The sequence below is a fragment of the Pinus tabuliformis genome, chromosome 7 (assembly GCF_031772625.1).
Source record: "Pinus tabuliformis cultivar Carrire ecotype Pingquan chromosome 7, CPIR1, whole genome shotgun sequence".
NCBI lineage: Eukaryota > Viridiplantae > Streptophyta > Pinopsida > Pinales > Pinaceae > Pinus > Pinus tabuliformis.
In genome coordinates, this window is record NC_142293.1 from 849,850,277 (window position 1) to 849,994,455 (window position 144,179).

General features: G+C 38.0%; 1 protein-coding gene across 1 annotated transcript; it reads left to right on the forward strand.

Annotated features, from left to right (window-relative positions):
* The first annotated feature begins 28,836 nt into the window (after nt 1-28,836).
* LOC149250295 (deoxyhypusine synthase-like) lies at nt 28,837-107,842 on the forward strand. The gene is made up of 4 exons (XM_089456424.1): nt 28,837-29,199; nt 29,397-29,564; nt 30,467-30,685; nt 107,311-107,842. The coding sequence occupies exons 1-4, from the start codon at nt 28,963-28,965 to the stop codon at nt 107,443-107,445; spliced, it is 759 nt and encodes a 252-aa protein (XP_089312550.1). The 5' UTR covers nt 28,837-28,962; the 3' UTR covers nt 107,446-107,842.
* The last annotated feature ends 36,337 nt before the right edge of the window (nt 107,843-144,179 follow it).

The window sequence follows — 144,179 nt, forward strand, 5'->3', positions numbered from 1 at the left end:
CATTCACATCTATGAAAACAGAATCAGCATATATAAGTATAAATTTTGTTTAAATAAAAAGTAAGAGTTATCTAGTTGGTTGAATTGTATAGGTTTATTGTTGGATAATTTATTTGCTTAATTTTAATAGTAGACACATACAGTCTCTGCAATACTCCAATTACACTATACTCATTTTTTATATTATTTTCGATAATCTAAACATAATTACTAATTAATCATCATAAATGTGCACATTCATATTTATGAAAACAGAATGAGTCTGTACACATCTATAAATTTGGTTTAATTAAAACACAAGAATTGTCTAATTAGTTAAATTGCAGTTAATAAACCGAAGCTATATATACCCACTATTAAATAATCTACTTATTTAAATCCAATAATAAACATATACAATCTTACCCATTAACTAAGCTCAACCCCACTATTAAATAATCTATTTATTAAATCCAATAATAAACCTCTACAATCCTACCCATTAACTAAGCTCAAAGGATTAAATAAATTTTGTAAACATCAAAAGATACATTACCATCCTCCCAAAAATCCCCCATAAATGCTAGAAGATTGTTGCTGACCGTATTGTGGAGGCGCTGCTACGGCAGGGGGCTGCTGGGAGTACCCTGCTGCCAGTGGTGGATAACCTACAACACCACAAACAATCCATTTTTAGTTCAACAACCGGCCATGTTTTTCAGATCTATGTTTTCATCAACGCCACACGAAACTAAAAATGGGAAGAGAAAGAGGACCCGCGTAAGTTTGACTGAAAATTGATTGTAAAAAATCGTCATACAATTTGTTAGCCATTTAAATTTATACAAAAAAATTATTAGGTTTATCAAAAAAGATATTTGTTGATAATTATTTATACATGTTAATTTTATAAATAAATAATTTAAATATAAATATTTTCCCCAAAATTGAAAAAAATAAATATATTTGTGATATTTTATAGAAAATAAAAAAGTATAATGTCGTGTTATAATGGATAACTTAAAAATATATTTGAGATATGAAAACTATTTTGAAACTTAACTAAATTTTATTTGAATAAGATCAAATAGATTAAAGGACAAAACAAACAACATATTACCATTAGATTCCTCATAGAAACTAACCCAATATCTAATAGCAGAGTTTTCTTAGATAACATATCAGCCATGACATTATTTTCCGTGTATGTATGAAGAACTTGCACATCATCAAATTGCTCCAGAAGTTGGAGGATTTTCTTTGGCCAAGATTCTAAATGAAGGACCATTAAGTCAACTCTTCCATTGAATGAGTCCACACAGACTTTTGAACCTCCATACAATCTGAATAATTTAACCTGCTTTTAGAGAGCAATCCTCATGGCACACCACATAGCAAGGAATTCAACTGTAAAATTTGTGCCTTGGACAAGGGCCTAGTTTACATTTAATCATGGAATTCGGGGAGAATAAAATGACTATACCCACACTACAAACATCCCTCTGATTTGCTCCATCAAAGAATCCCCATTCCCACAATACAAAGATTGAAAGGAGTTTAGGAGAAGAGGAAATAAGCCTTTAAATACAAGTCTAGGGAGACTCTTAACCTAAGCTTAAAATACCACCTTCCAAACATAAATTACAAAAGGACAGTGAATAAATAAATGAGCAATTGACTCCTAATTGTTCAATATAGAAAACAAAATCCAGGACCTACCCATCCTAGCTTAACAAGAATATCCCAAGTCAATATTTTTCCTTCCAACAACAACCAAAGGAAAAACCTACATTTAAGGGGGCCTTGTCCTTTCCATACTAATAAGTGCCACCATTTTGAAGAAGTAAAAGGATTGTCTTGAATCAACCCATCATATCCAAGTCTAGCTATTATAATTCCACTTATGTTTATTCTTAGACCACATGATGATGTCTTCCTCCTCCTAGTTAATTACAATACCATATTTACCCAAATTTAATACAAAAGAGCTCCATTCACCATATTTACCCAGATTTAATACAAAAGAGCTCCATTCACCTGCATAAGAACAAAAACTGCCTATATCTTGAGTTGAGAGCTCCATTCACTTGCATAATCACGAAAATTGCCCATATCTTGAGCTAAAATCCACTCTTGACTATCTGAAGCTGCATCTACCTCCCTAGCAACATCAACCATAGTAATATAACCCGAATGATTTAAAAAATACACTAGTCTATCAGAGAGTTTATGATGACCATTGCATCCTATCCACGGGTCACAACTAAGAACTTTAACCCCATTTCCAATCTTTCACAAAATCCATTTCTCCAAAGCTTGCAAACCACTTACCAAATTCCTCTAAATCATAGAACCCCCTGGACACTTTTGGCTCTTGCATGAGCCAATCTACAACCAACATGGACTTCAAATATTTCACCTTCATTACCAAACTCCAGAAACCACTGAAAAAACATATGCCAATAACTCTTGGTTGTAAGAGCTAATCCAAAATTTTCCATATTATGTAAGCCCCAAATCCCTAGAGACTTCTGAAGTGCCACATTGTTTCAAAACACTAGAGCCATTTTCTCCGTCGCACCTTGCCATTCCAAAGAATATGAATACAAAATTTTTTGATAGAACCTAAAATACTTTTAGGAATTTTTGCTAAAATCAGCCAAAAAAAAACCTAGGATTTCTTCCAAGACAATTTGATTAATGATAAAATTGCCTCTTAGCTAAAGCCATAGATTGAACCAAATGACAAATGCACATCTAGTATCTCTAATCTATTTATTATTATGATGAGGTTTTTTTTTTTTTTAACTAATTTTATTTGTGATACATATACAATATCTACCTAAACATCTGTAATAAGTTCATTCACAAAACCTACTCGATGTAAAATAGTTAACATAGAGTGTGTTATTAAAACATATTAAAAATTGTTGTGTTCCTCACAACCTTCTATCCTTGAAATTTTTTGACTCTAGCAATTTAGATGTACTTAGATCAACTTAAATCCCCAGGATCCCAACCTCTTAACTTGAAAACTTAAATGCCCTAGATCACACCAATTTCTCAAACTAACCCAAAAAATTCTCAATCCAAAAATAATTCAAATTCCAACCCCTCAATTGGATTTTCTAAAAGCAAAATACCGGAATGGCATTGGAAGCATTGCTTTGATCCGAATCACTAGTATTACATACAACTTTCTATCATCTCTTTGACATTTGCCTGAAACACTTCCACACTCAACCCATAATCACCATCGTGTGGAAAACTGCTGTAATTTCACAATTTTGGATATAAGACGCGCACAGATAAACTAGCCGCCATTGACTTGCTAAGCTTTTATCAAATCCCATGTTAAGCACCCATTGGTTATAACGGATTCTGTTACCCCACACCCATTGTTTATGCGTGGGTTCCAAGATCAAGCTGACCTACAATTTTGGTCTGCAGTCATAAGAAAACAGGCAAGTAAAGTAGATTATTTTTATACTACTATTCATCAAACTTATACACCATTTATATTAAAAAAAATACTAAATCATTTTAACATATGATGAAAGATTAAGAAAAAGCAATTAAACAAGATTCATTTACATATCTTTACCCATCATTATATTTCTTAAATTCTCAAAATTACAACTGTATATTTATTATCTTTTTACCCATTTGCTATATATTATATAAAATTTGAATAAATAAAAAATACTAAATCAAAATTACAACTGTATATTTATTATCTTTTTACCCATTTGCTATATATTATATAAAATTTGAATAAATAAAAAATACTAAATCATTTTAACATATGATGAAAGATTAAGAAAAAGCAATTAAACTAGATTCATTTACATATCTTTATATTTCTTAAATTCTCAAAATTACAACGGTATATTTATTATCTTTTTACCCATTTGCTATATATTATATAAAATTTGAATAAATAAAAAATACTAAATCATTTTAAATGATGAAAGATTAAGAAAACGCAATTAAACTAGATTCATTTACATATCTTTACCCATCATTATATTTCTTAGATTCTCAAAATTACAACTGTATATTTATTATCTTTTTACCCATTTGCTATATATTATATAAAATTTGAATAAATAAGGTTTTATTATTTTTTAGATTAAATTTCCATTAATTGTTATTGACAAAACTAATACATTCATAAGACTTTGATTTTGGAACCCACCTATGATCGAGGGTGTTTTCTAAGTTCCTTCTTTTTCTTTTCATTCATGGAAGCACTTGTGCCCATTCATAGGCTATAACTGAGTTTTGTTCAAACCTATTCATGGGGAGAACCCTAACACGAGAGCAATGAAATGGGATGACCTGTGGCTGCACTGAGGATGTGGGCTTTGAGTTGTATGAAGGTGGTTTTGGTTGCTGCTTGCTGCCTTGCAGAGGAGTAGAAGGTTGCTTAGAACCCTTTGAAGTCTTAGGATCTTGTCACCCTCGGGTCTTTTTCATGTCCGTTAAGGGTGGAGAGGACCCTTGAGAAGAAGGGCATACATTCTGGAAGTGACTAGGCTATTGGTAGATCTTGCAACAAAAAGTTGTGTTCTCATAATCCAGTGACTACGAGTAAGCAACTCCCCTCCAATTACATGAGGATTGTTTTAGGTAATCCCTTGTTGAGATCAACTTCAATGCATATACGCGCAAATGCTACAATACCCTTGATTACCCTCTTCGATTTGATCTTAATAGATCAACCTAGGGCATTACCAATATCGACTAAAATATCTAGGTGCATAAGATGAAGGGACAAATTAGGGAGCCAAACCCAAACATGAGTGCTCGAAGTTGGCACAGTTAGGGTGTTAAAATCTACAAACCATGGTTGAATGGAAAACCTAGATCGACCCCAAAACCATTGTCCAAGATCAAGAACCCCTTGCCGATCCCTCACATCCTCAAAATATACTATAAAGTAACCTTTAAAGAAAAAGAACATATATGTGTTTGTAGACCAAGTCTTAAAAATCTAATCTCGAAGCACAAATGCTGAAGGCTAGAATTTGTTGGATCAACAAATAAAAACATGATCCATATAACTGGCATTGAGAGAACTAGATTGATCACTTGGCAGGTCAATAGATGGGATTTTGTCGATATGATCCACAATGAAGGCCGGCACTAAGAGCTCTTTAGGAGGCTGGTGCACAATTCTTGTCTATAGGGCTTCTTTAAAATATTTGGGCTGAGAGGAAGAGGTGCCCACACCCCTTCTTTGATCTCCACCTCACAATCTAGATAGTAGATGTATTATTGTGTCCTTTAATACACTGTGATCACTTAGCATATTCTTGTTTTGAAGTTGTTGGCCCTCATAAAGGAGTTACGTGAAGGCAGAGGGAATTTTGGTATGTTCTTGAATCTTGGCTGCAGGAGAGGAAACCATATGAACATCTCGCACCTTGATACAGAGATTCCCATTAGAAAATTCCTGAAAAATGCCATAAATTGCAAGATATCTAAAGTTGCAATTCCCTCATTTGCTAGATCTAGATGTCGATTGGGTTTTTATAGACACGCCTATGGAGGAAGGATTCGTGCCCCTAGAATAGAGCCACTGTTATGATCAAAACCCTAGTTATAAAATTAACAAAATTGTGGCTAATGAAGATGGCATAATCCCCATCAACCCTAGAATACAAACCATGATCATTGACATTTTACTTAATGGGAGCATCAAAATATGTTGTTGACATTGAAGCCTGAGAGGTGATCAATGGTGTTCTTGGCATTAAATATGTCGACATAGAAAACAAATTCAACCATGCGTGTGTTTTTGTTGATGCCAATTCATATCTAACTGATGGCTCCATATTTTTCGAATATGTGAGGTACTTCCTTCAATGTTATGTTGGAAGTTAGGTTCCTCACACACACAACCTTGTTCACCTTTGGGAACAACTGCCTATTGTCCTTCCTCAAGCTTATGCTCATCTTCAAAAGAAAATTTATCCTACAAAACCCTAGCAAAGCTCTTGAACCGTAACAATTAATGTAATATATTAGAGAATTGAGAATATTAATTTCATAAAAAAAAATTAAATTAAGTTTTTTAAAGTAAAGAATTAATTAACCAGTGTATATCTATCTTAAGTAATGATCTAGCATGCGTTGAGAGGGGTCAAATCTCTTTAGGTTCGAATCTCTCCCTCTCTCTCTCTCTCTCTCTCTCTCTCTCTCTATATATATATATATATATTATTTTTTCTTTATTATACCTACTACATGTAATGTATAACACATTGGATTTTTTGTTTGACCTTCTATTAGTTTGTGGTTGACCAAAAAATTTGCAGCTTATCCATGGTTTAACATGATAAATTGAATTTTATTAATTTTTGTTAATATTTAATTTATTTATCTCAATTCCGATTGGATGGCCTCTCATTTTGTAATGATTACATGTGTACAATAGTAGTTTTATTAGCCCCTGCCAAGGCAAGGCTGTTGCAATCCATTTTCTTTTGACTACCATTAGTTGAACTTTGACAAATATTTTCTCTAAATATATATATATATATATATATATATATATATATATATATATAGATATATATATATATCTATCTATCTATCTATCTATATATATATATATATAGATATATTAAAAAACCAATTTATAATCATCCCATTGGTTCATATTTTGAAGGTTCATATTTCCACCTTCATGACAAGTGCATTGGAGCATAATGAAATAATCATTCTTTTAGTTGAATTGTATGCCAATACAAAAGTTTGTGCAACTTCCATCACCGTGGTACGGGGGCTTTGTTAATGTAGTTGTTTTTTCAGTTCCTAGTATATAGTTATCATTCTATAATGTTGGATTAACTGACTTCTAGTAAAAAAATAGTTTAGAAATCAAGCTTGCATTTGTATTGGAGTTTTTAGCCTAATTTTTTTAGTACATAAATACATTCAAAATTATACCAAAATACAATAGAAATTCACAAGGCTTCCATCCTGAACATAGAACTTCTTGTAAATCTGAAAATTAACAAGCTACCTAAAGTTTTGGTTATGGGGCTGCTTATGGGGTTGTTGATCTTAAAAATCTATTGTGGTCTCCTACCTGTTACTCTGAAGTGGGTATTTTGAATGGTTACCTGTAGGGTTTTAGATTATAAAACTCTATTCTGTCCCAATAGGATTTTGGTAATCCACTAAGATACCTATTGGTCTATCTTCTCATCCTTGATATAAGGCACATACCTTAGTAGCTCCATGAATTTGCTTGTATACTCATCAATTGTCAATTTCCCCAATTTTTGTTCATCGATTTATTTGGCCTTGTTGTCAGAGTACTTTTCAGTTAAGTACTTATCCCAAAAGTATATCTCAAACCTTCTCCATGACAACTCTTTCTCTATGATGTCCTTCAAATTCTTCAAATATTTCCACCATATACTAACTTTCCTTTTAAACTAAAAATCGCTACTTTGGCCTTAATGTTCTCAAAGTAGTCATGCACCCTGAAATATTTTTTCATTCGCAATAACTAAGCATTTGCATCTTCAACCTTATTCACCTCTTCATTAAATTTAGGAGGATTTTCTTTCTTGAACTCTAATGGCACTGAACTCTTATCATTTCTCCTCTGATAATGGTGTTTCTTGATTGAAGTATATGATGATAATTTGGGGCTACTTCACTCTCTTTCCAGAGTGCTGAGTAGAACTACATCTTTATTTGCATGCCTATTTATTTTTCTTGATTTTCTTCCTCCTGCCATATTGGTATCCAACCTTTTCCTTTGGACTTCTAATGGGCTATACTTGGACTTGTGCTTGACCAGGTAGCTAGCACCAAGATCTTGTTGCTTCTACCTTTGTAGGTCTCATAGGCTGCAATATTACAACATTCACCTCTGCTTGCCTTTCTTGTGATCTAACAATATTTTCATTGTCTACTTTGCAACTTCTCATTTAAACCCTTAGGCTTTTAAGGGTGTCCATCCAATCAAGAGAATCTTCTTCCTTCTTTTTCCCAACCGTCTCTTGTTCTTAATCATGTTGGTATCTATTTGTGCTATACTAATCCATCCTACTACTCATCCTTTTTACTCTCTTGTTGTTCCTTGATGTCTTTTGTTAGGGTCCAACCCTAACCCCCTTATTTACATAAAATGGTTGAGTCATAGTTATAGTTACTTAAAGAGTCAATAAAGCCCATATTAATGATTGTAAGTGGTTGACCCGCATTTAAAGAAGGGACCACAATTAGTTGCAAATGGGCCATGGTATTAGATAGATGGTATTAATAAGAACCATGGTACTGACCCATGGTATTGCATGTATGAATTCTATATAAAGGATAGAGACTCCCCTTGAGGAGTGTCGTGTCTTATTTTGTAATTGAGTCCAGCTATATTGGAGGTTGTCCCCTCGAAGAGGCAAGTGAACATTGCTTTCCTTTTTGAATAATAAAATACATGTTGATATTTCTTATTATTTTGTGTTCTGGGTATATTTCTTCACATATTTGGTATTTTGGTATCTTCTCGCAGGCCAAGAGCATAACAAGTGGTATTAGAGAAATTTCCAGGGCTAGTGGGATCTCCATTTTTAGCAGATTTTGTTTTGGCTAGAGAAGTGTTTCGACGTCTTTAAACCACGGGATCTGTCGTTGAGCACATAAACCTGCGGATTTGGGGAGGCAGGCACGCAGGAAATACAAGAAATGGTCACGCTTGTTGGACTCCCTTGTAACCCTTGTGGGTAACCCTTCGAGTAGTAACACATTATACAGAACCACACATGGAATATCTTCGAAGTACCCTCTGGGTATATCGGAAGCCCCCTAAGCTCTCTTGAAACCTCACCATAGATAAACTGTTGGTCATCTTGCTGCTACAGTACGCTGAGAACAGCACTCAAGGAGATTACTCACGCGTACAATAGGGAGATTACACCGAGAACATTAGATGCTTTATCATGCCAATTTGAGGAGGAAAGCACCTTGCTAGAAATCTCTCTTGCTATTCTAGAGTGGATTGAAGAGGCTTGCAAGGAATGGTTTTCACATCCTTTGCTCTCCCAACTCATTAGTATATTGCAGGCAGATCCAAATTCCACAGCGGGCTACTCTTGGCAAGATGAGATTCTTTCTACAAGGACAAAGTAATGATATCACCAACATCCACCCTCAAAAGTTGCATTTTGGAAAAGTTGCACTCATCTCCCACGATAGGCCATTCAGGCTTTCAGAAGACTTATGCTCGCACTCAACGTTCATTATTTTGGATAGGCATGAAAAAGGACATTCTTACTTTTGTAGCTAAGTGTGATGTGTGTCAGTGCCACAAAAGAGAAACAGTCAAATCCCCAGGCACATTACAGCCTTTGCCCATCTCAACCTCAATTTGGATGGAGGTTTCTATGGATTTCATTACGGGTCTTCCGAAGTCAGACAACAAGTTAGTCATCATGGTGGTTGTGGAAAAAATTTCTAAGTATGCTCATTTTTGCACCCTACCCCACCCTTTTACACCAGCTTTGGCGGCTCAATATTTCATGGACCAGATCTTCAAATTGCATGGCATGCCCACTTCCATTGTGTTTGATCATGACCCAATCTTCACCAGTAACTTTTGGCAAGAGCTCTTCAAGCTCCAAGGTACCCAACTACAACTCAATACTTCCTATCATCCCCAAAGTGATGGTCAAACTGAAGCAGTCAACAAATGTCTGGAGACCTACCTCAGGTGTTTCACTTAAGAAAAGCAACATCTATTGGTGCAGTGGTTAGCTCTAGTCGAATGGTGGTGTAATGCTAACTATCATGCCACCACCAAAATGACTCCATATGAAGCAGTTTATGGTCAACTTCCTCCTTCACCTACTTCTTATATCTAGGGATGCTCGAAGGTACAAGCAGTGGATCAACTCCTATAGAACCGTGCAACCATGCTGGCCCACCTCAAAGAGAATCTCTGTCAAGCTCAAAATCGCATGAAGCAACAGGAAGACCAACATCGTTCAGAGCACAAATTTCAAGAAGGGGATCAGGTATTCTTGAGGCTGCAACCATATAAGAAAACATCACTCAAAGACAAGGGTTGTCAGAAATTATCTCCAAAATTCTACGAACCGTATCAAATACTTCAGCGCATTGGAGAAGTAGCCTACAAGCTAGACTTGCCACCCATTGCAAAAATCCATCTTGTCTTCCATGTCTCATGCCTCAAGAAAGTGGTTGGGAACCATTGCATAATTCAAACCAGTCTATCGAAATTGGATGAAGAAGGTTCAATCTGGCTCCAACCTGAACGGGTTCTAGACACGTGAGAACGGCACCTGCGCAGCCGCACGATCAAGGAAGTCCTCGTCAAGTGGAAAGACACCTCTCCAGAAGATGCGACCTGGGAACCAGCCACTGTTCTTCAACAGTTTCTGTAGCTTCAGCCTTGAGGACAAGGATATTTTTATGGGGGAGGGCATGTTAGGGACCAACCCTAACCCCCTTATTTATGTAATAGGGTCAAGTAATAGTTATAGTTAGTTAAAGAGTCAATAAATCCCATATTAATAATTGTAAGTGGTTGACCTGCATTTAAAGAAGGGACCACAGTTAGTTGCAAATGGGCCATGGTATTAGATAAATGGTATTAATAAGAACCATGGTACTGACCCATGGTATTGAATGTATGAATTCTATATAAAGGATAGAGACTCCCCTTGAGGAGCATCGTGCCTTATTTTGTAATTGAGCCCAGCTCTATTGGAGGTTGCCCCCTCAAAGAGGCAAGTGAACATTGCTTTCCTTTCTAAATAATAAAATACATGCTGTTATTTCTTATTGTTCTATGTTCTAGGTATATTTCTTCGCATATTTGGTATTCTGGTATCTTCTCGCAAGTCAAGAGCATAACATATTCTTATGCATTGTTATATACACATAGCTATTATCCAACCAAAATTTCAATATAAACATAGCTATCCATCACCTTGGGTTATTTTCAATAATCATGTTGATGTGAGACCATCTAAAACATCAAATATCAATTACTATGAATATTAAAGATAATATAACCAATCAATAATTCTGTCAAATCAAACATTATATCAATTGTAGTTTGAAATCAACATACATGACGATCCTCCTCAAATCAGCTACATCTCTTTTATTTTTGAACAACATCATACCATCATCGATGATTTGATAGTTATTGGTCATAGATCCTTCTATTTCCTTCTGCCAAAATTTCTTTACATATTGGTATTGTTCATCAGAAGACAATTCCTCTTTAATCTTTTCCTTGATTTCAACTACACATGTACTCAAGGCTTCCAAATAAAATTCTTGTAGACTTGCATTGAGTGTGTCTTCCACCTTATTTTATTTTCCATTGATGTACTTTATCTCAAAATCAAATTTTCTAATAAAATCCAACCACCTGGCTTGTCTGGCATTTAGTTTAGATTTCTTAATAGATATCTCAATCCCCCATGGTCTATCATCAACACAAATATTCCCTTGGATCCTTCCTTGCAAGAATCCATGCAAACCAAAAAATCCTTCTCTGGATCTGAGATTCTGTTAGAGTCGGTCTGGTCATCCCTCCGTCAGAGATCAAAACTCTTTTTGCATTTCATGTTTAGGTGTCCCATCTCGCTCGATCAGTTGCATTCCGTTAGGAGCATGCCATAAATCTGTCGGAAGGGCTTTTTTCATTCATCCCCCTCATGCTTTACACTGCTAGCTCAGGTCTGTTCATCAAAATCAAGTCTTAAAAGTCATTTGCAGTCCTGTTTCAGTTTCAAGGTCATAACAGTCATTTTAGTCATTAGGTCTAGGGTTAGTCAATTTGGTATTCAACAAAGTCTAATAAAGCCAGTAGGCCAGAGGGAGGTTCTTGATAAGTTGTATGTCAAATATTTTTATCTTCATATGGATGGATGATGACTTTTCTTCAAAACTCTGTTTTGAAGACAAGTCGACATTTTGCTTTTTGTAATAATTTTCCAAAATTTTCAGTTCTTGAATTCTTCAGGCACAACCCTAGTCTCCTTTGCCAAATCACATGTCAGCTATTCCTGCAAAAATTTTCCAAGAATTTCATCATTTCAACCAAAAAATCAAGGAGGAAACAAAAAGTCAGAGTTGTATTAATTATGAAAAAGTGCCAATTTCAAAACATTACAAAAATGGGTTTTGAAGAACCAAAAATCAAATCAATGTCTTTATAAGCTTTTTCCATGAAGATCAATATCATTTTGCATGCCAAGGTCAAAGAAAAGCATTTCAAACTGAATTGGGTGAGCAAGTGCGTGTTTTGGGGCGAAATAGCTTGCAGCTAGCCGGCACGGCGCACAGAACAGGTGGCGCGGCGCACTGGAAGCGCGCGACACACTGGGAGTTTTTGTCCAGTGTTATACTGAACATGCGCGACGCACTGGGCTCTTGGCGCGACACATACAGTCCACAGCCCGAAATTGCTTGAAATTTTGCCAATTTACTCATAAACTTGCGGGGATTTTCTAGGTAGGGTTGCTATTTTGATATTTCATCCAGTTTTGTGATTAGTGATGGTGGTTTATGGATGACAATGGGTGAACACATATATCAAACCCTCCTTCTATAAACATAAGTAAACTTGCTGTCAGGGTTTCAAAATTCACTGTTTTGCCACCAAAATCATTTCTCCTTCCCATTGTTCCCTTGTCTTCACCAATCCCTAATTCCCTATCACCTAAATTCATTATTCCCTTCTCCTACATGCTCTGTCCCAAATCCTCCAACCTCACACCTCAAAACCTATACAACAATCCCAAACCCTAAACCCTATTCCCATACATAAATCCCTCAAACCCTCTCCCATATTTCCCTATCAAATTTCTCCCAATAATTCCCATTCCTCACTATTATTTCCCCTTCCTAACAGTCCCTGTTTCATTTGTTTTTTCCCTTTGCTGGCAGACTTTGCACTCTAAAGAGCAGTTAAACAATTTTCATATACAACAACATCTTTTCTTCAAGGTATTTTGTACAACAGTCATGGCATCTGAGCATTCATCAGACTATGAAGTGGAAACCCAAAGTGACTCACCCTTGGAAGAGCAGGCACCCCGGAGGCCTCATAAAGGTGGCAGACATGTTAGAGAAGAACCAACCACCCTTACAGAATTGCAGGCTTGCCCTCTTGCTATGCAGTGTTTTCAGCATCAGTCATGCTATGAGTTTTGTCAAAAGGTGGCTAGTGTCCAATTTCATCATGAGCTAGCTCATCTGTTCGTGCTACACTTACATGGAGATCAAGCTACCTTAGCCGATGTCACCTTCACGCTTACACCAGAATCTATCTCATTAGCAACCGGTATACCAAACATTGGTGAACCATGGCATAAGAAACAGAAGATTAACCAGCAGCATTATGAGCCATACATTAAAACCAGTTTCTTGAGGTAGCTCAAGAGAGTGTTCCCTTATGATATCTGAAAGATGAATATGCTCCACTAATGAAATTGATCATGAAATATTTTAGCTGTGAGGGACGGTTCTCTCGTCTCTATGCTTATCACATCAGGTTGCTCATGCATTTCACCAGGGTACGGATGATGAACATTCCGTATTTTATTTTCCGGAACATAGAGAGGATGACCACCTTTATACAGCACAAAACCCATCAGCAGCAACTTAATAGTGTCTATCACTTTGCTCTTATTAAGATTTTGGTGGTTCATCAGCTTGGAGTACAGGGCATCACTTGGGATGATTTCATCTCTCGTGACTTATTCAGAGCTTCACGGGGATTATCAGAGGTTAAGCATGAAGGTGGACCTTCTCATCAATATGAGCACCATGAGACCGTTAGTGTGCCGTATTCATCACATATCAGAGAGGTACCAGACATTTGTTTGCAGCGGCAAGCGAGTGTTATCTCCACTCGGGGTGGAAGGGGCCTCGCTTCCTCCATCAACATCACAGGTACAGGACAAAGGCAAGAGGCCAATGCAGGATGAGGGGCCTTCAGGTGAGCCATCAGGTGAACGAGAGACCGACTTCATTCTCATTCATGATGATGATACAGATATGGGTCCACAAAGTGCCAAACTTAGAGAGATCATCCAGGAGCAGCAAACAGAGATCGAAGCCTTATCCCTTGACTTAGAGAGGGCTAAGTGGACCATGAAATACTTGGAGCAGAGGAAAAAACAGCTTGAAGATCAGCAAGCAATCATGGAGCTACAAAACATCTGCGAGAATAACCAAGCTGCACAAAGGAGAAGAATTGAGCTCACGTCATTGGAGCAAGAGATTAATGAGGATCGGGAGGCCAATCTCGAGAGAGTTAACATGCACTTAGAGAGGTTGTTGGACAAAGCCGACAAAGGCCATGCATTGCTGAGACACATGGCTTTCCACTACATGGCACGAAACAAGGTGTGCAAGGTCCGAATCAGGAATTTGAAGGCAAAATTGAGGAAGGAAATAAAGAAGCAAAAGAGGTAAAAGGAGCTCGATCGTCTTTAGATATTGGCCGAAGCCTCTTTAGCCTAGCATAACACTTAATGAAGAAGCTCTAGCCCAAATTTTAAGAGATTTGGGGCATTTTTGGTATTTTTGCAAAATTTTGTACAAAAACAGGGTTTTTCTCCCTGTGCGCCGCGCCACGTGGCGTGCGCTTATGATAGGAGGCTCCAATGCAAATTTTTTTATATTTTTGGATTTTTCATGAAAAATCATGACTGCTGGTGCATGGCCAAGAAGTTTGGGCAATTTTTGAGTCCTCAGAAGGTCAAAAACACCCTAAAAATGACCTCTCTGCCCCTAATTTCACACACAGGAAGCAGTCTTGGGAGATTGAGGTTTTGGAGGGGCAAATGGGCACCAACTTCAGAAATTCCACTTGGGTTGGAAAGTAGATAGGTAGGGATTTCCAAAAAGAACACTTGGGATCAATTTGGACTTCAGAAAGTGCCTCAAAATCAGCATCAAAGTAGCGCGACGCATACAGAAATTGGCACGGCACATAGAGGTTTTTTGCCCAATTTTTCACCTTCCAGCTCAGAAATTCGGCCAGTTTGACTAGTTTTGCTTTGTGATGTTATTTTTGATCTATCTTGATGTAATTGGATAAACATGATGTAATTTTGGCACTTATTTACTTGTTCTAGAGGATTCATTCACCAAAAAGTGAAAATTTAATGAATGAATCAGTTTCCTACCTTATATAGGCAAGTTGTTTTGACTGCCTAGATTTTAGTGCTTTGTTTAGAATTGGTTGAAACAACTCCTAGAATGATGAGCTCGACCCCTAGAGGCAAGGGAATGGGTTGATCTAGTCTATATCATGTAATTTCTAAGTCATTTTCAGGGTTGGACTCTTGGGAAAAGTTTGACACTCTATTGTACATTCATTTCTGCATTTTTGGCAAAGGAAAGACCAGGGTTTTGCAGCACTGTTTGGGATCCATGTGGCTTTATGTTTTGATGGTGTGCTTCTCTGAGTAATTGTAAGTTTATCTAGTTTTATGTGTATCATTTTCAAGCTTCTTCTTTTGAATTTGAACAAATGAGTGATTAAGGTAGAATCCATAACTGTTATGCTCTGCCTTTGAATTTGTTTAAATTTTCATGTTTTCATCTGTTTAAGGAGAATTCTTGAGACTCTCTTGCTCTCCTTAGCTCCTCACCAGTCTGATCTATCCATCTCACTCACTTTAAAGCATCAAAACGATTGCCTTCCTTGCCCCAATCAGAACTCTGCAGAAACTGTGCCTCATCCCTGAGCCCAATTTGCCTTTCCCATTTTTTTCAACAAAACCCTAAAAAACTCAAATCAAAACCTTTGAACTTAATACCTAGCCTAAAATCAGTTGCTAAATCAGTCATCTCCAACCCCATTGAGTATCTTTCGCTGAGATTGACCCGGAGAGAGCCCTCTACTATCCTCGTAGGGCTAGCTACGAGGCTGAGCGTGGTTTGATGTGGACCTAGAACCTTGTCTTTTTAGCCTGAGACAAATTTAGGCTCTAACAGATTCTTAAGATAGGTGCACAAGTGAGTAATTTCTCAAGTTGCTCAAAATTGGTTGCATATTCTAGTGTTCACTAAAATTTAACTCCTTTTCTTTGCAAATTAGTGATTAGATGCTCGATCTTTGAGAAGTCTCGAATGAACCTTCGGTAATATCCTGCTAGACCCATGAAATATCCGACCTCTGTGAAATTTTTGGGAGTGGGCCACTCCATTATAGCTTTGATATTTTATGGATCTACTACCACTCCTTTTGAAATGACATACCCTAAGTAGTGGACATAGGTTTGGAAAAATTCACACTTGTTGAGGTTTGAATACAACTTATGCCCCCTTATCAATTGCAATACTACTCCCAGACGGTCTTCATCTTCTTCTTTGGCTTTTGAATATACTAGGATACCATCTACAAAGACTAATATAAATTTATCCAAATAAGGTATGAGGACATTGTTCATCAAGCACATAAATGTGGTTGGGGAATTTATAAGCCCAAATGGCACCACTACAAATTCATAGTGGCCATATATAGTCCTGAAGCTTGTCTTGTGGATATCTTCATCATTAATTCTTACTTGATGGTATCGATACCTCAAATCTATTTTTGAAAGCATTGCAACCCCTCTTAGCTAGTCCAATAAGTTAACAATTTTGGGTAGCAGGTACATGTTTTTTATTATAACCTTGTTTAGTTGTTTGTAGTCTATACACATCCATAGCATACTATCCTTCTTTCTAACAAATAACGTTGGGGCTCCCTAGGGTGACATGTTGGGCCAAATATATCCCTTTTCCAACATCTCTTTTAGCTACAACTTCAATTATATGAGTTCAGACATAGTGATGTGATACATATTCTTTGCTACTAGCACAATTCCTCGAATTAACTCGGTAATAAAGTCAATATCTCTTTTGGACGGAAGTCGAGGTAATTCTTCTAGGAACACGTCACTTAATTGTTTTAAGACTAGGTGGATTTTAAATGGATCGACATTGTCTTCCAATGCCTTAAACACGTGGATAACATACAATGCACATCCCTTGTCGCTGGATCGCTTCACTTGAAGTGTAGTTATTTTCCTAAGTGAGATTGATCTTTTTATTCCTTGCAACATTATCTTCTCACTAGTGTTGTTGAGGCATTCCAACGCTTTATTGTAACAATCAATCTAGTTTTTTAGTCCATTCTTATTAAGACATCATAATATACCAACGGTAATAATTTGATAGAAGCTATAGTGGTCATACCACTAATGTCCACATGGCATGACTCCACTTTGTCTCTTACTCGCTTTCTTCTTCCCATTGCCAATTGAACCAATCATGATTTTCATGAGATTTCTTTGGTAATTTACATTTCTCTGAAATATTCAACATGATATAGTTGAAATTAGAAACTAGGTCAATTAAATTTTAAACATGTTGGTTGATGATCGTACCTTCCATTTAGATTATTGTAGGTTGTTGGCCTACATGACTATTTTCCAATGCAAAATAAATTAGGGTATGTTTTGGGCCACATTTTTCTTTGTTGTTGCTTCTTGTACATTATACAACTTTGTTCCATTCTACTGCTCCTAAGGATAGTTCCGCTGCAGATGTTTTTCTCTACAAATCCAACACTATATAGGCCCCTTCCTAAACCATTCATCCTTTTCTTTTGCTCATTTTGGGGGTCCATTTCTAGTATTCATTGTGGGATTTTGATGATATTCCTTCTTGGTAGAAGTAGTGAACTTCTTGTTCTTCCCTCCTTACTTATATCCTAAATAATCTAGCCCCTTTCCAACACTATATAGGCCCCTTCCTAAACCCTTCATCCTTTTCTTTTACTCATTTTGGGGGTCCATTTCTAGTATTCATTGTGGGATTTTGATGATATTCCTTCTTGGTAGAAGTAGTGAACTTCTTGTTCTTCCCTCCTTACGTATATCCTAAATAATATAGCCCCTTATCTTTCTTCTTCCAGTTTGTTCAGACTTTAGTCTCATGTTTGGACTATTCATAACAGTACCTCATCTTTCGAATGGTGTCCTCTATGGTTTTTGGCTCATCAAAATCTATTTTGTCCTAGTAAGCTTGTGACAATCCACTAAGATACCTTTGGATATTTGTCTTCTCATCCTTGATAAAAGGAACATACCTCAACAACTCCAAGAATCTACTTGTATACTCATTACTTGTCAATTTCCCCAATTTGTGCTCATAGAATTTTTTGGCCCTTTTGTCATAGTACTTTTCAAATAAGTACTTTTTCTAGAATTATTTCTCAAACCTTCTCCATATCAAATATTTCTTCCTAATGTCCTTAACATTCTTCAAATCTTCCTGACATATATCAACTTTTCCTTTCAAACTAAAAATAACTACTGCCTTAATGTTATCTTAGTAGTCATGCACCCTAAAATACTTCTTCATCCCCAACATCTAAGCCTCCACATCTTCAACCTTCTTCACCTCTTTGTTAAAGGTAGGGGGCTTTGATTTCTTGAACTATTATGGCATTGAAATCTTATTGTTTCTCTTATGATAATGGTGTTTCTTGACTGCAGTATATGATGATTGTTCATGGATACTTGACTCTCTTTTTGGAATGTTGAGTAGAATTATACCTTTATATGCATGCCTATTTCCCTTGCTATGATTCCTCCTTGCATATTGGTATCCAGCCTTTTCCTTCAGACTTTTGATGAGCTAGAATTGGACTTGTGCTTGTGTAGGTAGCTAACACCAAGATCTTGTTGCTTCTACCTTTGCAAGTCTGATAAAATCTACAATATTACAACATTCACCTCTGCTTTCCTTTCTTGTGCTCTAACAATATTTTCATTGTCTACTTTGCAACTTCTTAGTTAAACTCTTAGGCTTCTAAGGGTTTCCATCTAATTAGGAGAATCTTCTTCCTTCCTTTTCCCAACTGACTCTTCTTCTTGATCATGCTGGGATCTTTTTGTGCCAAACTAATCCATCCTACTACTCATCCTTTTTACCCTCTTGTTGTTCCTTGATGTCTTCTTATGTGTTGTTACATACACATAACTATTAGCCAACCAAAATTGCAATAAAAACACAATTACCCATTACCTTGGCTTATTTGCAATAAGCTTGTTGATGTGAGACCATATGAAACATCAAATCTCAGTCAATATGCAAATTAAAGATAAAATAAGTAGTTAATAATTTTATCAAATCAAACATTATACCAGTTGTAGTTTAAAATCAAGAGATATCTGTAAACATAAAGGAAATTTGCAAATCAAATAGTCATCATGGATGTGTGCATGTGAGCCTCTTCAGGTCTAGTTTCAAACCATTCTCTAATACCACTTTGTAACACTCCCTCCCACCCCCTTGGGTTATTCTTGGGAAATGGAGGGTGTTATGACAAAATTTAACCGATCTCAAAGGTCTATTATGAATATGGGGTCACAAAAATCTCCCTTTTCCAACTCCTCGAAACTTAAAACAAACCCAGTCATCGCATTGATCTCATCGAGAGCTTATGATGGCATAAATTTTATCTCAATATGACTCTTGGATTGAAAGTTATGCCTATTTGAAGGTTTACTCATAAATCCCTACCACATTAGCATGTACTATCACATGGCACTGCCAAGTTACATATGTGGTCCCCGCCACATCATAGTGCCATAGCACCATCATGCCCTGTACCATTGGTTTTTAACAAACCCTTTTAAAACATCAACGATGTGACAAAAATTTCTACATCAATTACTGGGAAGACTTCCAGTTACACACTCTTCGATAGCCAGACCATTCCTCCAAGGGTATCACATTCTTCGTTAGCAAAAACTTAGAGACTCCAAGGATTCCTCAAGGCTCTGTCGAGCCTTCCTTGGGTCTAAGTGCAGCCTGATGCACTCCCACAATGAAAATGAAAGATTACACAATTACATACTTATAAATAAATTTTGATAAACAACACACAGGGTGCTTAACTCATGCTCTAGATAACACAATAAATTGTTACATTAAACAAGACAGGGAACCTTTTAATTTATAAACATGTCAACTATTAGAGCATTGGTATTTAGCAATTAATTTCATGTCTTAATGTTGGGTGTGCAACCTCATTATCTTCCTGATTGTTTAGAGGTTTTTTGTTTCAGTTGCGTTGGATCCTTCTTCCTAATGGGGTGACAATGCTGCCCATTTAATCGCCATCAAGGGGGTCCACTAGGGACGATGATGAATTTTATGAGCCCCCCCTGGAGGGGGTTCAGGGGCAACACCCCCAAAGATAAACACATATAAAAAATTGCCTTGTAAAATATTTTAATTTCATAGTCAATTTGAGTTGTTCAATAGGCGGATGATCTGACGGTAGAAGTTATGTTAATTTAGGGTTTTTTTTCCCTAGAAGGCTACCCTCAGTTTATATGAGGGAATTGTATTATGGTTGTGTATTATTATTCTGAGCGAGAGGGAGAGAGGAGACTGTGTGAGAGAGGAGGAAATTACAACAAATTTGTTGTAGGTTGTATCTCTTCATTTTGTTGGATAATATAAAAGGAAGGACTAGTTGTTTCTCTATGGACGCAGCGCAAATTGGGTGAACCACGTATATCTGCGTCTCTCTTGTTTTATGTGTTTATGTATTTGTGTTTCTGCAACACTTTGTGTATTTCATTACTCCGTTAATTAATTTATAACACTTAATGCAACTAATCGTATTTTCATATATAATAAATAACATTCATATCATCAATATAAAGTTAGAATCTCAACTTATGCAAAAGATCATTCATAACAAGTGACCCATAAAGGGCATGCAATCCTTTTCAATAAAAATTCCGAGCTAATATAGAGCCACACTCTAACCAATAACAAACCAGTCATGTAATTATTTTCATTCAGATATACATAAGTCATGACACTTATCTAAATGATTAGATATGGCTAGAAACTAAGGGTTGAGCTTCAACTCCCCACTCAAAACAATGTAAATTTCGAAACAGGCACTATAAACTCGAAACGAGAACTCTAGAAAAAAAAATCCCCCAAAAACATGAAAAATCAACACGAAAATGAAAAGTTTTGATGCTAGAATAACACTTTTTTTTTTCCTAGGGTAACTTTTCAACATGTTTTAAAAATGGCAGTGAAAACCAATTTTTTGTGTAAAAATTATACAAAATATACCTTTAAAACCACCCCGTCCAGTGTTGAGCCACCCCGAGCCCATGGGCAGGGCCGAGATCTGATTACCCTGGGCGGGCAGAGTTGCATGCATCTCCGCCTGCCCAGCGACGTGCCCCCCGGGGCCCTAGGCAGGGTTGAGATTCGATAGCCCCACCGAGGGGATTAGGGGGCGTGGCCCTAGGCGGGCAGAGCTACATGCAACTCCGCCCGCCCAGGGCCGCGCCCCCCGAGCCCGTGGGTGGGGCTGCCTCAAATTTTTTTATTTTCTTTTTAAATTTTGTTAATATTTTTTTTTGAAGTTTTTTAAATAATTTTTTTTCTAAGTTTTTAATATTGTTGTTCTAAAATGTTTAATTTTTTTTTTAATATTTTTTTTTTTTGTTTTTTAAGGTTAATTGCATTTTTTTTTAAGGTTTATTTTTAATTTTTTAATTTAAGTTTAATATTTTTTTTTGGGTTTTAATTTTGTTTTTAAATTATTTAAGATTTTTTAAAATATTTTTGGTTAATTTTCTAGTTGTTTTAAATGGTTTGTTTTTATTTATTTATTTTTAATAGTTTTTTAAAATTGTTGTATTTTTATTTATTTATTATTATAGTTTTAATAAATAGAATATATATATATATATTATATATATATATATATATATATATATATATATATATATATATATATATATATATATATATATATATATATATATATATATATATTTCAAATTTTTATAATTTACAACATAAAAAGTAAATAAATAAATAAAATAAAAAAATAAAAAGATTACATTTTTGTTTTTTTCTGTCTTTCATTTTTTATATGTATATTTTTATATTTGATTTTTTAAGTAATCAACATTTAAAAAAGGAGAAATAAGACAACTAGAAAATTTTTTAAGTAATCAAAATTTAAAAAACAATTGGACATAAAAAAAAAAAAAATAAATAAATAAAATAAAATAAAATAAAAAAATTGAAGTGTCGAAAAATGTAACATTTAAAAAAAATATCCAGAGTTAATACAGTAGAAAATATAAAGTGTCAAAAATAAGCCCTCTAAAAAAGGGGTTTGCATCGACATGTTTCAAAATCAGCATGAAAATCACTAACATTTAAAAATAAATATTTATATTTGATACATACAAAAAGGCTCAATGGGTTCCTCATCCCACTTCCCGGCTGAAGACAAGCTCTGTGAAAAATCTAACTATCATGGATGGAAGATGTCTCTTGATTTAACCTTGGAAGAACAAGAAATATTGGATTATGTGTAGGGTAAAATCCTTGAGTCTCCTTCAAATGCACCAGCTGTTGCGAAGACCAAGTACAATAGGGCTGAAGGAAAAGCAAAGAAGATTATCAAAGATTCCATTAACAAATGTCTGGTGGCCTACATCTTCGATTTGAAGACCTCCAAGGAGATCTACGACAGTTTGATCAACATGTTCAAGGTTAGTAATGCTAATCAAATTCTATTTCTCAAGAATAAGTTGAAAGATATTAAGAAGGGCAAGGACGAGGATATTCAATCCAACTTCTTTAGGATCACTAAGATCAAGAATGATCTACTTTCGATTGGAGAGGTCATTCTTAGGGAACTTACTATCACTACCCTTAGAGGACTTCCACCCGAGCGGTACATATTTAGAACCACTATTCTAAAAAATGATTGAATTCCAGGGTTTGAAGAATTGATGTCAAGTTGCATTCAAGAAGAAACAAGAATGGTGGAGCAAGAAATTCCTTCTAATAGAAGAAACCCCACTGCATTCTCCGCTCATGCCAAAACGAAAAATAATGCAGGGTCTAAAGGTCATTTCCATGGAAGGCCTGGATCTAAGGGAAGAAGGAAGGGCAGGTGCTTTGTGTGCAATAAGTTTGGCCACTATGCAAGGGAGTGTCCAAATCAGTGTTGCAGGAACCGTCCCCTGCCACAAGGATCCAAAGGCAGATCTGCATCCTGTACGGATCCGCTACCAATCCTTCGGTAGAACCGCGGATCGGAAAATCGGATTCACGGTTCCTCCTTTTTTTATGATTCCTGCAAAATTGGATTCGTGGGGGCCTGATCCTCAGATCTTACTGTCCGATCCGCGGTTCCTATTTCTCGATCCACAAATCCGGAAAGGATTGTGTGTGGATCTGTGGAGGTTCGAGCGTGTATCTATTGTGGATCATGAGCGGATCTGAGAGAAGGTGGACGGTTCCGTGGGGCATTTTCTGTTTTTGGAAATTTCGAACTGTTTTGTGAGGAACTACACTTTCCGAATACTCCCAAGGTTCTCCTTGATGCTCCCTAGACGCTTCCTAGATGCTCCCTAATGGTAATGTTAAATTCTTAAAGTAAAAGTGATCAATGTGATTGTGGTGTTTCATTGGATTATATCATGTATGAGGGCATGTGATTGGCATTTAATCGAGAGCAACAAGCCCTATATGTACCCCATTGTTGGTGTTATTGATTGTTGAACTCCTTTGTCATGGCCTTAGCAATTATATACCCTTCACTCATGTCAAAATATTGATCATGCATGTTAAGCTTTCTCTACCATATTATAAGGCTTGGATTAAGTTGTTTGATCAAAATTAGGCAATGTTAACTAAAATCCATATAGAATTGAAGTAGAGGCAAAGGCTAGACAAGAGATGCTGGAATAATTAATCATTGATGTACAATGGATGCCGCATTTATATTGAGTTATTTAAAAATATGCATGTTTTCATGTTTTCCATTCCAATGGGTGGTGTTGATGTTGTACTATGAGTCCAATGGTTACAATCTTTGGGTATGATAGCTCTTAATTTTCAAGAAATTTTCTTGATTTTTTTTTGGGAAGGAAAGGAAATTGAATTAAGGGGTATCGCAGGGAAACCAAGAAAGATAATCAACTCTAATGACATGACAAAGCTTCTAAAGAAAGAACAATGAGGCGTAATTGCACAATTATGCTCACTAGAGGTTCAAACATTGAAATAATCTATTTCTCAAGATCTCCAAAAAATATTGGACAATAATTCCAAGGTATTTGAGACTCCGAAAGGCCTCCCAACTATTCGTGATCATAATCATGCTATTCATTTGATTCCAAGAAGTGTTCCTCCAAACATCAGGCCTTACAGATACCCTTATGCCTAAAACAGTGAAATTGAACGTATGGTTGTAGAAATGTTAGAGGCTGGTATAATTCAACCTAGTCAAAGTTGTTTCTTAGTTCTAATAGTATTGGTGCATAAGAAGGGTGGATCATGGCGCATGTGTCTAGATTATATGGAGTTCAACAAGCCCACTATTAAAGATACATTTCCCATTCTTGTCATTGATGAATTGTTGGATGAATTACATAGAGCAATTTATATCACCAAGCTTGATCTTCGTTCAGGATATCATCAAATTAGAATAAAGAATGAAGACATTCTGAAAACAAAATTTAAAACTCATGAGGGTCATTATGAATTTTTGGTCATGCCTTTTGGCCTTACTAATGCAACTTCCAAATTTCAAGGTTTGATGAATTCCATTTTCAAACCCTTCCTTAGAAATTTTGTGTTAGTATTTTTTGATGATATACTAATCTACAACAAATCTTGGAAAGATCATGTTCAACATGTTGACATGGTGCTCAAATTTTTGGAGGAGAAACAATTATATGCAAAAACCTCCATATGTTTCTTTGGAGTATAGAAGGTGGAATATTTGGGTCATATTGTATGTCATGAGGGTGTTAAGGTAGACCCTAATAAAATTAAAGTCATTAACAAATGAAAAATCCCCACAAGCATAAAGCATCTTCGAGGATTTCTCGGGTTGACAGGGTATTATCGCAAGTTTGTTAAGAATTATGGGAGAATAATGGCACCTCTAACATCATTACTAAAGAAATATGCATTTTCTTGGATTCCATAAGCAATTAAGGCCTTTGAACATCTTAAAGAGGAAATGTGCCAAGCACCGGTGTTAGCTACGTCAGACTTCACAAAAACCTTTATTGTGGAATGTGATGCCTCATGAAATGAAATTGGTGTTGTTTTAATGAAGAAGGAAGACCAATTGCTTTTGAAAGTCGTCCAATCAAAGGAAAGTATTTACACAAACCTATTTATGAGAAGGAATGTTGGCAATACTACATGCATTAAAGCAATGGTGACCTTATATGATGGGAGCACACTTCAAGGTAAAAATAGATCATGATAGTCTTAAATACTTTTTGGAACAAATATTATCTTCAAAAAAGCAGCAAAAACGGGTCACAAAAATGTTGGGTTATGACTATGAAATCATCTACAAAAAAGGGAAGAAAAATGTTGTTGTAGATGCACTCTCAAGAAAGGATGAGGATGCAGAAGCATTGCTTTGTGCCATTTCTATGATCCAACTTAAGTGGATAATAGAAACAAAGGATGAATGTAAGAATGATGAAGAGGTGCAGACACTCATTCAAAAGTTGCAGCAAGATCCCAATACATCTGATACATTTAGCTCGAAAAATGATTTATTGTGGTACAAAGATTGCTTATATCTTTGTAATAAGCCCCAACTCAAACAAAGTATTATTTTGGAATTACACACCTTCCCTTAGGAGGGCACTCAGGATTTTTAAAAACTTACCACAAGGTCAAGAAGGATTTTTTTTGGGATGGCCTTAAATTTGATATTCAGAAGTTTGTGGCAAAATGTTTGGTTTGCCAACAAAATAAATTTGGGACAATTAAGATCCCGAGTCTATTACAACCATTAGCCATTCGAATTCAATGTTGGGAGGAGGTCTCAATGGATTTTATCATAGGTTTACCCAAGTCTAAAGGAGAGAGTGTCATCATGGTGGTAGTTGATAGACTTACCAAGTATGCACACTTCTGTGCATTATCTCATCATTTTAAAGCCAGTACAGTTGCTACTGCATTTATGGAAACAATTCAAAAGCTTCATGGAAACCCAAAGATTATTGTAAGTGGCAAAGATCCCATTTTCACTAGAAATGTTTGGACGAAATTATTTTATTGCCTTGGTACTCAATTAGCTCATAGCTCATCTTATCATCATCAATCTGATGGGCAAACTGAGATAGTGAACAAATGTTTGGAAGGATATATTCGTTGCTTTGTATCTGATAAAAAAACACAATGAGTCAATTGGTTACCTCTAGCTGAATGGTGGTATAACACTTCCTTCCATAGTGCAACAAAAATGACCCCATTTATGGCACTTTATGGATATCATCCACCATCCATCACATAAACTTTTAAGAGAAAATTCTAAGGTTCAAGCAGTGGAAGATCACATCGAGAATCAACAAGAAGTTCTCCAACTCTTAAAGGATAACCTCACTCTCGCGCAGAATTGAATGAAACAATAGGTAAATCAACAACGCAGTGAAAGAAGTTTTGAGGTAGGCGACTCAGTATTTTTACAACTACAACCATACAAACAAATGTCCCTCAAGGAAGCTAAGAAGGATAATAAATTATAGCACTACAATCCTTACAATGTGTTGCAAAATATTGGTACTATGGCATACAAATTGGAACTACCTACATCTTCCCAAGTACACCCAGTTTTCCATGTTCCATGCGTAAATAAGGTTATCGATGACAACCTTCCAGTTCAAACAATGCTGCCAAAAATTGATGAAGAAGGAAAAATCATATTTGAGCCTGAAGCGGTCACAGAAACAAGAACCTGACAACTACGAAATCGATTAATTTCAGAGTATCTCATTAAGTGGAAGAACTTACCCTCTAAATATTCCACATGGGAGGATGAAAATTTTATACATAAGCATCCAAAACTACTCAAGCATTGAGGACACCATTTTTTTGAAGGAGAGGGGCATGTTAGGTCCCTATAATACTAGCGTACCCCCCTTATTGTTATTGTTGTACCCATGTAGCCCATATATTGTTATTGTTGTGCCCCATAGAAACCCACTATTTTTATTGTTGTGCCCTTACATTATTATTGTTATGTAGGCTCTAATTATATTGTGACCCCTTAGACTCCTATATATACAAAGAAGGTATTGTGATTTGTATCATCCAAGAATTGCTCGTTTATGTAATATAAAAGAGGTTTCCCCCTCTAAGAGGATAATTTTGAAGTCGTTGATCTATTTTTTCTTCTATTTTGTGAGCCGGTTGCATAACACCTCCATTGCTGAAGTGTGTTCGACTCTGCACTTGTTCAATATGTTTGATCTCAAAGCCCTACTGTATTTATTTATTCATTTTCTAGGTGAGAGTTTTGTCTATTGGAACAAGGGTTTTTGTTGACGAAAATGTAATGCCTCGGTGGGATTCAAACTGGGATTCGCAACAATATCTTATTAATTATCCAAGAAACAAATTCTGCTTACAACACTTAAGACGTGGAACTGCCTTGAGCAAATGTGGTTGTGGATTAAGTTGTTTGCAAGAACATCATAAAAACAAAAACAAACAAAAGCAGAACCCTCTACAAAATAAACAAACTTCAGTGAAAACCCCCCATAAACACAGACTCACAGAGTCGCAAAGCTCAGTTGAATGACTAACCTGCAATTCGAGATTGGACTTGTCTACCTCGCAAAACCACCAAATCTAGAGGATTTCCAACTCTTCAAAGGAGGGAAACAACTTGAATTTAGAGAAGTCGACTAAAATTTTCTCCTTGTATGAAACTTTGACTAGGGTCGCTTGCAATGCACATTCATGATTGTCGAACAGAGGAAACGATGATTCAAACTGGAACAAAAATGCAAGCAAGGAACCCAGTAAGAGGGATAATACACTACACAGGGAGCTTAGTAAGAGGGATAGTACACAACACAAGGAACTAAGAAAGAGGGCGGGATAATACATAAATAAGAGTGTTAATGAAATTTTACTTGACATGACAACAAGTATGTTTAACATGGGTCATGGAAGTAGGTAGTTAGTTGTTGGTCGTGCGATGAAAAATCCGTCACAACATGGAACTAGAAACAATAGGTGTATCACCAATTTTGCAGAGACCATGAGTGCACAAAGGAACCAGATGTGAAGCGGAGAGAAGGGTGAGCGTAAAAAAATGTGTGCCAGATGTTAGGAGAAGAAGAGAAGTGTAGACAAAAAACATAAGTAATATGATTAAAAAATTGCCTATCAATGCAAATATTTATTGTTAAAAAATATAATAATGAATAGAAAAAATATTAATTAGATATTAGATGGAGAAGAGAAGTATAGACAAAAAAACATAAGTAAACTGATTAAAAAAATTCCAATCAATGTAAATATTTATTGTTAAAAAAATATAATAATGAATAAAAAATATTAATTATAAAATACTTTATATATATATATATATATATATTTTTAAATATTAATAATACTAACATTATTATTTTTTAATTAATTTTTTTAAACAATTTTTAATTTTAACTAATTAATTTTAAACCATATAAAATTAATTAACTACCCATTTTTAAATTTTAAAAATAAAAAAGTTAATTTTAATTTTCTAAAAAAATAAATTTAATATTTAATTTTACCAGAATTTTAAAAAATTACTTTTCACACAAATGGATTCCTCGGCAATACTCTACCTTCGACAGATATAATAAACTAACTTAAAAAAAAAAATATTATTATTTTAAAAATAAAATATCCCACAACACAATTTTAAAGTCAATTATAAATAGTGTTGCAAAGTGAGTACTAAATGCCTTTGGAAGGCTTGAACACAAGCATCTTTTAAATGCAATAGGGCATGAGGGGACAACTTCTCCTCATATTTGCACAGAGCACAGACATGCACGGGGTCCCTCCTCTTCTTCACAGTATACCCAGTATATAGAATAGAAGAGGATGGGCTCAGAGCCTACTAACAGTGTTACCACCCCCATGGATGCACCCGAAGGGTTTCCAATCTCCGCCCATGCTACAACCATGAAATCATCGGCGAAGCTGAATGACAAATCCACAATAGTGAGTGGGTATGATTTTAACGAAGGAATTGATCACGAAAAGCTTCTCTTGTCAATGTTAACTACGGGTTTCCAGGCTTCTCATCTTGGTCGGGCTATTGCTCTTATCAATAATATGGTAGGTGATACCATCAGTAATATCCCATTTTCCTCATTTTCCTTTTTTGGGTGCTTATTGAATACAACGCTGGTTACACTTCCTATTCATACACTATATGACTTGGCCTCTGCATAAGCAGTTCGACTATATTAGAATAAATTTTTTTGGTTATCTGTCGGTTGCTCATCATTGGATCCTTTCATTTCATTTCATAGCTAGACTGGAGGCCAAGCGACGAACCGATTGAAGAAGGTTGCAGCGAGGAAGAGAGGGATGCAACTTTTAGACAAAGTGTAAAGTGCAAAATATTCATGGGTTTTACTTCGAACCTCATCTCTTCCGGTCCGCGAGACACTATTCGGATCTTAGCAGAGCATCACATGGTGAGTCTCTATCTACACTTGCCTAATATAGAAGAATTGTTATAGCATTTTCCCATTTTCAATGTAGAAGAATTGTTATAGAATTTTGCTCTGTCTTCATTATTTTTTAAAGTACTTCCTTTAAACTCAAAAGAAGCATTGCAACGAGCCCTAAGAGGTTGTGCACTACAAGCAGATTGCTTGTATGGGTGAAACTGACTTGAAGGGGCTAATCACTAAGCATAACCTTTTGTCTATCAAAAATAGGGGTTCTCTTCTTTCAAAACCACCCAAGACGTGGGGTTTTCTTCTATCAAAACCACTTGGTCCATTTTCTTTTTCATACCTCCAGGGGAACTGAACCTTGGCCGGTGGTCTGGCATAGCGCTGCATTCAGCGTGGGCAGCCTGGCGTGCCACCGTATTCACTATAGAACCACGATTCACGAGACTGTTAGCCATGTATTTCACATGCCACATCTTGAATACTATCAGCCCATTATTTCTTGAAAATTCCCTCATCTTCCATCACCCACTCTGAGTGAAATTAAAGAAAGTTAAATGCTGCAAATGTGTGCTCTGGTGCCTATTTTGACTTATCATCAGTATTAGGAGGAATATGGAAAAATTATCATCAATTCAAGGAAGAATATTGTAAAATTCTTACACATATGCATTAGAAGGTGTAATTATTATCCATACAATCCAGTTGTCCACATAAACAAGCAACTGTAAGATTTCTGTTGTTTCTTGTAGTGGTAAACTCATATCATTTTGCCTATTTTTTTCGTTTTTTTGTCTAGTTAAATTATTTGTTATAATGATATTGCAGTACTTTTTCCATTCACGTGGCCTATTGTGAGTTTGGCCACGCCTGCTCTAGTAACAAAGCTTCAATTCATGTTGGCAGAGAAATGTGTACAGGTTGATGTGCTGGTTACCACGGCAGGAGGGGTTGAAGAATACCTGATTAAATGTCTAGCACCGACCTATACTGGTGATTTTTCACTACCCGGAGCTCAGTTACGTTCAAATGGATTGAATCAAATTGGTAATCTGTTAGTGCCTAATGACAATTACTGCAAGTTTGAAGACTGGATCATACCCATTTTTTATCAACTTTTAAAGGAGCAAAAAGAACAGGTATTTATGTAGCATTTTTTTAAGGCAACATAGTTATTTCATTGCTCTTATCAGTTGGGGTGTTTTCCTGTATATTTGTGTGTTTTTATTTTCCTTGTTAATATCAGTTATAATCAGCACCTGGAATACATGGTTTGTAGGACTAGATGCCTTTTGAGGAGGGCATGGTTTGAATCAAACCCTCATTAAAAAATTACTACAGAAGCTTTCCTTATTCCTAAAGGGAGGTGTGTGGCTGCTAAACTGAAATTTCTTGACCAATAAGAGTAAGTCATAGGGAGATATCAATGGGGAGGGGTTCATGTCTGCCTGCCTGTGTGCTCAACCATGTTTGTTGGTTGGTAAAACCAATGAAGTTGACTGTAAAAAGGATGAGGCTACAACAAGGGCCGACAGGGATGAGTGTCTTCATTTTCGAAACAAAAACTCAAGGTCACGAAATAATGGACCAAATGATCTCAAGATATGCAGCAACACCTGTGATGCAAGGAATAATTGAATTACATCAAGATATTTTTTCCTCCTAAATTCTGATTTTGGTTCATGTATCATGGACGTTGGTTTGTGGCTAGTGGTATTTTCACTATAGAAGAGATCTGAGTCTGTAGAGTATTGTTCATTGAGCTACTATAGAAATTATTTTGACCATATTTCCTAGTATTTAATATTCCTCTGTTCATTGCTATACCATCCTTTTCCTTGTTATACTAGATGTGCGAGGGATATAAAAAGGATTTCGTACATGAGATGAACATAACCAGGAATATTTCTTATTCAAAAATGGAAATACCCATAGAAAACAGAAAATGCCCATAAATATATCTGTTTTAGGTGCTTGATGCAGAAAAGACAAATATACTTTGGATAGCATTAAAAATTTGTACTACTTGAGCTAATATACATGTTTTGGCTTGAGGTCTTCTTTATACAGTGTTACAGCTAGAGATGAATAATCCCATAAATATATGACTGTTTTGGGTGCATGATGCAGAAATAGATAGATATATTTGGGTAATGTAAAAAAATTGTACTACTTTAGTTACTATGCTTGTTTTGGCTTGAGGTGTTCCTTATAAGGTGTTACGACTATTAAGGAATATAAAGAGAGTGTTAAACCTTGATTGTTTCACATTTTTATACCTTTTAATCATGCTATATATTGTTGTTAATTAATGTTTTTTACGAAGAAATTTTATCTCTCAAAAATCTGTTTATCTGTTGCATTTTCAAAAAGTGATTACTAGTCCATGGTTTTTAGAATGGGCATGAACCTACATTTTGATGGGGTAAATGGTAAAATAGAGAACAAAGAGAATTGTAGGATTGAAAATGAAGTACAAAGGTTTTCCAAAAGAGTATTGCATACAAATTGTATTCAAAACAGAGTTAGTTGTAAAGAGCATTTGCAAAATTTTAGAAAACTGCTCTTGCTTGCAAACATCCTAACATAGTTATTACAATCAATGACATTGACAAAATTTCTAGAAAATGTTAAAATTGGCAACTAGGGCCAAACTCCACATGGGTCATCTTATTTATGACAACTGATATTTTTCTTGGATTCCTCTCTCCGATAGGTGTAGGATTGATCTAAAGATCATTTGATTCTAACATGTACAAATGAAGTTATGAATTTATTTTGATTATGGTAAAATTGTCAAGGTCGGCCAGCAAACTTATGTAGGCTTAGAAGCCCAACAGTCATGTCTATTCATCCTCAACCTTGCATATAGATAGAAGGTGACTTAGCCTCATTTGGACACACTCATCTTCACACTTCTCTTTCTCCCTCTCCTCATTGATCGGGTGTGGATTTCTGGGCCTCTCTCTCCACACATCCGAAATTTCAGGAGACCGAATAATTTTTGGACAATTTTACCATGCGTTGACCAACAACGTTGACATGTTTGACTACGTTTTTGGGTGATATATTTCTGTTTGGGCAGGCCGCATTTCTGGGCACAGAAATCGAGGTCAAATGTTGACTTTGACCAATGTTGATTGCAGCTAGGGCTGACCGTTGGGTTGGTTGTTTGACCATGTTGGACTGGACTGTTTTGGGTTGTTTTGAGGGTTTATTCATCTTTCTGTTTGGAGGCCAAAGTTGACTGAAGTTAACCAAATTGTTGAGGGTCGAATCTGCCTTGTTGACCAACATTGTCATTTCTAGTTAGGGCTCTTTTACTGCTGTTACAAAATATAAGATTTGTAAACTGTACCATCTCCCTCTGCTGAACTATTGAAGACTATAACAAGATTTGATCAAGGGTTTCCCCACATTGGGGTTTGTCCCTGGCTGGTGCCACATCTTGTGTCCTCTTGTCTTGGCTTGTCTTCTACTGTTTATGTTTATGTTCTATCTGCATTTTACTATCATGTCGATGTGATTGCTAAACTGGATATTGATATTGGGATAATAAAGAAATTGAAGTAAAATTGCTCCTAAGCATAGAACATACCATTTTTACCTAAAATTAACATGGTATCAGAGATGAGGTGAAGACAATGCCCAAGCAATAGTGAAAGAGCAATCACCAATGATAGTTGGACAAGGACAAAAGGCTCAATGGGTTCCTCATCCCACTTCCCAATGAAGACAAGCTTTATGAAAAATCTAATTATCATGGATGGAAGATGTCTCTTGATTTACCCTTAGAAGAACAAGAAGTGTTGGATTATGTGCAGGGTAAAATCCCTGAGCCTCCTTCAAATGCACCGGCTGCTGCGAAGACCAAGTACAATAGGTGTTATAGACATTTTTGTGCCTTGCAGCTCCAAGCATGAAATGTCCATAAACCAAGGGCTCCTAAGTCCCTAAAAGTGTTGTTCTAACCCCTAAAGGAACAAGGTCAACAAATTACAACTTCTCCCAGAAGTTCTCCACCAGAAACTGCTCAGAATAAGTCAAAACAGGATCATTTCAGCTGCTCCACTGGCTAAGTGCGTTGCATAGCACCTAAACACACTAGCTGGGTGCGTTGCAACGCACCTAAATGCAATATGAGGGTGCGCTGGGCGAGAAATGACAAATGGCAGTGTCATTCCGCGAGGTGGAAAGACAATGGAAGCTTCCAGAATCTTCTCCTATGACACTTGCCTCACTGAATTCGACCAAGGATGAGTAAGAGGCCTTCAGTCTCCAAGTGGAAGCAAGAACTGACAGAGAGAAGACACTAATCAAATCACAAGCTGACTCATCCTCCTTGCATACATCTATATATGGATCCCTCATCCCAAAGATCCAGAGGCTGGAATTTTGCACATTGTAAGGAATTGTTGTTGGTTTTGGGACAGATATCAGAGTATTGGGTGATTTATGCTTTGTTGGAGGTGAAGAGGGGCTTCTTTGCTGGGAGGTTGATGCTGGGTCAGGAATCATCGGTTGTAACTCCTCCTGGATCTTCTTGTATATCAATAAAAACTATTTGAGTTTTTCCTCCATGCTTTTGTATCATTGATGCTTGTTACATTTGTATGGTTAGCTTAAATCTGATCCTAAGTTGTTTATGAATATAGATCCATGTCTTTGTATAGTTTTCTTCTTCTGTGATCTTACAGGTACTTGGTGAAGTTGGGCAAGTAAGGGAGCAAGTAGCAGGAAGCTGTCAAAGAAGAGAGGGATTGGATCAAAGGACTAGCGCAAGACACAGGTCGGTTCTTTCTATCCCCTTCTATCTATAGTTCATAAAGGAAATACAAAAGTAGTTTTCTCTGTTTGTTTCTAAGGCAATTGTCACACCTTAGTGGGATAGAGCAGTTCTAAATAGACACTTTTCTCGGTAACAAAATGGTGACTCCACTGGGGAAAATGTCTAATTAGTTTGTTTGTGTATCTCTTTGTTGTTTGTTGCATAAACTTATAAGTAGCATTCGAACTCCATTTGCCATAACAAATGCAAAGTAGACATCTGCTGCTTCAATCCATTCACTGGATTTGTTTATGATTTGAACAGCTGATTCACAAATGATCTGATTGCCCTTGTGATAGCTCTTAGATCCTCCTTAGATCTACCCCTGATTGTGCATTACTGATTGCTTTTACTCGGCCAAAAACCAAAGACTAAACTGCAAACCATGACCCAGAACCCGGACAGATTCTCGTTTCTGGCCCAGCGCAGGTACTGTTAAGAGTTCCTGCATTTCAGCGCACTTCCCGAAAGGGCAACCTGCGCTGCAATCCAGTTTCTCTGTGTTGCAGGTGCGCTGATCAGACTAGCCCTGTGCAGCTGAGGTTCTTGTGCTTCATTTTTTCCAGTTTTGTCTCTGAATTTTGCAGCCTGTGATCAGTATATGTCTGTTTAAAAACCCCTTTTCCTTGCTGATATTCCGCCTCCTTTGTACAAAAGAACTGTAGATGTTTTTGTGTGTTTGTTGAGTCGTTTACAGTTTTCCATTGCAAAAGTAGAATAGTCGTACTGTCGTCCTTTGATTTATATCTGTCGCAAGTGTCGATTTCGATCATAGGAGAAAGTTTGATTGCTGTTGATGGTCGATTATACTTTTACTATTGCCTTTGGTCTGAATTTGTGTTTTTCTAGTGTCAAAAACGAGTGTTCATTTCAAAATCGTAAAGTGTCGTAATCGTCTTTATCTTTTGATTTCGAAAAGAAGCTTGTTTGTGTTTGTCGCTTGAAAGCAAATTCAGATTTGTACATCAACTTTATTTTTAGCATCAATACTAAGAAAGTCGAAAACAAATACTTGCATGTGCATTTGCGTATTGACAGTCTGTTTGGCTTTATTTAGGAAAGTGCATTTACAGTGTGCTCTTTGCTCTTTGTGAAAAGATTGTGTCTTTGTTTTCCTCTAGTAGCTAGGATTTTCATTGCACAAAAGAGATAAAAGTTTGTTTATCATCTTTAGATTGCATTTTAGGAATTACATCTACATCTCGTGGTGAACCCAAGAGGCAAACTTCATAAGAAAGATTAACTTAAAATAAATTCAATGAATCTAACAACACTTTGGAACTTAACACACAACATTTAGAGGTTTAGGCTAGAGACGTATTCCGGCGTCGTAAAGCCTGGTAACTGTTGTCCTCACTGATGGTTGGGTGATTCCTCCACTTTGAGATGACAAGTGCCAGTACGGACTTGTGCTCCCACGTATCGTCGAGTATATTTTGGGAGACCCCTATAGGCTTAAATCCTTTATCCATAGGAAGCCGTGTCTGCCGCCCTATCGATCGCAATGCACTGAACACAGCATTCGAGAAGATTGACTGTCGTACCGTAAAAAGTATTCTGCAGTTTTGCGATTGGTTTGGTACTCCTTCTACCTAGATCTCCAGAGCAGTCCCTTTCGTTCCTTTTCAGACTCCTTAACGGAAAAGGTCCATCTGAGCACTTGTCACTTCAGGCTCATTAAAAATCGAAGGAGACTAGAGTCATCTTTTGTTTTTTCTCGACTCTTAAAAACTGAAAAAACAAGTTGTGTCAAAGCGTATAAAAATTTATTTTAAATGGAATGTTCATTACCCTTTCCTACGTTGATCTTGGGTTGAGAAAATGGAGTCTACCAACCAAGGAATTCCCCTTGGAGGAAATCCTAGTCCCTTCTCCTCTTGGGGAGATGTTGGTGTGCCCCATATGGCCACATTGTCGCTTCCAGGGCTGACAATTGGTTTGCCTGTATGGCTCTTCTCAACCTCTGTCGTTCAGAACACCACTATTCCTGAACAATCGAATCAGCAATTAGACGAGTCCAGAGTTGCCCACCAACCTTCTACTTCCTCAAATTCTTCCTCTCTTCCTTCCTCTTCGCTTGATGGGGCTGGAAAAGCCAAAAGTCAAGTTCCTAAGGAGAAGAAGGAGAAGAAGAAGAAAGAGAAGAAGAAGAAGGAGCCGAAGGCGAATGGGGGAAAACAAGTGTTGTCTAACGAAAATCCACACACTGCACCGACCAGACCTAAATCGCCATGTGTCATTTGCAAAGGAGACCACTTTCACAGAGATTGTCCTTGCATCCCTCGGATATTAAGGGATTGGTCTCCTCGTTTGCACAACCCGGTGTCGTCAACCTCTGATGATCATGTTGAAAGCACACCGTCGACTAGTGAAAGTGAAGCCCCAGGACAAAAAGGAAAATATAGATTTCCTTGTAAACTGTGTGAAGGCGATCATGCCGTCCACCGTTGTCCCTTCTTAGACGAAGCTAAAAGAATTTTGGATGATCGTCCAGTTTCACCGTTATGACTTCCTCCTGGATATAAAAAACTCTTGCCGAGTCCGTCACTAGTTGAAAATTCGGCTGGCCCGCTTAGGTGGTCGGCTGAAGCACCTATCATTGAAGATAAACCATCTGGATCCATACCAGACGAAAGTCAAAAGGTCAAGGCGGCAGTTGACCCGGTCTTGCCTCCAGAGGTTTCATCTTCAGATGATACAATCACTGAAGAGAACAAGGATGACACCGTCCAAATTCTTTTCATAAGCACAGACTCCAACGAACATGGGGGCAATTTACCTGTTCCTTTACCGCAGGAAGGAAGTTCGTCAGAGTCGTACCCGGCCGTCTATTCGATCCCACCTCCAAGCAACCTAGTTGTGTCCTTCGACTGGAATCAACTAGGCAGACCCCGTTTACCAGCAAGCATACCATTCCGAATTATCGTTCAAATATATAGAATGGTTATGGCTGGTACCATCATAGATGAGGGCGCTTCTGTGAGTATCCTTTCCTCAACTGCTTGGAAAGCGATTGGTTCGCCATCGCTTTTGCCTGAGATGAGAAATCTGACAGGCTTTGATAAAGGAACCAGTCGACCTTTAGGGATCCTTCCCGATGTGCCCATAACATTGAGAGGGAAAACCGTTCGCATGAACGTAATGGTAGTTCAAGGACCCATGGATTACAATCTACTCCTTGGACGAGACTATATTTATTGCATGGGAGCCATTGTCTCCTCACTCTTTAGAGTAATGTGTTTTCCGCACGAAGGAAGAGTGGTCAATCTCGTGGACCAGCTTTCATTTCCCGGATCATACAGAGCAAATAGTCATATACCATCCCTGAATGGTCTTTTCACGCAAGAAATGTCTCAATCTCCAGTCCGTCCTCCCGATGAGCGCGAGTAATTCGGAGGGATATGACTGAAACCCAGGGGCATGCATCCTGGTCTGCTTTGGAAGGAAAACTTCGGGTATAGAGTAGGTTTCCGCGGGAGAATATGCCTAGTCTGTACCCCCGTCCGTGATTGGAAGAGGGGGTTATTCTAGTACAGGATTCTCTTGTCAAAGTTATGTGAGTTGGCGAGCGCTGCCACTCACCTTTGTTTATCTCGGTAGACATCGCCGAAGAAGTGTTTTGTTCGCGCCGCAAATAGAACAATCTTTGGGTAACCTGTAAGAGGTAGGCCTCTCTCGGTAAAACAAATGTTTTGGCGGATAGAAGTAGAGGTAACCTTGAAACTCTGTTTTATACCTGGGGGCATGCAAACCTTTTGGTGTGCAAGCAAAGAGCGATTATTTATCTGTTTTTTGGATTAGTCGTTTCCTAACTTGCATAAAGAAAGGATGTGGGGCAAAACTCTAAAAGTTGCCGTTTTATATGAGACATTCTTATCATACGACTGGATTAATCGAGCAGTGTTACCGCAAGGTTCAAGCTCGTTAAAAAATAAACCCGCACCGAGCAAATGTTTCCACCCGCGTTTAAGCTCGTTAAAAAATGAACTATTCCCCCGGTAAATAACCACCGTGAATGTAGTACTTCAACCATTAAAGCCTTGGTCGTGTTTGCACCGTCACCTCCACTTTTACATTGGCCGATCATTCACCTCCATTTGATTGTTTACCCATTTTGAGGAACAGCTGCGAAGAGTGATTTCACTAGCCATACTTGTGACACTGCTGTGATTGGAAAATTCCAAGCCTTACCTGGAATCAGCTGCTACCCGTCTTATCACTCGTTCCTCAAAAGACGAGTCTTCTTTAAGCCCTTTTCAACTGACTCGTAAAATATGAAAAGATTGCCGAGTCCTTGGCCTTCCAGCTCGTTAAAGGGACAGGAAGTGCTATCCCTCCTCTAGATTTTAATCTTTTTGGACCTGAGGGATTATTGCACAAAAAGATCGAGCGCTTGATTTGTTCGGCTCGTTAAAACTATCGAAAATTCATCCCTTCTGTATTGTTTTATACTTTTTCGGACTTAAGGGATTAAATGACGAAAAAGGAATTTTGGAGTTACCTTTACGTACCTTTTCAGACTCTCTAAAAATGAAAAGGGCCGAGTTATCTTTGTCGTTAAACTCGTTAAAAAGATTAATAGCGACAAACTTGTCTTTAGACGAGAACGAGTTTCACTATCGCTAGGCTTGTTAAAACATAGCGATGGGTTTGCCCGAAGGGCAAATTATAGAACAAGCATATGTTATCCTCCTCAAGCTTGACAAAAATAAAGAGGTACTGGTCAGCAATGACTGGGGAAAAATTGGGAAGAAAACTCAAAGAATATTTATTGGTAGCAAGTCGCTCTTGAACATGACACTTCCACTCCGTATCCGAGTCGGGTTGGGTTGTTTCATTCACCGGTCACATCGCCATGGTCACACCATACCATCCACATTTGGGGTTAATGATACCAATCCATCACATCAGTTTCGCCAACATGTTCAAGAGAAGTCATCCAGAGAAGTCACCTGTGTCCCACCCACTACCATACATTATACTCCATACTTTCATGACCGCCACCCTGAACCGTATATCATCAGATCGTTTTCACCTCCATCAAAATCATTTGCTCCGTTCCGTGTCATTGATGTGGGATTCATTAAGGCCCTCCTTTGACAGATCACTTCTTGTTGACATCAGCTCATTATCCAAGAAGTTGGTCTAGGAACACCCCATTCAGTACTTTGAAGCTTGCATGCCTCAATGGAAAGTTTCTCACTTCCGTCGACAGGTTTACATCAATGACCTTCGACCGAAAGATTTTGCGTGGTGTTCGACACCAAGTCCTTTATTCACACCACGTGAATTGTACTGTAGTACCTTGAGGGTCATTATCATTATCGGTGATTCCTCTCGCACTTGTTAACAGTTTACATCATTGACTGGTAATCAAGAGATGTCTTTCCATGTTCGACTTCAAAACATTTCTCACATGGATTGACTTGTACTTCGAGTGAAGATCGGACGAGATTGAAGACCCCGGATCTAGTTTCATCCATTTGGGCTGCGATATATATTCAGGGAAATAAAGACATTAAATGTACAGCATTGCAGCACAGATAATCATCCTACCAAAAGGATGGTGGCTCTATCAGAACCATCAGTCTACAATCAGACGATTGTCTGTCCTATGTACATGAAAATGAATTTATAAAGCTGAGCATGGGAATGCCCGCCTCAACTAGATCATGAAAACGGTATGAAGATAATGTATTGTATTGTATCTTATTACAGGTCTCCTCCCAGCATTGAAAGAACTTCAGATCCTCATAATAAAGCATTTCACCCGATTAACAGCCTCATACTTTAGGGGGCAACTGTTATAGACATTTTTGTGCCTTGTAGATCCAAGCATGAAATGTCCATAAACCAAGGGCTCCTAAGTCCCTAAAAGTGTTGTTCTAACCCCTAAAGGAACAAGGTCAACAAATTACAGCTTCTCCCAGAAGTTCTCCACCAGAAACTGCTCAGAATAAGTCAAAACAAGATCATTTCAGCTGCTCCACTGGCTAAGTGCGTTGCATAGCACCTAAACACACTAGCTGGGTGCGTTGCAACGCACCTAAATGCACTATGAGGGTGCGCTGGGCGAGAAATGACAAATGGCAGTGTCATTCCGCGAGGTGGAAAGACAATGGAAGCTTCCAGAATCTTCTCCTATGACACTTGCCTCACTGAATTCGACCAAGGATGAGTAAGAGGCCTTCAGTCTCCAAGTGGAAGCAAGAACTGACAGAGAGAAGACACTAATCAAATCACAAGCTGACTCATCCTCCTTGCATACATCTATATATGGATCCCTCATCCCAGAGATCCAGAGGCTGAAATTTTGCACATTGTAAGGAATTGTTGTTGGTTTTGGGACAGATATCAGAGTATTGGGTGATTTATGCTTTGTTGGAGGTGAAGAGGGGCTTCTTTGCTGGGAGGTTGATGCTGGCTCAGGAATCATCGGTTGTAACTCCTCCTGGATCTTCTTGTATATCAATAAAAACTATTTGAGTTTTTCCTCCATGCTTTTGTATCATTGATGCTTGTTACATTTGTATGGTTAGCTTAAATCTGATCCTAAGCTGTTTATGAATATAGATCCATGTCTTTGTATAGTTTTCTTCTTCTGTGATCTTACAGGTACTTGGTGAAGCTGGGCAAGTAAGGGAGCAAGTAGCAGGAATCTGTCAAAGAAGAGAGGGATTGGATCAAAGGACTAGCGCAAGACACAGGTTGGTTCTTTCTATCCCCCTCTATATATAGTTCATAAAGGAAATACAAAGGTAGTTTTCTTTGTTTGTTTCTAAGGCAGCTGTCACACCTTAGTGGGATAGAGCAGTTCTAAATAGACACTTTTCTCGGTAACAATAGGGTTTAAGGAAAAGCAAAGAACATTATCATAGATTCCATTGACAAACGTCTGGTGGCCTACATCTCTGATTTGAAGACCTCCAAGGAGATCTACGACAATTTGATCAACATGTTCAAGGTTAGTAATGCTAATCAAATTCTATTTCGCAAGAATAAGTTGAAAGATATTAAGAAGGGAAAGGACAAGGATATTCAATCCTACTTCTTTAGGATCACTGAGATCAAGAATGATCTACTTTCGATTGGAGAGGTCATTCTTAGGGAACTTACTATCACTACCCTTGGAGGACTCCCACCCGAGTGGTATATATTTAGAACCACTATTCTCAACAATGATTGAATTCCAGGGTTTGAAGAATTGATGTCAAGATGCATTCAAGAAGAAACAAGAATGGTGGATCAAGAAATGCCTTCTAATAGAAGAAACTCCACTGCATTCTCCACTCATGCCAAAATGAGAAATAATGCAAGGTCTAAAGGTCATTTCCATGGAAAGACTGGATCTAAGGGAAGAAGGAAGGGCAGGTGCTTTGTTTGCAATAAGTTTGGCCACTATGCAAGGGAGTGTCCAAATCGGTTGAGGTCACTTGTATTTATAGCATTCCAAGAGTGTCCAATTTGCTTTAGGCCGACTTGATCAAATATGCACATGTGGGATTTAATTCAAAAGTACACTTTCCCTTGTTTAAATTGAGTGTTTCAATAGTCAAAATTGGTCCTCTCGAAAAGAGGAATCTTGTCCCATGGTTGGAATTTGTCACTGAGCTGCCAAAATTAACACTCCCTCTCAACTAGGGAGAAAATCCAACTGCATCATGTAATCATTGCAAAAATCTTGTCATCAAGTCATATCCAATCTCAAGTATCTTGTCATCAAATTTCATCACAGCTCATATTTACTCATCTCTTTCTTATTCCATCTTATCTCTTGATTTTCCCTGCTCATATGTTGAACATTCTTGAATCTAAAAGTAAAATAATTTGATATCAGAGGGGAGCCTAAGATACCACCCTCTATTCATGTCGGATAGAACATCTCAATCTAAAACAATCTCCAGGAGCACATATCAACTTGAAACTACATCGAGGAGCACATCTCAACCCAGAATCACTGTCAGTGGGGATCCCAATGCTACCACCTATGAAAACATCATAGAGTTTATCATTAGGGAGCACATCTCATCCTGGAACCACATCGGGGAGAACATCTCAACCCAGAATCTCAAGGGGGAGAAAATACACATTCAACCCCATATTGAGCAATAGGTGGTAAAGGGGAGAACATATTAACCCATCCTATTACACACTAATATTCCCAACAACGACCCTTAATATTCATGAGGTAGAACACCTACATCATAATCAGCTTGGATTTTACACCCCCAAGTACACTCTCAACCAGTTAGCTAGACGGGGAGCGGTATTCCCAACAAGCCCATCTTGTGGGTATGATGCCAATTGGTGTATACGATGCAAAGACCAAGATAGGGGAGAAACATATCCAACCCTATGGGTAACATATAAGGGATAAGAATATATGACGTTATTTTCCAGAGATCCCTCAACCCCAGGATCCCTCTATCTCAATTCCTCACCCTAGGAGCTCAGACAGGGGGGAAGAGTTGGCTCAGTGTTCTTGACCAGTCCTTCTCTTTGTAGATCAGAAACATATCATCGTGCGCATATCTAGTATCACATTAATCATCATTCCGCAATAGCAGTAGTGTCATATTTATGTAAAACATAAAATCAAATATTATGTTATAACAAATATATATATCTATATCTATATATATATAGATATCACAAAAGGATACCTTATTCATCCTCTCGCTCACAGAGGCAGCAACCACAAGCCTAATCTTGTCTCATATCAAAGCATTGTCTCAATATATGAAGAGATATCAATCCTAGCTATATACATGATTATCTGCCAATTGGATCCTACTCAGTATTATCACAATGTAACCCTGTCATATCCAAAACCTGCTCAAAACAACTCTCCAAAGAGATTCTTCAACCTGCCTCACAGTTAGCCTTGCCATCAACATCGTACTCGACCTCAGTCATGCTTAAATCCACAGAATTCTCATCCAAAAATATCATGGCAGATATCATACTGAGGCAACACCTAGATGTGCTCATCTCACTAATAACAATCCTAAACAACATCAATACATCCATGCAGTCACATATCATAGGAATAATATCTCATACTAGAGATTGATTATCTCATGAAAATATCTTGAAGGGTACTCGACGGAAACTTAATGTGTATGAGGTGGATCAATCATGAAATCACTTAGGTTCCACATATACAGATGGGTATTCACATGGAACATCAATGCTTCAATCAACTATTGGTTTCCAAGTCAGATTCAACAATATATCTTCATAACTTCTTAAAATGAAATCGAAGTGTCCAAGGCTTTACATTTCCATTTTCTTTAATAGCTTAACTATATATATTTTCTTTCCCCAGCTTCAGAACTTAATTCATCATGCCATGATTCTTCATTTCAAACTTTAGAGGCAATCTCCCTCTTACTTTGATCATCAAAGGCTCATTATCTATCAAGTATAGACCATCAACATATAAAACCAAAATCAAAGTCATACCTTGGACCACTTTTGAAGTAGAGGTTTCGATCGGAACGTATTCTAGCTTCACCAGATAACTATCAATGCGGACATAATAGGATCAGGGAGCTTTCTTCATAGAATGATTTCTGCAAACATAACATTTCACCAAACCAATATGCTCAGCCTTACACAAATAAATATTGTGCACTCAAATCAAATAATTCATCTTACCAAACCTTAGATGCCAGAACAAAAATAATATCAAAATCATAAAATGTTCTGCCAATATTATTGTGACAAACTCTTCGGATCAAATTTCAAGTAGAGCACACATCCAAATACCAAGTTATGACTTCATCTATTGTCATGTCAACAAATTGTTATTAAGAAATATCAAATTCCATCAGGCCATCCATATAATCATAACATGAACTATTTATGTCACTAGATGCAAATGCATATATCAAAGACAAATCATACCTGTTCCATCCAGTCATTTTGATATTACTACATACTAAATCACAATTTTTTATACTTCAACTAATGTGTCAAATCCAATGAAACCAATACAAAATCATTGCCAACATTAATCACTAAAAGCCACTATGCCCACATAGCACTGTCATCAAAGCAAATCATCAGTTATCAAGTTAAATCATTAATCTACAAGTCAAACCCCTAATTTGTTATCATTTTGAATTCAATCAATCCATAACTCGAAAACATATCTTTGGGCTATCAAGCATCAAGTCAAAGTTCTAAAGCATCATCAATCATCCAAGCCAATACGCTCAATAGGTCAAGCTAACAAGCCAAATCTTGACAAACCCTTGCAATTGTTATCAAATAATGTCATATACTAACTTCAATGATCAAATCAAAATAACATACTAATATGCATATTTTGGTCCTCTACAAACACAAGTTTAGTCAACACTTTCACATTCTCTATAGTAAGTCAAGCATTCAAACTTCCCTCCTCATATATTTTTTTTTTGTTTGCTCCATATCTATAGGACTATCATATTCCTTGTGCATTCCATATTTTATGCTTAAAGCTTCAGTTTTTGTGACCTACAAGCATAAACGCACCCATAGGCTTTCTTCTGTGCGGTTATGAGGCTTATAACTGCACTCTTAAGCTTTCTTCCATGCTTAGACTAATGGAAACCCTCTCTTCTCAGACCAAAACTTGTTGCAAACCAACAATGTCATATATTTGACCATTTATGTCCAGAAAAAAATGTTTCAATAGTAAAGAATCTTCCATATATTTAATGCAAATGATAATAGCTGAAGGGGTAATATGAAGAGTCTCCATCTTAATGAGCATCCACTTTAGACTTCATCATTATCAACCTGTCTATCATAATATTTTCATGCATCAATAGAACTGTAGTAAATCACAAAGTCAAACTATATCATATATTCATCTTGGTCATAACATGTTAGCCTTAGCTACTTCATCATCACATAAGAACATGACATCAAATTTTCATCAAGAGTTAGATTCATATGATTAGGGAAACTGATAGGTGTATTGTCATACTTCAAATATTATAATCACTACATCACCTCTTTATCATGTTACTCAATCATAAAGGGGCATCCAGATTTATCACATATCATAATTACTAAACTAACCAAGGTCGACAAGAAGATCCTGAATATAAAACTTATTGTCACACTTATATCATAATGGTTATCATGCTTATCACAATCATTAATAACTAAATCAAGCTACCATGTATCAAAAAACATGATCTATCATTCTTATGTAATCTATCATGTCTAAGATGTGAGATGCTTTTCCAACTAAAGTATACCAGTATATCAAAAATCAATGTTTCTAGGTATCTTTTCTATGTCTTAATAGAATGTAAGATATTTGTCAAATATCAATTACACCATCTCATCATAGGTATCGTGAATCAAACATACTTTCATATGCATGCATGAGCCATTTGTGAAGGATACATTCTCATCATACCTTAGGGATTACCTTACCATCCAATATTGCAGCTGAAACATAATATTGAAACAACACATCATATATACCTTATAGTATTCAAATACTTGTGCACCTTCTTATTTGACTTAGGAAGTTGTAGTATTTTTTCAATTTCGTTGTCATGGGTAACTATTTATTTTCTCTTCCTGCATTAGTTATCCTTTCCTGCTCCATCAAATGATCCTCAAGAAGGATCTAATTATCACATATTATCAGTAGGTTAGAAGTATCCAAATACTCAAATATACATGCAAGAAGCATAATCAATGATCAAATCAATAAATCTAAACAAAAGTAAAGACATAAAGAAGCAACATAAATAAAAAAATGCTTATCTTCAATGAGAGGTGATCATCTCCCTCTTGAACCAGGCTTCAAGAGTTGTGAGTGTGCATTGACCATGTAATATTGTTGCCTTCAATATATTCATAAACTTCATTAATAACCAAGGCCTAATTGAGATTATCCCATCTAGGGCTACATCAAATCTGTAATGAGTGCTTGAATATATTCACATTGATCATGTTAGGGTTTCTAGATTTCGTATCTCAAATATTTTCCATAAACCCGGGTTTCTTCCAAACCCTAACCTCATAGTATCCATCAAACGCAAATAACCAAATTGTCTAGCGTTTCCTTCAAACCCTAGTATTATTTTAGGTCTCCTCCATCTTCTCTTCCTTCTGTCAAATGTGTCTTCATAGGGGTGATCTCAATGACTTTTCTTCAGCCCAGCTCTGATACCATGTTAATTTTTCTTAGGGCTATATTGTTCTTTATAACAGCCCTCGTGAAAATTCCATGTAATAAAAGTAAATAAAGGCAAAATAATAACTACGGATGATGGGACACTTATTCCAAGATGAATGTTGGGCAAAATCCTTGTGATGGGGATCACTTGTGATTGTTTATGGCTAAGGGAAATTGGCAAAGGAAATGGCTAAAGCTTTGGAAAGGAAAAATGGAATTTTTGGAACATTTATTTATGAAAATAATGGAAATTAGGAGAAAAAGGAGGTGAAAGGTCACAAGTTCCATGCGAGGAGGAAAATGAAGGAAAATAATGGAAAATGAAGAAAATAGAGGCCTCATTCATAAAAATTATTCTAAGGATCAGTTGGTAACCTTTTGTCAGTTGAGTTTTAGAGCTCTTTTATTATTGTCTCTCTCTTTCTCACTCTTGGACACTTAGAGATTTCCTGGAGCGTTTTGGCATTGGATCAAAAAAGTAAAATAAGGAAAGAGGAAGCAAAGATCAAGAAGCTACATCAGGATTCATTACAAGTATCGATCTGCATGTGTATTTTCCTTGCTAGATTTGGCATGCACGGTATTTCATGTGGTTTTTTTTCTATTGTGGCATGCGTTTTTACATGTTTAACAACGTTTTCATCCTAGCCTTTCCATTTCTGAATAACCATGGTGTGATGGGGTTTTGTTGTAGCAGCTACAACCACCCTCCAAAATTTTTCCTTAGCTTCCTTTTGGAGCCTCCCTTCCAACCTTCACATCAGCTTGCCTTGCTTTGTCAAGTTCACAAGCTTCAGTGTTTTGCTTGCACAAAGGTAACTTGTCAATCACAGCTTGATGCATTCCCCTCACAAGCTGATCACCCAGACTTGGTTCAGTTGCAGGCTGAGAAACTCCCCCAAGAAATTGTACAATTCTAGAGGGAAACTAGCCTTCCCTCCAGAAATTGTGCAATCTTGATTGGCAGCCTGCTGGGCTCTAGAATTTCACAATTCTTGCAGTCAACACTCACAGTGAAAATTGTGCAATTTTCCCCAGTAGGGCTGCTCAGCCAAGAATTTGCACAAATCTGGGCAGCAGTCAGCTGCTCTACCCAGAAATTGGGTAAATCTCCTAGGTAGTCATCCCAACTCCCAGCCAGAAATGCGCATTTTCTCCCAACAGTTGAGCAGTCTCTTACATGTGTAGCTAAGTTGACCGATTCCCTCCGGGACCAAGAAAAACTGACTTGCATGCATGGGCTGCTTCTCCCAAGGCAGCATGCAAAGTCATCCCTTGTTTCAGGGATCTATTTTTGGCAGTTGGAGGTTACATGCAAGGATCATTTCAGAAACCTCCCACCAAATGTTGCTTTCCCTAGATTTGTGGCATGCGTGTCACAACCTCGATGTTATCAAAACTCATCAACCGGATGTTGCAGAGCTCATTCCTCACATCAACCTTGTAGCTTTGACATCCCACATCACAGATACGAGTTGTCGGCACATTTAGCTCAGCTCTTTTGGGGTAAGCCCACTTCCCATGTCTTGTGTTGCATTTCTGGTGCTTTTTGTGTTTCGCTTCGTATGAACGTTGTCTGCTTGATTTCAGTGATCACTTGTGTTGTTTTGATACATACTAGCTTGTACTAGCATCGTTTCAGTTTTCGTTGCTATCTCACTAATGTCGCATGCATGAAACTGTTTTTCATGAAAGGTCACCGCTTCGGCGACTCACCTCATGCACATCCATGTTGTTCCATTTTCTGAATCTATCATTCATTGTTTGCATGCATGATCATTCACTTATTCTTACACTCAGTATCACCATGCATTCTCACTCACATTCATGTTCAGTTGCCCATCGCCGAGTCTAGCCAACCTTGGCCTGGACTCTACCTCACTAGACAACATTGTGCAATCCTAAGAGGGAAGGCTCTGCCTTCCTCTCCAAAAATGCGCATTTCTACCCAACAGCTGTTGCCAGGGCTTGCTTTGTGCAATCCTGAGGAATAGTGACTACTGGCCAAGAAAATTGCACAATGCAGTCTTTGAGCATGCAACCATTGTCAGATGAGATTGCACATTATGAAATTCCAGCAGTCAACAATGAGATTGGACTGTGCATTGCGCAGTTCCAGCAGTCAGTCAATCTCCCAATAGCCCAGACTGTGCCTTGCGCAGTCTTGGCAGTCAGTCTCCCGACCTCCCGGCTGAAATTGTGCAACCTTCATGATCAGTCACATAGGTATGTTGCAAGTCATTTCTCAAGTTCATTTTGGTTTTTGACTGACAGGTTGCTTGCCATGAGTGTTGCCATGTCTCCAGGTATTGCAAGTGTTCATCTCCCTCTCAGCAGTGCAGGTACAATGGTTTCCAAGAGAGAAGAGTCGAAGACACTGTTCAATACACACATGGAGATGCAGTCGATCAAATGTCTATGACCTTGCCTACTCACAAAGATATCAAGTTGTTCGTAGAAAAGACATCAATATATGACAACAACAGTATCATAGCGAGTAGAATCATGAACAACAACTGAAGGCAACATACCAAATGCAATGAATGCAACAAATGCAGCAAATGTAATGAATGCAAGAGGAAGGTTGTTGACAACACAGAGGCAGAACGAAGTTGCAAGATCAAGAATATCCATTGATGCTGAAAGCAGATTTGGAGACTCAAGTTATGAGGTGACAACATGACATGAAGATCATACGAAGATAGAGAATGGAACAAAGAAGGAGTTGCATGTGCTAAATTAGCAACTCAAGGAAGAACATGAAGTTGCATAGACAGGCGAATGAGTTGCAGCAGGAACAGGAACAACAGTGGGCGCAACATGCACTCATGGATGAAACTGCACCCGTACAAGTTAAAGATCCATCCCAGTAGCTGGCATGGAGTAGACATGGTGAGTAGTGTTGTTGATTGCATGCAAGGGATTCAACAACATGCATGTCATTGTGCGCATGCATGCAATCCAACCCATTCAACACACTCACCAAGGTGAAGACAAGAAGCAAGTCCAACTGGAGCTGAACATGTACTTCAACAAGTTGATGCGCATCACCACCAGCAAACACTTAAATATCAGCATGGACACTATGCATCAGTGTGTTTCCAGTTCAGTTGCACCCAAGAAGACCATGCACATGTTAGTAGACGAGTTGGATGAAGGAGCCATACCAATGCATCAGAGGCAATGAAGGTAAGAGTTCGCTTCAACAAGATGTCACCATGGGGTGCATGCACACCATCACAGACAAGCAAGCTTGGCATCAGCTCACCACCTTCGCCATCAAAATCATGTCAAAGAGTTGGTCTCATCAAAATGGACGAAGTTTCAGTGATGTCTTGCATGGCTTGCTCAAGCCATGTTGTCTCACATGAATACATGTGCATTGTAATGTAACGTCATGTCAAGTGTAAGTCAAGTGTCAATAGTTGGATGTAACAGTCATAGAGTAGATGAAGAGTCATCAGGATAGATGAAATGTCACAAAGGGGAATGTCAAGGGTCACCCCACCCTTTGGTATAAATAGTCACTCATAACTCATTGTATAGGCTTTTGGTCAACCAAGCTTTTGATAATACTATCTTGGAAAGAGCTTGGACAGTATCGTAATGCACCCTGGCTTCTTCACTGCACAGAGCTAGTTCATCTCTTTGGAGGAGCAAGCAATGTGGTTGTAAAATTCCACTGTTGGGGCTAGCAGTTTACATGCATGTATTGTATGATTTGAACTTGCTCTTCTTTATATAATAAGAGCCAACACGTTTTCATGCATATGTTGTTATTGTAGTTGGACCGTTCCAGTTGTTGTAGAAATGTATGTTATTTAACTTACGTAGTTGTGTATGAACACTTTTGTATGCAATTATATGAATCTTATTGCAGATGTGTTGTTGGTTTAGCCATCACTTTGGATTGTCGGACTGACCTGCTTTCTAGCTTGTGATGCATATTCACTCGTGTGTTCCCTTCCCAGCTGAGTAGAATTACAGGTTGCTAAGGGGTGCACTCATATCAACCCACCTATGTTAGGAACCTCTCATGCACCTTCCTTGACTCATAGCAGCAGCCACACCCTTGCTACTGACCGAGTTATCTTACTTACCTCTGTGCGACATTGTGGTGAAGGCATTACCATACGACCCACTGTTGGTACTCCTACACCAAATGGTCTGAGGTCTAATTGGGACTTCTTATCGGGGAGATCCCCTTAGATGTTGGCGAGTCCAGCACTGTCAACAGGTTCTCATGTTTTACTTGAGATGAATTTCCAGATGGATTCGAAGCTGAGTGGGGTGGATCTTTGAATGATAGATCATATTTCCTAGTGTTCCCTAAACTAGATTGTGGATCACGGTAAAGCCACTGGCCTAGTGACCCCTAAACCAAACTGTGTGTTGCGGTAAAGCCAGGGTTGTGTTTCCTTGGTGGGCCTATGAATCCTTGCTAGGGAAGGGTAGGATATACAGTAAAGACAAGAGGTCGTTTTCTCTTCGTTGGGCCTAGTAATCCTAGGTTTGGGATATGTGGTAAAGCCTAGAGAGTGGGTCTTAGTTTAGGGCCTAGTGATCCAGGTTTGGATTGCAGTAAAGCCTAAGAGACTAGGAGATAGGAAAATTCCTCATGGTGTAGGTGGAGAAATCCGATTGAATCCATGCTTGTTTGTCCTAGTGATCGATTGGAGATCACAGTAAAATCTGTTATGATGTGTTCATTGTGTTGGCCTAGTGATCTAGGATGGATTACGGTAAAGTCTGGTTTCTATTGATGAGGGTGAGGTGGTTTAGCCTCAGTATGCCCTAGTTGGTTCTTTTGGTTTGAGTCCCACATTCATGCTTGGAATATGGCATGGGGATGAATGGATGAAGAGAGATTTGGCTCAGTCATTCTATGGTCGGGTGGAACATCGAAATCCCATCACGGGTTTGGTTTTTGCATCATTAATGAAAGGTTATTTCTCCTTGTATTTCTATGGGTATTTTGATGGATTATATGCAATCTATATGATTGTACTTTCATGAGTATTTTTGTTGTTATTATGTTGGTTATATGGCGTGTTTCATGACAGCAGCTATGTATGGTTCTCAACATATTTTTACTTGTAAATGAATGGATAATGTATCCATGGTCTAATAGATGGTAATGCAGCAAATGACATGAGGGAACAATGGTTCTTAGCGATTCTTCGCTAAGTACAAGATCCATATGTTTAATTCTCTTGGTTACACATGTAGATTACATGCTACGACATGTTTGACGAAATGCATGTCATGGCTAGTAGGGGTCTGATTAAGGTCTTGTTTAACTTATTTCTTTTGCATGATTGTTTCCATGCTCTTTTATTGCTCCTAAGTTATCATTCCATTATGGGCAGTGACCTGGGATCTGGGCCTGAAAAGTGGCTCGAATCTCGGGGACGTTGGCACAAAACTGGTAAAATGAGTCTCTAGATGCTGGCAGGCAACCCTATGAGAGCAAATATGGATTTTTGGATGTTGTCATGCCTATAGCATGAGAGAAACTGAGTCTTAATTTGGTCAAAACTTCGGTAGGACCCAAGGGAAAGTTGTTTGAAGTGTTGGATTGGTTTGTGAAGGTCCTAAAGCTGATGTTGAATGTTTGTGTGTTATGTTTCCAACGATTCTACTTCCTTAAATTCACATATGAGGTCAAATCCAATCATAGTAGCCTCTCATCGCATTTTTACCCTAGTTTGCATGGTTACTTGGGTAGATGTGGAAGGAGGGTGTTACAAAGTGGTATTAGATCATGGTTCACCCCTCAGATTGGATGGGTGGTGTGTGTTGGTCATGCATGCATGTGAGTGGCATGTGTGTCTCTTACACTTTCATTCCATGTGCTTGTTGCATTTCATCTTGTTGATCATGGTTCTAGAAGTGGTTTTCATGACTTGATGTTGAGTTTGTGGAATGCATCATCATGAGTATGTGACTAGTTACATATTGTTGTATGTTGCTTACATGTTGATTATATGTCACTTAATTAAATCCTTGTATGTTAGTTTGTGTTCTTGTATTTTTGATTTCATGTATCAGTCTTGTAGGTTGGTTACGAGAATTGGTCGCTTATGATTGACTACATGCGTCTATGCATATGTGTAGTTAATTAGGAATTACTTATGCAGGTTGATGGTTGCATGTGGAAATGTGTACAATGGAGTAACAGTTTTTGTCATGCATGAGGTCATAACATGCATTGTTTATATGACCTTGCATTGATGACTGGAACCTGTTATCACTCAGGTTGTCCTTAAGCTCCGAAAAAGGATACGGCCGAGGTAACCACAGACCAACTTTGGACTGCAAGTTCTAGCCAACTTGCAATCAGAGAGGGCTCTCTCTTTTAGATTTAGCTTTGTTGAAAAGGATTTTAGGCTAGGTCTTGAGTTCAGAGTGTTTTTGTTTTGTTTTTGGTGGGAAAATTGATGTTTTCAAACAGAGAGGCAAGGCATAGTCTGGAAGTTTCAACCATTGGGCGTGGAGTCGAGGAGGAGAACTGCTGGTGCATTTCTTCGGTCACAAGAGAGGGTAAATGGAGCAAGATAGCTGAGCATGAAACAATATTTCAGGTTTAAATGATGGAAAGAATGCTAAGTAATGAGAGGCAGTTAAGAATCTCTCAACCAGCTTAGCAGAGGAGGTAATAGAGCGCTACCTAGGGGCAATAAAGAATCCCTAGATAATTGGCAAACACAGGTGAATCGGGGTAAACATGAGCCAGGAGGAATTCATATTCATAACCAATTCATTCAGAGGAAAACATAAAGAAATAGCAGGAATTGAGCATAGAGAGTATTTAAACTAATTCTAGGCTATTCTTTCTTTCTGCTATTTAGATAATGGGAAACAATAAAACAGAGGTAAGATGCACTTATTGCTTCAGGCTGCAGCACAAGAATTCCATCTTCATATCTCCAAGAACATTCATTTACAACAGTCAGTTTGCTCTCCAAGCTTTCAACAATATTTGATTATAGAAAAATCTCAGGTATACAATGCGAGTCTCTAGTGAAAATTCTCAATCAACCAACCCTTGAAACAATGTAGAGGGCGGTATATATAGGGAAAAACTATCTACAGAGTTCCTTTATTACATCTTGACCTAATCAGGTCATAAAGAATAATTAATTGACCTAACTCTAGCAAACATAAATGCATGAAAAAACTCGGGCTGCACTGAGGGCGGCCGTATCAAAACTGGATAAATTTTGTAGTCCTTGACGGCTTGGTGCAGTGTTTTCTGCAATAATTGTGTATGGGTTTCTGCCTCTTTGCTGTCTGTATGCATTTAAAGCTTTAACTATGATTTGAGGGCAAGGATGGGCTTACGCCTCTTGATTTGACTTTCTGGGGGGGCTCATCAATGTTCAGGTACTTCGAGCCCCTAAAAAATCTTCGGCTGATACTCTTTGGCTTTTCTTATTCTTCTGATACTCTTTAGCAATGAACCGATGTTGTTCTGACGTGCTGTGTGTTAAATCATCATTTAATGGCCGCTGTTCGGCCTCTATTTTCTTCAAAACTGTTTTCTGCTCCTCTCGGCAAGCTTCGTGAAGAAAAATGGGTCATTTGGCGCCTTTCGGGCTTCCTGGGGGCTGCAAAATGAAAAGATTCCCTGAAGATTCCCCATTATGGCCCAAAAAATCTAGCGATGAGCGATTTGCACTAGGCGCAAATCGCTAGAAACTGATTCCGGGGCTCTGAAGTGCGATTTTTGCTCCTTCACGCCAAAAAAGTGCTGATGATGTCAGCATGACGTCAGCGGATGTGACTTCGTACAGCGGGTGACGTCAGCATGATGACGTGGCGGGATGACGTCAACATGATGACGTCATCATGTACGGACGGTGACGTGGCATGTAGAGTGGCAGGGTACGGTGGCAGGAGACCACGTGGCAGGTGACTCGGCAGGTGACATGGCATGTGACGTGGGGCTTACGTCACAGGGGAGGGCGGTAAGCGATTTTGGGCGCACCGCCTTAGCGCTTGGGCGGTTTTGGGGGAAGGGGCTCCGCCACACCCCAGAGCCTGACGCGTGGCAGGAGTACGGTGGGTAATACCGCCCATCTCCCGGACGTTAAGCTTCGGGCGGTTCGGGGATGGGAGGGCTCGTCAGCCGTAGATCTGCGGGGCGGATGATCCAACGGCTGGCGGCGATGGCGAGTCGGCGGGGGTATACGGGCGGGGAATATGCGCAGAATATTCCAAATTTAATAACGCGCGCAGGTGGGGTTTGAAACTTAGGTTTAGTGGGTTCGGGGGGTTAATACGAGCGCGGGTTAATGTATTTACAGTTAGGACTTAGGAAAAAGGGGTAGAACATGGGTTTTTGCGCACGGGTTTAGCAATTTATGCCCGAAACTTAGGATAAGGGGGCAAAAAGTGGGTTTTTTGAGGGTTTTTAGGGCTAGGGAAGAGGTTATTAATCTAGCCAGGTGTCAGATTAATCCCTGCTTGGACACGGATGGGCTAAAAGCAGCCCCAGATGGTCTGTTCTTTCCCTGACTTAGAAAGAATATGACTATATTGCCAGGGGGGGATATTTACATAGGGGAATTTTATATACAAAGTTTTAGTAGGGGAAGGGGGAAACTGATAGGGAGTTATATAATAATATTAGTAGTTAATATGAAGGTGATCAGCAAGCGCTAAGGTCAGGGACCTTAGGCTATTTTGGGGAAAAGACCTTGAAAAGAAATAAAATCCTTGAGTGAAGCAGATCTTCACCAAGGCAACTGATATGGATGATGATGAAACTAAGAGGAATCAAGCAGATCTTGACCTCTTTGGGAAGTTAGTAAGTGACTTGGGGAATTAGAAGAAGGGGGAGTTAGTGATGTCCATCTTTGAGCTCTTGTGAATGCAAAACTGCCTGCACTGTGATCTGTAAAGATATAACATTTCAAAACACAAAATTTATCATAAATCACCATTCTGCAACCACACAGCTACCTACCCAGCCTACCTTCCTAACATTTTTTCTTCTTTTGAATTGGGTGCACTTAGACTTGCAAACCCAGATTTACAATTTTTCTTTTGAATTTTTCCTATCTAAATCTACACTTATTTCTGCCAGGGCCCAGATTAAACAGTTGGGTCCCTTTGATTCTCTACCTATCTACAGATCTGCCAAGATTAAACTGTTTGGACAGATATCATTCTCTATATTCTAAAACAGAAAATTGAAAACTAGGGAGGCCAAGATTAGACTGTTTGGACCTCCCTTAACTGAAAAACTCTTCAAAACTGGAACAACTCATCAAAATTGGAATCAGCAGTGGCATTTGGACCAACACACTTCATGGCTTTCTTCTTTGGTCTCTTCTGGAAATATGGAACACTGCAGCTTGCAAAGTATGACATATTTGGCATGTAAAAATGTCAATCATGAAAAATGATATCCTGTTGCAACAGGAGGCTAACAGAACCTAGCTATAATGATGTGTATGTGTCGATGCACTTATTTGTTATATTTATATATGTTTTTATGTTTATGTTATACATGTATCACACTAATTTTTTGATCTTGCAGACAAGGTATCCTCCCCGAATTATACTAAGGTACGTTGATTTATTATGATTTGGTTTATCTAACATATTTATTATTATGCATTACATGAAAGAGATCAAATGGCTAGGAAGATGGTAGACTACGTACAATCTCCCTATGAATCAGATGAGCAGCGTGGTGTGGGTCACGCTTCTGATTTGGTAGACACATTAAGAAGCCTAAAGGAAGAAATAAGGATTTGTAAGGTTGACAATGATGGGATCATACAGGCACAAGAGAAACAAGAGGAGGTTAATGTTATACTTCTTTAGAGTTTGTCAGAATTGCAGCGACACGGGCCACTTCAGATCAGCCATGGATAGGAGGAGAGAACTAATGGGGCATATGGCAGTAGGTCTCCTGGTAGACATAGGTCTGATAGATATGATACGGTGAGAGATGGAAGGTTGTTGGACACTCCATATAGGAAAGGCGATGAGTACAGGCACTATTCTAGTTCTAGTTCTGGTAGACATCATGACTACCATCGTTATCACCCTTACAAGAGGAGTGATAGGGGATAATGACACAGGGTACCCCCCACCTGCTTATACCCACAATATGCATTAAAATGCATAAACACATCTGTCCCAGGAATTTAACTCACAAAGGAGTCAAATCTTCAACCTCTAATGGTTAAGGCCCTATTCCTTAGTTCCATGATATCAGAACTCAATCACCCTGCTAAAACCTCCTATCAGGGCTTTAAGCAACCCTCAAGCCTTCGTTTATGACTCTATTAAAGTCATTCGTTAAATCCTTCCTATTGAGACTTTTAAACCTTAAGTCCGCATATATAACCTTTTCCCTCTTATCATTGGTTATATATATATTTAACCCACAAAACCTTTTATCGGCGCTATTTCCTTATAAAACCATTTACAAAGGAAAACATATGCAAACACACCTTTTTCCGCCTTTATACGGCTTTTGCACAATCCCCGAGGCTACCTTTATCGCAATCAACATCGCTTCCTTCACGGGTCATACATACATGCCTCATCACCCCTCCGATTTCGATATGCGACTATCGGAATCGTTAATATATGTTTTAGCCTTAAAAAGGCTCGACAACACATCTATCGCAATTACATGGAATTACGTTGAAATCCCGCTCCAAACACATATAGCGGATCTCAAATTCTATGCACCCGCATTCATAACTATCGGCAGGTCCACTCCTCCGTATTAACTCTTTTCGCCACTCCGATCGCCCTGACCTCCAATTGCGATTTTGCGATCAAATCGCGACCGTCGATCTAGTTCGCGATCTGACGGTTGTGATTAACTCGCGTGATCACAATTCGCTAAACCTCAAGGCCATACCCGTTCCACTTCCATATGCCAATCTGATATCCTTACGGACCCGATATGGATATAGACCACTCTTTATAGGATTTCAAGTCTGGATTTCAAATCCGACTACATTTTGTGTTGATTCTTAGTGTAGTTGGGTTTTTCACTTGTGGGACTTAAACTGTGTGATAAACTAAAAAAACCCCACTGAACCACTACGATTCCACCTGGACCATTGATCTTTGAGATCTAACGGTTCATGTGCATCAATTCTTCATTTCCTCCGCAATTCCTTTTTTACTTGGAATTTACATTGTTTCTTCAACGTTTCTCTATGATTTGGGATTTCTTCAAGGTTTCACCTTCCGCCTTCGTTGCTCAACTTCTCTGAGCTTAACTCTTCAGCAAATTCTCACTTCGCTCCTTCTCTCCAGAGCTACACTCTGTCTCTTCACTTGGATTCAAATATCCCTTTATGATTCGTCTGAATCATTTTCTCCTCTGCGCGATCTTCAGAACTCTGCCTACAACCCTGTTACAGAACCTACGAATTCATGAGTAATTCATCCATGAAATACTCGTTTCACGCATACTGACATAGTTAGGAATAAACCTCTCTCTCTCTCTCTCTCTCTCTATATATATATATATATATATATATATACATTCGAGACTTATCTGTATCCCATAGGCCTATTCTTCAATATCGTGGCCTCCCTCCTGAGCTCTACCCGTAGGATTACATTTATCCCAGAAAGTTTTGTTGAACTAATCCTGGTTCGACTCCTAAATCCTCAAACTGATTCCTAAATCCTCTGTCCACTTCTACTTCAATTAATTCCTAAAATCTCTCTCTCATTCCTCGAATCATGAAACTGTTTTAAGAGTCCTCATTGACTTCTAACTCTTGTCATTTATTCACCACTCATGTTCTCATTTATTTGAGATCATTTACAACTTCTTCTCACTATCTAATTAATTTCTATTTTATACACTCAAAAGCCTAATATTACATCAATTTATCACTTAGGAATCCAACTTCCTAAAATTACATGACCCCCTATGTTTACTTAATTACAATGATTCTCTCTTGGGTTGAATGCTCCTGCATCGGATACTTTCCACATGATTTTAAGAAAGAAAAACCACCTACTTTTAATGGATATATGAAGAAGTTGGAAGATACAAAGGCTTGGATACTTGTGATGAATAAATTCTTTGAGTTGCATGAGTAAACAGATAACATGAAGGCCACAATAGTGATCTTCATATTGAAATGTAAAGCATGCATTTGGTGGTAAGATGTCAAGCGGGTTAGAGACATCAGGACATATGATTTGAGTTGGCATGAGTTCAAGAGACTTTTCAAGAAGAAATACTTGTCAGAAAGGTACTATGACAGTAAGGCAAAATAATTTTATGAGCTAAAGATGGGATCAATGACAGATGAAGAGTACACGACCAAGTTTTTGGAGCTATTGAGGTATGTACCATATATTACAAATGATAAGGCTAAATTTCAATGGTTTTTCAGTGGTTTTCCATTAGAATTTAGAGATCGGAATGAGTATGATGAGCCTCGATCACTTGAGGAAGTCATTGGGGAATTGAAACATTGTTATGAACAGTCAAAGCGTAAGAATGAATCGCAACAAGGATGGAAGGGAAAATACAAAGGTAAAGGTAAATTTCAGCCTACGAGAACAAGGCCTCAAAATGCAGATGAGAAAGAAAATGTGGCACCACAAAAGAGGTTTAATGCAGCTAGACATGGACATGAGTCACAACAGTAGCATAGAGGTGTTGGTACTGGTGGGTTGGAGTTTTGGACATGCGTCAAGGAGCATCTTAAGAGATATTTTCCACATAATCAAGGTGGTAGGTCTCAGCTATATAGTGTGTAGGAGGCACAGACTGTTGGGGATGTTGGTGAGAGTGTTCCTCATATCTATGCAGTAGTGGACAACAAGCTGGCAGAGCATCAGGCATCTATCATTGAGATGGATGGTAAGCTTTGTAATCAATTTATTTCTATTTTGATTTACCCTGGATCTAATTATAGCTATGTTAATCCTAACTTGGTGGATAAGTGTGGTTTGAGTAAGGAATTTCATGCAGAATCTTGGTTAGTGCAGTTTCCTATAAGTACGAAGAAGTTATTTCATCATTGGGTAAGAGCTTGTGCATTTGATTTGAATGGCATTCCTAACATGGCACATTTGAATGTATTACAATTGGGATCATACAATATGTTGTTGGGCATGGATTGGTTGTATCTTCATAGAACCAAGGTAGACTGTTATGACAAAGCTATTGAGTGTGTTGATGAAAATGGAGAACAAAGATTCTTACAGGGTAAGTACAAAGCCACGTCAATTAGGATGGTGACAGCTCTACAAGCAAAGTGTAGTCGCAGAAAAGGGTTTAAGTTATTGCAGTACACATTTGTAGTGACAAAGGTAAGGAGGTTGAGGATGTCGATGTGTTGAGCAAGTACCCATTTTTGTGGCAGTTCAAGGATGTATTTCCTAAGGACATTATAAATTTGCCACCTCATAGGGAGGTAGAATTTTCTATTGAGTTAGTGCTAGGGGCAGCTCCAGCATCAAAAGCACCTTATACAATGAGCACACCTATGTTGGTCGAGTTAAAGTTGCAGTTGAAGGAAATGTTGGACAAGGGACACATGAAGCCCAGTGTATCACCATGGGGTGCATCGGTATTGTTTGTGAATAAGAAATAGGGTACTCTTAGACTAAGCATTGACTATAGGTAGTTGAAAAAAGTGACCATCAAGAACAGGTATGTGTTACCGAGGATTGATGAGTTGTTTGATCAGCTAAAGGGAGCATCAGTGTTCTCAAATATTGATCTGAGATCCGGATACCATCAGGTACGCATCAAAGAGGAGGACATTTATAAGACAACTTTCTGGACCATGTATGGGAATTATGAGTTTGTTGTAGTTCCATTTGGCTTAACTAATGCTCCAGCTACGTTTATGTGTTTGATGAATAGTGTGTTGTGTCCATATTTAGATAAGTTTATTATTGTATTCATTGTTGATATACTGGTATATTCTAAAAATGAGGAATAGCTTTTCGAACATTTAGCAGCAATGTTGAGGTTCTTGAGTGAGCATCAATTGTATACTAAGCTTAGCAAGTGTAGTTTCTTTCAGAGTGACGTACATTACTTGGAGCATGTGGTCTCCAAGGAGGGAATTGTAGTAGATCCAGAAAAGATAAGAGCCATCATGGAGTGGGTAGCTCCTAAGAATGTGGATGAGGTGAGATCTTTCATGGGATTGGTAGGTTATTACAGGAGGTTCATCAGGAACTTCTCACATATTTCTTATCCTATCACATCATTGCAAAGGAAAGGTCACAAGTTTGAATGGACAAAGAAGTGTGAGGCTAGTTTTGAGCATCTCAAGCATTTGTTAACACATGCACCAGTGCTACATATTGTAGATACAAACAAGAGTTTGTAGTATGTACAGATGCTTGCAAGAGAAGACTTGGTGGAATCCTTATGCAGGATGGACAAGTGGTATGCTATGAGTCACAAAATCTAAATGAGCATGAGTAGAACTACTCAACACATGACCTCAAGCTATCAACAATCATACATGCCTTGAAGATGTGGAGGCACTATTTTCTTGGTAGGAGGTTTGCACTGATGAGTGATCATATTGGGTTGAGGTATTTTTTTGATCAGTCGAATCTAAACGCCAGGTAGGCTAGATGGTTGGCCATGATTAGTGAGTTTGATTTCGAGATCAGGTATATCAATGGTAAAGAGAACATGGTGGCAGGTGCTCTCAGCAAGGGGGTACAAGTAAATTAGCAGCTATAAGTTCCTATGGGACAGATCTACAGGATAGGTTCTTGTGGGTAGGTCAGCAAGATTTTAGGTATATGGAGATTGTGCACAAGTTGTAGTGTCGTGCTAGTACAGGTACAGGTGATATTATAGGTATAGGTGCAAGTAAAGCTACATGTAGTGGTACAGGTACAGATGGTAGTACAGGTACATGCATAGGTACAGGTGCACGTGCAAAGGGTATGGATTATGGTCTTACAACAAATGGATTGGTCAAATTTAGAGAGAAGATATATGTGCCAGATAACAGTGAGCTCAAGAAGGTGATCTTGAGAGAGTTTCATGCAAAAACATATTCAGGTCACCTAGGTTATCAGAAGACATCGACTGCAGTGAAGAGATTTTATTATTGGCTGAATCTGAAGAGGGATGTTACCGAGTTTGTGGCTAGGTGTTTTGTTTATCATCAAGTGAAAGAAAAATGTAAGCATCTAGGTGGACTTCTACAGTCGATCGAAATTTGAGAGTGGAAATGGGAATTCATTTCCATGGACTTCATCACAGGGTTGCCGAAGACAGTGAGACAACATGATTCCATCATGGTTGTTGTGGAGAGGTTGACGAAGGTTGCACACTTCATTCTAGTGAAGTCTACATTTTGAGCTAGCGATGTGGCATAGGTATTCATCATCGATGTGGTCAGGTCGCATGGTTTCCCAAAGAAGATTGTGCCAGATAGGAATGAAAATTTCACTTCCAAGTTTTCAAAGGAGTTGTTTGTAGCTTTGGGCATAGGGTTGGTCTTTAGTATGGCTTATTAATCCGCAGACAGATGGACAGACAGAGAGGGTCAATAGGATATCAGAGGACATGTTAAGGATGTATGTGATGCATTAGCAATGGAAGTGGGAAGATTATATTCCATTGATATATTTCACGTACAACAATGGGTATCAAGAATCATTGAGGATGAGTCCTTTTGAGTCATTGTATGGGCGGAGTTGCAATACTCCCATCAGTTGGAGTGACTAGTTAACAGGGTGTTGATTGGACCAGACATATTGGCAGACATCGAATAGGAAATGCAGGTTATAAAGAAGAATCTAAAGGTAGCACGGGATAGGCATTAAATCTATTTAGATAGGAACAATTTGTTCAAGGAGTTTTAGGTTTGGGAACAGGGGTATTTGCGCATCAAACGGAATAATAGTTCCTTACGGATTGGATCGTGTGCCAAGATGGCACCACAATTTTGTGTACCCTTTAGTATCATTGAGAGGATTGGGTCAGTAGCCTATCGACTTGCATTGCCTCTGTCAGTGAAGATCCATGATGTTTTCCATGCATCATTGCTTTAGAAGTATGTTAAAGATGTTGATCATGTGATTGACTGGTTTGTATTGTAGGTGGACCCATATGGAGAATTACAGTTGGAGCCTCAGCGTATATTGTAGAAAAATGTGCTCATGCTCGGGAACTGAGAAATCAAACAAGTTAAGGTATAGTTGAAGCACATTGGTCCTAATGAGGCTACATAGGATATGGCGAATTAGATGCGGGCTATGTATCCTTCCTTGTTCGCCAGTTGAGGCAAAGAAGTTTTGGCTTGGTGTTTTGGTGTGGTTTTTGGCATATGATGTGGCATATGTTTTGATGATGTTGGTTTATGTACATATGTATATGGATGTAAATACCGCCATTGATAAGTTATAAAGATCCAATAAGCAGTATGGGTGTCATGTCATTATATTGTCATATTGATTTGCTTTTCAGCAGGGTGATAATTGCAAATACTACATCGAGCTATGTTATAAAGCTCCATGGAAAATAGGTTTTCTTTTCAGCGGTTTTGCTAAGGTCCTGGTGTGGTATAACATCGAGGACGGTGTTACCCAAGGGGTGGGGTTCTGTAACAGCCCTAGTGAAAATTCCATTTAATAAAACTAATTAAAGGAAAAATAATAACCACAGATGATGGGACACTTATTCCAAGCTTAATGTTGGGAGAAATCCTAGTGATGGGGATCACTACCCATGATCTTCTCAAGGGTTGTAATTTCAGCTTTTAAGGATTTTGTCCATAAATTCTTAGAACTTTATTTTGATGACTGGACTATGTTTGGATTGGTAAACGGTTGGCAAAGGAAATGGCTAAGGATTTGGAAAGGCAAAATGGCATTTTTGGCACATTTATTTATGAAAATAATGGAAATTAGGCAAAAAAGGAGGTGAAAGGTCATAGGTTGCATGTGAGGAGGAAAATGAAGGAAAATAATGGAAAATGAAGAAAATAGAGGCCTCATTCATAAAAAGGCTTATGAGGATCAGTTGGTAACCTTTTGTCAGTTGAGTTTGGAGCTCTCTTATTATTCTCCTCTCTCTCTCAATCTTGGAAACTTAGATTTTTCTTGGAGCATTTTGGAATTGGATCAAGAAAGGCAAAGAATTCAAGAGGAAGCAAAGATCAAGAAGGGAAAGGCAGGATCAAGCATCTACAGCAGGATTCAGTGCATGTATTGTTTTGCATGCGTATTTTCCTTACTAGATTAGGCATGCATGGTATTACATGTGGTTCTTTTTTTGTTGTGGCATGGGTTTTTCCAGGTGTAACAGTGTTTTCAACCTAGCCTTGCCATTTCTAGATAGCAGAGTGATGGGGTTCTCATGTTTTGGTTGAGCTGGATTACCGGATGGATTCGAAGCTGAGTGGGGTGGATCTCCGAATGGTAGAGAACATGGCCTAGTGGTCCTTAAACCAGACTGTGGATCACTGTAAATCCACTATCCTAGTGACCCCTGACCCAGATTGTGGGTTGTGGTAAAGCCAGGATTGTGTTGCCTCAGTTGGCCTAGGAATCCTTGTCGGTGAATGGCAGGATATAGAGTAAATCCAAGAGGTGGTTTTCTCTTCGTTGGGCATAGTAATCTCGGGTTTGGGATATGCAGTAAAGCCTGGAGAGTGGGTATCGGTCCAGGGCCTAATGATCTGGGTTTGGATTGTGGTAAAGCCTGAGAGACTAGGAGACAGGAAAATTCCTCACGGTGTAGGTGGAGAAATCTGGTGGCATCCATGCTTGTTTGGCTTAGTGATCGAGTGGAGATCATGGTAAAGCCTGTTATGATGTGTTCATTGTGTTGGCCTAGTGATCTGGGATGGATTACGGTAAAGCCTGGTTTCTATTGATGAGGGTGAGGTGGTTTAGCCTCGATATGCCCTGGTTGGTTCTTTTGGTTTGAGTCCCACATTCATTCTTGGAATATGGCATGGGGTTGAATGGCTGAAGAGATATTTTGCTCAGCCATTCTATGGTCGGGTGGAACGTGGAAGTCCCATCCTGGGTTTGGCTTTTGCATCATTAATGAAAGGTTATTTCTCCTTGTATTTCTATGAGCATTTTGATGGATTATATGTGGTCTATATGGTTGTACTTTCATGAGTATTTATGTTGTTATTATGTTGGTTATATGTGTGTTTTATGACAGCAGTTATGTATGGCTCTCAGCATATTTTTATTTGTGAATGAATGGATAATGTATCTATGGTATAATAGATGGTAATGCAGAAAATGACATGAGGTAACAATGGTTCTTAGTGATTCTCAGATAAGTACAAGATCCCTATGTTTAATTATGTTGGTTACACCTGTACATTACATGCTTGCGACATGTTTGGCAAAATGCCTATCATGGCTAGTAGGGGTCTGATTAAGGTCTTGTTTAAATTATTGCTTTTGCATCATTTTTTCTCTGTTCTTTTATTGCTCCTAATTTATCATTCCATTCTAGGCAGTGACCTAGGCTTTAGGCCTGAAAAAGTGGCTCAAATCCCGGAGATGCTGGCACAGAACTTGAAAAATGAGTCTCTAAATGCTGGCAGGCAAACCTGTGAAAGCGACTCTGGATTTTTGGATGTTGTCATGCCTATAGCATGAGAGAGACTCTGGATTTCTGGATGTTGCCATGCCTATAGCATGAGAGTGGCTGATTCTTAAGTTGGTCAAAACTTCATTAGAACCTAAGGGCAAGTTGTCTAAAGTGTTGGATTGGTTCCTGAAGGTCCTAAAGCATATGTTGAATGTTTGTGTGTTATGTTTTTGTCGATTCCACTTCCTTATGGTCACATAGGAGGTCAAATCCAATCATAGTAGCCTCTCATTTCATGTTTACCACAGTTGGCATGGTTACTTGGGTAGATGTGGGAGGAGGGTGTTACATTCCTTGCTTTGTTAATTGAATTTCTTCATTTATATATTAAATTCACCCCATAGCATCATATCATTATTTATTTTTACAACATTATGCAGCAACATATGCAATTATGTAGAAATAAAAACAGCAACATCAATGTAGCAGAACATAAAGGAACAATAGAAGAAAATAATTCACAAATAGAGACACCAAGATTGGTCGAAGACCAGGAAAAACCCACTACAAGGGAAAACACTTTCAAATTATTCTTCTTATTAGATTGTCATTGAATGATTCAAAAAAAGAGAGTACAATGATCCATATCGTCAATCATAACATTATCCAACAAAATCAATTAATCAACACCCATAAGATGAACCCAGCAGTGTTGTAGCCACAAGTGATAACTCAGTTGTTCGAGTTCCCATTGCTAAGTACCTTGCCAATCAGGAGGTCGTAGGTTCAAATCTCCTTGATGCCCTTGGGGCTAGGCCCTACTAGTATTTCTAGTGGGTATATCCCTTTGGGTTGATCTGCTTAGATTTGCCTGTGGATGTAATGACCACTTAGTGTTCGTGAACCACATTTTAAAAAAAAATGAACCTAACCAAGATAATAACCAAAAACCTTGCTTCATATGCCTGGGATCAACTGTCACTATTTGTGGTCAACTGTCGAATACTGTGTTCAATTGGTGAAAACTTCAGATAACTAAAACTCCAAACCCTAGGTCCCAACCACACTCAGAGAATGTCCTTTGTGCAACTAAAACCCTTCAATCGCACACATAGGCCTACATGCCTATGGTTGTGACCAAAAATTTCATGTTGCATGCCTACAATTGAGAACCAAAACCATAGAACACACGTGTGAGCTTCGAACCCTACAATTTTGAACTTGTGTGAACCAATCTCCATGAATCTACCTTAGACCCGTGTGAGCCAAAACCAAGAAAGACAATAGAAGAATGATCCAAGATGATTTCCAAATGAGGTTGAGGTCACTTTTATTTCTATCATTCCAAGGGTGTCCAATTTGCTTTAGGGACAACTTGATCAAATATGTACATGTGGGCTTTAATTCAAAACTACACTTTCCCTTGTTTAAATTGAGCACTTCAATAGCCAAAATTGGTCCTCTCAAAAAGAGGAATCTCGTCCCATGGTTGGAATTTTTAGTTGAGCTACCAAAATTAGCATTGTATCTTGATTTTAGTTTCATTTCATTAGTAGTGTTAAATTTCTTGCAATTTCTACATGACCTTCATAAGGCTTTTGCATAAACCTAGAAAGGGTTCCAAAAGAAAATGAAATGTCTAGTCTAGTATAGGTGAGGTGTATAAGACTTCCCACAAGTTATATATACTTAGTTGCATCCTTAAATTTATTTCCTTCTTTATATGTGAGCTTTATATTTTGTTCCATTGGAGTGGACAAACGATTGAATTTAGTGATTCCAAACTTGTTCAACAATTCTCTAATGTACTTTTTTTTAGAGAGGAATATAACTTGGATGTTGGGTCACTTCAATGCCCAAGTAGTAGTGGAGGTGTCCCAAATTTTTCATCTCAAATCCTTTCTTAAATTGTTTCTTTCCAGATGAAATATAGTTTTCATTGGTCCCTGTTATTAACAAATCATCTACATATACTACAAGATAGACAACAATTTTTCCAATTTTCTTAACAAATAAAGTTGCGTTGGTGGGAAAAACTTCCATAAGGTAAGGGTTGACAACCTCAACAGATCGAAGGAAGACCATCAACAAGAAGCATATTTTCAAGCATGAAAACTATATAAACTACCAAATTTGGGTTTGAGAGGAGTATCCATAGATCCTGGATCTGATGTCGATCTCGTAGGGTCCAAACCCTCTGCTTCCTCCAAAGCAATCAGACCTACAACATAGTTCAGAGAAGCATATGCATATCAAGTAGTTCAAAATGTGTGCATAATAAACATGTTAGATCATCGAGCATAAAAATATAAATAATGACATATTACACATGAATCATAAAAAACATGATATCATAACATATCAGGAACAAGACAGATCTTCTTTATTGATCAACAAATAGTAGTGGATAGATACAACCTGATCTGACCACGGCACCAACGAAACCTTCCTCTAGATCCATCCAGCCCAAGCCTCAAAGATCACCTTTCAACCATGTGCAAAAGGATGCCACATAATGAAGGACGATCATATATCCAAGGAAACAAGGGTTTCATGTGACTAAGAGTGCATGAGGCATAGGGAAAATCAAACTTGATCTGGGGACAAGGATAATTTTAGGGGCGAATGTTCGCCCTTTGGCGAAATTAAGGGGTTTTAAATTTTTAGTGGGCGAATATTTTGTATCATAGTACATTTTTACAAATCACCTCAAATAGCCCACCTTATTTTAAGGGAGAGGGTAAAAAAGGTAAATTTAGCCCTTGAAATTAGGACTTACAACCTTCCATTCGCCCATTTTCAAGAATAGGTTTTATTTAAGTGAATCCATTCGCCCATTTTCAAGAATAGGTTTTATTTAAGTGAATCCTATGGGCCAATTACCATATTTATAAAAGAGGTATGGTAAATTAATAAAAATATAAATAAATGAGAGGTATGGTAAATAAATAAAACATTTTTATATTTACTCCATAAGTCACCTTATATACATGTAAGGGTGTAAACAAATAAAAATATAAGTAAAGTGGAGGTATGGTAAATAAATAAAACGTCTTTTTATACTTAATGAAAAGGTATGGTAAATAAATAAAAATATAAATAAACTAGACGTATCGTAAATAAATAAAACCTCTTTTATATTTAGCCCATAACCCTCGTTCTATTTATGAAGGCTCAAGAAAGAGGTTTTATTTAAGTGAATCCTATGGGCCAAATACCATATTTGTAAAAGAGGTATGGTAAATTAATAAAAATATAAATAAACGAGAGGTATGGTAAACAAAAAAACATTTTTTTATATTTACTCCATAAGTCACCTTATATTTACGAACACTCAAAAAATGGGTTATATTTAGGTGAAACCTATGGCCAAAATACTATGGGACAAATACCATGGACTAGATTGTTATTAATACCATGCAAAAAACCATTATTAACCCTAATATTAGAATTAATAAAAATAAAAATGGCACATGGTATTGACCCATGGTATTCACCAAAATGGCACATGGTATTCACGTGGAATGTAGCCTATTTAAATGGGGGAATTAAACCAGCATGTAGCCTATGCTAAGATTCACTAGGACTTTACAAAGTTTTATTATTTAGTGAAAGACTCGCCAAGATCTTACAAGATTTTATAATTGAGTAAAATATTCGCCATGCCTGGTGAGAGATTCGCCAAAAAATTATATATACATATTATATTATTGATAAAATCGCCTTTCATTTTTCCTATATACCATGGAGATTCGCCCATTTATTATATTTATAAATTTAGGGGGGGTTCTTAAAATTTTCCCTGTCTGGGGACAAAAAGGACTATAATTTGGATATCCTGTGTCCTTATATCATTAGGCCTTCCTATGAGGTGTATAAATACCATAAAAAATCAGTTGATTCAGTTAGGCCACGAACTCATGTAGGTGGGCTTTCGATGAAACCCATAAACCCCACCTGAAAAATAGGATATATTTTTATTTTTTCATATTTTAAATCATATATGCAAGTTTCGTATTATGGTACCCACGTGTGTACGTGCTTTTGAAAGGGTAGAGTCGCGTATGGAATTGTTGGAAATACTGAGAGGGGGGGTGAATCAGTATTTCTTTTCAATTGTTATTTTTATCAGTTAAATCATTTATATTTAGAACACAAAATGAACAACAAGAATAAATGCTTTTTGTTAATATAATCTTTACAATAAATCAAGTACAATGTATATAGGGCTTCAACTAGTTTCCAAGCACAAACTTGGAGTTTTTGTGAGGCTCCAACCTCCAGGGCACCAACCCTGTCTTGTCAAGGCACCAACCTTGGATTTAGGAGCACCAACTCCAAGGACACCAATCCTTCTAATTCTAAGGCACCAACCTCAAGGGCTCCAAACCTCTGTTATATATTGTCTAGATATGTTTAGTAGTTATTCTCTGCTCCCAACCCTACTGGACCTACGACTTACTTCTGTCCTCCTACTTGCTCTACGGCTTTCTCTGTTTCTTCCAGTTCACCAGTTGTGAACTTTTTTTGTTCTCTGTTATAGTTGCCTGATACGCCTAACCTTTGGATTCCTTTTTCGCTCGTTTGATATTATGCTTCCTCTGCACTTGATCAACCTTTTGGCTTCTCGACCTTCGACTTCTCGATCTTCGGCTTCCTCTGTCTCTTCAAGTTCACCAATACTCAAAAGACACGTTCATTTGGAAGAGAGGCCGACTTATGATGTCGCATATTAAAATTATATCAGAGAGGCCCTTTCATCCACAAACTTAATTATTCATGGAAATCACATCACAAGAGAGGTTATACCCATATTGGAGATCCCACGTGCCACATCATTCCTTTAATCTTGCAATCGCAACTTTCATGAAAATCTGAGGTTTTACAAGTGTGCTCTGTCCTCTGATATCAACATCATCGATATTCACATATCAACATAGTTAAAACCATATAATGGGTGGTCCCACCAGCCACATCATCACCTTAATTGCAATCGGAATTTTTTGAGGTTTGCACATAACATAGTGATTCCACTACTATCGACGGAGTGGATGCGATACAATCTTAAGCAGCTATTAATAAACTCGTCAGGTCCACAACCTTATCACAATCGGCGGTTTTCCATCGTTACATCTCTTCAAGACTTGCGATATGCGATGGATGCAATATTTCTTTAGGACATATTATAATGGTGCAGCGAGTCCACAATGTTATCACAATCGAAGGATTTGCGGGACTTCGACTGGCACATGGATTAAAACCGGCCTTAACCCCCGCAATTGACTGTGATCTAAGGGTTGACTATGAGATCGATGGCTAGGATTGAGTGCGGGACTTTAGCCATGATCAAGGAAGTTCGTACTTTCCTATCCCCGCTCTTTCAATAGTTGTTTCTCCTATGACTTATCTTCCTATGACCTCTGATAACTCTGCTTATGCTCCTCCATTATCGTTGTTACTCTACTAGATCTACTGCATCATTTGCTATTCAATTGACCTCCTGCGTCATTTGTTGTTCAATTGCAGTTCAATTTACCTCCTGCATCATTTGTGGTTTAATTGACCTCCTGCGTCATTAGTTGTTCAATTGTTGTTCAATTGAACTCTTGTGTCATTTGCTATTCAATTGTTGTTCAATTACTATTCAATTGCTATTTCAATTGCTGTTCAATTGCTATTCAATTGTTGTTCAATTGATGTTCAATTGTTGTTCGATTTTTTTCAATTGATGCATCATTTGTTGTTCAATTGACCTCTTGTTGTTCAATCCACTTGGGTCCTCCATCTTATCATATCATCATATATCAAACTTTGAGATTTATGGTCACTGGACATCAATGGGCAATCATGTATCAAAGAATTTTCCATCACAAACACTGCTATATTGACATCAATGACAACCTAGATTAACAATCTCCCCCTTTGTCGTTGATGGAAATATTCTTCTTCTCTCCCCCTTTGGCATCAATGGCAAAGGAGTGCACAAGGACTTCCCCCTGTCGAATTGCTCCCCCTGTCATGCAACATCTTTATGAATCAACTTAATGTGATGCTAGAGAAATAACCCCCATCTTTTGGCGAATATATTCAAATTCTTCTCGAGGAAGAGGTTTTGTGAAAATATCAGCTATCTGCTCCTTAGTATTGATATATTCCAAGGTGATGTTTTGTTTAGCTACTTGTTCACGAAGGAAATGATACTTGATTGGTATATGTTTGGTCTTTGAGTGCATCACTAGATTTTTTCTGAGACTGATAGCACTTGTATTATCACAATATATGGTGATTGGTTGATTTGTACCTATGTTGACGTCTTTCAGAGCTTCCTTCATCATAATATTTGAGTACAACAATCTGCGGCAGCTATATACTCAGCTTCAGTTGTAGATAGTGATATGGATGTTTATTTTTTGCTAAGCCAAGATATTAGACAATCTCCCAGGAAGAATGCATTTCCACTAGTACTTTTTCAATCATCGACACTTTCGGCCCAATCAGCATCAGTGTATGCAGTCACAGTAAGAGTTGAGCTCTTAGGGTACTGAAGACTGAAATCAGGAGTTCGTTTCAAGTATCTGAGAATTCTTTTTACAGCCAACAAATGGGATTATTTAGGAGCTGATTGAAATCTTCCCACCATTCCTACTGCTTGCATAATGTCGGGTCTCGTAGCAGTTAAGTATATAAGGGCTCCAATTATTGACCTGTAATGAGTTGCATATACTGGAGGAGAGTCATCATATTTGCTTAATTTTCAATCTATGGTCATAGGTGTGCTCATGGGTGCATAGTCTTCCATTCCATATCTTTTAAGCATGTCTTTAAGATATTTGGCTTGAGATATGAACATGCCTGTCGTAGTTTGAGATACTTGTAGTCCAAGGAAGTAAAATAAATCTCCTATCATCAACATCTCAAACTATTTTGACATATTTTAAGCAAACTCATGGCTCATCTCATCATTATTACTAGCAAAAATAATATCATCAACATAGACAAGTGTGAGTAGTAACTTATCCTCCTTTGTCTTTATGTAGAGATTACTTCTTGCCACCCCCTTCTTGAAGCCTTGTTGTTGTAGATAGTGGTTCAATCTTGCCTACCAACCTCTAGGAGCTTGTTTCAACCCATATAATGCCTTTTTCAACTTACAAACAAAGTCTTTTCCTTTTGCTAGATTAAACCCTTCTGGTTGCTTCATGTAGACTTATTCCTTGAGTTCCCCATTCAGAAATGCCGATTTTACGTCCATTTGATAGATTTTAAATCCTTTTGAGTAATAAAATACCAAGAACATCCTTATAGCTTCCACATGAGCTACTAGTGCAAAGGTTTCTTCAAATTCATTTCCTTCAATTTGTGAATAACCTTTACAAAACAAGCCTTGCCTTATTTCTAATTATTTGTCCATCTTCATTCATTTCGTTTTTGAACACCCACTTGGTTCCAATTATATTTTTATCCTTTGGACGAGGTACCAGCTCCCATGTCTCATTCTTCTCAACTTGAGACATTTCTTCTTCCATGGCTTTTACCCAATGAGGATCCTTACTTGAGTAAATGTTTTGGTTCTATCATGGATAGAAGAGCAACATCATTTTTCTTTGGTGTACTTGTCATCCTTCTTCGAGTTTGCATCCCTTCATCTATATTGCCAATAATCTGCTCTTTTGGTTGATGTTTTTGGAGAAACTTCATCTTTGAAGGGGTTTGAGATGGTTCTTTTTCCTTGTGTTTTTCTTGATCTTTTTCCTCTTTTTCGGATTCTTCTTCAATGAGAGGGTCAACTTCATGATCTTCAATTTCTTTTTCTAGAAGGCCTTCATTAATCTTCACATCAATTCTTTCCACTATTTTCTGTAGTCGATTATTGTAGCACTTGTAGGCTTTTCGAATATCCAAGGAATATCCCTTCGTCAACCCGAGAATCAAATTTCCCTGGTGAGCCATCATTGATTTTTATGAAGCACTTGCTTCCAAAAATCTTGAAGTATTTTACTAAAGCAGGTCTTCCTTTCCATAATTCATAAGGAGTCTTCTCATTATTTGGTCTTAGTTGAGTTCGATTCAAGATATAAATAGTTGTCCCGACTGCTTCTCTCCAGAATTTTGGCTGCAAGTCAGCTGCTATTAACATTGTTCTTGCCATTTATTGAACTGTTTGGTTTCTTCTTTCAACTACCCCATTTTGCTTGGGTGTCCTAGTAACAGAGAGATCTCTTTCAATTCCATGTACTTTATAGAATTCATCAAATTCTTTTGATGTGAATTCTCGCCCTCTATCCGTTCTAAGACATCTAATATTAGAATCCTTTTCATTTTCTACAAAAGCTTTAAGATTATTAAAACCTTCAAATGCTTCAGATTTATATTTGATGAAATATACCCACATCATTCTAGTATAGTCATCAACAAATAAAGCAAAGTACCTTTCTCCTTGGAGTGTCAGAGTTCTAGTTGGTCCACATAAATTAGCATGGATGATCTCCAAAGGTTTTGATGTAGAGAACTCCTTGGTCTTGTGGCTGGTTCTAGTTTGTTTTCCATGTTGAGATGGACCACATACTCCTTGATTTGGCTTGAATAACTTTGGGATGTCTCGTACTGCATTAATCTTGCTGATATTTATTAGGTTATCGAAACTTGTATGTCCAAGTCGCTTGTGCCACAACCAACTTTCATCTGTTTGACTTAAGTAACATTTATCTTCTTGAATTTTGTTCAGAATGTAGATGTTATCTTATGTTCTAACTCCTTTCTCCACAAGTTCCCCTGAGGAAGAGTTTCTTATTTCGCAATATTTAGTGCTAAAGACAACATTATGTCCTTGGTCACAGATTTGGCTAACACTCAGGAGACTGTGTTTGAGCCCGTTTACTAGCAAAGAATTTTGAGCCTTTCCTTTTCCATTAATAAGGGTAATAGTTCCTTTTCCAGCAATTTTGGCAGATCCACTTCCAAAAGATACATTTCCTTCCTTTTTATTCAATGAAACAAACTTCCTTTTGTCCCCTGTCATATTTCTGGAGCACCCACTATCCACAAACCAATGATTTTCATTACTATGCGCACATAGTGCTAGGCCACATTTATCCGTGTTGGGATTCTCATTTTTTGCTTTTCTTCTTTTGAGGAGGCAATTTTGTTCATTATGTCCATTATCATTACATAATGAGAAAATTGGGTCAAATTTGGCCAAGGGATCAAAAGAGTTGTAGGTCTTGATTTTTCCTTTCCCTTTGAGATCATATGGTTTGTTTGTTTGATCCTTCAATTTTGGTGTTTCATTCTTACGGGCCATGTAATGTCTAGCTTGATGACCAAAATTTTTACAATAAAAACAATGCCCAAAAAAGATAGTTTTGTACCTGTTGTAATAGCCATGATTTGAATCAACATTCTTCCTTGGAGTGACTCTGTCTTCATTCTTTGGATTTGAGATGGGCCTTTGATGAAATAATATTTCTTATTTTGGGTTGCTAGAAAGTACGTCAGCATAGCTTTTCGCATTATTCTTAGTACTTGATGATTCTCCTTTAAAACCTATCCCAGATTTGTCATGTTGAGGTTTTTGATTATTTAGGATAGATTCAAGTATTTGAGAGCTTTCCCAACCCTTTTTTGACTTGCTCCAATTCCTTCCTCAGAGATACTATTTTGGCTTCACGTTCTTCACAAATTTCTTCTTTTTCTTTTAGCTTATTTTTCAATAGGTCTTCCCTTCTTTTTGTTTCCTCCTTTTCTACCTTGAGAGAGATGATTTTATTTCATAATTCCTCATTTTCTTCAATGACACTCATTGAAAATTCATCTACATTTCCTTATAGACCTGAATCATCATCATTTGTGAATGCCATGAGTAATACTTCTTGGCTTCCAACATGGTAATTTTCTTCATCTGATTCTTCATTACCTCCGTTGCGGTGAGGGAACTGATTAGTTTATTTCTTTTTTATGACTATAAATTCACCTTCATCAGACTCTCATCTTGCTTAGAGAATAAATTCTTCTTATTGAACCCTTTCTTTTTGTATACCATCCTTTTAGAATTTTCCTCACCACCACTATCATGCTTATGAGGACATTTTGCAGCATAATGACCTATTCTTCCACATTTGAAACAAATAAGAGGGTACTTACCTTTTATCTTAGATCCTTTCTTTAGTCTTTGTACAAATTGTGCCAATTCAGATTCAACATCGGAGTCATCACTATTGGTATTCCATTCTTTCCCATTTTTTTGATTTTGAGGCCTTGAATGCTGCATATTTGGAACTTGGGATTCCTTTTCTCATCTCATAAGCAATGAGGATTCCATGAAGTTCATCCATCTTGAGAGTATCTAGGTCCTTCATTTCTTCTATAGCACTTACTTTGGAGTCAAATCTGTCTGGGAGAGATCTTAAGACCTTTTGAACAATAGTGCTTTCTTCAATGTTTTCTTCCAATCCTTTAAGAGAGTTGACCACTTTAGCTACTCGAAGAAAGTATGATGTAATATCTTCTTCATCATCCATTTGCAGACTTTCAAATTTCCTTCTATGAGTTTGAAGCTTTGCCTTCTTAAATTTGGAGTCCCCATCGTATAAGCTAACTAGCGTATCCCATACTGCTTTGGCCGAACCACAATTCATGACTTTTGTAAATTCAGAATCAATGATTCCACTAGTGATGGAATTTAAAGCTTTTACATTTGCAATGTAAGCTTTCCTTTCATCTTGATCTATTGGAAGAGTGGAAGGAGTTGTGTACTCATTTAAAACTGAATGCCAAACTTCAGGTCCAAGGGACATTAAGTAGTAGGACATTCTTTTTTTCCAAAAACCAAAATTTGTCCCATCAAATAGAGGAGGTCTTCCTGACACTTATTGATTTCTCATTGTGACTAAGAATCCTTCTTCTAGCTATTAGGATGATATGAAGAAGCCCGCTCTGATACCAATTGTTGGAAATACTGGGGGGGGTGAATCAGTATTTCTTTTCAATTGTTATTTTTATCAGTTAAATCATTTATATTTAGAACACAAAATGAACAACAGGAATAAATTATTTTTATTAATATAATCTTTACAATAAATCAAGTACAATGTATATAGGGCTTCAACCAGTTTCCAAGCACCAACTTGGACTTTTTGTGAGGCTCCAACCTCCAGGGCACCAACCCTGTCTTGTCAAGGCACCAACCTTGGATTTAGGAGCACCAACTCCAAGGACACCAATCCTTCTAATTCTAAGGCACCAACCTCAAGGGCTCCAATGCTCTGCTATATATTGTCTAGATATGTTTGGTAGTTATTATGTGCTCCCAACCCCGCTAGACCTACGACTTACTTCTATCCTCCTGCTTGCTCTACGATTTTCTCTGTTTCTTCTAGTTCACCAGTTGTGAATTTTTTTTTTCTCTGTTATAGATGCCCAATACACCTGACCTTTGGCTTCCTTTTTCGCTCGCTTGATCTTCTACTTCCTCTGTCCTAGCTCGACCTTTTGGCTTCTCGACCTTCGACTTCTTGATCTTCAGCTTCCTCTATCTCTTCGAGTTCACCAATACTCAAAATACACGTTCATTTGGAAGAGAGGCCGACTTATGATGTTGCATATTAAAATTACATCAGAGAGGCCCTTTCATCCACAGACTTAATTATTCATGAAAATCGCATCATAAGAGAGGTTATACCCATATTGGAGATCCCACGTGCCACGTCATCCCTTTAATCCCGCAATCGTAACTTTCATGAAAATCTGAGGTTTTACAAGTGTGCTATGTCCTCTGATATGAACATCATCGATATTCACATATAAACATAGTTAAAACCATATAATGGGTCGTCCCACCAGCCACAGCATCACCTTAATTGCAATCGCAATTTTCGAAGGTTTGCACATAACATAGTGATTCCGCTACTGTTGACGGAGCAAATGCGATACAATCTTAAGCAGTTGTTAATAAACCTGTTGGGTCCACAACCTTATCGCATTGAGCGGTTTTCCATCGTTACATCTCTTCAATACTTGTGATATGCGATGGATACATATTATGATATGCGTGGAGCTCATTTGAAAGGCAATCACCCATCGCTCATCCAACGAAGAAGAAGTGCGTGGAACAAGTATAGCCATATCAATAGAAGGAGGTCGCATACGGTGATGCGCCCAACCTTGGGCAAAGCTACACGGAGGAGAAACATGCTGTCTTGGTTTGGGTGAGGGCGCGGGCAGAGGTCGTCCGTCGGACGAAGAGTAGGGCGTGCACGGGTGTGTGGTGCCCGGGTTGTGCGAAGGAGCGCCCGACGGTTGGACAAGGGTGTGGGCACTCGGTTTGTGTGACGACTTGGCACGGGTTCTTGGGTGACTCGGGTGAGCGCCCGCCCTTCGTGCAAGTGTGCAAGGTGTGACTTTTGGTGAAGTGTTGAGATTGTGAACGGAGGTGTGACTCGTGCGGAGGCACCCGTGTGTGGCGACTTGGTTACGAAGAGGCGCTCCCAAGTTTGGAAAACAACACGATCGTGTGACGAGGTGAACGAAGGGTTGGTGAGTCGTGCCACGACCGTGCGGAGGTGCCGACAAGCTAGGCAACCAAGTTTTCCGAAGTTTAAAAATTGGCTAAGTGTAAATTTGGGGTTTCCAAAGATTTAACTTGTACTTGTAAAAGAAGATTATATATATATTGATTCAGGCAGACTCATATTGTAGGGAGTTGCCCCTCACTTTATACTTTTGTGCATTTCTCTTGGATAACGCTATTTATGTGAATGTTATGGGCTTTCACTTGTATAAAGGATAAAAGAATAATATTTGGTAACGAAAAATAAACTAATTATGGAATGTTAGGCGTAGTCTACAATCATAAGTATTGGTGAAAATAAAATGATTGGTAGTGCCGCACCTCGCTATAAGCTATCACGCCCCTACACCTGCGGTAGTCTTTCAACTACTTATAGCGAGGTGTGGCGCTACTAACCGTTTTCTTTTCACCAATACTTACGATTGTAGACTACGCCTAACCACTTATCCTACTAAGTTTGTGTTTCGCAACCAAGTAATTATTAATGTTCCTTTATACCAATGAATACCCATACACATTCATTATCAACAGCATTATACAATAGAAATGCACAACAGTATAAAGGGAGGGGTAACTCCCTGCAATATGAGTCTGCCCGAATCAATATATATAATCTTATTTTACAAGTACAAGTTAAATCTTAGGAAACCCCAAATTTACACTTAGCCAATTTTCAACTTCGGCAAACTCAGTTGCCCAGCTCGTCGACGCCTCTGCATGGTCACCGCATGACTCACCAACCATTTTTACACCTCGTCGCACGATCGTGTTGTTTGCCCAACTTGGGTGCACCTCGTCGTAACCAAGTCACCACACACGGGCGCCTCCGCACGAGTCACACCTTTGTTCACAATCTCAACACTTCACTGTTTCCACCGTTTCGTCGTGCACAACACGCCCTACCCAGGTCGCCCGTCCACATAATTCTTCGTTTCGGCGTGCACGGCGCACCCTCACCTGGCCGCCCATCCGCACGTCCACTCATTCACCCAACCCGTTCACCCAAACTCGTTCACCCGAGTCGCCACACGACCTCACCCGAGTGGCCACATGACTTCGCCCAGGTCGCCTGAACGACCTCACCTGGGTCGCCACACAACCTCACCCGGGTCGCCCGAACGACCTCGCCCGAGTTCTGCCTGAACGAATTTTCTGAACGACTTTTCTGAACGAATTTTTGAACGAATTTCTCAAACAAATTCTCGAACGACTTCTCAAATGACTTCCTTGAACGATTTCTCGAACGAATTCCTTGAACGACTTCCTCGAACGATTTCTCGAATGAATTCCTCGAATGATTTGTCGAATGACTTGCTCGAACGACTTCCTCGAACATTTTCTCGAACGACTTCCTCGAACGAATTCTCGAACGACCTCCTCGAACGAATTCTCGAACGACTTTTCTGAACGCGTTTTACACCCGAGTTTCGCCCGTCGTGCGGGCTCATCCACGCACTGCAGATCTCCTTGTTCGAACTTGTGTTGATCAAATGATGTTCGTTTGCCTCCAAACGATCTCCAATATATACGGGCGGGTGGCAGGTTGTGTCACCCGGCCGACCCACACAAAATGCCCAAGCCGACTCGTTCAACATGTGTTGTCTCGCCCAAGAGGATGGTCGGCCCACCCAACTCATGGGACCGCCCCCTCAACTCGCCCAACACCTTATAAATGACTCGCTGGACACGGTTTCTGCACGACTCACTAACCCTTCATTCACCTTGTTGCACGATCGTGTTGTTTGCCCAACTTGGGTGTGCCTCCAAGTCACCACACATGGGCGCCTCTCCACGAGACACACCCCCATTCACAATCTCAACACTTCACCAAAAGTCACACCATGCACACTTGTACGATGGGCGGGCACTCACCTGAGTCACCCAAGAACCCATGCCAAGTCGTCACACAAACCGGGCGCCCACGCCCTCGTCCAACTGTCGGGCGCTCCTTCGCACAACCCGGGCGCCACACATGCATGCACGCCCTACTCCAACCGGCAGGCGCTCCTCTACCGGCACCCTTCACCCAAACCAAGAAATGACACTTAACTCCGTGCGGCCTTGCCCAAGAACGAGCACATCACCAAACTGCACCTTTACCTCTTGCTGCGTCCACCCCTTAGTTCTGTGCCTTTCTCTTCTTCATGAGCGAAGTTGCTTTGTGTGTTGAACAATGGTGTGATGGTTGAAATGAGCTCCAACGCACCTCCAATATATATGAGTGTAGGGTGAGGTCGCAGCTACCCAGCCGACCTACCCACGCCCTCAACGCCATCGCAATTCCTTCTAAACTTCAAGTCGGCCATCCTCCAAACGCTCCCAAGTGGAGATTGTGACAGGGTGGTTGATGATCATGGATTGAGATGATTTCCGATGTATGACATACCGATGGGGTGTATACCTTGGTATGGTGATCTTGGTGACAGATGGTGGACGGGATGAGATAGTGTTGAGGATGACAATGACTTCCAGTGGGGGAGGATGTTAGGACCTGCAGTCTGTGTGACGGGCAGGGCGACTCCACCATGCGAAGGACATGCGAAATATGAAACGAAACGACCAAGAAATGAGTTTATAAGGTGTTGGGTGAGTTGAGGGGGCGGTCCCATGAGTTGGGCGGGCCGATCATCCTCTTCGGTGAGACAACACATGTTGAACGAGTCGGCTTGGGCGTTTGGTGTGGGTCGGCTAGGTGACACAACCCGCCACCTGCTTGTATATATTGGAGGTCTTTTGGAGGAAAATGACCATCATTCGATCAACACGAGTTCAAACAAGGAGTTCTGCAGTGCGTGGATGAGCGCGCATGACAGGAAGAACTTGGGTGGAAAACTCGTTCAAAAAATTCGTTCAAGAAAGTCATTCGAGAAGTTGTTCGAGGAAGTCGTTCGAGAAATCGTTCGAGAAAGTCGTTCGAAGAAGTCGTTCGAGGAAGTCGTTCAAGGAAGTAGTTCGAGAAATCGTTCGAGGAAGTCGTTCGAGAAATCGTTCGAGGAAGTCGTTCGAGAAATCGTTCGAGAAAGTCATTCAAAAAAGTCGTTCAGGAAAGTCGTTCAGGAAGAACTCGGGCGAGGTCGTTCAGGTGACCCAGGCGAGGTCTTGTGGCGACCTGGGTGAGGTTGTTCGGGCGACCCGGGTGAAGTCGTGTGATGACCCGGGTGAGGTCGTTCGGGCGAACTGGGTGAAGTCATTTGGTGACTCGGGTGAACGAGTTGGGTGAACAGGTGAATGGGTGGATGTGCAGATGGGCGACTAGGCGAGGGCGTGCCGTGCATGCCAAAACGAGGAATCGTGCGAATGGGCGACTCGGTTAGGGCATGTCGTGCACAACGAAACGGTGGAAATGGTGAAGTGTTGAGGTTGTGAACGGAGGTGTGACTTGTGCAGAGGCGCCCGTGTGTGGCGACTTGGTTATGATGAGACGCGCCCAAGTTGGGAAAACAACACAATCGTGCGACAAGGTGAACGAAAGGTTGGTGAGTCGTGTGGTGACCGTGTGGAGGCGCCGACGAGCTGGGAAACCGATTTTGCCGAAGTTTGAAAATTGGCTAAGTGTAAATTTGGGGTTTCCCAAGATTTAACTTGTACTTGTAAAAGAAGATTATATATATTGATTCGGGCAGACTCATATTGCAGGGAGTTGCCCATCCCTTTATACTATTGTGCATTTCTCTTGTATAATGTTGTTTATGTGAATGTTATGGGCTTTCACTGTATAAAGGACAAAAATAATACTTGGTAACAGAAATAAAACTATGTATGGAATGTTAGGCGTAGTCTATAGTCATAAGTATTGGTGAAAAGAAAACGATTGGTAGTGTCGCCCCGGATGAGCGAAGATACTTGTGATATAGGATATTTCTTTAGGACGTACTATAATGGTGCAACGGGTCCAAAATGTTATCGCAATCGGAGAATTTGCGGGACTTCGACTGGCACATGGATTAAAACTAGCCTTAACCCCCACAATTGATCGTGATCTAAGGGTTGACTATGAGATCGACGACTAAGATTGAGTGCGTGACTTCAGCCACGATCAAGGAAGTTTGTACTTTCCTACCCCCGCTCTTCCGATGGTTGTTGCTCCTGTGACTTCTCTTCACTCTTCCGATAGTTGTTGCTCCTGTGGCTTATCTTCCTGTAACCTATGATAACACTTCTTATGCTCCTTCGTTATCGTTTTTGCTCTACTGGATCTACTGCGTCATTTTCTGTTCAATTGACCTCCTACGTCATTTGTTGTTTAGTTGTTGTTCAATTGACCTCCTGCATCATTTGTTGTTCAATTGCTATTCAATTGACCTCCTGCATCATTTGTTGTTTAATTTCTGTTCAATTGACCTCCTGCGTCATTTGTTGTTCAATTGACCTCCTGTGTCGTTTTATGTTCAATTACTATTCAATTGTTGTTCAATTAATGCATCATTTATTGTTCAATTGACCTCCTGTTGTTCAATCCACTTGGGTCCTCCATCTTATCATATCATCATATATCAAACTTTGAACATTATGATCAATGGGCATTAACGGGAAATCATGTATCAAATAATTTTCCATCACAAACACTACTATATTGACATCAATGATAACCTAGATTAACATGAATTCAAATTATTGTTTTTAAATAAATGATCAAGTATGAATGGGAAAAGTGTGCCTAATTCCATACCAAAGAATCAGAACTACAAGAGTGCTAAATTATGCTATAACAAGTTTCATCATCAAGATTAAAGTGTTTGAAATTTAATTTCATAAGATGCTTAGACAATTTGTTATACTAGGATTTGATGACTTTGTATACTTGCTATTCTTGTCACTTCACAACAAATCCTTTTGTTTGAGACATGAAAATATTTCTTTCAAGTCTCCATTCAAGGTTCAAATCAATATTCGCATTCATATGATGGACTTTCCATCCATTCTAAGCTTCCAAGGAAAAGAGAGTATGGATGTGGCCCATTTTGTTGTGGGGAAATGTCTCTTCATAATTAACAGCTCATTTCTATGCAAATCTTTTTTCCACAAGCCTTGCTTTGTGCTTGTCAAGTAAGCCATCTGATTTATACTTATTCTCATAGACCCACATGCATCCAATTGGTTTGGTTCCAAATGGAGGGTCCACCAATTTGGTTTGGTTCGAAATGGAGGGTCCACCAACTTCCACATTCCATTCTTTATGAAAGCATAATACTCCTTCTACATTGTTTCTTTCCATTCATCATGAGAAGCAACTTCTTTAAAATAATTTGGTTCAAAATAAGTAGACAAATTAAATTCACAATCATATTAAAGATTCATATCATCAATAGAATCATAATCATCTACATCACCTCCATTTTGTCTGGTGGAACTTCTAGTTTTTGTCTTTCCATCCTCATCATGGTGAATACTTTCAAGTGTTTTGATGAGCCATTTTGGGGGACCATTCTGAGATGGTTTGAGATACTTTGTTTATTGATATGGGGATGCATAATATTTAGCCTTCCAATACTCTCAATCATGTCACTTAAAGGGTTTTCTTGATTTGAAGGATTGGTCAGAACTTCATGAGGGGAGACAGTGCTTCAAAAAGATATTTCGTAGATTGGTCCAACATAAGTGTCCCCCTTCAATATGTGGAATATTATTATCAAATTCATGATAAGCTTTTTCACAACCAAATCTACCAAAATGATCAATTTGTCACACAATAGTATTGTTAGTCTTGGAAGATTCAAGAAAAATCACATCTCTAGACAATATAAACTTCTTATTTACCTCATCATAAAGACAATATGCTTTGATGGTATTTGAATACCTCAAGAAGATGCACTTTCAAATTCTCACATCAATCTTGCTTCTCTTTTCCTTAGGAATCAAGGCATAGAAGGTGGAACCAAAAATCCTAAGATGTATTATCGAAGGAATGAGGCCATACCACATTTCATAAGGAGTCTTATTTTTTAGAACATGATATGGAAATTTGATTTTTATATATACTACACATATAACTCTATCATACCAAAACATTAGCTTTACATTTTTTAAACATATCAATGAGTGAACCATATTTAAGATAGTCTTGTTCATTCTTTCAATTACACGATCTTGTTCAGGATTATATGGAATAGTTGTTTTATGTTGAATCCCATGTAAGCAAAGATATCTTTCAAATTCATTAGAAGTATATTCTTTTCCATTGTGAGTAAAAAGACATCCAATTTTTTATTGTGCGTCATTTTCAATCCATGCATGAAAAATTCAGAAGGTATCAAAAGCTTCAGATTTACTTTTCAACAAGTATACCCAACACATCCATGTGTAATCATCAACAAAAGTCATCATATATTTATTTCCATTTGCAAAAGGAAGAAGCATATGGGCACATAAATCAGAATGAATAAGTGCAAGCTTTCTATGTGCTTTGGAAGCAGAACCATGAAATCGTTGTTTGTTATGTTTTCTAGGATACAAGCATCACATTACTTGAGTTTCCTTGGAATAGGCTACACACCAGAAATGCCATTCATTTTCAACAAATGTATACCATAATAAATAATATGTAAAAATATTAAATTCCATAGAAGATCAAATGGAAATATACCTTCATTGTACTGAGAACTGCATGGAGAGTTCTATGCACAAGCAAATGTTCCTTGCAACTTTAGCAGTCTTTCCTCCTCATTCTAGTCATGACAACTGTGTTGTTTAATGTTGTTCTTATCTAAACTTTTCCATCGAACATATGAATGGAGTGCCTTTGCTGACGAGTGTGAACAAGGGACAATAGGTTTCCCTACAGTTTTGGAAGATAGAGTACATCATGTGTAAGAAATTCAAGATGTCTATGAAGTTTAAGCCTGATGGTGCAAAGTCAAGATGGCTTGAGATTTAACTTGTCTGCAAAGTACACTACTCCATCTACATTGTCACTGAAGTCTTCAAAGAAGTCTTTCCAGAAGTTCATATGGTAGGTGGCACCTATATCAAGTAACCATGCATCTTTCCAAGAAAATAAAGTCTAAAATAGATATTCAGATACTCAACCGTTGCAATGGGAAACAATGTAATGAGAATATTCAGGTTCTTTGCCTTTTATTGGATTTGGTGTTGTATACATTCTTGCTTGATTATTTCTTAAGGAATTCTATGTGTGGATGCATCATTTCCATCTATATCATAATGAATGCAATGGAGATTAGACATTTCTCCTTGATGGTGTTTACCCCCTGCATCTGTGATTCTTCCTTCCACGTCCTCTTCTTCTACCTCTTCCTTTAGGAGAATCTCGTGAATGGTTCTTCTCTTTATATGCAAGAAATAATACTTATTTAGAGGACTAAGAAGTTATCTTACTCTTCCCAAAAGCTTTCTCCCATATTTAAAACTTATCCACAAGGGTGTCAAAAGCAATGTCCTTGAGTTGAGCACGAGCTTGTAAGGATTCAAGACAGTGAGAGTATGTGGGATAGAGGGCCTTGACAAAGGTTGTAATATGAATTTCCATTTTAACCAAAATGGCATCTACATCATGCATGATAGATATAATCTATGAGGCTAGGGCCAAGGGGTCATCGTCCTTCAACTCCAGGTTGAAGAGCTTAATCATCAACTAAATTACTTCCAATTTCCAGTGTGTCATACAAATATTTCAACCTTTCGAAAGCATCATAAGAATTTGTAATTGGAATAATATGATGATGTGCCTCTTCATTTATAAAAACAACAATTAAGGAATAGGTCATGTTGTCCTTGTTCTCCCAAAAGGCCAACTCCTTATCTAATGTGGGCTTGACAAGTTCATTTTTCACCTTCTCTTTCACATACATCTTTCCATAAGTCATTAAAGATGAGGATATGTATGATATTTCTAGACCATTCTTGGTAGTTCTTCTTGCTAGGCAGCACTACACTGATGATGGAGATGAGGGAGTGCATTTTTTTTTAAGGAATAACTAAGTTGTATTAATAAAAGAATGGAAATACAATTTCTGAGAGAAGATAATCCAAGAGACATTTAAGCTTCATGCTAGATCATGCAAAAGCAACCCAAAATCTTGCCAAATTTTCACAATATATATCACGAAAAAAATTGTTCCATTTAAAGACATTTCAAAAAACCACTAACATCCATATGAATTTGTGAAACATTCCTAATTGATATTTTTATTTGGCTACATTTTCACCTTTCCTGGAGAATTCTTTATCTTTCTTTTAACTTGGTTCCAGGCCCCATTTCCTGTTGGTTCAACAATATCACACTTGCTTGAGGAAACTTTATTTTTGAATTCCACCTTGCGATCCAAAGGGGGAAGAAAATCCTTAGTTTTGTCTACCCATGAGATCCCCTTCCCCTTGGTGAAAATAGAGGGCACGAGCTCCAAAGAATCAATAGATTTTTACCTTTGTCCGACATAGTAAAATCTCGCACTGGGGATAGATTATTTTGGAAATTTCTATAGAGACAATTGAAACATGTATTGAATTTGCATTAACTAGAACCACCTTTGTATTAGGATCGTTCATAGAAGTTTTGGATGAAACGAGACAAGCCTATGATAATCCATCCATTAGCTCAGACTTTTTTACACCTTTCTGAGCACTACATGTATGTGTGAAGAAAAATAAGGAGCCTCCGTGGAGACTGAATAATGATCAACAGCGGACGCCTCAAAAACACCATTCTTTATTTCTAAGTTTGGTTTATCCTTTTGCATACATTGTTCATTGTAAGAAACATTAACTTTCACTAATTAAGTGATTGATAAAATGATTGATCTGTTATCCTTATATGAACTATCAGAATCTTCCACATTTGAGCTCACTTTTCCCTGATTTTCCTTTTGCAACTTGTCCTCATTGCTAGAGGCTGAGAGAGGGATTGAGTATGGGATTGAGTAGTGACCAAAGGTGGCTCCCTCCCACCATTTAGGTTTTTGTCTGGATTTATTTATTGTGTTTATCCCAGCTTTTGGTAAATATTTAATGGAATATCCCATCTCATAACATCCTCTACAAAAAAATAGGATATTTTCGTAGTTTGGCTTTTGCATCGATGATAATCCAGGACTTGTTAATTTGATTTCAGCAAGGAATCCCCTCTAGAAATCCATTTCCACGCATATGCATATATATGTGTTCTTTAAGTAGAATTTTGTATCAACCCCTCAACATAAAAATTTTCCTAATGCATTACCAATTGTAGATAGCCTAGGGAAGATTCCACCATTAAATGTGAAGGTTAGGAAGCCTTACCCAAAATGGAACAAATGTAGTAGATTTCGTGAGTGGGTCAAAGGAGGGATACCAAGGATGTATGGAGATCCCTGCATTACCCCAAAACCACATACCAAAATTCAAGATCTGAGTTTTTTCATCATCCTTGTTGAAAATAGTTATGAAAAAACCTATTTCCAGAGGACAGATGTTAACTTTTTCTACTCATAGATCCATGAGTGTAGGTCAACCAACCTTGGACACAAGCTAGAGAACCTGTAAATTAATTCAGCATCATAGAAGAATTTATCTTCACTTATAGTCTTAGCCACACTCGGTACCTTGATTACACCAACATTAAGTATTGGAATCCCAAACTTGGAGAGAGGGCCATAAACAAAGGATTTTAAAATATCATGAGTAGGCATAGAATTAGGTTGAGAGGACAACCCTGAAGGGCGGCAGCCTGGAGCAGATTTCATTGATTCGCTAAAGTTGAAGAAAGGCATTGTCAGTCATTCTAGGCTTGAAGAGGAAAGCACTGACCTCAACGACAAGGGAGCTCCAATAGAAATAGATAATGTAGCATCAGTGGGCACCAAGTGAGATTAAGGAATGGAACAATGAGAATAATTCGCTACAAGAGATCCAAAACTCACCACTATGGCAGAATGGGGTGCCGATTTGAATCCCAAGGGGGGTAATTTCATAACGAAAAGAGGTTGCAACGTCTGAAACAAAGGATAACAAGAAATATGCCTCAGAGAAAAAGGAGTCCATAATCTTAGCGGTAGTAGAAGGAGAAGTCAGCATTAGATAAGAGGAGTAAAAACTAGGGACGCAGTAGTCGGTTAGGGCCGAAACCTAGCTTCTGCAATAGAGTTGTGCGTTAAATCGATTATTCAAAAGAACTTCATCATTTTTTAGAGAGTACATATTTACTAGTGGTTATGAGTTGATATAATATTACCCAATAAACCTAAACACCATGAAACTTTCAACATCTGGAAGTAAAAGAACTTAGGGAAAAGTGTATTAGGCACACATATTCCACCATGATTGATGACCCTACTTCAACATTGTGTGCTAGTTATATTCTATACAAATTATTTGCATCAATGATGGAAAGACAAGAGTGATATACACTGATTTGTATACAAATAAATACATTACTCACAAGTCACCATATGGATCATGGGTTTTACGTATTGTTCCAAATATGGCCCAAATTATGATCCCACTATTTACATTCAACAAAGAAATACCAACTAAATACCATATTATCTTGGACACTTGACCGATGCAACTCCTTCCAGATTCATTAGGAAGCTTAAGAAAACACTTGTGTCTATAATAAAGGAAACATAAGGGCACTTTACAAATCACCCCACATGTCATGTTTCTTGCCATTATGATAGAGATTCTTCCTATATGGCTTGCACCCATGGCCCCTTTGACTACCACAAACAACACATCCCTAATGATGTTAGGCATTAGGCTCCTTCTCTACCATCTCTATTATTGTTAATATGAAATCCATAGACAATGTCATGAGTTTGAATAGTAATCCATCTATTGCTGCCCAAGTCCACCTCAATTGAGAGAATCAATTGTCAAGTACCTTCAGCATGGCGTTGTTGCTCAAGTCCACCTCAATAGGGAGAATCAATTTTCAAGTACCTTTAGCATAGAAAATCCTTCAAGGAAATATGTTATTCAACATTACAATGGAGACATGAACATGAATAATTTGAAATGAGCAGGGAGAAGCTAACAGACAAGGATAGAACTAACTCAAAATGAGCAAGGAATTATGGTTGTATCGATTCATTGGCAGAGATACCATGTCAGAGAGACTAATGGATAAGGACAAAAATGAATCAAAATGAGAAATTTGCTATGGTGAGGGAAATAGCTTGGTGAAGGTCTATACCCTAACAAACAAGGAATCAACAGTGAGGAGTTACAAAGGGTGGGAAGAATTCCAAAACTTTGGGACATGTAGCTCTGATACCATTTTAGGTCAGGATGGTAACTCCTGAGTTGAATTTCCCATTAATGTAAAATACATTATATAACATGAGGAGGTGTGACTTTTGGGATTCATATTCCAAGGTTGCTTCCTATTCTACCTTTTGAGTTTTCTTTATTTACATATTTTAATTTATTCACCCCATCCTTGAGGATTAGGTGTCTAAAAACTATAAAAGGTATTGGTGAAACAATTGAGCTATTAATGATTGTGCACAAAGTACTGAGATCTCTTCCCTCAATATTTTATCAAAATGTATTAGCCGTTGAATAAATGATAGATATTCGAAATATAATTATGGATGCTTTACATGGAATCCTCACTTCATTTGAAATGAGAACATAAAAGGATAATTCAATGTCAAAGGACGAAATAAAGGATACAAACAAATAAAAGGCCCATGAAGTTTCCAGTTATGAATCAAGTGAAGAAGAAGCTCAATTTGTAAGAAAGTTGAAAAGAGGGATTAGAAAATTCAGAGGTAATAAAATGTGATATAATTATAATGTTAGTTTCCAAAATGTTGTTTTGGGTGAGAATACATAACCTCCCTCTCCTTTTTTGGAACCATCAATTTTTAGAGGGAATTCGAAATACACTGGGAAAGTTCATAAACACAGATTTGGAAAGACCTCAAAAAGGAATTTTCACCTTTGCTAGAATATGTGTAGAGGTAGACCTTAGTAAAGGTTTAACTAATCGCATTCATCTGACTCATAATAATTTTCATTGGTGCTAGCCATTAGATTTTTAAAACACGACATTCAGGTTTTGTATCTATTTTCAAATAGGAAATTTACAAAACACTTGTTCATATGCAAAGAAATATGCAAAAGAAACAACCTCAAAAGCCAAAGGGGTGGTAGGTTTCAGATCTACATCTCTTAGAAGAATAAATAATGGAGAATCACATAAATTAAAATTGTTAGAATCAACAAGGAACATCAATGGATGGAGCGGTAGACAAGGCAAGAATAATGGTTTAGAACCAAAGAAGTATTGAATCAGAACAGACACTAGTTACAGCGCGGAAAAAGGAGGACACGTCCATCGAAAATGAGTTGGAAGGAACAAAATGATCCCATGTATCTGAGAGATTAGACTCAGATAAATAAATTCCACTGAAGGCAAATAAAAGGCATGTAATAGCCCCTAGATGATTTTTCTATGTAAATAAAATGAACCAAGGCCATGGGTAATGTATTACAAGTTGAATGGTGGGAAAATATTATAGTGGGCATCACGTATGGTTTAATAATGGCTATGGAAATTAGCAAAGGAATATGAAAAGGAAAGGAAGTAATAAATGGAATTTAATTATGAGAAATAAGGAAAATAGGAGAAAATGAAGGTGAAGAGACACAAATATGCATGCAAGGGAAATTAGAGGAAAATGAAGAAAAAAGGAGACATCAATGATAAAAAGGCATAAGAGGATCAGTTCACAACTTTTGTCATTTCAGTTTTGATTCTCTCCTTCCACACTCTCATTCTCTCATACCCTTTTGCACACTTGAGCATTCTCGTAGCACTTTAGCATTCACTTGGATTTGGAGAAATCAAACAAGGAAGTGCAAGGAGACAATTGGATCAGTAGCTACAACAAGATTACTTTGCAGTTAACAGGTTGCATGTGTGATTTCTTTGTTGGTTTTTGGATGCATGGTATATGCATGTGGTTCCTTGGTAATGTGTTGTCATTAGCATGGATGTTTTCCTGGATTGACAATGGCTTCAGCCTTTCCTTGCCATTTCCTAGATATCCATGGTGTACTGGGTTCCCCATTTGGTTTTTCTAATTGGTTCTTAGGTTTCCTATGGTTGTGGGTTGGAACAAATTATTTGTAGCCCTGAAATAGCTTGGTTTCCCTAGTGGTTGTGGGTTGAGTTACTAGTCTCTGGAGCCTGTGGGTTGGGGCAAACGCTTTGAAGCCTTGAAACATCCCAGGTACCCTAGAGGTTGTCGGTTGAGATACTAGTTCCTATAGCTCTTGATAGTTTGGAAAGAGACTTGTCTGGTTGATGTTGGTGATATAGGTGAGATCATTGTGCTTGAGGTTTGAGGTGGTTTGGCTTCTGGAATCCCTCATTGGTCCTATTTTGGTTTAACCTTTATGATCCCACATGCATGCTTGGAATATGGTGCGAGGGTCATTAGAGAAATTTTGAGGTCTAAAATGGGCCTCAAAACAAAAATGTACAACCAAAATCAACTTTATAATAACTAATAGGATTCAAGATGATGATTTCAACCATGGGGGATGATTCACCATTTTTGGAGTAAAAAAATAAAAAAGATTAAAAAAATTGGAAATAAATAAAAAGTACTTTTCAACTCGTATTTTCAACTTATCTCCCTATGATTTTACTAAAATTTTGTGTGGGATCACTCGTTGTATGTAAAATTTAATTTCTCATCGAATGAGTACCCAGGTTGCATACCTTTGATGGGCCCTACTACATGAAAAATGAGAAATACGTGAAATACATGATTGCAAAGATGTTTTTACATGTATTTCTCATTTTTTGTGTAGCAGGGTCCATCAAAAGTATGCAACATGGGTACTCCTTGGATGAGGAATTAAATTATGCATCCAATGGGTTCTCCTGCTTGAAATTTGAGTAAAACCGTAGGGAGATAAGTTGAAACTTTGATGATGTAATCTAATCTTATTTTATTATCTCCACTATTATTTTATAATATTCCTTAGGAGGCCCATTTTAGACCTCAAAATTTCTCTAATGGATTGGTTGAAAGAGATATTTGGTTCATCCCAATCTATGGTCGGGTGGAAGTCCTTGACTTGGTTGGAATTTTCATATGTTAATATAATTTATTTTCCTATTGTGATCTATGAGCACTTGCACTCTTTATTATGGTGATCTTATGGTTGATTTGTTATAATTCCTATTCTGATTAAATGTTGGTTATATGCATGGTTTTATGATGCTCTCTAGCCATGGATATTGTTCATGATTTGCTGAGTTAATGTATGGTTGATGAATGCATGGGCTAACAAGTGTTATTACAACTAGATAGAGAATACATAGAGCCTTCTTGGTGTTTCTCATATGAAGTTCAGAAGTTTATGACCAGATATGCATTCATGACCTGTTGCTTCTATGTTTATAATGTGTTTGACGAAATGATTATATTGCATTAGGCATGTCTAGGTCAAGATCTTGCTCAAGCTCTGATTTTCTAGCATTGTTATCATTATTGTCATGATTCTATAAAGTTAGAGGCAGTTCTAGGTAGTGGTTTGGAGGCTAGCCCAAAAAAGCGGCATAGATATCATGACCACATGCACTGAATTGAGGAATTTGGGTCATAACTGCATGCAGGTAGGCTTATGGGTACAGTTGGAGCCTCATAACTGCATGCACAGTGTGTCAAGGGTGTGTTGGGGAGTAAACCTAGTGAAAAAGAGTTCCATCTCAGGGATTGATCACTTGGGGTGGTTAGTAGGCTCCTGAGTGATCTGTAGTCTCTAAGGGATGTCAGTTTACTTATGATTTATAGGCCCCACTTCCATAACTAGAACTTGGAGGTCGGGTCATATCATTGTGACACTCAGTTCATGTTTACCTTGGAGATCTTGTAACAGTGGGTAAATGTGGGAGGGGTAGTTACAAAGTAACTGGAAATTGTAATCGTCTCTCCCAACCAAGGAGTTTCGTGAAAAGTTGAGAAAAAGAATGGAAAAAATGGGTAGTTAAGTGTCTTGTATCACACTTATCCCTGAAAATTGTAATTATTTTATATTTTTTTTATTTTATTTGTGCACCAACTGATAGGTTGGCATGATCAAATGCTTACCAACATCTGCAAAATGTAATTTTGTTCTTTGTTTTCAGGTTGAATAAAATTATGATGTTTCCTTTGGAAAAAAGGGGATATAATGATAAATTCAAATCTTGTAATCATAAAGGGAAAGTGTATATCAATAATAATAATAATAATAAATTATTCCAAAGATAATAGTATTCATCTAATGAAAGTGATGAATGTATGTCTAGCGATGAAAGAGGAAAAGTCTTATTCATAGCTATGAATAATTAAGATACTGGAAAAAAAGATCTAAGAGAAAACACAAATTGTGATCAAGAACTGGTCAATCACCTAAAAATTGAACTAGAATAAACTAAAAGAATAAAAGAGATATTGAGAAGTCGACTAAGAGAAAAGGAAAAACATTATGAGAAGTTAGAAATTGAAGTTGTTTCCTTAAGAAAGGAACTAGAGAAATAAATTATTCAAATAAACCAAAGTTTAAAATTTGTAAAAGAAACTAAAAAATTAGACCATATTCTTAGCTCCAAGAGGTCTCATTTAATCAAGACATGTATTGGTTATAAAGGGAATCATGAGAACCCCAAGGATCAAGCACAACGACATCATAAAAGGAATGAAAAGAGGAACCAAACAAATTTCTAATGTACTCAAGGACACTATCAACAATGAAAGAAGCATCAAGAATGAAGTTACAATTTAGCAAAAACATGATCTATTAGCAACCTCAGAAATAGAGTGAAGAAGCAGTAGAAACTTGAATCTGCCTTTAATCAAAACAATATTAGAATATCTATTTCCTCGAGGTTCTTCTCTAGTATGTACCAAAATCTATTCTTTGGTTATTGTTATGCCTGTAACAATATTGGTCATAAGGTAATAAATTCTAGAGTTGATCATATGAGAAATAAAAATAAATTATCCTATGAGAATTCAAGAATGAATATGTGAAGAGAAATCCTAAAAGTATGAATGAAAATGTAGTTAGAAATTATAACCCATTTTATCCTCTATTAGATTAAGTTAAATGTTATAAGTGTTGTAATTATGGGCAAAAATCATGAGATTATAGAAACAACTTAAGCATGCCTATGAATCAAGACATGAAATAAGGCATGCTCAAGTATAAGAACAATACTAAAAGGTATGGAAAAAGGAAAAAAGAGAAGTAGGAAGAATGTGGCATTGCACTGTATGCTCAAAGCCAAGAAAGAGAATGGTATGTTGATAATGGATGCTCAAGACACATGATAGTAGATAAAAGTAAATTTCTTAATCTAAAATAAGAATATTGAGGTAAAGTAATACTTGGAAATAATTCATCAATAAGGATAGTTTGAAAAGCCGCATTCATATTGATAATGGAAAAACTAAAGCTTAGAATGTCTTGTATGTTGAACGTATAAATCACAATGTCCTAAGTTTTGGTAAAATGTGTGATCAAGGATATTATCTCACACTTCACTCTAAAGGGTGTGAGATAAAAAAACCACAAACATGGAAACTATTAGCAAAGGCAAATAGGAATTCAAGCAATGTGTATATTCTTGGAGTAAAAGGGGAAAAGTATGGATAAAATGGATGAGAGTTGGTTATGGAATAGAAGGATGGGTCACGTCATCTTTGAAAATCTAATAAAAATAAGTAGAGTGTAAGCAATAAAAGACATTCCAAAATTTCCCATGGAGGGCAGCTCGATTGGTGATGCCACGTTATGAATTATTATGTAAAGCATGAAATCAAGGTTCAAATCCATTGTGGATGAAACCAACAAAAAAAAGAGATATGTAAAAATTATTAAAACCATATAATACTATTTGTAAACCATGTCAACATGGGAAGTAGACCAGGGTTTTCCTCAAAACAAAAGAATACTCCACATCCAAGTCATTGCAACTCATTCCAATAGATCTCTATGAACCAACCAAGACACAAAATTTAAAATGTTGGAGATATTTTATTTTGTCTATTGATGATTACGCAAGAATGACATGGGTTACATTTCTTAGCAAAAAAATTGAGGTTTTTTAAGAGATTTAAAACCTTTAAGGCTCTTGTTGAATATGAGACTAATCTGAAAATCAAATATTTGGGATCAGAAAGAGGATGTGAATTTACCTCTAATGAATTTAATGAAATTTTTGAAAATCATGGAATTAGAAGACAATTATCTATTGCAAGGACCCCAAATCAAAATTGAGTTGTTGAAAGAAAGAATAAAATAGTGTAAGAAATGGAAAGAACAATCATTCAATGAAGCCAATCTACCAGATAAATTTTGGGGAGAAGTATTCTACACAACTATCTACATTTTGAACAAAGCACAAATCAAAGTAAACAACACAAAGACACCCTATGAAATATGGAAAGGTAGGCCAACTACAATCAAATGTTTCAATGTATTTGGAAGCAAGTGTTACATAAATACAAATGAAGACTCGGGAAAATTTGACTCAATAACACATGATAGAATTTTGCTTGGTATGCATACAGAAGAAAGGCCTACAAATGTTACAATAGAAGACCAAACAAAGTAGTTGAAATCATTGATGTAAGAGTAGATGAAGTGTTACCTCAAGTACAAGAAAATTAAGACCAAGAAGAAGAAGAAGAAAAGGATAACAAAGAGAAAGAGGAGGAAGTAGAGAGAGAGATAGAGTCATTACGTCCAAAAATTTCATCCAAGTATGTTCAAAAGAATCATCCAGATAGTCAAATAATTGGAAATAAATAATTGGGAGTTCAAAGTAGAAGAAAACTCATAGGTACATCGAGCCATGCAAATATTTCAATACTATCCATGATAAAACCCCAAAAAATTTCACAAGCTAGTCAATATGGGCATGGATCAATGCCATGAATGAAGAACTATACCAAATTGAAAAGAATAAGACATGGGAATTTGTGCCAAGGCCCAAGGAAAAAACTATGACTGGATATAAGTGGGTTTTTACGAATAAATTGAGTGAAGATGCACAAGTATTCAAGAACAATGTCATACTAGTATGTAAATGGTATGCACAATTTGAGGGTGTCGAGTGTGACGAAACCTTTAAACAAATTTTTGGACTTGAAGCCATAAGAACGTTTATGGATTTTGCAAGCTTCAAAATAATTAAATTTTATCATGTGGATGTCAAATCAACATTCCTAAATGGAGACCTACAAAAATAAGAGTATATTGAGTAGCTAGGAGGATTCCAACTTCTAGAAGACAAAGACCATGTGTGCAAATTAGACAAAACCCTTTATGGGTTTAAAAATGCACCTAGGGCTTGGTAATCAAGGTTCGATAAATACCTGTAGTAGAAAGGCTTTAAGAAAGGAAAAATAGATTCATCAATCAAAAAAAAGAATTTTTATTTCTCAGGCTAGATATCTTAAAAAAATATTGAGGGAATTTGGCATGGAGAACTGTTGCAATGTTTTTGGAGCACAAGTATACCAAAAAACACCCCCTTAGCAGTGGATTGTTACCTGTAAAGGATCATAGTCAAAATTGGTGTTTTTAGTGGACATACTTAAATAAACACAACATTGTAAATAGTGGAAACAATGCATACATAAACATAAACTTAAACAAAGAGGTGCATAAACAAAACAATGCTCAAATGGAGAAAACACATCAATAATATATGGAAAAATATCCCTTTATTGATTGTTGGTGGTAGAGGTTGAATACAATTAGAATCTTAGACACTTGAAGAGAATTATTTGAGCTAGGGAGCTCAAAAATCCTTAGCAAGGGGGTTTCTTTTCCTCAATCTCTTTGCAAGTTTCTCCTCTCTCTCAAAGAAGTGTGAATACTCTCCAAAGGGTGGATTCCTCTTCACTCACTAAGATGTTGGGTTGCTTAGAAGAAATTTGGCCAACATGCTAGTGCTCTTCACTTCCTTGGTTTCAACAATGGAATGGTGGTTTTCTCAAACAGCAATTTGGCCAGCATAGCAATGTCTCTTGTTTTGTCTCTCCCATGGTCGTTTATATAGAGTTTTTTGTATCCCTCTTCCCTCCCTTGGTACATTTATGACAAAGACACATGAGTAGGACAAGGGGATTCCATTGAGGGTTGCACTTCTTTCAGGTGACTTGAATTTGGCTATACTAGGCCGATCTCATGTCAGAAATTCAGCTCCAAGTATGTAGAGTGGTCCCGAACTATTGAGTCATCTTTTTTCCAACCGCACGGATTTTGGAGGATATTCCCCACGTGCTTGTTTATCAAAGAAATATACACATGGCCTTAATTGATTTTCTTTATAAACTTTGGGCCTTAGGAGAACTTTTGATTTTTGAATCTTCATAATGTATTCAGCTGGAAAAATGTCCACCTGTGCATTCTACTAGACACTTTTAATGTCTTATGGATTGTCCTAGCATGTGTATGATTTTTTGGTGTTAATAGTTGCCCCTTGATGTATGAGGTTAGGAGCAAACGTATAGACAAAATACATCATGTTTTCATTTCCTTTGGAGAGTCTGATTAACTTTTCGAGAGAGAGGATAGCTTGTTGCAGAGATGAGTAGAGAAAAACCCCTTGACTGAGTATGAATGATACCCATGCTCTGGTGAAAAAACTACAATAATGGTGTGTCTATACAAGGCGGGCATGTCCCATGCTCATTATTATGGCTAGTCAGAACTGGTTAAAATCAGACAAAAATTGATTTGTGTCCAATCAATGTTGTGGTTGTTGATGTGCTGATAGCTAATGATGAAAAGTGTTGATGCCCTCAGGGGCGCTTTCTAGTCAAATAGGGGAAATATTATTCTCCTATAAATATCTTGGTGAAGCATTTTGTTGATGGATGTTGTGGTATGCATAGGTATTTGGCGGAAGGTACCTCCCCCGTATCCTAATATAGGCACTCTTGAATGAGGTGCTTAGCGATGTGGGGGTCTTCAACTAAGTGAATGAATTGCAACAATATTTGAGTACGGCACCACCTTGACATGAATGATTGAGTTGATGTCGAATGTCAAGGGGACCGATGACATCACTGGGCAATAATGGTTCCCAATGTTCCACCCGAGGATATCCTTATTAAGGGAGAGAGTATCCAAGGTACTACCTCTTTCCTGGAATATATTTGTTGAAGTCGACAGGAAAGGGGTGTCATCTGCCTGACATGGTGAGTCGGGAAATCAATGTGAGATATGAACAGATTGTAATAACTTGGGTCAGATAGTCATGATAGTGAGGGTTATCAATATTGGAGGATACAGATAGCTATTCTGAGGTCAGAGCTTGATATGCAAACGACGACGGTCAAAAAGCATGCTTTCTAGTGATCCTAGAGTCGATAGGATTTCCAAGTAAGTGTAAGTGATTTTTTGATGGACGTGAAAAATGGGGGTGATTTGTTGATGAGTTGTGACCAAAAGTGATTAGAGACTGCATGCAGGTGAAGGCCATGAATTTTAAAAATCAAATGTGGATGGGAGATTTATTTTTATTTTATTTTGAAAAAATATTTGTACACTTGCCAAAAGAATAGGGGTTGGTTTGGATGTACAGCCACAGAGATGTGTTACCCATGATGATAGTAACATGTGTGAAGGTGTAATTTATCTATTGAGGGTGGGAGCCCCATTGTGATGATAGCTCAGCTTCTTTGATGCAGCAAAGTTGTATCTTTACATTTTCTGTGCGTGGACCTATGGGTTATGGGCCCATGTATACAACGGAAGCATTATAATTAGAAGAATCACAAAGAAACCCGACCAATCACCTTCAGTCCTTTTATGGTCGTTTAAGACCGGAACCCAAATAAATGTTAACCCTCTTTGATAACATATTGGGTTTGCCTGGCGTGTTAACCTGTATGCACATTCGAGCACGATTACTGTCTGATCTCTCAATCAATGAACAGTCTCGATGGTCAGAACTCAACGAGGTTTTAAGCCCGTTGTATAAAACCTTATCATGTCCATTTTTTGAATTAAGTCCCGTGCATTTCCCAACGTGATATGCATCCAATTGTCATTAAAAGGACGGTACGAGCCTTCAGAACCTTAAACTATTTTAAATGATTTTCTCGGGGCCGTTAGCCGAGGTAAATTACTTGTAAGTTTCTGTGCGATCACCGTGGATCCTTTCCCATCGGACAGCTATGATGTTTCCTCCGGATTCCTCTTCCACCATTATTATCCGTCGATCTGACTGATCTGACAGTTTCCCCTGTGCTGCTCAATTGACTCCAGTTTTGATTGAACACCTCTCCTCCGTTGATCAATTCTCTAATCCAACAGTTATTGTGTAGTCACTTATTGGTGGAATTCACATTTAACACATAAATTACTCTGCCATACTTTATCTAAGGCACTCACATTTCTCCATACAACAACTCACTCTGTGATATCGTATTATCATTGGATCGCCATCAATCCTTATAGTGATCGATGGTCGATCAATAAACCTGTAACATTGCATACATCTAAATTATAGGTAACCAATACACAGACACACAAAATCCAGACTACATGTAGATGTATAATACCACTCATATTTAATTATGTACAGAACTCAATTACAGGCTAAGGCCTCACGGCCTTAGTCACAAATTTCCCTGCAACTACATTGTATCATTATCTCCCCATTTCACACAACAAAAACTCTTTTGTATATGAAATTACAAAAGTGTGGATCATCTAAGATCCACGATTTTCTCCTACAAATCGCCTAAATCTCTATATTCGCATACATGGTAGATAATTACATTTAATTAATCCTTCTAGAGACTTATCAATTCCATCAATTTAGCTTTGTTTAAATAGAATTTGCCCCGGTTTACAAAGATTGTCCACGTTTCCTCTTTCACAGCTTTGAATTTAAATTTTGATTAAGCGTGGTCAGATGCTCTTGCATCAGACTCCCAGGGCACAAAAATTTATGACCTCCTGGTCATATGCTTCCTTCATCCCTTACAATTCTACCCACATCCTCTGTGGAATTGCCTTTATGGTCTTTCGTAGTAACATTAGTGAGCTGCAACAAAACCTCTGTAGTAACAAGTCTCCTTCTTGCTACACGATACCTCACCAAGCTTCTCTCCTCTGAGCTTAGTCTTTTGGCATCTCTCTGGTTCTCTTCTCTGAAACCATATGAGCACTTCATGCTCTAGGCCATTACAAATATTCTCACCTTCCTCTGTTTCTACTTGCACAAAAATATAAAGACCACAAACTCACCAGATCACGACATATTTGCACCTCTACACAGAATCTTGTTCTGCTCTGATACCAAAATGATGACAACTCATCTGCTTTGATACATCAAAGCTAAATCTTTACATTTTCCGCGCATGGACCTATGGCTTATGGGCCCACGTATACAATGGAAGCATTATAATTAGCGAAATCACAAAGAAACCCGACCAATCACCATCGGTCCTTTTATGGTCGTTTAAGACCGGAACCCAAATAAATGTTAACCCTATTTGATAACATATCAGGTCCACCCGACGTGTTAACTCGTACACACATTCAAGCACGATTACCATCCAATCGCTCAACCAATGAACGATCTCGATGGTCGTATCTCAATGAGGTTTTAAGCCAGTTGTATAAAACCTTATCATGTCCGTTTTTCGAATTAAGTCCCGTGCATTTCCCAATGCGATATGCATCCGAGCACCATTAAACAGACAGTCCGATCCTTTGGAACCTTAAACTCTTTTAAATTATTTTCTCAGGTCCATTAGCCGAGGTAACTTGCTTGCAAGTTTCGCATGATCACCGTGGATCTTTTCCCATCAGACGGCTATGATGTTTCCTCCGATTCCTCTTCTGCCATTATTATCCATCAATCTAACTAATCCGACAGTTTCCACTGTGCTACTCAATCGACTCCAGTTTCTATTAAACACCTCTCCTCCGTTGATCAGTTCTCTAATCCAACAGTTATCGTGTAGTCGCTTATTAGTGGAATTCACATTTGACACACAAATTACTCTGCCATACTTTATCTAAGGCACTCACATTTCTCCATACAATATCTCACTCTATGATATCGTATTATCATTGGATCACCATCGATCCTTGTAGTGATTTATGGTTGATCAATAAACCTGTAACATTGCATACATCTAAATTATAGGTAACCAATACACAGACACACAAAATCTAGACTACACGCAGATGTATAATAACACTCATATTTCAATTATGTACAGAACTCAATTATAAGCTAAGGCCTCACGGCCTTAGTCACAAATTTCCCTGCGACCACATTGTATCCTTATCTCCCCCTTTCACACAACACAGACTCTTTTATATAGGAAATTACAAAAGCGTGGATCATCTAAGATCCACGATTTTCTCCTACAAATCGCCTAAATCTCTCTATTCGCACACATGGCAGATAATTACATTTAATTAAGCCTTCTAGAGACTTATCAATTCCATCAATTTAGCTCTATTTAAATAGAATTTGCCCTGGTTTACAAAGATTGTCCATGTTTCCTCTTTCACAGCTTTGAATTTGAATTTTTATTAAGTGTGGTCAGATGCTCCTGCATCACATTGGTTGGTCTTCTTGTTGGGTGGATGAGGTGGGTGAAGTGGTACAAATGGGCTATGTGATGTGGATGAACGACAGGCCAAATGTAGGACGTGGAGGTGCATCCATTAGTATTTTGAGAGGGCCCGGGAAACGGGGTGAATGCATAATGAATGCAACATAATGAGGCTAAACTTTTAGATATGCATATGAGATTGTTCCCGAACCAAAGTGAGTGGTCATGGATCCTTTGCGTGAAGACGGATCTACAATGATGAAGGGAGCCATGGGGGGGGGGGGGGGGGGGGGGGGGGTGGTTTCTATCGACCGACGTGAATGCTTATCATGTACAAGTGTGAGATGGTGATAAAAATGGTCAATATGATGGACCTTATGGCGTATTTCATAGAAATGATGTCAATATATGCAAAGCATTTTAGGGGGAAGCCTATCATGCTGAGTGGATAATGATACCTGCTCTTTTCGCTGGTCGAGGTGTTGGTTGAAGCTAACCATGTGTGATGTTCGTGCAATGGATACAACCAAAACCCAAAGTGAAAGAATCGTTCAAGACATACATATACAATGAATTTTATGGACTTAGAGAGATGGAGAAGTACCTGACATGTGCGATAGGCCGAAAAAATGATTTTTTGTATTTACCAGAATGGAGGGTTTCTTGTCGTTGCAGTTAGCCTGTGCACCTAGGATTCGTATGGAGAGAGACAGGTAAGAGCTTGTGCCTTAGCCTTTGTAAGAGTTTGAGACATGTAAGAGCTTGATCCTTAGCCTTTGAGTCATCGTTGGGGATAGCCGATGCCGTGGGAGGGTGGAGGATAGGTGGGTTGTTACTGGGACGATGTGGTTCAACATTGGTTTGATTCCAACCCCCAGCTAATTTTGCACTACCCGTACCATGGAGTTGACTTTCGAGGAGATCTAGAGATGGTTCTTTCTCCAAGTGTTGACTGTGTTGGGTTTTGTTATATTCTTTCCACAACTAGCTCCCCTAGTTAAATCGAGGGGTTAGAGGGGGGTGGAGCCCCCCCTTCGTTACGCCAATTGCGCAGCGAGGGGTCACAGGGGGGGTTTGAGGGGGGCAGTTAGCCCCCCTTTACGGGATCCAGGGCAGTGCCCCGGGGAAAAAAAATTGGATCCTATATTAGGTGGGCAGACCTACTTATGGTTTTGTGCATGGTTTTCGCACATGGTTTTGGGTGCAATGGTTTTCAGTCCATGGTATTGGATGTTTCGACATGTATATATATGTATTGTAACATTGAAAGGAACATAATGAAAATGAAGCTAGTAGTCCTCGTTTTGGGATCCAGGGGAAAATTCTATGTGTATATGTGTTTTATGTGTTATGCTCTCGCATTGTTTATTTCTTTATTTTAGAATTCATATGCAGGTAATTTATGTACGGGGTTAAAACCTGCATTTGGTATCATAGTTGTTTTGGCTTCAAGGGGATGCCTTTGTTGCTGAGGGGTTTCACTCAAGCTTGTGGTAGACGCTGTTCAGTAGGAGATCTATAGGATCGATTCTGGTAGTGGAGGAAGATGGCGAGCAAGGGAAAGATAAGATCAAGAAATTTAATAGTCAAAGTTTTGAGTTATGGAGACTCAATATGGAGGATATGTTGGTAGATAAATATTAGTGGATCATGGTAGATCCGGGTACTAAACCAACGGAAGTGTCTAATGAAGAATGGAAGAAGTTGGATCGGAAGGCAAAGAGCACAATGCGATTGTGTGTCTCAGATTCAGTATTGTTGAATGTATCAGGGAAAGCTACGACTAAGGCTTTGTGGGACAAGTTAGGGACTTTGTAGCAATCTAAGTCTTTGGTGAATAAATTGTTCCTATGGAAAAATCTATATAACTTAAGGATGAAAAATGGAGACTCGGTGACATAGCATCTAAACACATTTAATACAGTGGTAAGCCAGTTATTATCTGTTGATATTAAAATTTCAGATGAAGATAAGTGCATCAGTTTGTTGTGTTCTCTACAAGATTTGTGGGATAGTCTAGTTATTGCAATAGGTAGCAATGCAATTGCCTTGCAGTTTGATGAAATAGTCTCATCCTTACTGATAGAGGAGATGAGATGGAAAAATATGGAGAGATAGAATGGTGATGCCTTTTCTGTACGAGGAAGGTCCCAGAACATAAACAAAAATAAGTCATCGAGTTGGAAATCTAAATCTCCAGGAAAACTTGTAAAGGTATGATGGAAATTCAGAAAGGAAAGGCACTACAAAAGGGACTGTAAATCTAAAGCTCCTGACAAAGGAAAGGGATATGATGATGCTCCTTCTGCAGAGGTGAAAACCACCTCAGATGAAGGGGGGGATGTGTACTTGGCTTCTTCAAGTACACATGTAGATCATGAGGCATGGTTGATTGACTCAGGTGCATCCTTTCACTTCACTCCCCATAGAGAGTGGTTCTGCGAGTACGAGATATATGATGGTGGTGATGTCTTCTTGGGGGATGATAGGAAGGCTAAAATCATTGGTCGCGGAAAAGTTAAGTTGAATTTGCAAGGTGGAAGGATTAGAACACTTTCGGGTGTTCTGCATATTCCTGGATTGGCCAGAAATCTGATTTCTGTAAGCAAGCTAGATGATGCAGGTGTAAAAACAGTGTCGAGAAGGATACCTACAAGATGGTTCGGGGAGAACTGGTATTGATGCGGGGAGTTCGGGCTGGAACTCTGTACAAGCTACAAGGTAGCACTATTGTTGATGGGTGCAATAGTTTTGTGGCTCCTGAAAGTGGAGCAGAAAATCTAGTGGTCTCTGGAGAAAAGACCATGCTATGGCATCAAAGGCTTGGACATATTGGAGAGAAGGGCCTTCAAATACTTCATGGTAAAGGTATGGTAGAAGGTATGACTAATAGATCTCTAGATGATGATTTCTGTGAAAATTGTGTATATGGGAAGCAGAATCGGGTGAGTTTCCCCTCTGGTGGTAAGAGGGCGAAATAGATATTAGAGCTTGTGCACAGTGATGTGTTTGGACCTGTGAAGGTTCCATCACTGGGTAAGTCTATGTATTATGTACCATTTATAGATGACTTCTCAAGGAATACATGGATATATTTCCTTAAGAAGAAATCTGAAGTCTTTGACAGGTTTAAAGAATTTAAGGCTCTCGTGGAAAACTAGACAGAGAAGAAGATAAAGGTGCTAAGGACATATAATGGTGGAGAGTTTTGCAAGAAGGAATTTTAAGAGTTTTGTAAGAACTGTAGTATAGCACAACAGAAGACTACTCCACACACACCTGAGAAAAATGGAGTTGTAGAAAGAATGAACAAGACGTTGATGGAAAGGGCAAGAAGCATGCTCAGTGGTGTCGAGTTAGGACAAGAATTCTGGACAGAGGTGGTGGAGACTGCATGTTACCTGGTCAACAGATTACCTTCATTAGCGTTGGAGGATAAGACTCCACAAGCAGTATGGAGTAGTAAGAAACCCTGTCTTTCACATATGAGGGTATTTGGATGTGATGCATATGTACATGTTCCAAAGGAGAAAATAACAAAGTTGGATAGTAAATCTGAAAAGTGCATCTTTATTGGGTATAAGGATGGTTTAAAGGGTTATAAAATTTGGAACCCAGTAACAAGGAAGGTTGTGTACAGCCCGAGATGTGGTGTTCATAGAGGTGAAAGATGTTATTAAACATGAAGTCCAACCAAAGGAACCTGAGAAGGTAGAGTTTGAGCTAAAGGAGGAAGAATTAGACTTTACAGCAAAAGAGGAATCAGAATATAAACATCTACAAACTCTAGTTGTGAGAAGATCAATTCGAGAAAGAAGGCAGCCAGAAAGGTATAGTCCATCTTCTTTCTATTCAAATTTTTCTTTATCTATTACTAATGATGATCTCAGGACTGTGAAGGAAGCAATAGATTCAGAGGATGGAAAACTTTGGAAAGAGGCCATGGTTGATGAAATGGCATCTTTGCACAAAAATGAGGCTTGGTATCTGTGGAGTTGCCTACTAGAAGGAAACCCACTGGCAGAAAATGGGTGTTCAAGAAGAAGACAAATGCAGAAGGAAAGGTGGAGAAATACAGAGCTCGGTTGGTAGCAAAAGGTTATTACCATGTGCCGGGAATTGATTTTGGTGATATTTTTTCTCCTGTTGCCAAGGTAGCTTCTATTAGATTACTTTTATATGTTGTTGTTGCTTTTGATTTTGAGGTAGAACAGATGGATGTGAAGACATCATTTCTTCACGGGGATTTGGAAGAAGAGATCTACATGAAGCAACCTGAAGGCTTTGCAGTGAATGGTAAGAAAGAACTGTTATGCAATTTAAAAAATTCTTTGTATGGGTTACAGTCACCAAGGTTGTGGTATCAGAAATTTGATACATTTATATGAGGACTTGGCTTCACAAGAAGCAAACCAGATCACTGTGTATTTTAAATTAATTGGTGACTGTGTTATTTATCTGGTCTTGTATGTGGATGATATGTTGCTGGTTGGAAATGATAAATAAATTATCCAGGATTTGAAGACCCAATTTTCCTCCAAATTCGACATGAAAGATCTTGGTGCTGCAAACAATATTTTGGGCATGGAAATTAAAAGAGATTGGGCAAAGAGGAAGCTCTGGTTAAACCATAGGAAGTATGTCGAGATAATACTGTGGAGGTTCAATATGCAGGATAGTAAACCGGTGAAGGTTCTTATTCCTATAGGTGTGAAGTTATATGTTGAACAGTGTCCCAAGACATAAGAAGAGGAAGAGGACATGTCTCGTGTTCCATATGCAAGTGCAGTCGGTAGCCTGATGTATGCGATGGTCTGTACTAGAGAAGACATTGCACATGCAGTGGGAGTATTGAGCAGGTTTATGTCAAAACCAAGGAAGGAGCACTGGACAACATTGAAGTGGGTTTTTAGGTATTTGCATGGCACTAGTGATTATGGTTTGTGATTCCAAGGAAGACTAGGATTGGACAGAGTGTTGGATATTCGTGGCTTTCTTGATGTAGACTGGGTTGGAGATCTAGATCAGATAAGATCTACAAGTGGGTATGTGTTCAACCTATTTTGAGGTGCAGTCAGTTGGATGAGTAAGAAACAATCTGTAGTGGCATTATCAACTACAGAGGTAGAATACATGGCAGCCACTCATGCAAGCAAGGAAGTAATTTGGTTGCAGATATTATTTTCAAGTATGGGGCTAGTACAAGGAGCCATAAGGATAGACTGTGACAGCCAAAGTGAAATTTTCTTGGCAAAGAACCTTGCTTATCATTCAAAGACAAAGCACATTGATGTTCAGTATCACTTTGTGAGGGATATGATAGAAGACAAAAAGGTGTTGCTGGTAAAGGTGGAAACTTTGAAGAATACTACAAATGCATTGACAAAATCTATGAGCTCTGAGTAGTTCTCTTGGTGTAGAGAAATAATGGGAATCGCAGGGTTGGATAAATGACTAAGCTCTCATATGGCCCCCTGTGGAAAGAAAACAACAAGTGGGAGAATGTTGGGTTGTGTTATATTCTTTCCACGACTAGCTCCCTTAGTTAAACCGGGGGGTTAGAGGGGGGACGGAGCCCCCCCCTTCGTTGTGCTGACTGCGCAGTAGGGGGTCACAAGGGGGGTTTGAGGGTGGCGGTTAGCCCCCCTCTACAAGGTCTGGGGCAGCGCCCCAGGGAAAAAAATTGGACCCTATATTAGGTGGGTGGACCTACCTATGGTTTTGTGCATGGTTTTCACACATGTTTTGGGCGCAATGGTTTTCGGTCCATGGTATTGGATGCTTCGGCATGTATATATATGTATTGTAACATTGAAAGGAACATAATGAAAATCAAGATGGTAGTCTTGATTTTGGGATCCAGGGGAAAATCTCTATGTATATGTGTTTTATGTGTTATGCTCTCGCATTGTTTATTTTCTGTTTTTTAGAATTCGTATGCAGGTAATTTTTCTATGGGGTTAAAACCTACAGCTTGGGGACCATCAGGTATATGCTTGTTATTTTTGTATTCATATATATATGTGTGTGTGTGTGTTATTTGATGTATTTATGATTTACGATGATATTGACACTATGCTTTGTTTACTTGCAGATGTGGGGTCGTGGGGACATTCATTGGCATATATGGTTGGCCATGATTAGAGGCACATGGGCATTGCGGGGGACACACCTGTTCCTCAGAGACCCCGGGTGTCGGGGCCACCGCCTGCTCCTCGGGATGGCTTAGAGTGACTGGCGCAGTAGCCTTGGCTTGAGATTGGTGGGCCCTCTAGAGAGAGGGGACTATGGATACAAAGAGACTTGTTACGCAAGTTGAGGAGGTTGAGGTGTGATGAGATGCTATTGAGTAAGAGCTATAGTGATACTGTGACTCCTAGAGACGAGTGGATACCTTGATCGGAGGTGTGCCCTTTGAGGGATGGGCTCACCTTCCAGAGGTTGTGGTTGAGATGATGATGTCCCAGGAGCGGGAGCATCATCTGACTTTGTGACGTATTTCTATGGTGGTGGCTATAGCAGGTCCCATCTTGGTTCATGATGCGACGATTGGGCCACCAGGGACCTAGGGAGGTTGGCTATGTATTTTTTTTTGGTCGAGATGATATATGTACCAGGGCAAGCATCCATTTATGAGGATGCTCCCCTGTATTTTTGTTGACTTATCCTTCCTGCTCGTGGGCCAATGATTTTTGGTACTCATATATATATATTTTGATGTATATACGAGGCTATTTTTGGCATCTCTCATGATGTAATACATGTGTCCATACTTCTTGGTGTATTTATGCATTTATGTTTCTAGATGTATCCTGTGATGATGTTTTTATATATCTTGATGGTTATATGTGTGATGCATGCCAATCTAGGATTTTATTAGCTATGCGATCAGTTATATGATTTTGATCTCTAGGTATATGTGTAAATGTGATTTGATCAAAATTTCTAGCTAACCTTTGTGCATGCAGATACTTGCAAAAAAGACATGGATCACGAACTTGGAACACCCTATTTAACTGGGATATTATGAGCTGGGAATCACGGAATACATGCAGGTGACAGATACTTAGGTGGTCGGTATCGGCTAAGAGGCCTATGGCGGCATCATATTCTGCTTGATTGTTGGTGGCTGATCTAATACAAAGTCCATTGAAGAGACGAGTTGTCCGGTCAGGAGAGTATATGGCCCATGTTGTTGCTGCGAGATTTTGCGACCATTGATATGCACTGTCAGCGAACCGTAGTGATAAGTTGGCGGAAGATCCATCTATTGACATGATATGAGAGAACAATTTTTAAAATACATCCATGATGAGGTGATCATCATAAACAATAAGTAATTGTACATACATGCTTACTCTAACATTTTATGGATGAATTTTTTTGAGGTAGATACCATTGACGGGATTTTTTAGGCAAGTCTCGTCGAGCTCTGGTAATATGTATGACCCCTTGTGGAGGAAATTTTTGATGATGTATGGGCCCTACCAAAGGGTTTTGATTTTTCCAAGTCCTATTGCTTCTTGGGCAACATCGTAGTGGAGGACTAACTCTCCCTCGGTGAATGTCCGAGAGGTGATGTTGTGGTCGAATGAGGCCTTGACCCTCTTCTTCTGAGCTTCGTTGTTTTGAAGGGATTCTCGTCGATGTTCGTCGATGAGGTCTTGCTGGACTAATATTTGTTCCAAATGTTTGGTGTCTTCTAGAAGCTCGATGGCTAAGTGTAGAATGGGGATCTCACACTCAATAGTAAGTATTTCTTCTATACCATATACGAGTTGGAAGGGTGTGAACCATGTGGATGCTTTTGCAATGGTGCGGTACACCCACAGGGATGATAACACCATGTGGTGCCAGTTAGTTTTGTGAGTGTTCACCATATGCTGTAAAATGGTTTTGAGGACCTTGTTGATGGCTTCTACTTGCCCATTGGATTGAGGGTAGTATGGAGATGCAAACTCGTGAGAGAAACCAAGGTGTTGGGACAGTTCTTGAAAGATTTCATTTTCGAAATGTTTACCATGGTCTAACACCAATTATTTGGGAACATCGAACCGCGTTATGACGTGGTTAAAGAAAAACCATGAAGTGGTTTCAATAGTGTTATTATATGCAGGCATTTCTTCTGCCTATTTGGTAAAATAGTCCAAGGCTACTACTATGTACTTGTGGTTCCCGAACGATGGGGGGTTACAAGTCATAAACACGATACCCCATTTGCAGAAGGGGTCAGCCACTATAACTTGATGTAAGGGGGAATGTGACGCGCATGCCTTATGAGTATATTTTGGGCATCGCTCATATCTTTTGACTGCTTGTATACAATCGTGGAAGAGGGTGGGCCAAAAATAACCAGCGTAGAGGATCTTTTGGGTAGTGGCCATCCCAGATAGATGGTTTCCACATCCCCCACTATGATAGTCATTTAATGTTTTCTCATCTTGTTGATGATCGAGAAATCGACGTAGGATGGTGTCAATGCCTCGCCGATAGAGAACATCTCCTAATAGGAGGTAATGGGGGGCTTGTTGGCGTATGCATCTATGATCGTCACGTGTAAGCTGAGGTTTGAAATTTTGAGTTCGTAAAAAGAGAAGGATATCGTCGTACCAGGGGTCATACATGGACACCAAAATAGATGTTTGTCGGGAAGGGCCTCATGAACTGGAGATCCCTGATTATTTGTTGGGAGATCTATGATGAATTCATCTAATATGAGTGCTTCTTTTCTCTTGGGGGTGGTAAACTGAAGATCAAAAACTTGTATAATAACCACCCATTGGGCATACTTGTGGTTCATCATACGATGAGTGAGCAGGTATCGTATGGGGTTGATCGTTGCTACCACCATAGTGGTTCAAAGGATGATGTAATGTCAAATTTTTTGTACAGCATGTATGATGGCTAGGGATATTTTTTCTTCGGGCTCATACATTAGTGCAGGTCAGGATAAGTTTTTTCTTATGTAATAAATTACATGTTCCTTGTTGTTTGGTCCATCTTGGACTAATACCCCAACTATGGCTATTTCTAACGCTGACAAGTATAGGGTATAATCTTTGTTGTGGTCAGGGGGGCTAATCAAAGGTGCTTGGGATAAGGTATCTTTCAAAGCATCGAATGATTTTTGTGCTTTATCATCCCATTGAAAATGGATATCTTGACGAAGTAGGCACAAGAAACCTTATGTGCAAGTGGCGTAATCCAGTACAAAGTGACGTAAGAAGTTGGCCTTGCCCTATAAGCTTTGTAACTGTTTTAACATTTTCGGTGGAGATACCTCTTTAATGGCTTGGAATTTTAGGGGGTCTACTCTAATCCCTTTCTGGGAAGCAATAAATCATAGAAGTCTTCCAGTGTTGACACAAAATACACACTTGAGAGGGTTCAAGCGTAGGTTATATCGTGACATAGTTGGAGCACCAGGCAAAGGTCTCCTAAATGGTTGGCATGATTCTTGGACTGTACTGTGAGATCATCTAGATATGCTAGGATGAGGTGAGCTAGATCATGGAAGATGTACTTCATGGCCCGCTGGAAAGTGGCACCGACATTTTTAAAACCAAAGGACATGACTTGGTATGTGAATGTCCCCCAAGGAGTAGTGAATGAGTTTTTTTACTGATCTATATGAAGGATCTAAATTTGGTTGTACTCGGAGAACCCATCCATAAATTATAGCGCCTCATGATTGGTGCAAGCATCGATGACTTGATCGATGAATGGCGTTGGGTAATTATCTTTAGGGAATGCTTTGTTTAGATCCCTAAAATCAGTACAAACATGAATGATGCCCTGTTTTTTCATGACAGGTATAGGTTTGGAAACCCAAGATGTGTAATCAATTGGGTAAATAAATCTAGCTTTGTGAAGTTTATCAATTTCTTGCTTAATTGTTGTTGCCTTAGAGGGATGCAATTGACATTGTTTTTGGCAGACAGGATGGGAATTCGGTCATGCGTCAATATGATGTTCCAATATGGTGGGACTAAGGTCTGGCATCTCTAAGTAGTCCCATGCAAAAATATCTCTATATTCTTGGAATAGGGTTGTGTATGCTACTATTTCTTCGGGGGATCATGTTGCCCCCAAGGGGATTTCCTCGATTTTGCCAAGATTTTTTGAAATATTTACATTAATGGTAGGTGAAATATTGGACATGTTCCCTTCCTCAAATGCATCAGGTGTTGGGATGGGATTTTTTAACCAATCTACTTTTCCTGGGGGGATAAAGTTTTTTCTTTCAATGACACAAATGTCATGGGTTTTCTTGCTGCTAGGGGAAAAATTATTTTCAACTAGAAAAAATGAACGATGGTTCATGGCGTCCCAAGGAAATTCAAGTTCCGTCATCGCCTCGAGAATATCTTCATCTGAGTGGAAGATATTATCCAAGGTTGACTGGGAGTGGGCCAAGTCTTGAGATGTAGACTTGGTTGTGCTAGTGGACAAGCATGAATATGACTTGTCGGTTGAAGTTATAGAACCTAGAGAGGTTGAGAAGGTGAAGATTAGATGGTTTTACGTCGTCGGGGTTGGTACCACTGTTGAGGTGGAATTTGTGATCTAGACGCCAAAAAATGATGTGAATACTACACGGATCATGGTTCCTATGGATGAGGAAATAAATTGTATATGATGTTGTGTGTCGTCAGCATTGGGTGGTGGAAAAATCTCAGTTATAGGTGGTTTTGGATTTTTTGGAGGAATCTCTTGCTCTCTTATTCATGTATGGGGAGAAACAGAGGCTTCTTCTATGGGATACTGGTGTTGAATCCTAAGTTCTTGAAATGTGTGTAACATAGGGCAGGATTCATTGGTATGAGTAGTATCAGTACACATTGCACATACTGGTCTCATGGTGTCGGGTGTTGATGCTTGGTTATCACATGGAAGGTCTTATCTGTTTTGGTGGTGTTGAAGGGGGATAATATAATAAGGGTTCTGCCCCGTTGCTAGGGGTCTCTTTTCTTCAAACACACACAGAATGGACCTTGATGCTTCATTTTCGGGGGGGCAGTGAATGACTTGATGGTTTGATCTCTACTACGAGTAAATTTGAATTCTTCATGATAAATCACCACATGAATCCTAACATTGGACGGAATCGAGAAAGATAGGGGAAGTGTCACACGTGATGTTTACCGGCACAAATTTTGCAAGTGTGATGCTTGTACCTTGATCTCATTGGTTGGGTAATGTGGGGAACAAGATACAATAGGTTAAATGCTCATAACTTAGGGAATTGTTTGATTAAATGTTATGATGCATCACAAAGAGCACAAGTAGGTGATGGTGAGGTATGTGTTTGTTGAGATCGCCTATGACCGTGGGTGGAGGTTGATGGACCTGTCGAAGGAGAGTAGAAAGAAGCTTCTTTGCTTACGACGTAAAAAATATTTTTGGAACCATCCTCTATGGAGAGTAATGGGGAATTGGATTGGGTGAGTGCTACTAATGCATCTTTTTATCGAGGAACTTAGGAGAAATCATGGGTATAATTCTTGTACTCTACATAAACGGCACATGCATGATTGGTGCGTAATGTTTTGATATGTGTGGGGATGTTCTTATTCTTGATAGATGTTGGAGGGTTTACAGGATCTTTTGGGGCATGTAGAAGATATTTGAGCCCTTTTAATTTAGGGAACTTATTAGTGGGGTGCCCTGTGGTTTCACACAAAGCGCAGGGTTGAGGGATCCTAGAGGAGGGATCATTTAGGGCTTCAACCTTTTTACTGTTTTTTATTATCCATTGGTTTTGGTTTAGCCGGTGTTGGTACCAACACTACTTGTGGCGTAGATGGTATCGGGGTATTTAATGTATGGGGTGTCTTATTGTCTTCAGGAGGAATAGGGACTACCCTTGTTGTAGTGTAACATGTGCTAGCTGGCGTGGCCTTGGGAGACAAATAACAAACTGGTATTGTGAGGGATATGTCAAGCAATGGGAGCATTGCGATGACTTGGTGTGAGACAAAACTCAATGGTGGATATAAGAAGGGCATATTAGTGATAGATTTAGGAAAAGAATTTGGGTTTGTAATAATGTGGTTATCCAAAACTGGTTCTTGCTTTTGGGTGGTTGCTTGAGACAAGGTCTTGTATTCTTCAGTTGTGGGGGTTGGGGTGTCTGGAACTGATTCTGGAGTTTGGGCAGTGCGTGATGAAGTCATCATGAACACCGGTGCTCCGGTATTTTGGAGAAGCTCTTGTCTTACCAGAGGGTCTCCTAGGAATGTTCCTAGGAGATTTGATGGATTAAAGTGGCCCAGGTTGAGCACAGTGTAAGTAGTAACCACCTCCTAGGAGGACGATACTAAGGGAAACATGCCATCTGGTGTGGGTGAAGTTGCTTTCTCATAGCATGTGATTTTGTCAATGGTAATGACCTTCCCATCGTGTGGTAACATCATTGTTCTGAACATCGATGAGGCAACTGCGAGCATTTCATACATATAGCTTCAGCCCAATATGATGTTGTAATCCAACTGGGCGTTGAGTACTTCAATGTCAACTAACACATTTTTTCCAGCCAACTTAACTGGAATGCTAGGGTATAAGCTGATAGGGGCTGAAGGGCGTTCGTCATATGCTCTGAGCGTTATGTTGGAATGGTTAAGTTCAAGGGATCCTATTTTTTTCGAAACATATTTGGACATGATGCATGTGGAAGGTCCTTCGTCGACGATGCAACGATGGATATTAATATTCTAGACTGAGACAGGGATTTGGAAACCGATGGTTGAGGGTAGTTGTGGAGTAGATTTGTCCAACTCAAAGACCATGAGTCAGGAATTGGATGGGTCAATTGTGCCTAAAGAGGAAAGTAGGGCTTTTCGTTGGGTTGGGCACGTCTACAGTACTTCAAGCGCTGACATAGTTGATAGTGATTGAGTTAAGTCATCGACCATGTTGTAACTATGGGCAGATTTTGAATTGGGCCCTATGCATTGTAAGGGTCCTTTGATCATTTTAGGCATGGCATCTATGGACGGTCGCGTGATCATCAACGATCTAGTAGGTATGGTTGTAGCCATGGTGGATGGATTAGGCTCTGGGGGAGTCTCATAAGTTTGATCCCTCGTTTGCAAGAGGATTTCCTCTCCTGTCATGAAGATATCATGGTTAGGAGCATTATTGAGGTTCCCTCTAGATGGATGAGTTTGGGGAGTTTGTTATTGTGTGTTAAAAATTCCCTGACGGGGGAAGAGTTCCTGCATGACTGCATTTTGTTGGCCACCTTTCCCCCTACTGTCTTGTATCCTTTTCAAATCAGGAAGTTGAGGACAGTGATGGGTATAATGGTCGTACTCCCCACAGATAGTGCATGCATGATTAGTCCAGAGACTAGTGTTCTTGCCCTGTTTCTGTGAGTTATTATTGGTCGTACCCTAATTTTGGTTCTGGTTGGGGTTATCCCTTCTCGGTGCCCTTGGGGGTTGCTATTGATTGCTACCTCCCCACTCAAGTTCTCCCTTTGGCTTATTTTTAGGTTTTTTCCTAGCACCGTTAGAAGGATTAACCGAATTCGGTTGTTCTTTTGATTGATGCGGTGAAGTGAGAGATGGTTGCACTAGATTCACTCGTGCATTATTTTTCTTTGGCGGGATATTCTGTTGCGGTGCTGGGAAAGGAGAATATTGGTTCTCTTGTCCCTAGTTAACGTACTTATTCATGGGAGCAGACACCTTATCCGTACTCCAGGAGGAGTATTTATTTCCCTGAAGGGGATGATACAAGCCTCCTTGCACGGGTTGGTGTTAGTTAACCCTATTAACTATATTCTGCATAGGTGCGGGTTGACCATTATAATACCCTGTATTTTTCAACGGTGGTGTAGCATCATATGATGGGCCATTAACTGGATACGTAGGGTATTGATAATTATTGTTGTGATGTCTTTGGGATAGGGCCCCAATTAGTCCGTCAACAGTATTGGATGTGCCTATGATTTCTCAATAAGACTACAGACGCAGGGCATCTTGGAGCACGTGATAAATGTACCAAAATTGGTTATAGATAAGCTCCATTTTTTGGGTTTACTAATGGCTTCTTCCTTAGTTTTCGGGAATGTTTTAGCCATGTCTTTAGAGATTTCGGAGGTGAGGGATCTCAAGAAAATGTCTAGGAGGATTTTATCTTCAAAGTTAGTTTTGCACAGGCTACAACATTTCCACCATTCATGGATATGATCTGAGATGTGTGTAGCTTGTGTTTTTTTGAAGTTGGTTAGGAGTTCCAAACCCGAATCATGGTGGATCGAGAGTTGGAAGAAAGTAAGGAAATTAGTAGCTAATGAGTTAAAGGTTCTGTGAGATGCAGAGGGTTGTTCTATATACCATTTCGCAAAGGGCCTTGTTAGGGTGAGTTGAAATAGTCGTAATCTAATAGTATCTTATGTTATACTATTAGACAAACACCACAGGTGAAATGTCATGACATGGTTCCTTTGGTCTTCGCCCTGCTTTCCCCCGAACTTTGGAATATCCGAAGGGATATTTATGGGCATAGCTAGCCAATTTTGGCCATGTTTGATCAGTTCATTGGTTAGCTTACTTAAATCTGGGAGATTTAATGAAGCTAAGAATGGGATTTGTGCATTACCTACCATCGCAAAACGATTCTAGAAAGTTATATGTAATGGAGTACTCTATGGGGATGTCATGGGAGAACTACCTCGATGGGTATCTCGGGGACTATCTAGAGGAGAGGTGTGTGCACTCCCAAAGGGGGTAGCATGTGGGGACCCTTCAAGAGTGGTGAAGGGTGTACTTTGCTAAGGGGGAGTTCCATGAAAAGATGCACAAATAAAGGAAGATCCAATAATGGTGGCTGAATGCCCTTCTCTCCGCCTAAACAGTGGGATTCTTGGCACACCTCCCAGCAATGAGGGGAGGTTTAAAAAATGCCTAGATCAACAGGGAGTTGTGGGGTCCCCTATGGTGTTGGTTTAGCATGTGCACTACTTTGTGTTTGGTGAGGGAAGGAGATAAATATTAATGCAATTGGATCACATATGTAAAGAAAAGCGAAAATATAGATGGTTTATTTTCCTTTAATTTAAACTATGTGAGAGAGTACAAGAAAAGGGTTTTTGTTTGTTGCGTATGATAAAGAGTCCTATGAATACCTAATTGTCTTGTCTGCTCTCAAAGTAATTGGGCCTTGCAGAGATATTCTCTGATGGGTCCTGGGGCAACTTCCTAAAAGAACTGGCGACGCCTTCCAACAGTCAAGCAATCAACTAAGGTAACGGTAATGAGGCTCAAGTGTTGCCTACACCATCACCTATAGGGAAAGGATGCCCTATATTTGGAAACTAAGTACCTTCATCCCACGTGGGAATTCGAGTCTTTAGCTTCTTGGTAATCGGTTACTAGTATTGAGCACTAGATGGGTCAGGTAGCCCCAAAGAGTACCGCATGCACTAGACCTAAGCCAAACCCCATCTGAATCGGGTCTCTGCCATGCTCGAGTTTTATTTTCTGAGGGATGATTGAAGGATTTTTAAGCTACCTATGAAGTCAACATTCATGTTTCAATGGTGAAACATGACCATGGCAACATATGGGATGCCTACCCCCAATGGTCCTAACCTAAACTATAAAGTTTTTGGTGGCCCCTGTGGGGAAATTTAATTTGTTCAAGTTATGGTTCTTTTTAAAGAGGCTTGATTCACTTATGCAGTGACTTTGTAAGCCAAAATAGACTAGGTAACTAAAGACACAAAAGCTAGATGATCCTTGAGTATAGAGTGTATGAAGGCTTAGTGTGTGATGCAAGTGAGCATACAAAGTGTGATAATATTTGGATATGTGATGCTCCTTTTCAATATCCTTCTAATTACACTAAATGTTGGTTATTCCTTGCATGGAAAAAAGAAATTTGTTAGTGGATTATAGGCCACTTACGTTTTTCTTATTAAACTATGTGGAATTTAATAAGGGAGATGGAAAAGCAAATGTTTTCAAGAAATTTTTCATATTAATCCCACGTTTGTCTAAGAGATGCAAGGGAAGCAGAGATTACTTACTTTCTCTAGTAACATTTGCTCCTAGCCCCAAAAAATGCTTTGGTTAATAGAAATATTCGTGGATAATGGGCCACTTACTTGCTTTACTAATTAAGCTAATGTGATTTGCAGAAAATTTAAGAAAAAATCGTTTAAAAACATATGTGGATTTTGGCCACTTACTTTCCTCCCTAATTAAGTTATGTGGGTATTTGTTGCAAATGCAAAAAAATCTAATTGCTTGATGAATTAGAGTGCATTCAAGCAATTAGGGGTACTGAACAGAAATACAGAATGCAGAGGTGAAGGCAATTCATTATAGGTTGCAAACACCTGAGAAAACTGAAAAATACAAGGTTTTTCTTTGCTTTTTGTATGATGCGTGGGTTTTGCAGAAACAGGCGCGTGCTCCGCAAATTTTGCAGAAACATACATGCGCTCCGCGTCTATCGGAGAAAAAAGTGCATGGGTGAGAAAGACTTGAAATTTTTTCACTTCCATGGGCTCATAATAGATCCTGGGGACTATAAAAAATCCAAGGAGATGAAGAGTGCCTTGAAGGATGGTTGTGCACAGAGGAGGTCCTGCAAACAATCTCTAAATTAATGAAAAGAGATTAGTATGGTCGCCATTCCTATTTTAGTGTTTTTGGAGCACAACTGTACCAAAAAATACCCCCTTAGCAATGGATTGTTACCCGCAAAGGATCACAGTCAAAATTGGTGTTGTTAGTGGACAGACTTAAATAAACACAACATTGTAAATAGTGGAAACAATGCATACATAAACATAAACTTAAACAAAGAGGTGCATAAACAAAACAATTCTCAAATGGATAAAAAACATCAATAATATATGGAAAAATCTCCCTTTATTGATTGTTGGTGGTAGAGGTTGAATACAATTATAATCTTAGACACTTGAAGAGAATTATTTGAGCTAGGGAGCTCAAAAATCCTCAGCAAGGGGATTTATTTTCCTCAATCTCTTTGCAAGTTTCTTCTCTCTCTCAAAGAAGTTTAAAGACTCTCCAAAGGGTGGATTCCTCTTCACTCACTAACATGTTGGTTTGCTTAGAAGAAATTTGGCCAACATGCTAGTGCTCTTCACTTGGTTCCAACAATGGAATGGTGGTTTGCTCAAATAGCGATTTGTCCAACATAATAATGTCTCTTGTTTTGGCTCTCCCATGGCTTGTTTATATAGATTTTTTTTGAATCCCTCTTCCCTCCCTTGGTACATGTATGATAAAGACACATGATTAGGACAAGAGGATTCCATTGAGGGTTGCACATCTCCAAGACAACTCGAATTCATCTGTACTAGGTTGATCTCATGTCAGAAATTTGGCTACAAGTGTGTAGAGTAGTCCCAGACTACTGAGTCATCCTTTCTGCAATCACGTGGATTTTGGAGGATATGTAACACACGCACGTTTATCGAAGAAATATATGCTTGGCCTTAACTGGTTTTATTTATAAACTTTGGGTCTTAGCAAACTTCTTATTTTTTAATCTTCATAATGTATTCGACAGGAAAAATGCCCACCTTTGCATTCTGTCGGACACTTTTAATGTCTTCTATATTGTACTAGCAGGTGTATGATTTTTCGGTGTTAACAAGAACTGTGCACCTGTGAGCACACCCATGATAACATAATGTACACTCAGCAAGGATGATGAATCTCCAAAGGTAGATCAAACCATGTACAGTTTATGATTGGTAGCTTACTTTATCTAATAGCCTTAAGAGTAGAGATTGTGCAAGTAATATGAGTATTGTGAAAATTTTAGTCAAATCCAAAGGAGACTCATGTGAATGCAATAAAGAGGATTTTTAGGTGACTGCAAGGAACGATAGATTTTGGCTTGTGGTATCTAACACATGCAAATTTCACGTCTAATAGTGTTGATGACAAAAAAAGCACGAGTCGAGGAGTCTTATTCCTAGGTACTTTTTTAGTCTCCTCGCTAAATAAGAAACAAACTTCAATTTCCCTATCTACAGGTGAAGCAGAGTATATTGAATAAGCATCATGTTGCACTCAAGTTTTATGGATGAAGAAAAATCTCAAGGATCTTTATGAAGATTGTAATCAACATGTGTCCATTATGTGTGATAACACTAATGCTATTAACATATCTGCAAATCTAGTTATGAACTAAAAGGCCAATCCTATTCCGCTATTAACATATCTGCAAATCTAGTTATGAACTAAAAGGCCAATCCTATTCCCATCAAATATCACTTTCTTAGAAAACATGTTGCAAATCAAACTATTAAATTGGAATATATTCCAACAAAGAAGTAAGTTGTAGACATATTCACCAAAACCTTTTTCCAAAGAGCCTATTCAATATCTTAGACAGAGATTGAGAGTGATATCTCCCTTCACATGGGGGAGTAGCCCACTAATTGTACTCACTTAGTTCTATAGTTTTCAAACAAAAGATGTTATTGACTAGGGGAGTGTTCTACATAAGAGCATGCTTGACCCTTTATCATTGACGTCAAAGGGGGAGAATTAAGTGGATGTAGTGAGAAATAGGCTAATTAAGCATACATTAGAAGCACCATCATGTTGAAGAATCTAGGGCAGTTAGCATTAGTGAGATTAATCTAGACTTGATAACAATTTATGAAGTTATTTTAAAAATTATCTTAGATTGATATTCTTCTAGTTATTAGTGTGTGCGTTTACTTCATCAAACTGCTACCAAAAACAAAGAGACAAGAACTCAAGATGGGTGCATTCTGCCAGGGCTAAAACCTCCCCCTCTTGGAGAGGAAAACCCACACGTAATTATTCTTATAAAGATTCGAATTGAAGAACACCAAGACCATGACACTTGACCTTCTATGCCCCTCCAAGACCAAGACACCATTTCTCTTCCTTGTCACTGCTGAGATCATCATTATTGTTGCTCCATTAACACCATCACTGCTACACCACCGAAGTCTTCATTACTACTGTAACACCATTACTACGCCTTCATTGAGGTCTACACCATTGCTACTTCCTTCGTTGAGATCATCATCTTATAGCTATGTCTCCTTTAAGATATAGCCATGCATGTGACTGTATCTTGAAGTATGTTAATACATTGTGTGTTATACTGAGACCATAGACGAAATCTAGAGATATGTCAAGACAGAGTGTTCCTTGATAGATATATATAATGAAACTATTACTATGTTTCCTGACTACACCGAGATCTTCATGTGACTATTTTTTATGCCAAGGTTGTGATCATTGAGAGGTTTTACCCATAGGAATATTGTACTCATAGAAGTACTGAACCATTTCTCTTTGACCTAGGTACTGAAGCACTATAATTTCCTCTGAAAATCATTTGATGAATATGAGCTCTGTGTGACTGTAATTACCTGAGGTTTCAAAGAGATCTGAGGTTACTGCTCCTCATCCAAATTTGTAAGGCTAGTCTGAGATTCTGTACTCCATAAGCCATCTGATATCCTATAGAAGACTTCTAAAATATTTTTGATAGGTCTAAGATTTTTTCCTCACTGTATGATCCGAAAATTACAAAGAGAATCCGAGATTTTTCTGTCTTTTGTAGATACCCTAGTTGGGTATATATAGTGGTTATGTCTCCAATTTGAGCCAACTTATCTAGGTGAACCAACATGTCATCTTTTAGTTATTTAATATATATTTTTGTAGGTCAACACGATGTCTTTTCATCGCTTTGTTTGCAGACTTCTTCTTTGAAGGATGGTGCTTGTCTTGGAGGGCTACTTGACACTAGGTTGACTCGTATTCATTACATATTTAATGCTCAAGTATAGCTCTTCAATATAATTTTGACTCTTTGACTTTCCTATACCTATAGAATGAGCAAGAAACTCATTCATATAATTTATAAAAATAATAATTATTTTTCTTGACAAGTACAAAGATCAAAATTACATTGACAAATACCGACCATAGTTACCCTTTTATTCAACACTCCCTCTTAACTAGGGAGGTATTTACAATGGTACTTGTTATTCTCAATTTGAATAATTTCTCATAAGAAGAATCGGATTGGTAATCCCATATGTATAGCATCATATCAATCAGCATTGTCATAGTGCAAGGCCTTGACTAACAACTCCATCTCTCCATGAGACCATGAGATACAATGTTGGCAAGCATAATCATTTATAGACACCTTCATCATTGTCTCTCAAGGTACATAACCACTCGGGTGTTCACTGAGTATGACCTTCTAGGACTATTCTTATCTTAGGTTCCCAGCCCCTCAAAGAATATATATCCTCTTGCCTACTCTTGTCTTGGATGCCCTACACATCTTCAAAGAGTATCAGATGCTAGATGATTATCCAATCCTCCCATTCTTTCTTCCCAAGTGAAGACAATAATTTTGTGTCTATCATGTGTCTACATTTCCATTCATGGCCTTCATCTAGACTTACAGTTGTTAGTCTTGGTCTAGTGCATGACACATGACATAGAAAAACACAATTGTCACTCCTTTGTAATCAAGGGTTATCTTAATTCAAACTCCCTCTTGATCAGGGACCTGTCAGAGCTCCCTCTTAGCTAAGGACTCTTCTATATATTAGCAACTTTTTCTTTGTGGGTCCCTCAACTGCTTGATCAACTTCTCTCCTTGATGTCATGAAATTTAGTTAATCTTCTTGCAGGGCGAAAGCCATCGATCACTTTCCTCCTTTGTTCATCATGTCATTAATTTCTTTGTGGAAAGTGGCCTTATTCATATCTGAAACCTTCCTCATATGGCTACTTCTTCATCATGCTTCTTCTATCCACCACATGAATAATAGTTGTACTTGTATTTACAACTCTTGTTTGAGTAGCCCTGCATGAACTTATCCAGATATTATTCAAGAAATCAAAACATCATATTACATCAAATCATACCTTATGGGGTGGCTATTCATCATGACATCTTTCTGTAGGTATCAACACCCTGCATACATGTTGACACATCTCCCAAATATATCCATTATTAAGGGTCTTCATCTTTTCAATCAGAATTTTCATATCTTTCTAGGATATTTTCTAGTCAAGTCTTCTTGATCTTTTAGATGTTGATTGCCTTCATCAGGGTTGCATATATCATCATCTCTTCCTTCCTCACACATTTCATTCCTAGTAGCTTTCAATCAAAGTTTTCTTTATTGTAGTCAATCACCTCATACTTCATATGAGGACATATTATGTTGATTGCATCTAGTGTGACTTATAGCTTCCTGTAACTTTTCAAAGGAAGAGATCCTTTTTCTCTTCATCATGCTTCTTAAGATAGAAGAAAAGATCCATATTACCTACAACCATATGACATGACATTATAATATGAAATACAAGCATACATACCTTGTTTTACCTTCAAGTCATTGAGGCTTCTTACAGTAGCTTCCTTGATTGAAAATATCTTCAATCCCTTGATCAGCTTCATGTCATTCACCATCATCTTATGGATTCCATAAGTTGGAGTTCTTGTTAAAACACTTGCTTCCTCTCTAGAATAGTTAAACCTACTATGAGGATTCCATCAGAGAATTTTGAAGATCTTGTATATCCCCAACTGGCAGATGTTTCCTTTTTACTTGGTGTATGATGAGCCTTGTCCTAGGTGACTCCTTCCTTTTCTTCAATGTCCACTAAGGTTCCCAAGAGCTATATATCCTACATGTTGTCTGTCGTGGATTTTTTCCTTCATGATCCCTATGGTGATGTTACGAACTCTTGTTTCTAATGCTTCCATGATTCCATGATGCATCTTATTATCATTTTCATATCTTATAACACAGGATTTAGGAGCTTATGATAGGACTCTTTTGTGAGGGATATTATCTTACTCATAGGAGAGATTTGTTACTCCCTCTTTCCTTGGCCCTTTTCTTTAGCTTCCTCCATCTTTCAGTGATATGAGCTTCCAAAAGTATTTCTATAGCATTGAATCTTAACTATACTTTTTTTGTCTTGCTTGAGGACCAACCTTTCAATTCCTTTGTGCACATGGTTGAGTTCTTTTAACCTTCAATATTTTTTGTCATCAACTTGTCTTTCTCTATCTAGCATAGAGACCACAAGTTGTTGAATGAGGTAGCATTCTTGTTCATGGATGTTTGTTACATTTCCTATCAGTTAGAATGGTGATGATTATCTTCCTCCCTAGACCTTATAGATGGGATCTTATAAAGATATCCTACATCCCTTGATACCCTTTTTACTTTCATGAAGAATAGATTCCATGTGACCTTCTTCATTCCATCTTTAGAGAATGAGTTTATAACCTACATCACTTTGATGTCTCCAATATTTCTATGTGAGGGGATCTTTCATAAGCATCCCTTTCCATAAATTCAGAGGAGACCTATTGATATGTTTAATGACTTCAACTACTTAGAGGACTATTTCTATCCTCCTTATTCATGCAAGGAATTTTGATGACCCATTCAACCTATAGATGTCCTAGCAATAATGAAGTCATTTAACCAAATATATAAATTGAAAAGATACTTACTTTTCATGTGAAGATGAAATATTCACCTTGATTGCTTTGATGGTGGTTGAAGCAGATGCATTGATGCTTCGTCCTGATGAGAACCTTGATGTAATGATATGAAGCTTGTCTCCAAGTTTCTTCAACTTATTCATTTGATTTTTATGATTAGCAAATTGTTGATGAACCTGAGATGGCATCATAAGTGTATTATGGAACCTTGTAGTATGTAGTATTGTGTAGAACCATAGAGTCTTGATGTTTCTTGCCATGATGATCATTTTATAGTAGAGACCCATCACCGAACACCTTCATTCTATATTGAAATCCCTGTGGTATAGATTAAGATTGTGAAAAGCATCGAAAATTTTTGTCCTGAATTCGAGTTTTAAGTACTTGTGATAAAAACTTCATCCTTTGACTGAGGTTGCTTAATCTTATTGTGGCACTGATATTTCAATAGTATAGTACCGAGACTGTGAGTAGTATATATTGTTGAAGGTTTTATAGGAAAAAATTCTTTGTTGTTGTAGACTTGATCCTTCAACCCTTAAAACTTGCATTGATGTCTCTTTTTACTTCCTTTCCTTTGACTTCAACACCTTAGCTCTGATATCATGTTGAAGAATCTAGGGCAATTAGCATTAGTGAGATTCTTCTAGAATCTATAACAATTTGTGAAGTTATTTTAAAAATTATCGTAGCTTGATCTTATTCTAGTTATTAGTATGTGTGTTTACTTCATCAAACTACTACCAAAAACAAAGAGACAAGAAGTTCGCATTCTGCGAGGGCCAAAACCTCTCCATCTTGGAGAGGAAAATCCACACGTAATTCTTCTTGTAAATATTCCAATTGATGAACACCAAGACCATGACACTTGACCTTCTATGCCCATCCAAGACCAAGACACCATTCCTCTTCTTTGTCATTTCTAAGATCATCATTATTGTTGCTCCATTAAGACCACCACTACTGCACCACCGAAGTCTTCATTACTATTGTAACACCATTGCTACACCCTCATTAAGGTTTGCGCCATTTCTACTTCCTTCACTAAGATCATCATATTATAGCTATGTCTCTTTTAAGATATAGTCATGCTTGTGACTGTATCTTGAAGTATGTTAAGACAGTGTGTGTTATACTAAGACCATAGATGAATTCTAGAGATATGTCAAGACAGAGTGTTCCTTGATAGATATATATACTGAAACTATTACTGTGTTTCCTGACTACATCGAGATCTTCATGTGACTATTTTTTATGCAAAGGTTGTGATCATTCAGAGGCTTTACCCATAGGAATATTGTACTTATAGAAGTATTGAACCATTTCTCTTTGACCGAGGTCCTGAACCACTATAAGTTCCTCTGAAAATCATTAGATGAATCTAATGTCTATGTGACTGTAACTACCCAAGGTTTCAGAGAGATCTAAGGTTACTACTCCTCATCCAAAGTTGTAAGGCTAGTCAAATATTATGTTCTCCATGAGCCATCCGAGATTCTATAGAAGACATCTGTAATATTTCAGACAGGTCTGAGATTCTGTCCTCACTGTACCATCCGAAAATTACAGAGAGAATCCAAGATTTTTCTGTCTTTTGCGGATACCCCAGCTGGGTATATATAGTGGCTATGTCTCTAATTTGATCTGACTTATCCAGGTGAATCGACATGTCATCTTTTAGTTATTTAATATATATTTTTGCAAGCTGACATGTCTTTTCATCGCTTTGTTTGCAGGCTTATTCTTTGAAGGATGGTTCTTGTCTTGGAGGGTTACTTGACACTAGGTTGACTCGTGTTACTTGGGGAAAACCCAAACAATCTCCTTATAGAATCAAATCAAAATGAGACCTCCAAGACCCAAAGACCAAATTCAAACCTTCTCCAAGCTCCAAGTTAGCCCTTCAATATTCTCCTCCAAAAGAGTCAAGGTCCACCCAAGTCTACAAGGCTAAAAGTGCCTTCCTTCTACAACTTTCAAAGACTCGACCCTCTGAATCAGGTATGCAACTTCAGTGTGTAGTTTCAGACTTGCAGCTACTATAGAAGCACTAAAAGTCTTGCATGTGTGACTGCTTTAGGTCAGAGATCAAATTTTCCTTCTTCGCTTGAGTTATTTTCCTTTATTATTGCCTTCACTCTTCTTTTCTTTTGATTTAGGTGCATATTGAACTTCAGATAAAACTTAATGTGTCTTCAAAGGAATCAAATATTTTCCTTTATATACACTTCACATGTGGTCGAATAGCCCATTATTAGTCTGACTTCAACTTGAAATGGAAAACTTGTGCTTGGAGGGTTTCTTGACTTTATAGACTTAAAAATAAATTATTTTGCATGATACAACATGCCCAAATGGGTCTTATACAATTGAAATTGACTCTCTTGATTCATGACAAACCCTAGAAGCATGAATAACATACTTAACCTCTATAACCAATCAAAAGAAGTAAGAAACCCATGCTTGAAAATAATATTGTTTTCTTTCTTATTTTTTAATATCAGAAATACATGAGTGCAAAAAAAATTATGAAGACTGAACCTAGTTACTTTTCCAACACTCCCTCTTAACTAGGGAGGTATTCATAATGACTCAACAAGTCCATATCAAGTTAAAATATTCTCATAAGAATGGATCCATGTTGATAAAAATCAAAATATCATCATAGTTAGCATTGTCACATTACCAAGTCCTCGATAGATACACTATATCTCTCACAAGATCATAGCACAATTCTAGGAGGCATTCCATAGGACAACACAGTGCCTCATCATGGTACATTATACTCCACCTAGGATACCCATAGTGTATCTACCACAAGACCATTTCCCTCAAGGAAATGTTTGTCCATCGGACCATTCTTATCCAAGTCCATGTGATTTAGGATCTCCATCCTAATCCATCACATTACATGAATCAAGAATGTATGTCCAAGATTTCTATACAATCCATCATTCTCCTTCTCCATTTCCATGTACTTGACTTAGGATATCAGTCCTAATCCATCATAGATAGGGAGAATGATGATTTGAATTAGCTTAGTTCACATGACACAAGGAGAACCAGTGTCCAACCTTACTCCCTCTCAACCTGAGAGGAGAAATCCATGCTCATGCCCTCTCAAGCATGGAGAATTTATCAACAATCCTCAGTTTGTGTCAAAAGTACTCACACTTCTCTTATATCATCTACTTGTAATTGTATCTTTCCTCTACCAACCCTCTTACCACTTATGGTTGCTTACTTTGAAAATTCAAGAGCTTTAACTCTTCCTCCTCACATATCATTATACTATACATGAGGTCTTCACCCACATCGTCTTCAAATGTGATCATTACTACTTGTTGCACTGCTTTATGCCTTAAACATAGTTAATCACACAATTTTCTCAATAGACTAATTATCACAATGTTAACCAATCCATAACTTGGTTGGCCTTTCCAATCAGTCTCTATAAATCAAAACATCTTCAAATAATTTCTCCCTCTAGATGTTATTCTCATCCTTTCCAAAGTAGCCAAATCCCAGGGTCTTCAAACAAACTTTCTTATCAGTCCTGCAGCTGCCTCTTTAGATGATTGTCTTTATCCCTCTAATTTTCCAATTGTTGTTAATCCTTAGGGAAAAAATCAAACTACTTGTAAATAGCTCCAAGGCTTCTATCATAAAACAAAACTCACATGATAGTGAATGTCTATTGCTTCACTATCCTTAAGGTTTTCACACTCAACCCTCTTATTATTTCTTGGCTTCTTGAAGAGTGTCAAACCTAGGGCTTACATAAATTTCCCTTTCAACATTCTTCTTGATCTACCAAGATGATAATATTTAGGGCTTACTAGGCCAACCCACTCAATAATGACTTGTTAGATAAAATCAAAATAACTAGGGCACACTTAGTAGCCCACAATAATGATTTTATCATACCAAGTCATAGTTTCTAGGGTATCTATACTTGTTATTCATAACCCTTATGATCATACTTAGCACACTCAACCAAGCAATCCAAATAGGTCCCAAACTTAGACCCAACACCTAGCAACAATAGAAGAATAACATACCTTGCAAAATTTGTTGCATTCCTCTTAGGTTTATGCTCACTAGTTAGGGCACACCTACAATCCACATTAGCCTTGCAACTGTGATCAAATCTCCTTCAAAAAACTATTGTCTCTTTCCTTTACAAGTCTCTTTCATCCATTGTCCTTATAGACTACTACAGCCACTTATTTAGTCCTTTTTGTTCCTCTGAAATGACACTATAGGGCTCGGCCCTTTCTTCTTCGGTTACAGAGCTTCTCAACCTATAAAAACAAGGAAAACCCTTAAAAATAATGCATAGAACTACTTCCTTTTACTTGTCCTAGTCTCCCTCCTAACTTGGCTTAGACTAACATGAAAAATTAGCCCTAAAACATATCACTTCCTTCTCTTTGCTAAGCTCCAAATTAATACGGCCAGAACAGAAGTATTATTCCTTACTAAAGTTTCTCTTATGTTGCTTGAATGATTATTTTCTTCTTGTAGCCCTACTAGGCCTACTTGGCTTCCTTAAGGCTTATGTACAAAAAATTTTGTCATACAAATGTGCCCAAAAATACTTCTTCCAAATTTGTCCAGAAACTCCCTTCACGTCCTAGATCAGAACATAAGAAAAGACATCAAACTTGACCTTCTATCCAGCTTGGCTAGTCTTCAAGGGTCTACAACTTTTTCAAACTTGGCCTTCAACACAAAAGATAAAAATTTCTCAATTTTGTTTAGAGCACTAATGGATTGTGTGCAGATCAAATATGTTCTCCTTATGTTTTTATTGCACTTGGATCATTCAATGTAAGAATAAGTCCTTCATGAGCATGACTCCTTAGCAGCCCATATTGGCCTTCAAGTTCATCCTTCTCATGGAGATATGTCACTATAATATTGTCATTGATCTTCGCTCTTAGAGATATACCAATATAGAGGTTCAGATTTTCGTTGATTAGATCTTGGTTACTATTTGAAGACTTGATTCCAATTGATGACAACTTAAAAAATAATTGTTGAGATTGTCTTGATGTTTTAGATGTGCTTCAAAATGTCCTTGGAATAAGTGGTACTTGTATAGTTCAGAGGAATATCTTGGTCCAATACTTCACATTAAAGTTGTATCTTGGAGGAGGTGACTTGTAACACGATCATATAATTCACATAAGAAGAAACCTTGTAAAGTAGTAGATCAATGTATCATCAAACTTCTAGACTTCAGATAGGCAAAGGATAATTCAGATTGTGTCTCAGATAAAATCATCTTCATTTCATATGATACTTGGATTGTTTTCTATACCCATAACTTTAAGAACAGAGACTTTTATGTCAACCTACAGTCAAGCTTGTATTGAACTTTGGATCCTTCTTGGAATGCCAACAACCTGTGATCTTTGGCCTCCTTCACCAACCTAAGCTCTGATACCATGTTGGAAAATCAAAGTGGATGTAGATTAATGTTGATTCTCCTTAACTTGATAATTACTTGTGAAGTTTGTTGGCTTCTTATTAAATTATTTGTTTTCTCTTTCATCAAGCAATTATCAAAATGTAAACATGAAGATCACAAGAGACAGTAGACACAAGATATAGGCTCTGCACTAGGGGAAAACCCAAAAAAACTCCTTCTTATAGAATCAAATAAAAAAAAGACCTCCAAGACCCAAAGACCAAAGTCAAACCTTCTCCAAGCTCCAAGTTAGCCCTTCAAGATTCTCCTCCAAAAGAGTCAAGGTCCACCCAAGTCAACAAAGGTCAAAGTGCCTTCCTTCTACAACTTCCAAAGTCTCAACCCTCTAAATCAGGTCTACAACTTTAGCTTGTAGTTTCAGACTTGCAGCTGCTACATAAACCCTAAAATTCTCGCACATGTGAATTGATTTAGATCAAAGATCAAACTCCCCTTCTTCGTTTGAGTTATTTTCCTTTCTTCTTGCCTTCACTCTCCTTTCCTTATGATTTAGGTGTAGATCGAACTTCATATCAAACTTAATGTGTCTTCCAATGAATCAAATCATTTCTTTTATATACACTTCACATGTGGTCAAATATCCCATTACTAGGACAACTTCAACTTAACAGGGACAACTTGTGCTTGGAGAGTTTCTGGACTTTATAGACTCAAAAATAAATTATTTTGCATGATACAATATGCCCAAATGGGCCTTATACAATTAAAATTGACTCTCTTGATTCATGACAAACCCTAGAAGCATGAAGAAAATGCTTAACATAAATAACCAATCAAAATAAGCACGAAACCCATGCTTGAAAATACTAATTTTTCTTTCTTCTTTTGCTACATCAGAAACACGTGAGTACAAAGACAACTATGAAGACCGAACCTAGTTACTTTTCAAACACATAGTATTTTGTCATTGATGTCAGGTGGATTCCTGCCCAAGATTGAATAGAAAAATACCAAACAGGGAAGCAAGGTGTAAAGGAGGAAATAAGGCAAATCCCACATTTTGAATGAAAGGGGAAAACCCCAAATTTTCTAAATTATGAGAAAGTTCAAAAATTGAATATGAAAGGTCGTCGAGATCGATGACCATGATGCATTGCAGGACCCCAAATATGTGGAATTTATTGAAGGTATGTCATATCCAAGTATTTGAGCCCCCATGAGACCACGCGTTTTTTAAGGCATGTTATATCCTTGTATCCAAGCCCCGAAAGATCACTTGTTTTTGAAGACATGTCATATTTGGGTATTTGAATACTTGATCGACTAAAAAAGTAACCATTTTTTGAATAACTCGGATTATGGATTCTTGCTATGGATGGTTGGTGTATAGGTGGTGCCTAATCAACACACAACTAAAAGAATGACACAAGGAAATTGGCAATGATGTGGACGACCACTGGAAGAATTGATGATGTGGCATCCTAAGGTGGAAACATGTGGCACTTGATTTTTGCCTTTTTTCATGGCCAATTGGATGGTTTGAAGATGACATGTGGTAGTAGAAAATCATGACACGTGGTAGTAAGTTGACTTGGCAAATAATGTGGCAGGATTCAGGTCCAGTATATGAGCATCCAAGTGTATTTAAAAGATGTCTTTACTAAAATACATGGACTTTGGGTTCAGCTTGGAAATTGTGATTTGATCTAAAAAGTAATACATGTATATGGGTGTATTCAAAGGGTATCTTTGTTAATGGACCTGAATTATAGATTTATCAAAGCAATTTGTTTAGTCCATGGCCATGGCACATGGTCGTGGGTAGTTTTTGGTTTGGGTATTGTAGCTAAAGGGTCATGAAAATTTGGTGATTGCATAATATGATATTACATGAAAATAAAATCAAGATTGGGCATAAGAAAAACATGGTTTAGCTTTTAGGAAAATTAAGTATTTTCAATTTGCAATAAGATCCACAAAGGATCTATGAAATAGAGAACTGTCTCGATAGCAATTTTTCTTCCTCATATTTCTTGTTAATGATGATTATGTTAAAACAAAAGGCAATATGGACAATATGATATTGTACAACTTTCCTAAGGCAACTTCTGTAGTGGCATTTTGTGACAGCACCTTCACTCGAACTACAAGTGGCAGTGGCAACCTTCTCCAGCCTTGGCTCTTCCATAGGTTTTCCATGGCTATTCTCTTTCTATTCCTTCGACTTTTATACCAAGTAACCTTGATAATAATTCATATGCATTTGGAAAATGAGTGTGAAAGGGAGTCTTCTACTTCACATATTCACGGATACCCTATCTTCCTGCTATGATATCATGTTATTTATATTTGCATGGTTACTGCTCGCTGGAATTGGAGAGCTTGTACCTAAGGCTTACCAACATCCACGAGCTCTGAAGTGGGTCCAAGACACTCCAAATGAAAAAGAACAGTACCAGAGGTACGAAACTTTTTGGAAGTGTTTCCATTACCTAGCATTCCAAACACAATTCCCTTCAAGTATCCTACGTCTGGGAACTTCTATGCACTTTCCTAGTGCAAAAATATTAAAGAAACATCAAGTATTTGACTCTAAGTCAGTGGCCTTCAATTTTCTCTAGACGGCAAGAGGAGATTTCTGGTGAGAAATTAATCCATGAGCTGTCATCATGGACTTAATCAAAAACCCTAACTTCCATTGCAAAGTTCACAAGGAGGAGAATAATATGCAAAGTAGTTCTTGTGGTATGGTTAAGACCAAATCTACTCGCAAAGGTATAGAGAGGCAGATATACGTAGTTGGCGGCTAACATAGTATCTTGCACTCCTTGTTTTCGTACATTGGTTTGTGCAAGATTTTGAGCCCAAAAGGTGAACAAAGGGAGGACTGCGTCATAAACAAATCAATGGACACATCTAGCTGCTCTCCATTCAAATCCATATTTTGGCCTTATTTGTTTTCTTAGGTTTATATCATATGAAATTTGAATACATAATAGGTTAGGTTTCTTTGGCCACTTTGTCTACACTATTTATATATAAAAAACATTTGTTTATATATAATAAATAGAAATGTTTTATTTGTATATAAACTAATAATCATTAATATTGTATAATATAGCATTTATTTATACATAATAAATAGATATGTTTTATTTGTATATTATTTAATTCCTTATCATTTTCTAATACATTTTAAATTCTAATATATTTAATAATAATTCATGTAAGATATATTCTATATGATTAGAGCATATATGATTAAAATAGAAATTATATATAATATAACTTAATGATTTGTATTATATATATATATATATATATATATATATATATATATATATATATATATATATATATATATATATAGATATATATATATATATATATATATATATATATATATCTACATATATACATATATATATATATATCTATATATATATATATATATATATATATATATATATATATATATATATATATATATATATATATCTATATACATATATACATATATATATATATATATATATATATATATATATATATATATATATATATATATATATATATATATAGCTAATATATCTTAGCTACGAGGGAGAGGGAAGACTGCGATACAACCTGTGGACTAGGATGGTCTATCAAAGAAGAATGAGAAAGTGATTGAAATGGGCAAGGGACAAGCATCTCACTATTCTTCCTTCTGACTCTTCTAGCAATCTTCTGTGATTGAAGTGATTGTCTTCTAGCAATCTTTTGTGTAGCGTTATCTTCTCTTCTCTTTAAGTAGACATCTTATTTCTCTTTCATTTCTCTAGTAGCCTCGACCACTTTCAAGGGTTTCGCTTCATCATTCCCCTGCGTGCAACTTCATCTCCAACATCTTCATCTCCATTCATGATCTTATTCTACTTTCTTGAATATTTACAGGTTTCTTTACCTTTATCTTCTTCTCATGTTGTGTCCTTCTTTGGTCTTCCTTTATGAATTTTATCTCCTTCACACCCAATGTTGTTACTAGAGTTTATATTACTTGATGCAGAGAGAAGAGTTTCCCCTACCAGTCAAAGTCAAGCAATCTACACTACAACATTCAATCAACTACTTAGGAAATAGAAATGCAACCACTACAAATACATGAAAAGCATTCAATGCACATAAACACAAGGTTTTTAAGTGGAAACCTCAAAATCAATCTTCTCCCTTATCATTCCTATAGAATATGTTTACAAGGCACTCAACGTTCTCATTAATGATTAAATCGTATACTTAGTTATGTTACTAGGCTGAAGGCCATGTCAACATTTGCTTATTTTCTTCTCTTTGAAGCTCTCCCCTTTCCCTCCTCGATCACTTGCATTTGTTCTCCCTCGACTGTAACCATCCTCAACAACATCAGTTGCCATTCAACCTCTCAACCGGATATTTCAACTGCTATAATTATTCATCTTCCCATCATATAGGCCTACTCTCAATATCGCTACATTCTAACCTTTATAGTATCTAATTTCCTTTTTCTCTTCCACTGCCATGTCACCAGCATCATTAATACATCTTCACTCTTATGCATTCTCATTCTCATTCTACACAATTCTAACGAGTATCTTCATTTGCTCTGTGATGCTACTACATCAACAAGCAACAACAATGGTTCTCCCTTCAAGGGTAATCATGACAATCTGAGGTTTTAGATAAGTGGTTGGAGATAGAGAATATATTGAGGTTTTTCTTCTAGAGTCTAGACAACAGGTATGGACTACAACTAGTTAGCCAAGTGATTTAATTATGATAGTCGACCAATATTTTCACTTTTGTAAAAGACTGGAGTTGTAAAAAAGAATAGAGTCATGCGTTAGAGGGGTAAATAATATGTTATAAATGTATTGTTCATGTTAGCAGGGTATTAGAATATAACATCCATATTTAATATAATGAGTGTTATATGTTCGTCACTTAATATGTTAAGTGACATGTGCCTAATGTGGCTAATGTTCTAATATAATGGTAACTTAGGGGTTAGATGGTTTAACCACCTTAACTAACCTAGGGGTGCTATATATCTTTTCATTAAAATCTTTTTTTTAAACTTCTATCAATAGGGAAAAAGTAAAAAGCTGTATACAAAAAGCATGTAACATATGCAAATATCCATGAGCTCAAAACCCAAGTTCAAGCAAAGAACCTAGCCTATCCCCCATAGACTACTGACAAGTTGCGTAGGGAGGATACAATCCCATGGCTACATTAAACATAAAACCAAAAGCTTGACCTATTGAACCCTCATCACCATACCATGCAACGAAACCAAGAGCATGGTGAGAAGACAACCACGTGCCAAGCTAGGCCGCAACTCAAGCCACCATAATTCATGAAAACTCCTTCCACGTAGATCCAACCCCAACAATAGATCTGACCCAACCAGGGCTATCCAAACAACTCAAGTCCAAAACAAATCCTCTATATAACATGCAAGTGGACAATGCAAGCTCCAAACATTTGGATTCATAGGCCATGGCTTCGAAAACCATACATACAAGCACTCAAACAAAACACCACCACAAGTAAAAACCTACACCAAAATAGCCCACCAGGAACCCTTGCCATCCATAATCAACACCCATCGCACAACGCAACAAATATAAGGAGACCACACTATGCATCCACACAAAGGAAAATACATAAGAGAGGAACATAGCAAAGGAACCATGCAAAGAGTCACCAGCCAAACCATAGGCCACCACACACAAACCGACCAAGCTATGCACTAGAACCACCTCCACTCTCCACTCTACCCCTGCCCAAGAACCTCCTCATCATCTCCAACCACTATCCAGTAGTTTCTTGCATCTGGAAAGTGAAACCCTAGGGTTTGAGGAAAATACCAAACAGGTGGAAGGAGATGAGAAATGCCTCTCCTTCCTAATTTTCCATCTTCTCGACTCAGTAAAGGAAATTAGTGTGTTGTATATTGATATTATGACATGTCTTTAAACAAACAGGTGATACATGAAATTGTGGGGACCAAAGCTTTATAGATATATGTGATATATCTATTATATTCTCCATATTATTGTCTTATTGTGTATATGCACCCATATATGAAATTAATCATAACAAAAATTTAAACAAACTCCTAAAGATCAATTTCCTATTAGTTTCAACAACTGTTCACATTAGACTTGTATTCCCTTTAATTCGTGACACTGATTGACAAATTGTGTGCCAAACTACCTTGGACAATGTCAACAACAAGCCCTGGATTGCAAAAGGAGTGAAAGTAGAGCATATCTCCCAAGGAACCATCAGTTAAACCTAGACAAAATATTGGAATGCCATTCTGGAAGAGCAAAAGAAAAAGAAGAGTGAGTACTACTTTTTCTTTTAATACAGACAACTATATTATCCCAATGCCCTGCATGCTACCTTTAAATCATTTCTTCTGATTCCTTATATTTCCAGTATGTCCTTTCAAAAAATCTACTCGAAATCATTTGCAAGTTTATTCTATGATAACTCACTCCATTACAACTATACAACACTCTTTTATTTTGAACTGGTGCATCTAAGTCTTAACCAACAAAATAACAATGTAAAGGTATCAACAAACAGTTACACTATTCTTAACGAAAACTCCACATGGTAGAGAAAGGATGTTCAAAAATCTAAGGTTTGACTTGGACCCTATGTAATATTTCTTTAGAACTAGTGTTTTCCCCATGGGATTGAACAAGTGACAAACTGAAAAACAAGAACCCCAAATTTAGGTCATTTCATATATCTAGTAAGAAAAATTAAGAATAGGAAACCTAATAAAAAGCTCTATGTGCGTGTATTGTGTTATGAAATATAAAATTTTGACCAAATTTGTTGTTACACTAAGCCCAAGATGACAAGTTGACAATATAGTGAAAGAGTAAAATAAATGTTTTAAAAAATAAAATAATATTATAGTAGTCAATTTCTTTCTCAGTTAAGCTTCTTGAAAAGTAATATTCTTCTATATACATCATTAAAATTTATAGGTGTGTTAACAACAATACTGTTGTAGGTAGAACAACCAAGTTTGAACAGATTTATGCAAATTATAGATTATGTATTCTCATTCTGTCAACCTTAATACACAAAAAGGGATTTTTAGAGGCAAAATACATGGCAGCCACTCATGCAAGCAAGGAAGCAGTTTTGTTGCAGAGATTGTGTTCAAGTATGGGGTTAGTACAGGGAGCTATAAGGATAGACTGTGACAACCAAAGTACAATTTTCTTGGCAAAGAACCCTGCATATCATTCAAAGACAAAACACATTGATGTTCAGTATCACTTTGTGAGGGATATGATAGAAGACAAAAAGGTGTTGCTACTAAAGGTGGACACGTTAAAGAATACTGCAGATGCATTAACAAAATCTGTGAGCTCTGAGAAGTTTTCTTGGTGTAGAGAAACAATGGGCATTGTAGGGCTGGATAAATGACTGAGCTCACTTGTGGCTCTCGGTGGAAAGAAAACAACAAGTGGGAGAATGTTGGGTTGTGTTATATTCTTTCCATGACTAGCCCATGTAATTAACCGGGGGGTTAGAAGGGGGGCGGAGCCCCCCCTTTATTGCACCGATTGCGTAGAGGGGGGAGTCACAGGGGGTTTGAGGGGTGCAGGTAACCCCACTCTATGGGATTCGAGGCAGCGCCCCAGAAAATTTTGGTTTTGGACTCTATGTTAGGTTGGACGGACCTACCTATGGTTTTGTGCATGATTTTTGCACATGGTTTTGGACGCGATGGTTTTCGGTCCATGGTTTTGGACGTGATGGTTTTCGGTCCATGGTTTTGGATGTGATGGTTTTTGGTCCATGGTATTGGATGCTTCAACATGTATAAATATGTATTGTAACATTGAAAGGAACATAATGAAAAATCAAGCTGGTAGTCCCAGTTTTGGGATCCAGGGGAAAGTCTCTATGTATATGTGATTTATGTGTTATTCTCTCGCATTGTTTATTTTCTGTGTTTTAGAATTCATATGCTGGTAATTTCTGTATGGGGTTAAAACCTACAAACTTATCATAATTATTGGCAAAGATACATATATATTGTCACTAAAAGTCTTTAGCATAAATAAAATGAGTCTGTGAACTATATAAAGACATGACCAATTTGATGTTTCCTTCCATCTTACACGTCTTTCATGCCAAATTTATCATCAGTGGTGATCTTGAAAGGCATCAACATAAGATTCCCTACCATTAATTCCTTTAACATAACTGCCAAGTACACCTAAAGTAAGGAAGTTAGGTTAATGCCATAGAATTTTCTACCCCTTTACAAGCAATGTCACCATTAAGGTCGAATACATGGAAATTGTTGTAAAATTGTTGTTCATTCTAAGGTGGTACCTTTTGGTTACATATCTTTCCTCTACATTAATACTCTTTAGAATATTCATTAGCATGATCATTTACCTATGGTGGCCAATACTACTTGTAGTCATGGTTAAATGGACCCTTTTCACCAAGTTATCATAGGCTACTTTGTACCCTATAATTCAATCCGACCACTTTCTTCAAACAAGTCACAAGAAAGATTAGATGTATCTTGGAGGGCACTGGACAAACTGATTTGTATGTAAATTTTATAGTGCATTATAGGATCTAATAGGGGCCATAGATCTCCAATGCAAGCTTCTAGTGGTGCTTTTCTTTTATAGATGTTTATCAACGGGGTTGAAGGTGAAGAAACACCTAATCCATTTCTGCAAAAGAATATTTTGAATGGTGTTGGTTAGCTTATTTCTTCATTTTATTTTGACCAAAAACCAAATGGCTTCTTTGGTATGAAGTGTGTTATATTCTTCATGAATATTGAATGTGCTAAGTAAATATGAGGCCACTTCCTAGAATTTTTTGGCCATAGACAAATTCATATGAGGTTGCTGACCATATGAGAATTCCCTTCATGATCTATATCTTTCATTTATGAGTTAATGATTTGTATTCATTAAACAAAATGTGAAATACAAAACTTGATAAAAAAAGGACTATGAACAAAAATAAATAATTACAAAGAAATAAGAAGAACATAATGAGATTGATAACTGAGTTCACTCAGTGTGAGTTATGTCTTTGGGTCTACATCCAATGGACTAGCCTCTTCAATTGCGACAAAAAATGACAAATTTACATCAAAATCCTCAATCTCAAATAATGTTTCTCTGCCATGTAGTTGCTAAGTGAACCTAAGAACCTTTGTGAAAAACCTATCCCTCCTTTTGATCTCCAAAAGGGGAAACAATTTATTTTTATAACATATACAGTCTGAATTAGTGCCTTAAAAGATAGGGTTTTGGACCTATATACACCAAAACCAGCTGTGGCGCAATGGCTAGTTGGGTCAGTTATAAAACATTGGGGCCAACAAACCTAGGGTCAAACCCACAGGTTATTGCCATCATTTCTTTATTCACTGCGCATTAAATTTATTAATATTTGTGGTCGAGCCAATTACAATATTTGTCACATGGTGTATTCGTTATCCATTGTCTAGCAAGTATGTTAATTATGGGGAAGTCACATGGTCAAGCTAGTGCACCTTCCCCATTTGGAAAGTAGTTGTTACAATTTTTATGAAAAAATTTTACTATGAATGAACCACAATTGGCATGATGGTTATGAAAGTAGTTGTAACAATTTTAATAAATAAAATTTTACTATGTATGAACCACAATTGGCATGATGGTTATGTTGACGGTCCTAGACCCACTAACATTCATGGGGCCTCCCTGATATGAAGTCCCAATTAGACCTCACAACATTTGGTGTAAGAGCCCCATCCGGAATACGACCTAGTTTCCAAAGCAATGGGTTTTAATGATGTGCCTTAGCTATAATAATACATAGAGTGGTGTATTTGTGACTTTGGTGAAAAAAGTGTATGATTTTGCGGAGGGTAAAGTGTATGGCATGAAAGGTTCTAACATGATGAGAGGAAAATGAGTGTGCCCTTTAGAAGCGTGTAATTGTACATAGTGTGAAAGGAACACACGAGCATAAAAGAAATCACAAGTCAGCTTGAAAAATAGTTCACAAGTTAATTGTGACAAGAATATACACAACACACATTCAACAATATTCATACTAATGCAAACTAAATAGTTCATAAGCATTAGTGTAAGTTAAACAACATATATTGCAAACATAACAAGAATAGTCCTACTATATTCACAACATATGCATGAATTTTTTTTGGCTCTGAGCTTTTATTAAAGTGAAATTTCCAATCATTTATATACCATTGACAAACCACTAGCCCAAATAGTGGAACATGAAGTCTACACCTGCTCCTCCAAAGAAAGATACTCCCTCTATGCTATGTATAAGCCAAGGATCTCAATAAAACTCCCTAGCTCCTGATCCCAAAATCCCTTTACATGAGTTATGAGGACATCTTTATAACAAAAGGGGTAACCATTCATCTCCCTTTTATGACTCTTGGACTACCCTCATGACTCTTTAACTTCTTTACAAAATGACTCTTCAACTTCATTACAACATGGCTCTTCACATTCTACAATTGACACTTGGAATTTCACTTACAAATTAATTACAAAATATTATTACAATATACACATACCAATAAAGGGAAAAATTGGGTAGATCCAACTAGATAGCCTAATACGAAAAAACAAGTTAAGCTTGAGTTTGGGGAAACTCAGCCACTTCAACTTGTTTCTTAGTCGCATAACGGTGTCAAGCTTTATACTATGTGATGACTTTCCCAAAATGTGTGATGGTATCAGGATGGAAGTGGACTCTAATCTCTATGGAATCCAAGTACACTGATTTGGAACCAATATGATTTTCCTTATTTAGCAGGAGAAACACAGTATTGATTTGGATAGGGCCACCAATGTAATTATGCATATTATTCCTGTTCACTTCAAGATCTTCCTTGGTGGCGATCTATCTAAACCGATCCAAGTATTCTTCAATCTCCTACCTAGCTTGATTCCTACATTTGGCTTCAGTGAGTGAGCCAACTAATGGGATCTTATGCAATTTCACCATGAAATCCATGTTGTTGTACAATTGTGCATATGAGGCCTGAATATTGACAATGAACGAGGTGATTTGTTTGTTATTCTGGATGATTATCCAAATCTTTGATTTCTCTAACTCTATTTGTTTCCCTGTTTTATTTCCTAATTCAAGTGGTGCCCTTTGTATTGCATTGACCATTTATGCATGAAAATGATAGTTGATTGAACAACCTTAAGAGCTTTTACATGATCTTTACACTTCTTCTACAAGTCGTGCAAGTGGACATCTTCCTTATGCACAGTAAAAATATCCTCATAAATATTTTTCATGGTATCTCCCAATGTCGATACTTCTCCAAGTATGGTTTCCTTTAGTTCTTCCAGATACACTTGTGTGGGAATTGCGTTCTGAACCTCTGATCATATATATTCAACTTCTTACCTCATAGTCTGCAACTTCTTTGCCAACTATTTTCTTGCAGCCATCAAATACTCAGTGTTTGACTTTTCTACTCTAGTGAAGGCCAAGTTAGCTACCATTATGGAATTTGGATTCCTCCTGGTGTTTTTCATAATCACCCTTTCTCTGATGAATGTAGGAGACACAAGTTCATCCATAAAATGTTTCCTCCTTGCTTGTATAATCTTCTTTGAAGTTCTTCATAAGTTAGATTATATGTGTCCATGACCGGACCATCATCAAGGGGAACAATTTCCTCTTCTTCACTTGGAGCTTTCTCTACTGTCAAAGGAGGGGGACACTAAATGGTGACCTTTTGATTGCTCAACATCAATTCAACATCTTGGTTATGCAGCTCTAGTTCCACCTCCATGTCTTGAATCACAATCAACTCTTCAATTTCTCAAGTGAGCTCCTTGTCTTGCATCTATTTTTTTTCCTCTTTTAGTTGTTGGTATTGCTCTTGTTCTTCGGCTCGTCTTCATGCTGCTTCTTCTTATTCTATTCTTCACCTTTATTCTTCTTCTTTCTTATGCTTTTATTCCTCCAATCTTTTCTGCTCTTGTTCTTCCCTCTACTTGTGTTCTTCTTCCTGCATCCTCTATTTCCTCTTATTCTTTTATGCCATGGCCACTATCAGAATGATTAGTTCTTCTTTCATCTTGTGGCTTGTATCTCCCCCTGGGCTATGTGAAACCTTCCTCTTACCCTTTTTGTGCATTGGGTTGTGTCTTTCTACTGGTACTACCTCTGGAGTGACTTCCTTCTATGGAGTAACCTGTGATGTTCCTGTAAAGTTGACTAACTCGTGGAACTTGGAGGCATTGTAAGAATTCTTCATCTCCTCCTCCTTAGGCCTATAAAATGTCCTACTTTGCCACTAGAAATGAATCCTTGCATAATGGTCTTTACAAACATTCCTTGGATCAAATGGATTGAATTTCAAATGATCGAATGCGAATTTCTCTATCTCCTTGCCTTCGGCGTCTGCAACTTTCAAGTTCTTGATTTCGTACAATCCAATTTTCATAGGAAGATGCAAAAACTTTTGTCCATGAAACACTTGGAGGAAAGTGCCATCTGGTGAGGCAAACTAATTTGCTACCCTTGACACTACTTCCATTGCCCCACATGGCATGCAAGGTGATTCTTCCTCAAATATTAACTTGTACAGCGAAATGATGAAGTGATTAGTCAACTTTTCCATTACTCCTCTATGGCTTCACTCTGAAAGCAACGTGTTAAAAATGTGTGTGGCAGACTCTCTTGGTGTCCATGTCCAATTCATGTCATGGAATGAATTCATGAGTGAATATTGCATCTAGTAGTTAGGTAGGCATGTAGAATCTGGCTTTCTTTCCTTTGGGAGGATTCGGGGAATTAGCTACATGGATATTTAGTTATTGAGGCAATAAGTATGACTAGTTGAATGGTATTCCTTTGTTCACAACTTGGTTCAGAAAAATTCCCACCCTTTGGGGAAGGTTTCAGTACTTTTCTAACCATAAATTCTGTAACATAGAACTATCAAAAATTGATATTCCCTCCTGAGAGATTTTTTCTAATAGGTGTTGGTGGGATGTGTCTGACAGAACATTGTTAGCTCTTTCACCTAGATTTTGACAATATCCTTTGTGCTCAAGTAGCTAGTGGTTGCATAGAAGTAAGAATCCATGAGAAATTTTGGCTCTGGAAAATGATACATGAGATGGTAATCCAGTGCCATAAAAGAGGCAAGCCTTTGTCCACTGACACTGCTAGAGTCATAGTCTTCACATATGCATGAGACAATATCCAAATGACAATGTCTACACATGGGAAAGTCGAGAACTTGCATGCAACCTTATGTAAGCTTAGCCTTTGGACATTTATATACACCTATCAGTCTTCAAGATCTGCTTTGAAGCTTCTTGCTGAGAAAGCTTCATTCACTTTGTGCCATGTGATATCTGATTCCTTTTCTATGAACAGTAGAGTATCTAAGAAAATCGTCAAGTTCACTAGACTGCTCTCAACTGCCTCCCCAGTGCTGCTTTCTATAGTTTCCTTTGAAGCATATCTCTTTGGTTCCATGACGAAAGTAACTAATGAAGAGAGGTGCTCAACAATTGCAATACCTATAGGAGGAAAATTCACACATGGGAAACATGAATTAGCTTCAGCAAAATGATTTTCAATGAAAGATCACAGTAGCAACCACATGAATGAACGGGAAAATTACACAATTCCTATGTCGGGGGAAGGGACTGGCCTCCTAAACTAAGCATTAAGCAGTCTCAACAGCCAAGGGAGTAGCTTGAGGCTTGAGACTGCACAATGCACAGTCTCAACCTGGGCAGGCTTAAGGAGACACTGCGCATTGCGTAGTCTTAGTGGCCAAGGGTCAAGCTTGAACCCTGGAACTGTACAATGCACAATTAGGCTAGCCATGTACTATGCATTGCATAGTCTCCGAGGCCAAGCATCAAGATTGAACCTTGTACTTGCACAATTCCCAGTTAAGCAAGGCAACTGTTGGCTAAGTGAAGGGCGGATATGCCCGAAAAGAGTATGAGAAATTGGAAGATCTTAGTGATGGTGCAAGTTAGAGTGCATATCTAACTAAGGATAGATAGATCAATGAAAATCAGGTGTAGAAGATCAACATGCAGAAAAAAAGCAGGCAGAAGGAGTCATCGAAATGACTACCACTAATGGGAAAAAAAAACCAATGTGACACTTATAAAATGAGAACGACGAGCTGAACCAACACTTGTACAATAGAATATCGTTTAAATCACCAAAAATTATGAAAATAAACAAGAAAAATAATACTCACATAAGTGAAACGACAAAAAGCGACTGAAAAAACGGCAAAAGATGACAAAGGAAAATCTCAACTAGAAAAGCATTGTAAACTCCACTAAAGGATCCTTGATCTCCTTGGGAAGGCTAGAGATCCAATATAGAAGGTGAAAATGAGCTCTAGGGGCATCTATTATATATATCGAGCTTGGTTAGGGTTTATGATGTGCATGCCTAAAATCAGGGGAAAAGAAACACTTGGCGGAAAGTCCAAAAATATCAACTGTGCCACTCTTCGGAAAACTAATGATGACTCCCTATTTTCTAGGGATTGATTTTTTATTTTTTGGGAAAATATCCATTCACACTTCCAATAAGTATTGCGTAATTCCCAACCACAAAGGACTGGACAACTTCTTGACTCAGTGCATTGCACAGTTTCTAAGAGCAAGGGAGGCTTTACGCAATTTTTGAGCTCAAGGCCAAGCTATCTCCCAAAATTGCGCAGTTTCTTAGCTCAAGGCTGGCCTGGCTATTTGGATTATGCAATTTATATCATCAGGGTTGGCCTGCCTTCCAAGCTTGCATATTTTTTGGAGGGAATCCCAACAAAGCTGCAAAGTCAAGGCAAAGACTTGCTTATGATTGAAAAAGTTCAGATTGGGATCAAAACAAGGAATCACAAGTACAACGATGAAAACATAATTATTGAACGTGGAATGAAT

What these genes read in the sequence shown, in the direction of transcription:
- LOC149250295 (XM_089456424.1), top strand. Translation starts at nt 28,963, where the DNA reads ATGGGCTCAGAGCCTACTAACAGTGTTACCACCCCCATGGATGCACCC. An exon ending in TTGCTCTTATCAATAATATG is followed by an intron (nt 29,200 to 29,396) that starts GTAGGTGATACC and finishes TTCATTTCATAG; the next exon opens with CTAGACTGGAGGCCAAGCGA. An exon ending in TCTTAGCAGAGCATCACATG is followed by an intron (nt 29,565 to 30,466) that starts GTGAGTCTCTAT and finishes AAATGTGTACAG; the next exon opens with GTTGATGTGCTGGTTACCAC.